Source organism: Leptidea sinapis, chromosome 2 (genome assembly GCF_905404315.1).
Source record: "Leptidea sinapis chromosome 2, ilLepSina1.1, whole genome shotgun sequence".
Taxonomy (NCBI): domain Eukaryota; kingdom Metazoa; phylum Arthropoda; class Insecta; order Lepidoptera; family Pieridae; genus Leptidea; species Leptidea sinapis.
The window spans coordinates 26,717,029-26,861,207 of record NC_066266.1 but is presented as its reverse complement, the minus strand read 5'-3'; the positions used below and the strand labels follow the sequence as shown (position 1 = coordinate 26,861,207).

General features: G+C 34.5%; 4 protein-coding genes and 2 pseudogenes across 4 annotated transcripts; 1 reads left to right on the top strand and 5 right to left on the bottom strand.

Annotated features, from left to right (window-relative positions):
* Positions 1 to 2,834: 2,834 nt before the first annotated feature.
* On the bottom strand, positions 2,835 to 4,863 carry LOC126974281 (zinc finger protein 239-like). Its single transcript, XM_050821749.1, has 2 exons — positions 4,775 to 4,863; positions 2,835 to 4,265 (listed from the first exon to the last, which is right to left on the bottom strand). The coding sequence occupies exons 1-2, from the start codon at positions 4,861 to 4,863 to the stop codon at positions 3,473 to 3,475; spliced, it is 882 nt and encodes a 293-aa protein (XP_050677706.1). The 3' UTR covers positions 2,835 to 3,472.
* A 59,134-nt stretch (positions 4,864 to 63,997) lies between these two features.
* LOC126974273 (uncharacterized) lies at positions 63,998 to 73,775 on the bottom strand. The gene is made up of 3 exons (XM_050821738.1): positions 73,480 to 73,775; positions 72,008 to 72,261; positions 63,998 to 64,083 (listed from the first exon to the last, which is right to left on the bottom strand). The coding sequence occupies exons 1-3, from the start codon at positions 73,773 to 73,775 to the stop codon at positions 63,998 to 64,000; spliced, it is 636 nt and encodes a 211-aa protein (XP_050677695.1).
* Positions 72,197 to 73,461, top strand: LOC126975237 (uncharacterized; annotated as a pseudogene).
* Positions 73,776 to 87,336: 13,561 nt separating the features above from the next.
* Positions 87,337 to 111,172, bottom strand: LOC126974266 (zinc finger protein ZFP2-like; annotated as a pseudogene).
* A 327-nt stretch (positions 111,173 to 111,499) lies between these two features.
* Positions 111,500 to 113,549, bottom strand: LOC126974258 (zinc finger protein 85-like; the record flags this gene model as incomplete). Its single annotated transcript, XM_050821714.1, has 1 exon — positions 111,500 to 113,549. A coding segment is annotated over one exon (1,077 nt), but the record flags the coding sequence as incomplete, so codon positions are not given.
* An 18,790-nt stretch (positions 113,550 to 132,339) lies between these two features.
* LOC126974248 (zinc finger protein OZF-like) lies at positions 132,340 to 142,894 on the bottom strand. The gene is made up of 2 exons (XM_050821701.1): positions 142,422 to 142,894; positions 132,340 to 132,730 (listed from the first exon to the last, which is right to left on the bottom strand). Exons 1-2 carry the CDS (start codon positions 142,703 to 142,705, stop codon positions 132,472 to 132,474), a joined length of 543 nt encoding a protein of 180 aa, XP_050677658.1. The 5' UTR covers positions 142,706 to 142,894; the 3' UTR covers positions 132,340 to 132,471.
* Between the last annotated feature and the right edge of the window lie 1,285 nt (positions 142,895 to 144,179).

The following is a 144,179-nucleotide window of genomic DNA, read 5'->3' as shown; positions in this document are numbered from 1 at the left end:
ATTATAAGAAAAACGATATAAAAAGAAAAAAAATGTCTTAGATTACTGGGATGCGAACTCAGTCCGTCGCGTTTGAGTAGAACCTCAAATATACCTACAACGCCACTTATGCTTTTCTATCCAAATTGAAATAGTAAATGATAGTAGTGATGGATGTCTCTGTTATACCTATTTTTCTGTCTCGTGGCTGGACCGGTTTGTACACTGTGACGCCGACACTGCTAATCACTTGGATTCTTTTTGCACATTGAACCTTACAAATTACGTTTAATTAATCACAGCACTTCACGTTTCGTTATAGATTTGCTTTTTAGGTGTTGGTGTATTTCTTAACTGACAAACTGTGTAGTATTTCTGAGAAAAAATACGCTTTATCCCACTTTTTGCGAATTTAATTCGAAAAGATTACGAGTATGTATCTTAACTGTTCCGCGGTGCGCGGGGGTATGTATTACATAACATGTAAGACATTATAAAACGATGTTTATCTATCCTTTGTTTATAATTATTATCTGTTAACTACTTAAACAAAAAACCTTTTAATAGTTAGTGCGTAGTGTTTTAAGTATTGTACGATATTATTTAAAAACACTGTGCACCAAGTATTTAAAGTTAAATAGCTTTTTTTATCGGGCATTATACACTTAAAAAGAAGCTATTTATCGATAAATTGTGCCTTACCTGCCTGTTCGCGTTCTTTCGGTTTAGGACCGTCCGACGCGTTTGATGTCACACAGAGGAAATAAAGCAACATCGCTTCTGTTCTGTCAAAAAAAGCGATCGATGACTTTGAACTTGAAGTGCGCTCGATGGCAACGTCGCATTTTGATATGCAAATATTCAAGTTATTTGAATCATTGACCTAGTGACCCAATTCTCCAGCACGTCCATATTCGCTCAAAATTAAAAGTCTACATTTTGAACTAATTAGTGCACCAGATTTCGTTCATGTTTTATGTATGGTCAGCAAATGCTATAGCAAGTATGTGGCTACATTTAATTCCTAAATGCTAAATCCATACTGTATTAATATTTATACGGTTTGAGGATTGCCAAATTTTGCCAAACCACTTGTAATTACGAAATAGAATTTATTACACTTCAGCATACACCGAAGGATTGACAGTATTGCGACAGGTAGGAAAGCCAAAAGCCCAAATCACATACATACATTCAAATCTTAGCTGTTACACGAAACACAAACTAAATATTTAGGGTACGTTCCGATATGCACTGCGAGCACTGCACAGTGCTATCACTGCAGATAAATTCGCTCCGTTATGGACTGCCAGTATACTGCCGCAGTACCCTAGGGAAATATATGACGTCATAAATCGCCGCCATATTCTATTGTGAGCACTGGCATTTTCGAGATAAGGTACTCGCAGTACTTTGATCACGTGATCAGTCAAAACCACTCAAGTGCCTAACGTTTTATAAACAATACCTACAGTTTAATCCCAAACATTTTTAATTTGACAGTACTCCAACAACAGTTATTTTTTAATGAACTAGAACACTTTAATACACTCATTTGAATGCTGCGTCAAAAAATGCGGCTGACAGTATAAGGGATTGCGTTCCGTTTTAAATAGTAACCAATATAAGTGGCTATAAAGGAACGCCTTCATAGTATACCAAATTGACGTCACACTGTACAGTGGTCGCAGTGCATATCGGAACATACCCTTAATTTTTAGGTTAGATATATATAAAATAGTATGCGGTAGCAAATGTGTTGCTTCGATCACTGTGGAAATTATACTCATAGGTACTAACGCATTTCGCGATGACTTTCACTACACGTTCACCAATTACCGATGCGCATGCGCGGTAATTAACTATTGTTTCATCGCTATAACAAAATTGTGTCCACTGCGGTTGTTTGTATGTTGACAATTTATTTTGTATGAAAATAATCAAGTGTAGTAACATAATGTTAGAATAGTAAAAAATATTAATATTGAATACAATAATAGATTATATAATTTAAGTTAATTAAGTTTTATATTACTATTATATCTTTAAATAATTTTATTTTAATACAGTTTCACTACATATATATAGATTAATTGTCAAATCAATATACGTGAAGTACTTACAAAAAGGGGTTTTATATAACAATTAAGGACGAGACGAGCAGGACGTTCAGCTGATGGTAATTGATACGCCCTGCCCAATGAAGTGCCGAAAACGAATAAATAAATGAAACCGAAATATTCTGGGCGCCACCACAATTGGGCTAGTCACATTGAGACATAATATGTTAAGTCTCATTTGTCCAATAATTTCACTAGCTACGGCGCCCTTCCGACCAAAACACAACAAAGCATACACATTACTGCTTCAAGGCAGAAATAGGCGCCGTTGTGGTACCCATAATCTAGCCGGTATCCTGTGCAAAGAAGCCTCCCACTGCTAAATGCCCATAGTCGCCTCTGACACCCTTGGGCACAGGGCATTTTTTTTAATTATGTTTTACCAATCAAAATAACGACGCTGGCGCTGTCTGCGACGAGCCTTCATTCTTTTCCAGCCACTCGTAATAGCCACACGTTCCAACCCCGCGTCTTAGCCGTACGATATGATTTCAAATCCGATTTTGAATAAAAATATTTGAATTTTAATGCTCGAAGAGGAACTTGATGATTGTCTTCACAACACGGCTTTTTCATGGCACTATCAGGATGCGTTGATAAGCTAGTAAGCAGGCATCACGTGTGTCTGCGCGCGCGGTGGTATTATAATGTGAGGATGATTATCTGCACGAACGTGCGACATCTGGTGGATGGTGCATTTCTTTTATTCATTCTTCTTCATTCAATTACAATCAATTCAATTTCAAAATATCTTTATTAACAAGTAAATTCAGTTATGTACAAAACCAGTGTAGGTAGATCCTAGAAGTACAGTTTTTGTAGTTGGTTAGTTATGCTATACATTGCCGCATGCCTTATTGAACGACTTCTCCAATATTCATTCAAACACCAATGGAGACAACAGCAAACAGAAAACAAGAGTAATAGTGTTTAATTGATGTGATTTGACAAAGGATTTATAGAGCTATTATTATTTTATTTATACTTTAAGCTATTGCTTCATAAGGTCAGGAAAAACACCACTATCAATACAAAAATATTGTTGAAAATAATAGCTATTTCTTAAAATGTCTCCCCCGTTTTTCACAAAAAATCGATGGACAGTCCTAAGCGGAGAGAATGTCAGGCCAGGATGGACTGTAATCCTGGAATGGGCAGGAGTGGCCGGTCAATAGGCAAATAACCTCTAAATCATGAAGTCGAGCCGCAAATTCTGCCAAGATCCAATAAAGGTGGAAATAAGACCGACCATCCCTACACGCAAAATGCACCCAATAAGAAGTCTAATTTGTATACAGACCTGCTCTGTCATATGTTTTATTAGAGCGGTTTTATTTTTAAATTTCAGTGGACAGTTGTCACAAGACAGGCTGTTATATTCCTGTATGTACCGCATGGTGTCTTTTCAAACTACTGGACTGAATAAACATTTTACCACATACACTGCAGGAATGCAGTCTTTCACCAGTATGTATTCGTTTGTGTAGCTTCAAACCAATTCGTTGAATAAAAGTTTTACCGCATACATCACAAGAATAAGGTCTCTCTCCTGTGTGTATTCGATAATGTGCCTTAAAATTACTAGAACCAAAGAACGATTTCCCACAAACGCCGCACACCATAAACGTTAAAAGTTTCTCCCCTGTGTGAGTTTTGATATGTCTATTCAAAGTACGCGAATGATTAAAACATTTGCCGCACTCTGTACAAGAATACTGTTTCTCTAACGTATGTGTTCTGTAGTGTGTATTCAGATTAGAAGATTGATTGAAGTTTTTACCACATATATTACATAAATATGGTTTATGTCCTGTATGTATTCTAACATGTCTGTTCAATGCACTGACGGAAGAATAATCTTTACCACATTCCTTGCAAGTACATTGTTTCTTAATGCGACCTTTAGAATCTCTTGTTTTCTTCAAAGTTATATCATTAATAACATCTTCCAATACTTCAGCACCTTCTTTAGTTATTACAATTTCAGCCTTATCATTCAACAAGCCTTCACTTAAATTCGAACATTCCAGAAGAGATTCTTCATTTGTTGGATTGTTTATACATGTTGCTAAATCATTATTTTCTCTTTCGTCAATGCTTGTATCTGGTTCGCTTTTCACTATTGGTGTGATAACTGAAAAAAAAAATATTATTGCCTTATGTGTTCTTTAGCTGTCTGACGTCATTCTTCTTATACCCTTTAAGTTAGCCCTTTATTTAACACCATACTAGTGGGAGGCTCCTTTGCACAGGATACCGGCTAGATTTGGGTAGCACAACGGCGCCTATTTCTGGGCCGCGTTGTCAGTAACATTACTGGTCAAATGAGACTTATGTGTCTCAAGGTGACTAGCGCAATTGTAGTGCCGCTCAGAATTTCTAGGTTTTGCAAGAATCTTGAGTGGTACTGGATTGTAATGGGCAGGGCGTATCAATTACCATCAGGTGTCCTGCGTCCTGCTCGTCTCGTCCCTTATTATCATAAAAAAGACATTTTTTTTGTTTGTGATGATGATGTTAGGTCCCGCAAGATATCAGTAAGCCACATTGAGACGTTTCTGTGTTAAGCAAGCTCAAACAAACATATAAAAACTTTTTTATGGTCTCGGTTACAAAGTGTAGAAATTGTTTTTTTTTTTAAATTATAATTTTGTTACCTCTTACCAACAATTTACCTACTCTTAAGAAATAAAGTTGAGAGATTACCTGGCATTTGCTCTTCTGTTTCTTCAATTTCTACTTTAATAGTGACTTCAAACTCCATTTTAATTTTTTGCTATAAACTAACTCTAAAATGATAATAGTTTAAAGCAGTGTGATCAGAAATTTGAAGTCAATTTAGTAATGATTCCTAAAACAACTAGTCTGCTCACCTAAAATTGTATAATATTATATTTAATAGGGTCAGTTGATATTTTGTGATTTAAAAAGATGGGCTGGGGGTTAAACTTACTATCCCGTAGCACGAGGGGAGAAGGAGGAGGAGGGGGGAGGTAGGGTGATATACCAGTTTTAGGTTAGTTTTTTTTTTCGTTATTTTCTTAAAAATGGTGCATTACCTTGTAATAAGAATGGTGTCATTATAATCGTGGACTAAAGCTCTATCAACTACAGTATTTTTTACCTCCTAATTTGTGATACGGGATACTAAGTAAAACCCGGGCTGGGAGTTTATTATCATTTCTTCTAGCAATGTCAAAGCTCCTTTATGAACTGATGTAGTTTCATGACATTTACAAAGTGTTGTTTCAATATGTTATGTTATTGTCACTCTCTAAGGTAAATAAATCTAATATAATATAAAATTCTCGCATCATGGTGTTAAACTTTGAACTCCTCCAAAACGGCATGACCAATTCTCATGAAATTTTGAGTGCATATTGGGTAGGTCTGAGAATCGGACAACATCTATTTTTCATCCCCCTAAATGTTAAGGGTTTTTTTTACACGAATTTTTATTTTTTTTGACATTTTTTTTAAATTTGTTGATTATGAGTCAAAATTAAAAAATACATACAACTTCAAATTTTCACCCATCTACGATCAACAGTTACTTTTGTACCGCGATTTTAATATCCGCAATACAACATTTGCTAGGTCAGCTAGTAGTTATAATTATATTATATTATTTCCTGAGGCCTTTACAGTAAATTATACAAACAAAATAGGAGTTCTATAGATAAGACTAAATGCAGTTGTAAAAATGTAATATTTGAATGGCTAACAGTGTTAAACAATGATGATACAGAAAAACTTATAAATGTATAAACTAAAAAAACATTAACTTAAATACTTGACCAATGTTATCAATTTTCTTTTATATTTATTTAGTATTAATATAGGGGATGAGACTGGACCTCATGACACAAGGAATCCTAGTGTGAGGCTAGAATACTTGTATAAATTAAAGTTACTTTGTACCAATGTATACTTTGTAACAGATATTTTGTAACAACTATGTAACTAAAATGTTACCCCAATAAATTATTCTATTCTATATTGGCTTGATACTTTGGGTTTGGTAAGAGATGTGGTATCTCTCTGCATCTTCTACCTCATTACCTCACACACCTCCCCCCAACATAATATGAGAGCGGTCCGAAAAAAGAAATTACCCCAGGAGGGGGGAAATTACCCCCAATTACTACCAGAGCCGAAGAATACCTCCCCGTGCACTCTTGCTGGGGCTGCCCTTCGTGGCAACGCTCTTGTGATTCCTCTGGTGTTGCAAGAGAATGTGCATGGCGGTGATCACTTAACACCAGGTGACCCGTATACTCGTTTGTCCTCGTATTACATAAAAAAAAGTTAGTGAGCAACAGAATCATGGAAATGTTACTTCTCACAGCCATTATTTGAAATCAACTGTCTTTTGGTTCTGACCTGAGCTTGGAGTGTCTCATTGCCTCTGGCATGAATTCTAAAGGAATCAATTTGATTAAATAAATGCCTTTTATGATGCAGCATTGATGGGCAAAGGATGCATTTAATCCTCCAGAAAGGGTCCCAGTATCCACAGGTACAATTACTGTACTCTTAACCCAAACAAACAAAAAGGATCACATAGGATGATAAATGTAACAAGGTCATACTAAACTCAATTGCCGATGTTTATTTACCCCCCTTATTCATAATAGTCTGCTAACTTAAGGCTAGATATTGTCTTTATTAAAACATATTTATTAATTTTAGAGACAGCATCATCTTATTAGTATGTATGTGGCATTTTTCATGAAATAATAAAGGCATGTAGAAGTAAAGGCACTATTCATTTCATAGGAAGAAACTGTCATACATAAATCACTATAACTAAATACTATTAGTTATATAGTTTTAAATTTACTACAATACTTGTCTATTAATGTCTGACGATTAAATCGGTTCAATTTAATAATTAGAAGCTGGGTACTGATGAAAATAAACCATATATTTGGATGGGCACTAAATCTTAAAATTGTTATTAGTATAACATGACTACTAATAATAACATTCATATAAAATCACAAATAATTTTATTTAATTTGTTTTATTTTATTTGTTTATTAATGACCTATGTACAAATATCCATCATTCAGAATGTTATTTATTTGCGGACGATTTAAAAATTGCCAGATGTGTGAATTCTATTGACTTTGAAAAGCTTCAGGACGATTTAAATAGATTAGCCCACTGGTGTAAATGTAACCTTATGGTATTAAATGCTGAGAAATGTTTTCATCTGAGATTTTCCAGAAAAAGGCTAAATAGCTGTAAAGATGTAGTGTACAAAATAAGTGATACACCTCTTAAGCAAGTTGAGCAGATTCGTGATCTTGGAGTGTTTTTGGATAGTAACCTAAGATTTGACCAACACATTAATAACAAGGCTACTTCTAAGGCTTTTAAGATGCTCGGGTTTGTTCTGCGGAATACCAAGGAATTTAAAAATTCTGAAACTATGATTGTTCTATATAATGCGCTGGTGAGAAGTTGCCTTGAGTATTGTTCTGTTGTTTAGAACCCTTATTATAACAAATATATACAACACATTGAGAACCAAAAAAAAATTCTAAAAATTATTAGCTTTCGCCTAAAAACGAGACATCTCAACAGCTATAGTAGCAGGCTAGCAAATTATAAAATGATATCCTTGTAGGATCATAGGCAAATCCATGAACAGATATTTTTCTATAAAATCATTAATGGATGTTGGATTGCCCGCAGCTATTGAGCAAGATAAATATTCACATGCCAACTAGAGCACCTCAACTGGCAAAATATAAGCCGCTTATAGCTGATAGAGCAAACTCTAATCATGGATTTAACTCCCCACTGAATAGGCTGTTGCGTCAATACAACACTATAATTTCAAACAAGTAATCTATAGATGTTTTTGGAGATACAGTAGCACAATATTAAAGAGAAACCTGACACTCTGATTAGTAAAATGTAATGACCTAATTTATAATAAAAAACGCATTGACAAAATATATTACCTATATTGTATTTTAGTGAGTATATTGAAGTGAACTGTATTGTAACTTGTAATGATTTTTAGAATTAATTTATATTTTTATATTGTTTTGACATGTTAGCATTATAGGAATTCAATATATTTTTATATAATTAAGAACTAAATTGTTTGTATGTTTATGTGCATGATGTGTTCACCTGTAATTGCAGGAACACGATTTTTGAAATTTATGTTACAATCTTATGAATTGTCTTGTGTATTATGTGTTGGTGGACCTTGAATAAATAAATAACGCAACATTCACTTACGAGTAACACTTTAGTGCACAAATCTTTAGCGGTAATATATATTAATAATTGTGATCTCTACACAAATATTTTCTTTAGGCGGAAGACCTTGCTCTAGGCTTTATTTTAATATTTATAACTTGTCAGAAGTATTACTTTTGGTCAGTGAATATATCCAAATAGTAAAATAGGTAAATACTCAAAACTCCAGTCTACGCAATTTACAAACTCAAAAAAAAGGAAGTTTTTTTTTTCTTCTTTTGGCAATAGCGTTTACTTTTTGCCAATAACGTAATTGAGAAACTAAGTTAAAAAAGGATACGGAACATGGGAAAGGATCAGATAAGTAGAAAGAGGATTGAAACGAATATTAAAAATTTCATAAATCCTCTATATACGTATATACTTTCTACTTACACAACATTACAAATATTTAAACTATAATATGATTCTGAAGAATGAAAGATGACAATATTTTATAAAATTTACATGTATACATAATTAGACAGGATATACAGGTAGGAAAAGGAACATTAAGAGATATTAGATTATTCAGGAATGAGCAGCGGTCGTATAGAGAACATGAAAAGAAAATGTGATCTAGATCACATTTATCGGATTCACATTCACACATGTCAGTAGATACAATGCCTAATCTATTAAGATGAACAGGAGTGCACACATGACCCAAACGCATTATTATGATAGAAGAATATACTAACTTATTGCATTTGGCACGGAAAAACCATGGTTTAAATGAAATAAGTGGCTGAAGGTTAAAATATTTCCTGCCTTTTGATTGACCAGTTTTAGTCCAAAGTCTATTCCAGCAATCCTGAAGGTGAACTATAGGAAGAGCACCTAGATCCTGGCAATAAACTTTATAAGGGAAAATGTCCCCATCGACCACGGCTTCATTAGCTAGTTGGTCTGCTTTTATATTACCAGGAATGCCCCAAGGCTGGAGATCCATACAAACAACACAGAAAGACCAAAGTGATTGCATTTATTTAATAGATTTCTTATTTCTATGACAACAGAAGAAATATTTTTTGAATTAATATGGGAACCTATTGAGAGACTGTAAGGCACTTTTTGAATCAGAGAAAATACCATAACATTCCCCAGTAAACACCGATGTTTCCGGAGGTAGTTTAATTTTCTGTGATATTTTAAATTGAGCGTGATAGACACCTACACCAACAGGATCCGAGGAGGAATGTTTAGACGTGTCTGTGTAAATATGATGGTAATCAACCCAAACAGTATTTTTAAGAAGATTAAATGAAAAATTTTTACAAATATCGTGCTTATTTAAACTGAGTTAAAATGAATTTCTGGAAGAAACATTAATGCTTCAAAGCTAGTACTGAAAAGAGGATAATTAATGGATCGATGAATAGGAGCTTTTATGTTGATAAATTTCTTAAAACTATTGATTAGACAAGGTGGTTTTTATTTGACCAATATGCAGATGAATCTATATAATGAGAAAGTTTCTGAAGTTTGTTATAAAGAGAGTGGTTAAGAAACTAAAAAGATCGGAATATAAATTTGTCTGCTAAATATTGACGACGTAGATGTAGTGGAGGATCACCACATTCTACTTGAAGAGCATTGATAGGACTTGACCGCATAGCACTAGAAACTACTCGTAAAGCTTTGGACTGTATGAGATCTAGTTTTTTAAATGCCTTAACACTACCAGGCTCCAGCAAGAATGTACCATAATCTAATATACTTCTTATAAGAGCATTATATAATAATTTCATACAAAAAGGGTGCGCACTCCATCAAACACCTGACATCTTAAAATATTAAGAGTACGCTCACATTTAGCATTTAGGTAATCACAATGTGGGATACCAGTTAGTTTCGAATCTAAGACAATTCCCAAGAACTTAACTTTATCTTTAACTGGAATCTGATAACCCTCATAAAATATAGAAATAGGAGGAGAAGTTCTTGATCTCGTGAATAAAACTATTGTACTTTTTTCAGGTCAAGGCCATTTAAGTCCAACCAAGTTTTTAAATTTATCAGCGGTTGTGTTATAGAAGAACTAGCTTTTTCAAAAGAAATATCACGACAGTAAATTAATAGATCATCAGCATACTGAAGAACATTTACACTATTAATTGATGATTTTAAATCGTGTGTATAAATATTATACAATATTGGGCTAAGTACTGATCCCTGGGGGAGGCCCTTTGAAACAAGTCGAGTAATTGACTTCCCGTCATCTAGTTTCAGGATTATGTATCTTTCGGAAAGCATGTTTATGATAAAATTTGTTAATAGCAGAGGTATATTAAGTTGTAAAAGCTTACTCATTAAATTACTTATTACGACATTATCATAGGCACAATTTATATCTAAGAACGCAGCTATTACTGATTTATTATTTGAAAATGATGATTGAATATCAGAAATGAATATACTTAAGCTATCGATAGTACTATTCCCACGTCTGAAACCGAATTGGGATTCACATAATAGACCGTTATGCTCAACAAACCATTCTAAACGATTTTTTATATGATGTTCTGTAATTTTCATCAAAACAGAAGAAAGTGCGATTGGGCGATAGGTAGAATGTTCTGAAGAACACCTATTAGGTTTCAGTACGGGAAATATTTCTTAACGTTTCCACGTGGAGGGGATGTTACCAGATGTCACTATGGAATTTATAAGAGATAAATAATAAAATAAAGCATCATCATCTAAATGAGAGATAAAAGAATACGGAATACCGTCCAGTCCAGGAGCAGAATCCTTAACATGAGACAATACACCTTTTAGTTCAGTGAGAGAAAATATACTGTTTAAACCAAAACAGTTATCATTATTTATATTTATTACAGGGTAACCAATTATTAAGTCTTCAGGAACGAAAGGTGGAGCCAATTTATTTAAAAAGCTATTAACTAAATGAAAAGGGATTGATTTTGGAGATGAATCTTTGTATGCAGATCTAAACCTTCTTATATTTTGCCATACAAGAGATGGTTTGACATCAGGTGATATTGAATAGCAGAAGTTTTTCCAGCCATCAAATTTCTTTTTCTTTAGAAATTTTGAAGTTTCTGACATACTCTTTGTAAGAATTTCAAAATTCTCATCAGTAGAACATTGACAGTATGTAATTTCAGCATATTTTCTTCTCTTTACTGCCTTAGTACATTCGTTATCCCACCAAGGAGGAGAAGGAATAAAACCCAAAGAACTATTTTTAATTGGAAATATCTCATTAGCAACTTCAATAAAGATTCTTGGTAAAGAATCTGCACACTGAGATTCTGTAACTGGATTAATTTTTGGAAGTGTAATAATTTTGTTTTTTATTAGATCTTTATATAAATCCCAATCAACATCATTAAGATTATATTTTAAACGAGGAGAATAAGTTTTATGTAATACTTTATTGTTATTATTGCAGGTTGGAAATGATAATAATAGTGGGAAGTGATCACTACCAAAAGTAGATCGTAATGGATCCCAGGACAAAGAAGAAGCAAGATTAGGTGTAGTGACTGTTAAATCTGGAGCACTTGGGCCCTCGTCAGGATGAGAACGTCGTGTAGGACGACCATCATTTAATTCACATCATTAATAAACAAATTCACTGAATCAAATATATCTATTAATGTGTTACCATAACTATTAGAAGATAAGTAACCCTAGGTTTCATGGCGACAGTTAAAATCACCAAGGATCATAAAAGGCATCGGAAGAATGGAAATAATATCTTTAATTTCATTTAAGATTGCAGAAGAAGGATGAGGTATATAAATAGATACATAACAGATATTTTCAACTAAAGCAGCAATAATAGAAAAATTATTACTGTGAGAAGGAATAGAGATGAGAGAAAAAGAAAGAGGGTATTTCACAAGCATGGCTACTCCGCCATGCCCATCCACACGATCTTCTCTGAGACATGAATAACCGCGAATCTTAAATAAAGATCCTGGTTTCAACCATGTCTCTTGAAGAGCACAGATATAAGGTTTATATTTATTTAATAAATAAATAAGATCACTTTTTTTAGGAGTGATGCTTTGACAATTCCATTGAAGAACTTTGTCCATTATTTGGTTTATAAATTTGAGTAATTGCAGAAACTAATAAGGCAGCGTTGGACGGTGAAAATTCATTCGATTGACTAAGAGATTTTATAAGAGAAATAATTAAATCAATTACTGAGGATTCCAAAGGATTTTCATTTACTTTGTTAATTAATGCACATCCATTAGGGGGTTGGGGAATATTAAAATCCCTTAAAATTTCTTGGTGAGCAGATTTGTCATATCCTTTGCTAAGTGTAGGTGGAGGCTTTGGTTTAACAAAAACAGTTTTTTTATATGAAGTATTGTTTATAGCTTTAGGTGTTGAATGTTGATGCTGGGTTGGAAAAGTATTAGGCGTGATGTTAGGTGATGAGAGTAATGTATCTGCATATGAAATTCGAGAGACAGATGGATGTATCTTTGAAGCTTCTGAATAGGAAATACAGTTTTTAGCCATTGACTCCTTTATAGCTCTTTGTCTTTCATATTCTAAACATTTTTTATCAGTTGTAATATCGGAACCTTTACATAAACAACAAGATATAAAATCATCTTGAATAGAGCAGTTATCACCACTATGTCCTTGACCACATCTAAAACATCTTGGTTTAGATCTGCATTGAGATTTCACATGACCAAACCGACAACAATTGTAGCATTGAATAGTAGGATATATATACAAGTCTACAGTAAGAGAAGTGTAGCACATATACACTCGTTTAGGCAAAAACTGTCCATCAAAAGTAAATACCACAGACGCGGTACATTTAAGATGGTTTTGTCCATCAATCATTATCTTTCGTTTTATTCTCCTATTTTAATGATTGGGCCACAGTCAATAGGAACAGAAACATTATCTTTTATTTCCTCTTCGGACCACTCAGCTGGTACTCCTCTGACTATTTCTATTCTACTCACAGGAAATGATGGAAAAAGCCTTATATTTTTCATTTTCTAAATTTTTGTTTTCAACAAAGTCATTTGCATCTTGGTACTTAGAAAAAGAAATAGATAACCTATTCCGGCCTATCCTTTTTAAACTTCCATTCACAATATTTTTAATAGAATTTCTTTTGAGAAAACGTCCAAATGTAACTGGATGTAAAGTAATATTATCATCGGGAGATGAATACTGTTTCTGAATGTGTACAACAAAAACAGCCTTGCAACAGGGGGCTGTGGCTGTGGTGGAGTGTCTGTGTTATTTTTTTGTATGGTCTCTACTACTATAGAAGAATTATTGCAGGAATCGACTTTGGAAAGAATTTGTTTGTCACTAATTTCTTCACATTTGCAATCACTTTCCTTAATAACCTTCTTATCACCACGGTGTTTTCTTCGTCTTTTATTACAGTGTCTGCAGATTCTGGGTCGAGGTGACACTCTTTTACGGCCACTAGATGTCTGAGACACAGAACCATCTGTATCCATCGTACTACCATCGTCATTGTTGGAAATTGTCACTACATGACCTATATCAGGGGCTGTCCCCCCAGGATCATCCGGGGGGTCCATTATATCATTGAAAAGTGAAGAAAAGAGGACTTACCAATAGGATGAAATTTACACAAATAAACAAATTTACACTTTAATACAAACTAACTACTAAAATATATACAAACTACAACTTATCTGATCAAAATATCTAAATATTTACATAAAATTTAAAATTATAATTAAAAGTTATCAAAATTAGGTGCGACTGATCTTAAGTTTCCCGCCCCTTTTAAAAGTAAGTTTTAATTTTGTAAACATTAAAACAAAGAAGATGTAAGGACTATGTCAACCTAGCGCAACTATCTAGGGTATTTTTCGATATGTACAGTGTGACGTCAGTTAAGTATACTGTGAAGCCGTTCATTTAGGTATAGCCAGTTATATTGTTAACTATTTAAAACGGAACGCAATCCCGTATACTGTCACCCGCATTTTTTGACGCAGCATTCAAATGAGTGTATTAAAGTTCTCTAGTTCATTAAAAGAACTGTTGTTGGAGTACTGTCAAATTAAAAATATTTGGTATGAAACTATAGGTATTGTTTAATGTTTTTAAAACGTTAGGCACTCGAGTGGTTTTGACTGATCACGTCGACCGATCAAAGTACTGCGAGTACCTTACCTCGAAAACGCCAGTGCGCACAGTAGAATATGGCGGCGATTTATGACGTCATATATTTCCCTATGGTCCTACGGCAGTTAACTGGCAGTTGATAACGGAACGAATTTTTCTATAGTTATAGCAATGTGCAGTGCTCACAGTGCATATTGGAACATAACCCTGAACTTGAAAATGTATGAAACGCGTACTGAAAACAATGGCGGCAAACGCTGGCTCGCTCTAACATAATATATTCCACTCTCTTGGTTTCAGAGTCATGTGAAATATCGTACATTCAAAATAAAAGTGACTGTTAACAATTTTTGGTACGAATTGGCGTTTTCTTTTACTTTATTCGTTTATTATTCAGCGGCATTTGCTTAATTATTTGTAGAGTAAATGTTTAAGACATTTCTAAGCAAATCAATTTAATAAAAAGCTTGTAAAATATGTGGTTTAAAATCTGGCCTGTCAAATGTTAGTGAGAAAATTTTCATGTTTCATGGCTAAATTCCTTTAAAAAACAAATAATAAGTTAAGAAATAATGCTTAAAGTGATTAAATGTGATAGAGTATGGAATTATATAACTAGAGTATAAATAATTATAATATTATAATCTATCGGCAGTGCTTGACACTTTTTTATCGATTGTCGACATTTTATTTTTAATTATTATTAAAAAAATATTTATATCATAAATACAAACGCCGTCCACCACCACCTTGAAACGGCACAGCCGGTCTTGTGTTTCCTTACGGAGACGCAGATATCTCAACCTAGCGATACGTCTTATTTAACGTACCCAGGTACAAAATTGAGCATAATTTTTTGCCTCATTGCCAAGGTATTTGTGTACGTTATGGAGGATATCTGATATCACCGTCTCGGCAATTTTGAGGGTAGGGACCTGTCTACGCTCTGGCTCCGCATAGATTTAGAGGAGCGCATCCGGATCTTTGCGTGTATCTACAGGTCCCATAGTGGTAACGCAGATACGGATCACCTCATGGGCTGTATTCAAGCGGCATTTAATGACGTGCTTGCACAGATCCCTCCACTGAAATCGTAGTCTTGGGTGATTTCAACGGGCACAATGCCGAATGGCTTGGATCACGTACGACAGTCTACGCAGGGCGATCTGTGTATAATTTTGCGTTGGCGTATGGTCTGTCCCAATTGGTTGAGCCACCAACGCGGCCCCCAGATGTGGATAGCCGTCCTTATTAGATCTTCTGCTGGCTACACATCCCGATAGTTACCAGGTCTCTGTCGATGCCCCTCTCGGAACGTCCGAACATTGCCTGTTCAGGAGTATGGTACCTATCCGACGCCAACGTCGCAGACCACCAGCGACCCGCCGCGTTTGGCACTACAAGTCAGAAGATTGGAATAGGATGCGTTATTTTTTTGCATTCTACCCTTGGGGCAAGGTTTGTTTTCCTTCAGATGATCCTAGTGCCTGCGCCGTTGCAGTAGCCGATGTCATACTCCAGGGCATGGATATTTTTTATACCAAGCTCTGTAGTACCGATCGGTGGCAGATCACAGCCCTGGTTCGATGCGTCAGTAGCAGCTGACTGCAAAAAACAGGCGTATCGAACTTGGGTTGCGGCGCTGGGCTCAAAGGATCCGAATTTTTAAGCGGCAAATCGCCCGTGCGAAATCGAAGCACGTCGTCAAAATTGGTGCGCAGCTTTCCAGTTACCCGACCGGAACACGCAAGTTCTGGTCGTTGTCGAAAGCTGCTCTTGGTAACTTCAACCAGCCGTCCATGCCACCGTTGCACATGAGGAATGACACCCAGGCCCATACGGCAAAAGAAAAAGCCTGAAAGATCTCCTGTGCAGAGTGCACAACTCGACTCATGACGACAACGGAATAACACCGCCGATTATCCCACGGTGTCAGAGCTCCATGCCTGAAGTGCAGTTTAGACAGAAAACTGTACGGCGAGCTCTAGTGTCGTTGGACATCAGGAAGTCGAGCGGGCCGGATGGCATTTCTCCAATTGTGCTTAGAACGTGTGCCGCTGAGTTTACGCCGGTGCCAACGCGTTTATTCCGGTACTTTTATTCAAAAGGCGTAGTCCCTGACTCATGGAAGTCAGCCCTTGTCCATTCGATCCAAAAAAAGGAGACAGTTCGGATCCGGCAAATTATAGGCCTATTGACATTACCTCCCTGCTCTCCAAGATCATGGAGAGTATAATTAACCGCCAGCTCTTGGAATACCTTGAGGGTCACCAGTTGATCAACGACCGGCAGTACGGGTTTCGACATGGTTTATCGACTGGCGATCTTCTGGTATACTTAACACATAGATGGGTGGCGACTATTGAAAGCAAGGGGGAAGGCCTGGTGGTTAGCCTGGATATAGCGAAGGCCTTTGATCGTGTATGGCACAAGGCGCTCCTCTCAAAACTTCCATCATTGGCAATCGCTCGAGATTTCAAAACCCAGTATCCGATACTAGGCGAGGCTTTAAGGGTAGTGTTGTCGAAGAGCGGTGATACGGCAAATGGTTTTTTTTTGTGGTAAACGCGCAAACTTGAGTCTTCTGGGGGTTCAATTGGACAAGGTTCAATTTACCCCATTCCATGACCTTCTCAAGAGAGGACTCGATACAAGACACAAGTTTCTCCCGGCACTCGTAGACGATTTCCCGAGAGAGACCTGCAAGGCCCGCGTATACGGCATCACCAGTGCTGCCTTCTGCATAGCAATGTATGTTGGAGGTGTCCAACATATCATTGATATGCAGAAGAAACAGCGTGGGAGATAGCACACAGCCTTGGAGCACTCCAGCGTTCACGGGCTTGGGATTCAGGCAATAACCGTCGACAACGATCTGTAAACTGCGCCCAGTGAGGAAGCTGGAGGTCCACTTGCATAAGCTCTCGGGAAGCCCAAATGATGGAAGTTTTGAGAGGAGCGCCTTGTGCCATACACGATCAAAGGCCTTCGCTATATCCAGGCTAACCACCAGGCCTTCCCCCTTGCTTTCAATAGTCGCCACCCATCTATGTGTTAAGTATACCAGAAGATCGCCAGTCGATAAACCATGTCGAAACCCGTACTGCCGGTCGTTGATCAACTGGTGACCCTCAAGGTATTCCAAGAGCTGGCGGTTAATTATACTCTCCATGATCTTGGAGAGCAGGGAGGTAATGTCAATAGGCCTATAATTTGCCGGATCCGAACTGTCTCCTTTTTTTGGATCGAATGGACAAGGGCTGACTTCCATGAGTCAGGGACTACGCCTTTTGAATAAAAGTACCGGAATAAACGCGTTGGCACCGGCGTAAACTCAGCGGCACACGTTCTAAGCACAATTGGAGAAATGCCATCCGGCCCGCTCGACTTCCTGATGTCCAACGAAACTAGAGCTCGCCGTACAGTTTTCTGTCTAAACTGCACTTCAGGCATGGAGCTCTGACACCGTGGGATAATCGGCGGTGTTATTCCGTTGTCGTCATGAGTCGAGTTGTGCACTCTGCACAGGAGATCTTTCAGGCTTTTTCTTTTGCCGTATGGGCCTGGGTGTCATTCCTCATGTGCAACGGTGGCATGGACGGCTGGTTGAAGTTACCAAGAGCAGCTTTCGACAACGACCAGAACTTGCGTGTTCCGGTCGGGTAACTGGAAAGCTGCGCACCAATTTTGACGACGTGCTTCGATTTCGCACGGGCGATTTGCCGCTTAAAAATTCGGATCCTTTGAGCCCAGCGCCGCAACCCAAGTTCGATACGCCTGTTTTTTGCAGTCAGCTGCTACTGACGCATCGAACCAGGGCTGTGATCTGCCACCGATCGGTACTACAGAGCTTGGTATAAAAAATATCCATGCCCTGGAGTATGACATCAGCTACTGCAACGGCGCAGGCACTAGGATCATCTGAAGGAAAACAAACCTTGCCCCAAGGGTAGAATGCAAAAAAATAACGCATCCTATTCCAATCTTCTGACTTGTAGTGCCAAACGCGGCGGGTCGCTGGTGGTCTGCGACGTTGGCGTCGGATAGGTACCATACTCCTGAACAGGCAATGTTCGGACGTTCCGAGAGGGGCATCGACAGAGACCTGGTAACTATCGGGATGTGTAGCCAGCAGAAGATCTAATAAGGACGGCTATCCACATCTGGGGGCCGCGTTGGTGGCTCAACCAATTGGGACAGACCATACGCCAACGCAAAATTATACACAGATCGCCCTGCGTAGACTGTCGTACGTGATCCAAGCCATTCGGCATTGTGCCCGTTGAAATCACCCAAGACTACGATTTCAGTGGAGGGGATCTGTGCAAGCACGTCATTAAATGCCGCTTGAATACAGCCCATGAGGTGATCCGTATCTGCGTTACCACTATGGGACCTGTAGATACACGCAAAGATCCGGATGCGCTCCTCTAAATCTATGCGGAGCCAGAGCGTAGACAGGTCCCTACCCTCAAAATTGCCGAGACGGTGATATCAGATATCCTCCATAACGTACACAAATACCTTGGCAATGAGGCAAAAAATTATGCTCAATTTTGTACCCGGGGTACGTTAAATAAGACGTATCGCTAGGTTGAGATATCTGCGTCTCCGTAAGGAAACACAAGACCGGCTGTGCCGTTTCAAGGTGGTGGTGGACGGCGTTTGTATTTATGATATAAATATTTTTTTAATAATAATTAAAAATAAAATGTCGACAATTGATAATAAAGTGTCAAGCACTGCCGATAGATTATAATATTATAATTATTTATACGCCGGCAACGCTCATGTGATTCCACTAGTGTTGCAAGAGAATGTGGGCGGCGGTGATCACTTAACACCGGTCACCTGGTGTTAAGTGATCATGCTCGTTTGTCCTCATATTCCATAATAAATAAATAAAAAAAGAACATTTTTATGGTATCTATATTTTTGTTTATTAAGTTTATTGATCTTAAAATAGTTTATGAGTTTATTTACCTTTAAAATCCATTTTATTTTATTATATTGTACATGATGTGCAAAAAATTATTTTAAAGTCTAAAAATTAGGGTGTATTTCTATTAATATGTATTCTGTTCTAATTTCAGATTCAGGACCCCCGCTTACACCAGAGAAACGAAATGCGAATACTGTCAAAACTGTAACTACTACACAACGCAAAAGAAAACTATTAAAAAAATAATTATGTAAATTGGTTTTTTCTCTGAGATAACTATAACCCTAATTTAATAAACGTGGCTTAGGTCCATGTTAAAATTAACAAAGGGAACCTTAAAATTACAGCCCATTTATATTCATGTAACGGTCGCAATAGGAATATACATATTTGTATAGTATAGCTAATTATCTATAAAAGTTATGGGTTTTACAACCCTTACATTGGTTTACTATAATTGCAGCTCTACTATTACGTCACTAGGTGATGATGTTGGTATGAAGATTTAGTACGCGTTACATACAAGTGACATTTCTCATCATTTTGGAACTTCCGTCTTTTGAACGTAGTGTTTAAATTCTATTTGCTCTCCGAAATAAGAGGCGGGCAAGCCTAAGTAAAAATTTCGAGTTTGTTTAGTGTGAAACATGCAGTGTTTTGACTAATGTTTGATATAGTAGTAATTACAGCATGACGATTGGCGACGAACTATAATCCGGCTCAGTTTGAAAGCGAATAGTTGCTTAACGGCCGTTCCCAATAGTCTATCTCCGGTTGTGACCTACTTGAGATCATTTTATATGGCACTCCCGTGTCTTGCATTTCTTTCCTTTGTCTTCTTTTGAAAGTTAAACCTCTTATAGTCGAAGAGTCTCTTGCCCAAAAATTGCAGTCATTGATTCTGAAAGAGATTGACAAGAGGATGGGTGTCATAGTGAGAGTAACTCCTCTCGCTATAGCCATAGTCTTGGACCCCAGGTTTAAGAAAATGCATTTCACGGATTCGCTAGCTTGCTCCATGGCAAATATCAAGGAAATGATGAAAAATAAAGTACAAAATGAGTTCGTGGAATCTGAGTCATCAGATGAGTCTGACAAAGCAGAAGAAAAATTTTCTCTATGAGAAGATCACAACAAAGTAGTCCAAAAGAGCTGGAAAATGGTGAAATCTGATAATTCTATTTCAGATGAACCATCTATTTACTTACGTAGCTCAGTAGGCAAATTGAATGAGAACCCTTTAGAAATTTGGAATGATCTCAAGATTCAGCTCCCTAAGCTTCATACAATTGCATACAAATACTTAACCATGGTAGGAACTTCAGTCCCATCTGAACGTTTGTTTTCTAAAGCGGCACAAATCGTCAATCAACAACGAAAAAGACTGAAAGATAAACGTTTAAATAAACTGTTGTTTTTGCAAAGTCTCTCAAAAGAACATTGGGAATAGGACATGGCAGACTTAGCAAATTTATTGCGGATGTTTTTTTGTTCTTACGTAACTAACAATAAAGATTTTTCTAATAAATGGCTTTTATTTTTTTTAATAAAACAATGTTTGAATTATTGATGGTTTGCATGAAAAATTGTGTTTAAGTAGCATATCTGGTCTGTGTCCCGTGAATTCCATTCCTTAGTTTTTGTTGTTATAGCGGCAAGTACCAACAGAAATATATGACCTGTAAAAATTTCAACTGTCTAAATATCACGGTTCATGAGATACAACTTGGTGACTGTCCGTCTGACAGCGAAATCTTAGTAACAGGGTTCCGTTTTTACCCTTTGGGTACGAAACCCTAAAAAAGTACTCGATGCGAACAAAATATCGATGTTTTCAACCGATACATCGAAAGACATCGATGTTCAGTTCTGATTTATCGAATCGAAAAAAACTCGATGCTTTTGCAAAATGGACACCCCTAAAGCTGATTTAATCAATATGCAGAGCACAGAGTACATTATATAATATAGGTATAGAGTTGTCAGTCAATTTCAAGGCGAAAGCGACATCGGGTGGGAAGTTTACGAAACTTTCCTAGGTCATACCTACATATATATACGTATACTATTAATACCTGTATTTTGGTTGTTTTAATTGGAATATTATTTTTACACAGAAATTCCGCCATAAATTTAATGGCAGAATTACTAAAATGTAGATATTAGGAACCTAAGTTACAATAAGAAAACATAATATTTCCAACTTCTTTTATTGTTATACTGTATAGCGAATGTTTGCATTATATCCTCAACGTGCGTCGAAATTGCTTCTCGAAGTATTTTATTGATGTTTCTGCACTTAAAACATATATCATAGATATAGTAAATATTATCTTGTCAGTCAATTCGGAACTATGCTCTTTGCATTTTAAGGAAATAAACGGAAATCAGTATATTATACTGAACACGCAACGAACACCAAACAACAACAATAATGAATAAGCAAAGCGATGGCGGCAAATAAATTAATAAACAACATGGCGATTGGCGGCTACCTACTGTGTCGGCGGGTGAAGCGGGTCTGTGTATCAATCAGTGCCCTCTATAGACAAGTTGACATTAATTTTAATGTGATGGTATTGTATGAATCAAGAAATGTTCTAAGTGCAAACGCCGTGATGCAGAGGTTGATGTAATCAGGTTGCGAACCAAAACCTGCACTCACTGAAGAACCTGATATACAGCATTACAGCCCCAACTGTCCTTAGAGCCGCCACCACCACGCAAATTATTGCAATTCAGTTCGTGTATGTTCCTGAAATAGTGAAAACAAATCTTAAATGTGTGATTGTCCGAAAATAAGTGAATTTAAATCAAGGTCGTGTTTGTTTACTATAAGACAAGTAAGGAAAAACAGACTATTGTATTGATTTAAAATAGTTAATCAATTATGTAGCAGGGAGCACCTTTTTGTTATATACTAGAGTCTATTATGTTTCATGTATCTTAAATGCTTCAGATTTTCAAGCCACTAATGAGTGTACATCTGGTTTTATATACCCTGACGCATGTAATAAAATTAATCAATAATAATCTATTAAGCTTAGATATTTCACACATTTAGTATTTTTTAATTGTTATCTTAAAAAAAGTACCAAATTTACTTTAGAGTAATTATACCATTCTCTCAGCTTAGAGATCAATTTGGCATTTCATTGTATACCAGTAACTTTTCATAAAATCTATCTTAATATAAGTTTACTATGTATCTCCATCATCAAATTGAATGAACAGTAAAACAAAAAGTACCCCTGGCTGTCGAACTATTGATTGTCTGGAAACTAAAATACACTAACCATCAAAATCTGTAGAGCAGGCTTTGTCAAGGTCTGATTATAGAAAAGATCACACTGCCAATTAGAGGTGGGTGATACAAACCATATTTAGTTACAAAAATCTGTATATTGCTACAATATCTAACATCCGTTTACTGACTCGTTCAAAATCTATGCATTAAAATATCTGATATTTCAATTTGTGTACCACACACACCACAGAAAATCCGCTAACTGACTTGTTCTTCGAGTCTTCAAAATCTACGATGTTTTACAATATCTGATATTTCTACTATCTTATATTCACATATTGTACCACTGAATACAGAAACATGATATTAGAGTAACAGCTACGATAACCACTCACTACTTGCAACAGAGTAGACCGATATAAACTATGTAAATAAAACAGGCCAATAGTTTACTATATGTCAGACCAACTGAAATCTCCTCTATGATTACAACCCTAAAGGCGTCGTCACAGCTGCGCCAGGCAGGGAGCTGCGCGAATTCTATATTGTTAAAAACTTGGCCGTTAGTTAATATGAAACTGTTAGTCTTTCGATGACTGTGTTGTTATTGCAAGGCAAAAATAAATGATTTGTTTACATTAATGTTGTGAAAGAAAAGTGAGAATTGATTGGTTAATTAATTAATTGTTTTTGCTATGAGTATATGTAAAAATAAAGTAAAGTTTGCCAATAAAAAAGTGATTGTGAACATGCATTTTTTGTAACGCCAATGTAGGCCCCGTGGACCACTTATTCCTTTCTTTGCCCTTTTCAAATTTAAATCCGTTGCTTAAATGCTACAATGAAAGCATCTGAATTAAAAACTCACAAAGTCTACACTATTTATTTCTTTTGAATTTTTTCTTTGACAGAATACTAATATAATAAAAATATTAATATAATAAAAGAGTGGCAATGAGTTTCTTGCTACTTCTTCTCATTAGCTCAACCCTTTACGAAGTAGCAGTAGATTATTTATATATAGATTATTATTCTATACTTTCTAGTGGCTTCTGTGGAAAGGGCACCACAACTCGCCAGTGTCACATTTCAGTAGACTGCCAAGCTTAGTGTGTGTCATTTGATCAGTGTTAACGAATTCACAAGTGAATATAGTAATGACCAGTGCCCAGAATCAAAACAGATTTATTATACCTGATTTTTTATTTTATTTTTCTTATCATACCTGAAATAAATATACATGTTGTTAGATTATAATGGATACATGAATAAAGTGATTTTGATTTGATTTACATTAACAGATATAAACTTAACATTATTTACAATTCTTATATGCAGATAAGCGAAATGCACAGCATTGATTAATAATAATTTAAACTAAGTGTTTTATAGCTAAGTACAAATTAAAGTATATGTGAAAATTAATTTAAGTTACGAGACTTTTTTTTATGGAATAGGAGGACAAACGAGCGTACGGGTCATCTGGTGTTAAGTGATCACCGCCGCCCACATTCTCTTGCAACACCAGAGGAATTACAACAGCGTTGCCGGCCTTTAAGGAAGGTGTACGCGCTTTTTTATAAGGTACCCATGTCGTATCGTCCCGATAACACCGCACAAGGGAGCTCATTTGACAGGTTTGTAGTACTAGGAAGAAAGCTCCTTGAAAACCGTGTTGTGGAGGACCGTCACATCCAGAAGGTGGGGATGATATCCTAACTTGTGGCGTGTCGTGCGACTTATAGTAAAATTAAAAGTATGCTGGTATTTAATTTTTAAGTTAGCCAAGAGTCGTTGAATATGAGTGTTTTCTAACAAGCATGTTATATTGTTCATCAGCTCTGATAATTGGGGAGTTCAGTCCTAAATTTGATTTTATAATCTGATAGAACACCATAAGGAAAGTGCATTGCCAGTGCATTTTGCCATCCTTAAGAAGCAGGGCTGCCATCACACTGGATACTTCCTTTTCATCAATCAGTGAATCAATTACTGGGCAAACGAGACTTAATATCTTATGTCTCAAGGTGACGAGTGCAGACGTAGTGTCGCTCAGAATTTTTGGGTTTTTCAAGAATCCGGAGCGGTACTGCAACGTAATGGGCATGGCTTTTCGCGCTATACATAACCAGGTCATAAAAACTTTTTGATTGGCCAACAAGTTCCGCGCGCCCACAGAAGTCACTTGCTGAACTGTTTTGGCGCCAAAACTGGCACCGCCACTTAAAACGTGATACCCACGTAATACTCAAGGTATCATTATGCGATTTATGTTACGGGTTGCTAGATAAACAAGCTTAGTTACTGTAAAGAAAAAACGTGATTTATGATAGATTCGTGCTGTGAATAATGCCCGTCTTTCAGAGTTCTACGAGAAGTTGTGCTATTTTCTAAACGCGTCAAAATAAAAATATTGCATTTCTTTGCATTATTTTTACTTTAGCCGACACGTTATAATATGATCTTGTGATTCCTTTAAAATTTATTTTTCATTTTCTAACTTTCTTAATATAATGTTCCCGTTGTATGCAGAAATAATGGAGCTGGTGGCGGCTATATAAATAAATACTAATATATTGTGTCTTCAAAAGCTTTGCGCTTTGTTTATGGCTGTTGGAACCAAGAGCTATTAATAATACACCCGGTAAAAATTCTGTCTGTTAGTTTTGTCCAGAGATACGTAGATATTGGCAGTTTTTGACGGCCGTCTTGCCGGTAGCATAGGACCATAGAAGCGCTTGCCGTGTACGCTTGTACACATGGAGATAAACTTAAGGAAATAATCATTTTAACTGTTGCATCTTAGCGATGGCGCATTAGCGAATTTGCTAGAAACTGATAAACATAATGTTAACTAGGACCAAATATAAACTTGTTATGAATACTAATCGGTTAAGTCGAGTAAGTAAGTTAAGGTAAGTTTTTTTTATGGAATAGGAGGACAAACGAGCGTACGGGTCACATGGTGTTATGTGATCACCGCCGCCCACATTCTCTTGCGACACCAGAGGAATCACAGGAGCGTTGCCAGCCTTTAAGGAACTTCTTTCTGTACTTCCTTAACTTTTTCCAGCTCATCATTAAAAAACGACATCGAAGCTTCAAGACACGATACTGTTTTCTGGATATCTAATAATTGAGGCATTAATTGAATTTATAAGTTGTTAGAAGCTCTTCGCGAATGATGTCACGAATACTACTTGCTGTTAGGCACGAGCAGTTAGCTTTGGTGCTCTGTGTGACCAAATGATCTTGGTGTATTATAGACTGTGCCGTAGGCACTGCCGTATCAGAATTATCACCGTCATTACGTTCTTTCCTGTGTCAGAGGACGCATACCCAGTTAGCTTTACAGTCGGTTGACAAGCCCTTGTACTCCTCTAAGGTGAAATTCAAGCATGAGTAATGGTAATCAGCCGCACCTTGAGCAAAGCAATACTAGATTATCTTCTAGTTCTCAAGGCAACCATGGCATTTTCCTTGATAATCCATTTTTGATATTTGTTACATTCACTAAACGGTAACACTGTGTAGATGTTTTTATTTATAATATATAAACGATTTGTCTCGTTAGCAGATTAAAATATCACTTGCTATTATTGCTGTTATTATATTATTTGATATCGCTCCAAAAGTAATTAACACACTGCTTTGTAGTTAACGTAATGTTGATATCGGTTGAATGAGCGATTTCGTTTTGCGAGTGAACTGGTATCAAATGTACTGCCTCTGGACAAAGTACAAACAGTCACAGTGTAGGTATGCGCGGCGAAATAGGCTTAAGCGCAGTGCATATCGCGTCGCCTACGCGTTTTATGAAGTGACTTATCACAGTAATATATTATGATTATTATTAGGAACAACTTACAGATTTTAAGTTTAATCACAATATGTATCACTATTATTTTATCTTTAAGGATTTTAATACACCAAAACACACACTTTAAACCGTATTCGACTTCGCAATATAACTTATTATCGTGGTATTTAAAATAAAATGACGGAGCAAATCGAGTAAGCAGCTGTCCGTTTGAGTGTGCGCGAACTACCTCACCTTACCTGACTACTTACGTACTTATGTACCTTATTTTGGAGATACGACATTGGTATGTCGTATCGTCCCGGAAACACCGCACAAGGAAGTTCATGCCACAGCTTTGTAGTACGTGGAAGAAAGCTCCTTGGAGGTCCGCTCTGTGAATGAACGCCACAAATCCAGATGGTGGGGATGATATCCTAACTTGTGGCGTGTCGTGCGAAGGTGGAATTCGGCGGGCATCAGGTCAAACAGCTCTTTGGAACACTCCCCAGGATAAATGCGGTAGAGTACACACAACATGGTCTCCGGTCCTCGACACTAACCTATGCGAAACATAGCGGCACTAGGCCGCTACTTCACGCCGGTATTCTGTGCGAGTGTGTTAACCCGGACGAGTCTGGCCCGATTGTGCTGACGTCATAGGACGGCAGCATGACTCTTCTAAAAAGTCTTATTGGGCGATGCATATGTTTTTACAACGGGCACCCCAGAAAATGTACTCATCGAATGTGTTACGAAATCCAAGAGAATTGTTAAAAAACGTTTATGATGACTTTATGATGATTTTTTTACAACGATTTGTTGTCCTTTTTTTTCGAGGAACTGATGACAAAGTGATATCATATTCAAAGCAGATGATTAAGATTGTTGTCAATTTTACAGAATTCTCCGATCGAGAGAGTATCATAACGACGCGCACTTACATCGCAACGAAGATGCAGAATGAAATGTTCATTAAACAGGAGTGTGTAGAAGAGACAGAAGTGTTGGAGCATGAGTTACCAGGTGCGTAGGCTTCTCGTTGCCTACAAAATTACAACTTATCTATAGCTGCTGTCCTCGTATCTGTTCATTCAAATTTGTATGGGAAATGATAGCAATACGAAAGCCTCATATGAAACCAACTAGAAAGACACAGCGCGATACGCGATCCCGACCGCGAGTGCTCGTGTCCACTGGATAAAAACCACTGGATAGGCTCTTCCATATGTTTGACAGCAATTCTATTGTGCCAATTTAAAGCGCCACTCGCGATTGTCCAGGGAACTAATTTTGATTTTTGTCGTATAATACAAATGGCTGCGAAGGAACGTACAATACTCTGAAGTATATTTGCATTTTGAATTAATTTCGTTCGTATTTTGGTTATTTATACTTCAAGAATCAACGTTATAAAGTACATATTTTTTTGTTAATAGTTTTCCTATCCATGTTTGTTCAGCTGAGGTTGTCATCACTAGTTGTAGTACCGCAGACTCTCGCTACATGGCCAACAGCGCCAAAATGCCGAATATCAATCAGGCACAAAGCCACTTTCACAGCCGCCAGTCTAGTGGTATATAGTAGAGGTCAGTGGCTCGTACATACATACTAAATCTCATAAGCAAGCAGCGCGCTGTTGATGGTCGACACTTTCGACAATTCGAATCAGCGGGAAAATTTACGCGATCTTTTGAAATACGCGCAGGAAAGATAACAATATTATGTATTTAAAAAATAATTTTAGTCAATCTACGAATTATATATTTTATCAATGATATTTAAAAGTATAGATTGGTTACCTAGGCAACATTCGGTGTTTGTAAATGATACACAAACGCACACATGAATAATTTAACATTGCAATAGCACACTACATTACGATTACACGTCAAAGAAGGATAGTAAATGCAATTATCTCAAGAGAAAAAGAGATAAGTCTAATTTGCTAATTGGTTCGTATTTGCATAATAAAAACACAGAATCATTCAGGAGATATGATTTTTTACTGAGTCATGTCGAATTCATGAGTTCATGTAATAAAAGTTATAAAGTAGTAAAACTACATTTAAATTAGGTGTTATTGATTTAAAAAAAAATAATATTGATTATAACATAAAGCCATTTTAATGATATAAATTATTTGTACATAAAATAATAAAAAACATACAGACATATCAAAACAAAACCGAAATGTATTAACAGTAAGGGTTCCAATTTTACAATTTTACTAACGACGGCTCCCAAAAAGTTTTAAGTTTACAATTATTATTTCTTGTATATTATATTATTTATGAATGGATTTTTGTTGAGGGTTTATTACAATAAGATAATGGGAGACACAGAAAATGATCCATTGATTCTTCTGCAGTTAGCAAGGGATATACCGAAAGGGCAGTGTTACTGAAAAAGCTCCTCCGCAAGCATATAGCACTTACGTCCGCTACTTACCCGAAAACTTGTTTTTGTAGTTTGATAGTTCAGCTTTACGCACTTGTTTATTATTAAATTTCGTATTACATTCACTGCAACAACGCCCTTTTTACATCATTTCCAAAATTGTCTTAAAATATACTACCTCGATCATTCCGCAGCAGACAGGGTAGTTGCGGTATATTCGGAGTATTATCGTATCGTTCCAAATGTGTCGTCGATTTTGCGAGTAGACCTCCTGGTACATTACATACATTCCAAGATTAAGTACTAATAAAATATCAAATAGCCTGCTATTACTAATCTCATTCTATACCACCTTTATTATAAGACTTTGAAAGCCAGAACTTATTATAATCATCATAATATTATTTAAAAAGACGCTCACTAACTAACAAGAAAACTCAAGTTCCGCAATCAAGCGGTTACGAACGCTATGTATTCTGCCTACGATTTCACTTCTGGTTGATTAATCTATGACACATACTATTTGTCCTTGTCGCGCTGCAGTTGACATCATATTCTCTATCTTGCTCGAACCACCACGTTAATAATTCGCGATTTATTTGTAAATAAGAAATAAAATCGTGATAAAATACAAATACGACGTTCTTTTATGTAATTTCGTATGGTATGAAATACCCTCACTCTTATATATCTTGCAAACATAGTTTTTACAATTTCTTAACACACAGGTTGGCATTTTAGATTATTATTGTCACGCCACGAAAACGTTCCGCTTAGCTCGCTGCTATTAGCCGACTAAATGAAATTACGACAGTTGTCTGAATTTGTCTACAACATTTTGCGCGCGCTAGTGCGATATCTACCTCTTTATTGTATATAATATCATTGATTTTTACTAATTCTTCTGATTAACTAGCGCAAGTCGGATACTGGGCACTGCAAACTAAAAAGTTACTTGATAAAAATAGGCCTCAGTGAATGCGGTATATGTAGATTTTGCCAAGAGGTCTACGAGGATCCTAAACACATCCTCCTGGAATGTGAGGCCATCGCGCAATGAGGGGCAGGTTGTCTAAAGGCCCTCAATATCCAGGCAGAGGGCCTACTCCACTTGTTCCACTGAGGTTACTGCGCCTCTTAAAGGTCATAGGCCAGGAGGATGTGATTGCGATACAAATTTTACTCCTAATACGCAAGGGAAAACTTTTCTAAGCATTGCTCAACTACCTGATACCTCATTACAATGAGCATAGTAGGAGACAATAGATTTACAGATTTAAGTCCTTATTACTCCAACAATAATAATAATAATAGGGCAAGCCGGGCTCTTCGGCTTGTATGGTGCTAACGCCACTGCAGTTACGCATGTATGAAGTTAAAATTTTAAATATTAGCGTACTTTTCAAATAATACACATGCAAATTGCTCTTTCCGCTGCTCTTCTACGATACATCACATATACCATGTCATTTTGGACAGTCTCTTTAATAGTATTTCCTTGTGAACTTTAATTTGTCGAGGACCGGAGGCCATCCATCATCTGTCGCCGTCTCGGCAATTTTGAGGGTAGGTATTCTCTCTGGTTCCGTGTAGATTTTGAGGACCGCGTCCGTATCTATGCGTGTGTCTACAGGTCCTTAGTGGTAATCCAGAAACGGATCACCTCGTGGGCTGCGTTCAAGCGGCAATTGACGACGTGCTTGCACAGATACCCTCCGCTGAAAACGTAGTCTTGGGTGATTTCAACGGGCACAATGCCGAATGGCTTAGATCACGTACCACAGACTACGCAGGGCGATCTGTGCATAATTTTGCATTGGGGTATGGTCTGTCCCAATTGGTTGAGTCTCCAAAGCGGCTCCCGGATGTGGATAGCCACATGTCGTCCTTATTAGATCTTCTGCTACACATCCCGATAGTTACCAGGTCTCTGTCGTCGAGAGACCAGACCACCAGCGACCCGCCGCGTTTGGCACAACAGACTGGGATAGGATGCGTTCTTTTTTGCATTCTACCCTTGGCGCAAGGTTTGTTTCCCTTCGGATGATCCTAGTGCCTGTGCCGTTGCAGTAGCCGATGTGATACTGCAGGGCATGGATATTTTTATACCAAGCCCTGTAGTGCCGATCGGTGGCAGATCACGGCCCTGATTTGATGCGCAAGAAAATGCAGCATCTAACTGCAAAAAAACAGGCGTATCGATCTTGGGTTGCGGCGCTGGGCTCAAAGGATCCGAACTGCATAGTTCTGAAGAGTAAATATAACCGTGCCTCCAGATTTTTTTAAGCGGATAATCGTCCGTGCGATGTCGAAGCACATCGTCAAAATCGGCGAGGTGCTTTCCAGTTACCCGACCGGAACACGCAAGTTCTGGTCGTTGTCCACACGGAAAAGAAAAATCTAGTGGAAGTGGCATGTGGGCCTGTCGCCACTATCGTGTACAAATGTACCTAGAGGCTCAAGTGAGACCAGTCATTTGGTGTCAAGTGAAGCATAATTATCTATTAAAAAAATATAAATATGCCTTATTGTGCCATTTTTGACTGTAGAAATCATAGCCGCAATAAAAATATGTCCTACGAAGGGATTTCCTATCATCGGTAATCATAATTTTCTGATTTAAATACAATTAATATTTTATATGTGTTGTGCATAATATACAATTTAAAATGAACCATAATATTACGACGTATGGTTCATTTACCTTTACGTTTAATCGATGTAACTTATGTTAGAATAATTAATGTAAACATTAAAAATATCTTGCTACTCATCTAGTTCTTGCATTTACTTTATTTCATGAAATAAAATTTTTCTCTTAATACATGGGGCACACTTAAAGTTTTGCACTTCTAGCTAATCGGAACTATTTGAATTTCGAATGTTATATTTTTTGAAACGTTACAACCTTCTGAGTAATAAAAAAACAATTGGCGGGAAATCATTTGTCAATTGTTTTTTATCACACATCAAAGTTCTACGTAGGCAACGAAAATGGAATTAAGTCTAAAAGATTTTAGAGCGATGATTTTTTTATAATTTTAAAAGTTCTCTCTATCCGTAAGGCTGTGCCGCTCGTCTTCAAAATGCTTTTGGGAGGCTCCTGGCTCAAAACGCATAAAGCGTATAATAAATTCAATGCAATATCAATAATATAATATTGACATTGTAACTTTCCAAGACTATTTTGAATTGAGCTAAATATTGTCCATCCTTTTGAATAAAACTATACCTTAGAAAATATATTGGCTTATTATTATTTTAGCTTACGATGTACTTTATCGGTAATATACTTGATCAACCCTGATTACATCATTTCTAGTTTTCATTAACTTATCGATATGCTTATTCATTTTTGTACAACACTAGGAATTTTGACAGAATTCAAATCTATGGTTACAGAGTTCCTATTACTCCCAAGTTTTTATATGCTATTTTTCGCAATTTAAAAGAGTTCTGAATGTGTCAGAATCACTAAGAATATGAGGTTAGCGTTATTGTAATAAGTTTGAAATTGATGTATGTAAATATGTAGTTATGTCTTTTCGTGATTGTGAATTTAGGCCTATCAAGGAGCCAGAATTAAGTGTGGAAACATATTTAATAGATAAATGTGTGAGCTTGGCGACATCGGTTTCCAATTTCCATAGTAAAATAAGATGATGCCATTTCTACTTGTTTTTTCTGTTCTGTGCTTGTCGAAAGCTGCTCTTGGTAACTTTAACCAGCCGTCCCTGCCGCCGTTGCACAGGAGGAACGACACCCTGGCCCATACGGCAAAAGAGAAAGCCGATCTCCTGTGCGCTCTTCAAGCCTCGAACTCGACTCTTGACGACAACGGAAAAACACCGCTGTCCCACGGTGTCAGAGCTTTACGCCTGAAGTACAGTTCAGACAGAAAACTGTAAGGCGAGCTCTGTTTTCGTTGGACGTCAGGAAGTCGAGCGGGCCGGATGGCATTTCTGCAATCGTGCTTTGAGCGTGTGCCCCGTGTTTTAGAGGTTACAGACAGAAGCGAAAATAGTACAGCAAGCTACTGTAACAGCCTTTATTAAAGGAATTCTTGCTCAAGCATTGATTGATACCGGCAGCTCCATTAGTTTTATTGATGACGATTTCTTCAATATGTGTCGTTTAAAGAAAATACATTGCAGTCAAACTATTTCAATTCCGTCCACATCACTAACATCTCAAGTAGAAGGTGAAACTTATGTCTCTGCCAAAATCTATGATAACATCAAATTGCTCATTGTGAAAAATCTATGCTGATCTTATTATTGAACATGATATTCTTAACGAACATTCATCACTTGAGCTATCATGGTGGATCAAAGGATCCTAACAACGTAGATAAGTACCTACATTAATTGCAAAGGCCCGGGAAATAAGCGATGCGAGGACTTTACTTAATACGAGATAGGCAATTGCCAATTCCCACCGAGGCATATATAGTGCTTTTCTCAAAAGAATGCATGGAAATAAAACACACTTTTTATATTACACATTAAATTAAATTTACCTTTGACTTCGCTGGAAGCAGGTTTTCCAATTTGGGTTCTGATCTTAAATCTGGTGGAGTACAATCAATCTCCATTTCACTCTCTGAACCATTGGAACTCATTTTAATTATTGTTAAATTTATATTTATTATGTAGGTATGTAAATAACAAATCAAGACGAATTTTCAGCTTTGCCGCCAATTTTTTTTTAAATCTAAGCCGACAGGCAAACGCATTTATACAGCCACGTAAACGCAATTTGTACTAAGCAAAGAGATTAGGGATCAAAGAGTATTTATACAAATTATTTAAGTTTTCTTTAGTGTTAATTCCGCCAATATTTGTTTTTAAAACAATTCGACAGTGTCTCAAAAATTTAGTCTCGTGCCAGATTTTGGCAAGACAACACGTCCTGAGGATGCCTCGTGTAGAGGCGAAACACGTGTCGAATTGTTTTAAAAACAAATATTGGCGGAATTAACACTAAAGAAAACTTAAATAATTTGTATTATTATGGACTTCCGCAAAGTAACGCCTAATTCAATAAATTTTCAAAGAGTATTTAATAACCCCAGCACGCCGTTTCATCCAACATTGCAGGAGCGTTGTAATGTTCCAAATTCAAATAACGCTCCTGCAATTAATTTGTTTTTCTTTGTCCGAAAATTTGATACATCGCGTGTTCTTTTTTCGTAAATAATGACAATATTTCCATGCATGTTTGAGAAAAATTTATTTAGACGAGGTCGTGAACCAATATTGAACAAATAACAAACAACTAATTGCAGTATCGCAGTAGGTACTTGCAAATGTACGTGCAAGTACCAGGATCGCATAAGGTATCAAGAGTTTTTAATGAGATATAATGAGATGAGGGTGAACCGACTGGATGTCACAGACAACTTCATATTTCAATTTGATGAAATATTGAGTGCATACTGTCCGAGGAAGTATGAATAATTGCGTGTTTTATATTGCAGTAGTATTAGGCAGTATGTTAACTATAGGTGGGCGAACCAATACAGTTCAGTATCATATCGGTATCATTAGGGTTACTCGCAAAATCGATAAAGAAATATTCGGAACGATACGATAATACCCCGAATATATCGCACCTACCCTACTCTAACAAATGTTTATATTCTATATCGTTTATCGTAACAACATCGTAGCCACCCAACTACATGAGCTGTTGTAGAGAATTTAGTAAGCCTATGTTGCTATAAAGGTGCTAACAATATGTGTTATAGCGTACTGTAACTCTCTTATAAACCTGGTTTGGGCCCATAATCTTAGAACTTGAAGTAATATACAAGTTCTTAAGTGATGATATTTGTGTGACAGAAAAGATTTAGACCGGTGCTATTATAACAATAGTTACCATTTTAATGTTATGTGAGCTATTGATGGGTTACAACTGCAAGCTACAGTAGTATAATAGTTGTTAAAACCATTCTGGTAACTATTTTAGTAATATATACGTGTCTCCTACATCCAATAAATATCATAAGAGTACATAGGTGATATTATAAGTAGCAGCGCATATCATCCAAAGCGGCAACTATTTCGTAATGCATGCCTGTATTTATAGTTTATGGATTTTCTATTATCACCAATAGCGTTAAATTATTAGCTGTAACAAATAAATTTCGCAGTACAGCAATCATAAATGTATTATGTTTGGTGGTAAAATATAATACATAACGTTTAACTGTTATTAAATCTTACTGCGGCGATAACTTTTCTGTAAAACTATATATCAGTTTTCATTTCATTTTCAATGCGCCCATGATATAAACTACATTTACTGATATTCTGCAGAAAAAATAGTTTAACAATGATTTTTTTTGGTTTAATTATCGAAAATATTAGTTTCTGATAGTATTTACAGGGTTTTTAAAGATAAGCAGTAATAATTTTATTTGTTAAGTAAAGCAATACTGTCTTATACATAATGACATAGCGGACATGCGGAAAGGTTAAAACATCGCTAATCGACGCTTGATAAAAAATGGTATTCATAATCGCATATTAGAGCTAAAACGCTCATTATCTCTTCGATAAAGCGGACGTGAGATAAAGTAGCTTATATAAAGGACCCTTCTATAAACCTATTTTAAGCACTCGAACGCAAAAAAACACGGCCGACATCGATCAGCTGTTCGTTAAATAATGTGATAAATAGCTTCCCGCTCAAAGTTGTTGGATATCCGTCATAAATTGACAACCGACAGACTTCAAAACTTAGATTTTTTTAGTTTGTAATTATTCTGACATCGACTTTTGACAACTGACAAACCATTGACATTGAAAAGATGTCTGTTTCCATTGACAGTTCCTCAATAAATAAGATAAAATCATGTTTTTTGTTCGAAATGGCAACATTGCGTACTATAGGGACGTATTAGTTATGAGAGATTTATCTAACAAATATAAATAAGGAATTTTATCGAACGTCCGATAGGCTTAAAACACGTTTTAACTAATATAGCTTTATACCTTCGACGCGTTTTATTAGGAATAAGGCAGATAATGCTTAAAACAAGGTTTCATCCTGTAACTTTTTATAGGTTATCTATATTTTAATAACGTCAATTTGCAATCACCAAATGTTTCTATCAACTCTGTTATTCCTGATATAGTGTTTATACAATAATATTTAGCACTCCTCTGCCACTTGTAGTTCTACACTATGGTTATAGAACAGACAAAACAACAACTTTATAAGTTTAGCTTGCATAAAGGTCCTACGGGAAGCAATAATCCCAATATCTTTAGGCATCCGTTGTTATTAGAAAACACCCACTTTTGATAAGCGGCTAATCCTAAATTTGTTTTCATACGTTTTAATACGATAGCCTGGCGGTATTATGTGTGTATGTTGTATATAAGTGATTTTAATTGTGTAACCCAACTTAAATAGATAGTTATATACCTAATCGGCAAGAAGTGCTTACGGCTATACAAAAGTAATTATAAATATCACTGTATTACCTGAAGTTGACTGATTAACCCCATTATATAAACTATAATGATTTAATGGTGGAATCTTTTCGTGGAAGCATTCAGCTCTAACTGGTGTATAATTAACACTTTAAATACCCTAATAGAATTCTTGTTACCTCTTAGAGCTCCAAAGAACTACTTAGGTATTACTAGTTATATATGCAACTGTTGTGTAATAAGTGGTATTAAAACACGAATGTGGATTTATCACACGAGGCGAAGCCGAGTGTGACAATAGTATCACATGAGTGTTTTAATATCTAATTATCAACAGTTGCATACAAGACTTTATCTACACCCAGAATATGAATCCTCTAAAAGATTCTTAGACAGTTAGATTACTGCTAACACTAAAACACCAGTCCTAGTAGTAACCTAATATCATTCATTACTGATTATATACATATAATATAAGTATCGAAACAATTATTTATTTTAGTAATAATTTATATTTTGTATAGTGCAATAATTAAAATTCACTCGAATATAGTGTTCTTTTGCAGCGCTTAAAATGAATCGCTCATTTTTTGTAAACAAAACGGTAAAAATATCGAAGAAAAATGGCGGGGATTCGAATAACCTACTTTTATTTACGGCGCGCGACTTTCTGGTAGTGTGGAACGCGCGTAAACGAAAATGTTCTTTTTTTGGAAATTCATACAGATACCATGCATCGAGCAATAAAAATGTGGCTGTCTGTTGAAACTCTGCGCATGAAGGGATCGAAAAAAAACATAGAAGTGTTGTTATAAAATTCAGTACAACATTACAACACTCGTTTGGATGATGTAATGGTTATTAGAACATTGGGTGTTTTAATGTTGGCAATAAGCTAACTGTTTCAGAATCTTTGGATTTAAAGCATGGGTGTAGACTAAAAGTATTTATAAGTAGTATTTATTTATTTATTCATCATCCAAACGAGTGTTGTAATGTTGTACTGAATTTCATTACAACACTCCTATGTTTTTTTTTCGATCCCTTCATGCGCAAAGAGTTTCAATTCAGCCACATTCTTATTTCTCGATGCGCGGTATCTGTATGAATTTTGAAAAAAGAACATTTTCGTTTACGCGCGTTCCACACTACCAGAACGTCGCGCGCCCTAAAAAAAAGTAGCTTATTCGAATCCCCGCCATTTTTCTTCGATATTTTTATTGTTTTGTTTACAAAAAATGAGCGATTCATTTTAAACGCTGCAAAAGAACATTATATTCGAGTGAATTTTAATTATTGCACTATACAAAATATAAATTACTACTAAAATAAATAATTGATACATTAATACTTAGTTTATTTGTATATAATCAGTAATTAATGATATTAGGCTACTACTAGGACTGGTGTTTTAATGTTAGCATTAAGCTGTTTCAGAATCTTTTAGAGGATTCATATTCTGGGTGTAGATAAAGTCTTGTATGCAACTGTTGATAATTAGGTTAGGCTTCGCCTTGTGTGATAAATCCACATTCGTGTTTTAATACCCCTTATTACACAACAGTTGCATAAATAACTATTAACTAACTCTGTTTTAGAACAAAAGGTGTTAATAGATAGCGACTTATACTTTTAGTGTTTTACTCTTCCTTAAGCTATAATAGTAACCCTTATGGTGTTACAAGGCATTTAACATACTCTGTTTAAAAACATAAAGTGTCAGTTAACACCTGACAAAAACATTTGGCGTTTTACTGTTCCTTCAGCTATAAGAGGAACCCTAATAGTGTTACGAGGCATTTAACTAACTCTGTTCAATGGCATCAGGCGTACGTAAGAGTTAGAAGTCAACGTACAACTTCTTTAGTGTTTTATACTACTTGAAACTATAAAGGTTAGTTACATAAGGGATTCGACTAACTCCATGCTATAGTCTTAAGTTATAAATTTGTCTTTATTCCTGTTACTCCTCTCGAAGCTTTAATAATTTATTGTTACCATCGCAGTAGAGTTTATTGATTTTATCGAATCTCTTATATACCATTTATAAAACCGTAAGCATTAAAAAAGGTTACACTTATCACCAAAATGTTTGTTGGGCATAGACTAATATTTAGACTTTTTTTACGATGTTAGAGTGGATGAATTATGCGCAAACCTTTAAAGAAACCTTTATGTAATGAATATAATATGACCATTAAAAATTGAATACATAATTTAAAACTTGCGGATAATAAAATGTAAAAAAAAAAGTAACTCAACCCTTCTCGTCGACTTCGTATTTCTCAGGCGGCCATTTGCATTACTTTCTACGCATAAACGATCGACAAAAATGACTTAAATTACTTGGTAGTCAAAAAATGCTTTTCAATAGTAAATCACATATAATCATTTTAATAATATTTATTTAGTATGTATATTGTATGGCAAATATATACAACTTGAAACTATAATAGCAATAGAAGGTGTCGTTGAGGTTATCGTAAAACGGTTGATTATTTATCAAATTCGAATCGATCGAAATTTTCGTCGAAATCGACATTTTCAACTAGTATTGTATAGGTCGTGTACGAGTCTGGCGATTGCACTACATTGATAACGCTCCTGTGATTCCTCTGGTGTGGCAAGAGAATGTGAGCGGTGGTATCACTTAACACCAGGTGACCCGTACCCTCGTAAGTCCTCCTATTCCATAAAAAAAACATAATTTATGCATTGATGTCAATAATTAGTTTAGTTTTAAAAACAGAAAAGGTTACATACAAAGTGCATGTTGGGAGTACTACAAAATAGCTGCATCTTACGTGCAATGAATTACTAGGAACACATAAATACAGAGCTGTAACTCGGTAACTAGAATCAATATCATGAAACCTAGGAATTGCGCTCATTGAAATTGAAAGTGCTGCGCAGTATAATAAATCAATAGAATACATGAATAGGAACCTTTTCTATCTTATAAAGTCCTAGTATTCCAATGCAGAATGCATGCAGCTTTTTTCAGATGCAGATTTTTGTCTATGGATTTTGACTGAAACCTAAGAAACAATGACATGTGTGCAAAGTTTCACTTAAACCCGACGTTTTAAAGTGGGCGAAAATTAGCCACAAAAGTTCCGCTACTTAGATTAGTAATACAAGCTTCTAAAAATAACCTTATTTACTATACAATACCGGTAGCTACACAATAATCCAGTGATACTGTCAATAAATTATAAAACTTCAGTCCCTCACAACGAGACAAATTTCTTTTTTTTTTGTTACGTATTTGGGCCCCGAAACGGGGCCACATATTTCGGACTCGAGTGTCCGCGAAAGCGGACACCCCATACCGACTAAAAACCTCCTCTATGCTGTTGGCCCTGAAGGCTTTTACAGCGACATAGGTCCTGGGCCGTGGAGACCGCAAAGACTACGCATAACAGTCGCGAGGCGTCTCCTAAGTAGCGGCTGTGTGCTTGTGGGAGCAACAAACACAAATTTATTCCACAAAAACAGCCTTACACATATTTTCGATTTCTCATAAGTTTTCTTTTTAATTCTATATAAGTTTTTGGTTTTTAACAATGAAAACAAAATTTTGAAAGTATATTTTAAATGAAATAACTTTATCAATGAGTAAAAAAGTTCTAATTTAATTTATATGAACACACCTTTTACCCAAAAAAATTACTCTTTTACTATAACTTAAAAATAATTATAATTTCACTAAAGCGTGTCTGGCAAGGGGTTACCACGATGTTTACTGTCTGGCAATAAATGTGGTGATTTTTAATAATTTTCTGAAAGTAATACGAGAAAACCACACTTTATTGTTCGATGAATGTGTCGACAGAGTGCAACGTGGGTACTATCCGACTTCAGTGATTGTTTGATAGAGTATCAGCTATGCAGAAATGACTGAGCCATACTTTTGTGAAAAAGGTATCAAAACATCGACAAGAATCAAGAAACAATTCTTAAAAAGGTACTGAAGGTCTTTAACAACACCATGTTTAATAACCAAGAATGGTCCTTCCAGCAAGACTCGGCGCCGGGTCATAAAGATCGGTCTACGCAGTCTTGGTTGGAAACGAACGTTTCGTACTTCATCAGAGCTGAAGACTGGCCGTCGTGTAGTCCCGATCTTAATCCGCTGGATTATGATTTATGGTGAGTTTTAGAGAGTACGGCTTGCTCTTAACGCCATGATAATTTGGAGTCTCTAACACAATCCGTACGATTGGCAGTGAAGAATTTTTGCTTCTATTGATAACCTATATATATTCTATTGATAACTGGCCTCAACGTTTAAAGGGCTGTATTGCAGCCAATGGAGACGACTTTGAATAAGCTTTTTATATTTTAAATTGTTTTATATTTATATATTAAACCAACACACTGTAAAAGTAGTAATAAATGTTATTTGCAATAGATTTTTTTTATTTGTTTCAGTATTACTAACTAGGTAGATAATAATAATATTGACACACTTTTACACAAATTATCTTGCCCCAAGCTAGGCATAAGTCTATGCTTATGTGTTGCAAGACTACGATATATTTAATACGATATACTTACTTAAATATACATAAATGCAAATAAACATACATGGATGTCGGGTCATGTTTCGAAAAGAATCATCTATTTTTATCTTATAAAATGTTTACAGGATTATTTATTTATTCAAGACACTCTTTACATGCTTAAACTTCAAATATAATAATAATATGGATAAGAGTTAATTCACTTTTAAGCTACCACAACATTCATAAATTTTAATACGTTTATAAGACAGTAATTTTAACAATTTAAAAAGTAAAATCTATAAATATTGTAATATATAATCTAATATATAAAATTCTCGTGTCATGGTTTTAAACTTTGAACTGCTCCGAAACGGTTTGACCGATTCTCATGAAATTTTGAGTGCATATTGGGTAGGTCTGAGAATCGGACATCTATTTTTCATCCCCCTAAATGTAAAGGGTGGTCCACACGATTTTTTTTTAATTTATTTGACATTTTTTTAATTTGTTTGATAATGAGTCAGCATTAAAAAATACATACAACTTCAAATTTTCACCCATCTACGATCAACAGTTACTTTTATATCGCGATTTTAATATCGGCAATACAACGTTTGCTGGGTCAGCTAGTAGAAAAATAAAAATGAAATATGAAAACAAGGTTTCTTTAGTCACGTGTGTTAATTAAGTATTTTGTTTTTATATTGAGCAAGCGGAATGAATAAATCAATGTTCTGCGATTTGGCCAGTGAGTTATATGACCTACAGAGCCTAGAAATAGTTGCGTTTTGACCCAGATTAGTCCTAGATTGTGGTACTACAAACAACGAATAGGCATTTTTTCTTATTAATTTTGGAGGAGCGTTTATTTTTAATTTTCATAGCAGGTATGGAGAATCTATTTTACCGCTAAAAATTGTGTAAAAACAAAAGATCTAACAGTATCCTTCTATCCGCCAGTGGGATCACATATTATATCATTATTCTATACTTATGAACGAACATTAACATTATCAGTGGTAGAACGTACGTACTCGAGTTATCAAGCATCTGATCGTGAATGAAATTACGTTGTTCAGTTACTAGGATCGCATAAAATATAAGAGCCAGAACAGCTGAACTGAAGCTGAATACCTTATGAAAGAGATGGAAATATAATCGCCTGTGTGTGTGAGACACACACAAAATAACATGAATATTAATTGACACTCCCACTTGAACGCCGCGTCTCGATTTCCATTTTATTAATAGTTTTTTGAAACCCACACCAATGAAGTTGCGCATTGTTTAAGTTAAAATTTCATACAAATAATATCGTACTTCACGCACTGGTACCGCCCCCTTAGTGATGATCTCACCAATGAATATCGAGTTGTGCTAAGTGTGAGTACTGATTGTGTCAGTGTGTGTAGCTGCAACATCGGCCTGTTAAAATTGATATTAGCAAGTAAAATGCATCTCCTACTGATTCATGTTCTCCTGGTACACCTGCGGATATTTCGTCGATACGAAATGTTTGCGTATATTTTCTATCCATTTCAATGAAATTTGTTTTTTTACTGCGGATTAAATTTGATATATAAATATTTACAACCTGAATTAATTAATTAACAAAAATTAAAAATTTTTGTTCATCCTATTACTTACTCCACCGTTGAATATCTAAGTGATCGGACAGCCTGGGACTACATTATGATTATTTTATAGCGATAGCAATGACAGTACAATATTGTATATATGTATTAAAAAGAGCGCAAAAATAATCCTGGGAGAGTTTCTTGCGCCGCGTCTTCTCTCTTAGAGCGCCATTTGTTTCCGAAGCGGTAGTAGTATCTAGTATATTAGAAATGACATCAAAAAAAATTCTAAAGGAATCAATTTTGAGAAAAAAAAATGCCTTTTATGCCTTTCAAGCCTTGACCCTTATAAGATGCGGGTGACTGGGACCGGGGTCTGTGCAATGAACTTGAAAGTGACCCACTTTCAATGTCAATAACCCAGTCTCAGTTTATTGATCCTTTGATGATGTCACTTACGGCCGTTCCCAATATACTATCTACAGATAGAGATAACTAGATCTACAGATAGAGATAACTTACTACCTTCTACTGTCAGTAATTAGCTGTCAATAATCTGAAGCTGTCCTAATATACCCGATAAGTCATTCTTATCGCCTTATATTGGGACGCGTGGATTGCAATTTCCATACAAACTTCTATCGCTGGTAAGCTATACGTCGTCCCATTGAAAGACAGCGTGTACGGATAAGGTGAGTTACCGTCGATAAGTTTATTGGGAGAGAAAAGTCAACGATAGTTACGATGTTAATTTCAAGTAAGAGATAGACTGAATATTGGGAACGGACGTTAGACTACTTGATGCCCCAAGCAATCCATGCCTGTGGGCCCCCTACCCGTATGTCAACTAGAATCGGTCTTTAAACCTTTATCGCCTAAAAATATTAGTTTTTTGAAAAATAAGATGATGAGATATAACGTACTTTAGAAGTGGAGTTTAGGTGCGACAACAATAAAAACCAACGCGTGACAGAACGCGTCATCGCGACCCGACTCCATACTCTAGAATATATATACTTTAAACGACAGTCTATGGTGAATCCTGTATTTTTAAGGGAAGTTTATACCCCTAAAAGCCTACAGGGAACATGTACGGGGGTCTCTTGTACCAGGGACACATGAAGTGACGTATCCAAAAGGATCGAAGCTCACTTTTGACCTTTAAAACAGACCGGTTGCAACGAGTAGGTACAATGCCGTCACCTGCACCACAATTCACATCTTGCATCCTTGTTCATCGCCCTATACCTTAACACGTTTGTAGTAACAAACATGAAATGTATCGAAACTTGTCATATATTATGTTGTCACATATATTATTATTGTCTAGAATTTTATTATAAGTAAAGAATATTAGCAAAACGAACTATTTTAATTAAAGATTTGAGATTAGCCATTTATTACACACAAATAAAATTAATAGTTTAATAATAGCTTTATTTATTATACTGTTAATTTAATTTATAGGTTTATGGTGAATTTACTGTGTATTATCTTTTCGTTTTATTTATCACTAGTAAAGTACAGACGGACAATCTGACTCGCACTTAGCCAAGTTTTATCTGACTTTTTTGCGTATATTATGTTCTTACATTGTATGAATTGAATGCGGGGTGGTGTGAAGCGGCAGTCGTCATGAAGACGGCTATGGCTCCGTGGACAGAGCTCCGAAGTGTTGTAAGTGAGCAGAAGGGAGATCGATATAGTATGACGTGTATCGCTACTATTATTACTTGTGACCAGGGCCGGATTCATACACGAGCTACGATTTCTTCGTGCCCCAATTTTGAATTAAACAATATGCACATAGAGAATTAACAAGGATTTGTTCGATTTACCAAACATTGAAAAATATTTTTTTTAAACTACTCTAATTAATATTTTGTACCTATATATTCTTCAATAATAATATGGTCAGTGATTAGAACACACCATCGACAACATAGGTGCATGCTCCGTATCTTTAAATATATATATATTATATATATAAATATACTTATAAACCTTTTAGGATCCAGATCAAAGGCCCTACAATTGAATTTGCTGTGGGCCCCGTTCTTGCACTTAATCCGGCACTGCTGGTGACCTACTGGCTGCAACATTGTAATTTGTAGTATTTCTAGATAACCAAGTACAATTTATCTGCTATCGAATCATGTTCTCCTAGTACATTAGTTTACGTGCTTTGACCGGAACGATGGCCAAATCAACCACTACATACATGTCACAATAAATACACACTTACTACTGGAACCCTGGTACATTTTTCATCATTTATTACTAACAAGCTGATTTTTCGTGAGTAGCTAGCTTCCTTTTGACTAGACGCCCAACTTTTTCCTTACAGTAATGTTGGTAATGGTAGCTTGATAGGGTTGATTTGAAGAATTTTTCTACTCGGCAAATGAGACTAACTGTACCTGGTTCAAGCCCATACAATAATTGTAATTTAAATAATATAAATTAAAAGTAATTGTTTTGTCTAAAGTCATAAACTCAGTTCCAGTGCTTTCAATTTGCAAATTGCATGATAAACATACAATTAAATATTATTTAAATGCGGTGTGGGTAGACGACAGCATTCGCGATCAAAATCTTGTCAACAAGTGTACCAGGAGAACAAGAATCAGAGGAGTACATTGTACTTGGTAATATCAAATTATACAGCCTAAAATATTGCAGTCACACACACAGTAAGAATTAATGTTACCACACTATTCACACGTCGCACATCTCGATTTTCATTGGATAAATTTATTGTAGATTGTTAACCGAGGGTCGAAAGAATCAATTCCCGAGGTATTTAGATGAATTTATTCTTTTACCCGTGTTAAACACTCTACTTTTCATTTCGGACATGAGGAAAATAAAACTAGTTGTTTATCTAAACTATTTATTGATAATATATAATAATATTAGTAGTACCTATTTAAAATTAACTGTCAAATTAGGACAATTTGTGTCGACTTTTTAAATTTTAAATATGGAACTCACCGCGTAATTGTTGCGGCTTATTCCGCTCAAACAAGTTTGCGCTAAGTTCACACTGGCAGTTTAGAAAGTCACATGGCCGCAGAATTTTTTTCATAAGTTGTTTTTTTATATAAAACTTCACAGCTGACAGCAGTTCTATTTTTAAATGATTTCCTTAGGTGGGAAGTAATTTGTATGAGTTTTTCCCTCTCTGTGGAGGGAAGCAGCATTTTTCACCCAATAATCGGATCAAAACAACATTACTTTCCGAGTATGAGAAATGAAAAATATTTTACTCGTAGCTTGCACACACACACGATATTGAGGTTTAATGTTAACGCCTTTTTAAGGGCACGCACGCACGCAAACAAATAACCAACGACATCCGATCATCAGGCTCCGCTGTCCGTCCGTCTGCCTGTCAACGGGCTGTGTCTCTTACACTAAATAGTTGAAGAGCTGAAATTTTGACAGAGTGTACAAGAATGTAATTAATTACAAATTTACACTTTTTTTTTGGAATTTACCGCTCAGTCAATTTGTCGTTAAAATTACATCTGGAATTCTATTGGATATCTATTTCATCGACAGAAAAATGTAATTCCAATACTTAGTATAGTACTCCAAATTACCAGTGGGAGGCTCCTTTGCACAGGATGCCAGAAGCAGTTATAGCTAGACGCCGTAGCTAGTGAAATTACTGGGCAAATGAGACTTAACATCTTATGTCTCAAGGACGAGCGCAATTGTAGTGCCGCTCAGAATTTTTGGGTTTTTCAAGATTCCTGGGCGGCACTGCATTGTAATGGGTATGGCGTATCAATTACCATCAGCTGAACGTCCTGCTCGTCTCGTCCCTTATTTTCATAAAAAAGGATATAGACTCCGCGTAGTATAACGCGGACAGGAGCTTGTATAATTTAAAAGTATATAAGTCAGTCACATGTTGCTAACATTTTGATCAAAAATTAAGACAAATTTCAATAAATTTAACATGACAACATTATGTAGTAACGTGTTGAACTCTAAAGTTGAATTATTCATTCTTATCTTTCTCGGACAAGACTCAATATATTATATTCATTAAAATGTGACGTTGTCAGTGATATCCAGTCACTCCTCACCCCTCAGACTGCATTATCTCATTCATAACTCTTGATACCTTATGCGATCCTGGTACTACATATACTTATATTTGCAAGTAACTACTGGATGTTATACTGCTGCGATGTGTGGCAATATTTCAGTCTACCTCCGGTTGCGGCCTACTTGAGATAAAAATCGTAACTATCGTTGACTTTTCTGTCCCAATAAACTTATCGACGGTAACTCACCTTATCCGCACACGCTGTCCATCAATGGGACGACGTATAGCTTACCAGCGATAGACGTTTGTATGGAAATTGCAATTCATAATATTATGCGATAAGAATGGCGATAAGAATGGCTTATCGGGTATATTGCGACAGCTTCAGATTATTGACAGCTAATTACTGACAGTAGAAGCTAGTAATTTATCTCTATCTGTAGATAGTATATTGGGAACGGCCGTTAATAAATTATAACATCACCTCGTGTGGGATGATGATCGGATCTTATTGTCTCCCGCATCATGTTAACTACGCATGACATGAACATGCCCAGGTATTGCGTCACACAGCACTGTACTATCTCTGACGTCTACCTTCATTCTGGACTTAATCCGAGAACAGTATATTATATGACTGCCCGCGTGTCTGGAGCTCTCTTGGAGTCTCGCTGACTAGTAGCGTAGCAACCAACTTAAGTATAATGATAAATACAAAAAGGAATTGTGTGGTTTTATGAAACCACGATGCACAATTTTTTTTTCACAAAATAACATATTAATATCAGCATAGAAAATAAACAAATTTATATATTATGCTTTACATTTTCATAAAATAAAAAAACCTTCATCAAGTGTGTGGGGTTCGAACCTTCTCTTTCACCCGAATGCAATTGCATCCATATGCGAGCTATAGGTGCCGCCCGACCGTCACGCGACATGCAACACACAGACGAAAAAGTTTGAGACGATGTAATAAAAGTTTCACTTTCAAAATACTGATTGCAGTTCGTAGCTTACAATGACTTATAAATTTTGATAAGTTCAACAATGCCATCGTATATCTCCCTGCACAGTATCATACTCTTATTAATACATTCTTATAGCGTAGCTGATATTAACATATTTGGTGATTCCTTAGCCAAATTCCGCAAGACCATTTGCAGCATCATTGGTAATCTTTAATAATGTTATAATTGGAAAATTGATGTAACAGTTACACTTATAACTCATTTATTAATTTAAAAAAAAATGTTTAATTCGTTACTTATTCTATATAATACCTACCTAAAATTAATTATTTCTGTGCATGCTGTGTTTATTTGTAAGTAATAACTACATTTAGTTCTTAGTTTTATAGTTCAACTTTTTATATTTGTGTGTATTATTGTGTGATAGTAAATAAACTTACTTAATAAATAAATCATACTCAGTCAAACCCATACGCCTCTTGTCGGAAATGTCATACACACCATCTTCTGCTTCAGTGTGCTCACCTCGAGTTCCACGGACTTGCAAGTGGTACTTAGAAGCTACTTCCTCCAGCTTCTTTTATAAGAAACTGTGTGGCCCTCTTGTAGCACTAGCCATCGCCCATCAACCTCAGTTAGCTGGTCGCACAGGTTTGTACGTCTATTATTGTGAATATCATCTCTAAAGCTTCTTTAATCTCACCAAACGTTAAAAGTGAATGCAAATGTTAATTAAATCACCCCACTTCGGTATATATTGTTTATATATATCTACTAGCAGACCCGACAGACGTTGTTCTGTAGATTTGACTGTTTTATAGGAATTTGTCAATAATATTCCATAACATCAAGAATTGTTTCGTAAAATATGCTTCCTGTTGTTATAATGAAATTGTTTCACAGCAGAACTGTCAAACCGTACGTCAATAAATTCTCACATAGAAAATATGTCCATACAAAACAAATATTGAAAATAAAAATAATTGTGGGTCCCAAATCGAAACAAAAACTATCCTATCTCTCAAGTTAGACCAAACTGCACTCCATGAAGTAATCCCCATTAAAATCCGTTCATTAGTTTAGGAGTTCATCGCGGACAAACAACGTGTCACGTAATTTATATATATTAAGATAAGAGATATGTATATGCTTCGTATATTTGTAGATATACAGCTGACGTATTGTGCAACATTTGTGCTGTGTATATCTTACTAGCCGATACACTACGACTTCGTCCTCGTACATACAGACCTGAGCCGGAACTTGAGACTTTTCAATTAAAGTTTTAATATAAAATATATAGCACTTATAACACATTATACTGTCGCGATACTTTTTGGAAGTAATGATGTGTTCTGCAAGTCGTAGTACATTATTTTATTCTATCATCAATACTATTCGCAGCGCACGCGATGTAATGAATATTTTAGGTAATCTTATTACACTTTAGTGTACATTATTGGACTTTGAGTACGGATTCTTAATTTTTTTTGAAAATATAATATAGTCTATGTCACCCCGGAATAGTGTAGCTACCAAACAGTGAAATATTTTTTCAAATCGGTTCAGTAGTTTGGGAGCCTGATCAATGCAAACAAACAATCTAGTCTTTCCTCTTCATAATATTAGTTGAGATAAGTGAAATTGAATGTATTTAGTGAAAAGTTCAATGTTAATATACTGCGCATTGTTGAAATACTGTTTGATTAATATATTACTGAAAATAATTTTTAAATATTAACTTATAATTTAACTCTTTTAAACTTTATTAAATTTTAAATTTTTATACAAAATATTCTAAGTTTTTTTTTTCTTCTATCGACAGTCTCAACATAATATGCCAATTTTTTTTTTCAAGCATAATGCTTGAAATTAACAAAACTTGATTTATTTAATATGTTATGTTTTTAGAGTGATAACCATCACTTCTAGGATTAATACACAAATAAAATTTGAAAAACAAAATTTTATTAACGACGCGGGACTCGAAGCCACAACCTGAGAGTTGAACAAAGCAAACAAGATTTTACAACTATAAGTTACTCGAACGGTTGGTTCAGTTGGTTAGAACACCGGCACGGAACGCCGGAAGTCATGGGTTCGAGTCCCGCATCGATTTTAAAATTTTGTTTTTCGAATTTTATTTGTTGATTTCTTTAAATTTTAAACGGCCAGTCGAACCTTAAAGTTGCAAGGTCCGGTGAATGTGATATTTAGAAATATAGTATTGTATATATGCACATCATATAATATCACTATTGTACTTCATAATTATTGTTCAATCTAAACCTTAATAAAACATCTTTATTCTTAATAAAACTCTTCAAATAATTCTTAAAAATTTGCAGTAGCAACGTACAGACAAGTAGTTAGTGCATCTTCGTTGCATCGGATGACCAGGAACTCATAAAGTAGCGAAGGTAAACAGGTGAGAGAGTGAGATAGCTGGAAAACTGGATCAATAACATGAAACCTAGAACTGCGCTGACTGAAATCTAAAGTGAGCAGTACAGATAATAATACATACAAATACTAGAAGCTGAGTATTTCAGATGCAACAGTCCGCCCGTAGCCACTGTCCGTAAAGGTATATTACGTGGACTGTTTTGTAATAATCGGGTTTATGTTCTTGTCGTCGTATGTCTGGACATCAAGACGTGTTGATATTGTATATTTCATTATGAGTGCGGAAAGCCTGTCATTACAAAGAGTTCCGACAAATGTCTATAATTGTTGACTCTGGTGAGTGAAGAGAGGATTAAGATTTATAGATATAGATTATTTTTTTTTTCATCACTCATTCTGAGTAGGCAAAGGGAACTGTGCCCATACAGCCATGTCTTCAGTAGATTTTTTTTATTGATAGGTATGAAGTGAAAATGAAATTTAATGAGATAAAATGAAATGAAACCTAACCTAACTCATTGAATGAATAGTATTCAATCAATATTTTTAATCAGGGCTAAGACACGGAGTTCAATAAAAATATTAGTTGGAAACTTAGTCTACTTTTATTATTTCCCATTATCATTCCAATTTTCCAAGCATAAAATTAAGATTGATAAAGCGATTTTATACCCTTAATGGAATATTATTCCAAAAATGTTTAGTTAAATGTCTATATTATATACACATATTAAAAAACTGAAAAAATTTTTTTATAAGGGTTTCATTCAAAAGACTACACAGCTGCTGCGAACTATAGGCGCCGCCCGACCGTCACGCGACATGCAACACACAGACGAAAAAGTTTGAGACGATCGATATGTTTCACTTTAAAAACATTTGTTCTCAAGAAGTAATACAAAATGAATTGACAGAATTTGATGATAGATATGTACCAAAAGGTCATAAATGACTTTCCCATGAGATGGCAGAAATGTATACATTACGATCGCTACTTTGATGAAATAATAGTTATATGTTCAACAAGTGAGCAAAGTTATTTTTTGCTGCGAGTGCTGACTTTAAGTCACGAATTAGCGAAGTAGTCTAGAATTGAATCACGTGCGTAGCGAGTGATTCTAATATAGACTACTGAGGTAGTGAGTTATTTAAAGGCACGAGACAATAAAAACATTTGCTCTCGTGTGAAACATACAACTTATCACCTCGACTAGCGAGAAAAGTGTTATAGGTTATAGTAACAGAAACAATTAAGATAATACTTAACAATGTTTATTACAGATATCGTTACTAGTATTTATTTTAAATATTAAGTCTTTAAAAAGGCAATAGTAAAATTTATAAATCTGAATTTCGATAAGTAGGTAACATATAAATTTTTGTGACAATGAGATAATACGCAAGGCTAAAATGAGTTTCGGAACTCATCGGCTCGCATTTTTTATTTTTTAACGCGGAGTAATTCCCGGATGTTATATGGGGTACGAAATTTAAATCACTTTGCCTCACGCTTGCAGCAAACAGTGTTTTTCCTGCGAGTTTTCATGTAGCAATAGCGCCCTTTTCATGCTGGAGAGGTGAAATTATATTTTTCATTTCTCATGCTCGGAAAGTTATGTTGTTTTGATCTTATTATTGGGTGGAAAATACTGCTTCCCTCCATAGAGAGGAAAAAAAAGGATAAAAGCATAAAGAGGAGAAAAACTCATACAAATTACTTCCCACTTAAGGACCGGAATGAATTTTTAAAAAAGAACTGCTGTCAGCTGTGAAGTTTTATGTAAATAAAATCTGGGGCCATGTAAATTTCTAAACATTCAGTGTGAACCAACGCAAACTTCTTTGAGCGGAATAAGCTGCAATAATTACGCGGTGAGTTATATTTAAAATTTAATAAGTCGACATAAATTGTCCTAATTTGACATTTTATTTTAAATAGGTACTACTAATATCCTTGTATATTATCAAGAAATAGTTTAGATAAACAACTACTTTTATTTTCCTCATATTCGAAATGAAAATTAGAGTGTTTAACACGAGTAAAAGAATTAATTCCTACTCGGACTATAGCCGCCCGAGCGCAGCAAGGGTCTAAATAAGTCTAATTTCTTTCGACCTTCGGTTAACAATCTACTATAATATAATATATTACTAGCCGCTTCGCTGGGCGAATTTTAAAAGGAAATAAATGAAATTTTTTTCATCTTATTACAAATACAATAAACAAATAAGTGGCCCTAATCCATATCAGATAAATTTCGCATCGAATGTTGTTAGTTTTATGTCGATACGATCTGTGGTTTAGGCGTGATTGATCCTCAAACAAAGACTATTTTCATAAACACTACATAGTATGAAACAAAGTCGCTTTCTCTGTCCCTATATCCCTATGTATGCTTAAATCTTTGGAACTACGCAACGGATTTTGATGGGTTTTTTTTTAATAGGTAGAGTGATTGAAGAGGAAGGTTGATATGTATAATAACATCTATTAAATACTGGAGAAATACTGTTATTTTTGAGGTTTCTAATGTGATGTCGTAAATAATTACATTTTTTCCGCTGACAACAAATAATGGCTAATTTTCGAAGCCATTTTAACCAATACAGCCTTAATCCTTATCTTATTAAATACCTTAAATACATTGTTGATTTAATATAGATCTATATGGCCCCTTACAGCATATGATTTAAATGAATATTTTCGAAGATATTACAGATTCACTTTGAATTTAGCAGCGATCGGACGCGTTCTGGACCGATTTTTCAAATTTAACACGTGTGTACTGGACAACGTCTGTCGGGTCCGCTAGTAAATATATATATATATTATACAAATATGAAGCCTGGTTGTCCTCTATAGCTTGCACCTGCTAGAGGTGAGGCCGTCGACATATTGGTTGTTGTCGCACGTGATGAGCGAAAGGCCCATATGCGAACTAAAGAGAGACAAGAGATAAATAGTTGTATTGTTGCTAATTTTAACTTGTCCGACAAAACATAATTTTACATAATATACAACATGTACGTGACGTTGTTGCACGCGATCAGCGTCGGGCTTCAGTGAATCAAAGAGAGACAAAAGACATGTAATAGTTGTACGGGTGCCAATCTGTGACGTTGCTGCAGTGACGCTCTATCAGGCCTCAATCCATACATAATACTTTATTTATTACTCTTGATACCTTATGCGATCCTGGCACATATACTTCATCGAACTTACTGCGGTTTCTAGTGCGTACTTACTTGAATTAGGTTCTTACCAGATAGTACTATACTTCCAGTTTGGTTGTTTGCATATACTTACATCTATAGTAATATTATAAAGAGGAAAGATATGTTTGTTTGTTTGTTTGCATTGAATAGGCTCCCAAACTACTGAACCGAATTGAAAACTTATATCACTGTTGGGGAGCTACACTATCTCTGGATGAGATAGGCTAGATAGATATATATATTTTCAAAAAGTTAGTGATTCTTACTCAAACTCCAATATGTAACACAAAGATACTTAAATTACCTAAAATATTCTATAAACCGCGTAAAATGCTATCTTCGCGCCTCAATTACTGGCTACTGGAAACCCAAGCGCTGGCAGCTATCTCGGTCAACGGATCAGCCTTGCTATCCAACGCGGAAATGCTGCCAGTATTTTTGGTACGTTTCCAAGTAATGATAGTTTTAATTTTATGTAGTCATAGAATTGTAAATATAGTTATAAGCAAGTTATAAGTGTTATTTTATGTTACAAATTTATTTTTTTAATATAGACACTTTTCAACTAATAAATTTATTTATTAGTTGAAAAGTATTACGGGATCAGGTCTGTATGAACGCGGACGAAGTCGTGGTGTATCAGCTAGTATAATATACTATGATATTAAAGATTGTCGTTTCCAGAGTAGGGTCTAGATAGAAATAAATGTACATGTATGTAGGTCAAAGGTTTTCATAATTTCACCCCTTTCATTGAGAGTCATGGTTGACAGTTTTTTTTTTGGGAGGTAGTATTGAAGGGATATGCGACGTACGGGCCCTGTTTTGTTAGTATTATATATATCTAATGTGTTGACGCCAGATTTACTATCGTAGACCCCTTTACCTTTTCGGCCGTTCCCAATATTCAGTCTATCTCTTACTTGAGATAAAAATCGTAACTATCTTACCTACCAGCGATATTAGTTAGTTTGTATGGAAATGTCAATTAACGCGTCCCAATATAAGGCGATAAGAATGACTTATCGGGTACATTGGGACAGCTTCAGATTATTGACAGCTAATTACTGACAGTAGAAGGTAGTAATTTATCTCTATCCGTAGTAAGACGTTTTATTATATTTGTCATATCGAGCCGTAAGTAATTTGATGTGTCGAGGTGTATACACATCAAATTATTCAAATATCTACTTTAATACTATAATATAGAAAACACTTTAATAGCAACAAAAAACAAACACCTTCAATTAACAATATTCATGACAATCTTAAAATACTAAATTAAATAAGATAAGTAACAAAAATTAACTAATGTCTCGAGTCGCGGTGTTTGTAGTTAAACTCCTCCGAAACGGCGTGGCCGATTCTCATGAAATTTTATGTGCATATTGGCTGGGTCTGAGAATCCAACAACATCAATTTTTCATCCCCCTAAATGTTAAGTGTAGTGCAGTCCTAAATTTTTCTTTTTAATTTAAAAAAAATAAAATTATGATACCACTTTAAAAAATACATACTACCCTAAATTTTCACCCGTCTACGATCAACGCCTATCTTTGTATCGAGATTTTAATATTATTCTATTCCATCCACAGATACGCAATATAGTTGCAAGATGGCAATCGAATATAATGATTATTGTAGTATGATAAATTTTATGTACGATATATTTGGTAGGTCTTAGAATCAGTTGTCACTTATTTTTTATACCCCAAAAATTTTTATTACTTTATTTGGCAACACAACGTTTGCCGGGTCAGCTAGTATGAAATACAATATATACACAAACATCCATAATATATAATGCTTGTGAATATTGGGATTCTAACCCGGGAACAATACCTTATAGGAGCAGGCCCATTAACAACTAGGCTATGAGGTATTCAATATTATATTACCTATATTGGACCCAAAAACTCTCGCTCTCTTTTTAAATAATGTGTATTACAATAAAATATCAAGTTTATTGAGCCCTATTCTAAAACGCAATAATAGTATGAATATCCATTCCCCGGCTGTATTTCTGCTTAATTATATATACCATCATCATCATCATGAGACGGACGACCCAAAGATTTCCACGACGATCGGTCCTGCGCTGCCCTCATCCAACGTATTCAGGCGATCTTGACCAAATCGTTTGTCCATCTTGTAGGGGGTTTACCAACACTGCGTCTTTGGGTACGTGGTCGCCATTCGAGGACTTTACTGCCCTAACGGCCATCTGTACGTCGAACTATGTGCCCTGCCCACTGCCACTTCAGTTTCGCAATCATTTGGACTATGTCGGTTACTTTGGTTCTCCTACGGATTTCCTCATTTCTGATTCAATCTCGCAGGGAAACTCCGAGCATAGCCCTCTCCTCTGCCCATATACACCATAAGACATAACACTATGAAAATATAATAAAGTTAGTAAGCGAGCTGGGTATAGTGAACTCTTACAACAGTTTCCTTATCTTCTTGACCGCGTGCCTTGTGTCGTTCGTTTATCAATGTATCTAGCATACAATGTTGCAACTTGTAGGTATACTTTGTACTAGGATGGCATGCGTTATATGGAGATGACTGTGAGAGTGAGGAGTAAACTAGAGTAGGATGGATAGACTAATATGATATATTATTATAATTATAATAGGGATGTTTGTTTCCTAATCATGGATGATAAATGTATTTATGTAAGAGTTAATAAGCACTTATATTGTGTAAAGTATATCGTTGTCTTGTACCCAGGGGCGTGCATAGGCATTTAGGCAATGCCTACCTTAATGAGAACCTAATCAATATAATATAACTTAAAATTGGGTAATTTAGATCCATTATTCTATAAGTACTAAACAAAATTTCTATTTTACATCCAACCAAGTAAGTTTTAGTGCAAAATTACGAGAGTAAATCATAACTTCAATCTCTTCGTGTTGTGTGTGCGATACCATAATATTATATTATTAAGGTGGGTACTTGTATCTACATTGCCTACCTCGTTAAGAACCTTTATAAATATAGTGTTAAACTTAATTTAGTTTATTTGGTTCCGTTATTCTTTAACCAAACTTCTATTGAGTCCCCACTCATAAATTTTCCTACTACGACTAGTTAGATCTACAGTGCCTACCTTGCTAGAAAACGAATGCACGCCCCTGCTTGTACCCATAGTAGAAACTGTGCATAGTTTGGGGCAAGATAATTTACTAAATATATCAATAATAACATTAAACTGTACATCTGTTATGATTGATATCACAAGGCAAAAATAATAGGAAGTAATATGTTAAAATAAGAGCCCCTAAAGGGCAATATCAAATGAATAATCTGAATGAATATAGGTAGCGTATGAACATACGCTAGTTTATTGTGTGTATTGTTGAAGTAAAACTTCTTTAGGCGTGACTTGGGGATAACTCAGAATAATTTTATGACGGAAGTAACGTTAGTAGATACTCATAAAGGTGCGAACATAATATGAGAGAGAGAGAGAACTGGATCAATAACATGAAACCTAGAACTGCGCTGACTGAAATCTAAAGTGCGCAGTGTTTAATATGGACACAGTTCATCGTAGCCAGAGTTGTGAATTGAAGTGAAATAAACAGGTTTATGTTCTGGGTCTGCCTGGATTTCTAAACTGTGTTCGCAGTAAGTATGTAAGTTAGTAAGATGTTTACTTGTTGACAAGGATAATACATTATAAATAATTCAAAAACATTTTAACTCTCCAAGTCGTGCCCGTTATTGAGCATACAAATAATTGACACATAGAAATTATAATCAAATCATAATAATTATCATAAAACAAAATTTATTACATCATTAAATAAAGTTAAATTAAATTAAACGCATCATGAAGTTAAAAATAATAGTAACCATATCATTAGTAAGAAAAATTATTATAAATGTAGGGTTAGGGTTATAGAATTTATTTCTCATAAGAATTTTACAAATTCACTTTTAGAGAAAACAATTTGATAACTTAATTATAAAAGTAAATGCCGGTAAGCTTAGCTTAACTAAAGTTAGTAAAATTATAAATCTAAATATTATTATAAATATAATATAACTGTAATTTGTTAAGATATCGTGTCAGCGAGCGAACGTAGTCTGGCTCACCGTGGCCGGTGCCCACTGGCAACCGCTGACTGACTACTGACTATAACTATACTGTTGTCGCCTGTCGCTTTCCGGTATGTTTTACTTGTTGGGCCGAGTCGAGTCAAGCCGCAAATCCAGTTGCATGAAGCTTGTGCCTCAGTAACAGATTATTTCTATTTTTCAGCTATATATTTTTTAATATAAATGGTGCACTAACTTTTTTTTATTTTTAAGATAGATAGTTGATTTATATGTTATGTTATATTATACTAATAATATTACACTGTATTATTATATTAAACTACTACATACTACTACTTTATTACATGATATTATATTAAATTACACTGAATTCTACTATATTTATATTACATTATATTCCCAGGTATCTATTGAAAAATCCTTTAAAATATGTTTTTTTAACAGTTTCTTAAACAAAATTTGAAGATATTACTTATTTGATGTCTTTTGGCAATTTATTGTACAGCTTCGAACATTAAATTTCTTTTTCCATAGTTTGTGCATGGTGCTCTTAAGCAGATGTTATTAGACGTGGATTTTTTTTTGTAAATATTATTTGTGTATGAATATCCTTAGTAAGCATTTTTCTAATTAAAATACAAGTATTATATTTATAAGATTGAGTTATATTCATGACTTGAGTTTGCTCATATATTTTCTTAGTGGGTGTAAGGTAGTTATAATGAAATAGTGTTTTAATTAATTTATTTTGTACTGTTTGTAACGGTTTTAAATTTGTTTTAGTTACTGTTCCCCAAATCTCGATCAAATAATCTATATGAGGTTTGACCATACAATTATAAATCATAAACTTCACCTGTTTTGGGAAGCATCGGGCTATGCCACGTAATGCCCCTGTTAATGATGTGAGCTTATTTCTTATTTTATCAATATGTGGTTTCCACGTCAGTTGGCTATCAACTATTTGGCTATTTTACAAGTTGGCTATTTTGTTACTTTATTTATTATCTCACCATTAATTGATAGACTTTTATATGTACCAAGCTTTTTGTTCTTAGCAGCAAAAATAATATAATTGGTTTTAGACGTATTTATACTAAGTAAATTTGATTGCAACCAAATGTGTAGGAGATTCAGATCATGTTGTGCGTCTTCTATAATCGTGTTGATGCAGTGACCCGAATAAAAGATACTTGTATCATCGGCATAAAGTGTTATATTCCCTGTTAATGTCATAGTTAAATTAAAAATTATGTTCAAAATATGTAGGTACTAAATAGGTACATATTTATCAATGTTACTTCAAAGATTCAAAGTCATTTTCTATTTAAAATTCACTCATCTTATAATAACATTTATGTGCTAAATATATTTTAAGTTTATGTTTAAATTCCCTTTTAGGCCAGTTTCTGACATGTTCTGGTAATTTATTATAAATATGTTGTTTCTGATTATAATATTTGTAAGGCGATTTCAGAGTGAAAAGTGTGTTCAATTTTATATTTTTTTCATCCCCGAATGATCCCCGAGGAAGACCCGCCAATCTAATTCAAGTAAAGCGTAAAAAGTAACTGAATTTAGTCTTATTCTGTTTTCAATTGAGCCAACGGCCAGGTCTAGGCAAAGGCCAATTTTTTGGTGCCTGGACAACACTGGAGCCATCCTCGTACTTATACGACACGTTTGAATTCGTCGCGCTTTAAGTGGTGACTGATTCAGTAACTAAATTTAGTATAGTGTGATCAGAAGCTTCTAATGTGTTTCTAAATTTTCTAATAACCGCAGTAGGTACCAGAACTTTCTTGGGAAATTTACGATATAGAAATAAAAAATGTCCGTCAATAAATAAACAAATTATAGTACATATTTAGTCGCTATAGCTCATGACCTAACTAGCTATAATTAGTTATGCTTTGCTCTTGTTAAAACAATCACTAAATGAACACAACATGCTATATTTTCTTATGTATAGAGTTTACAAAGTCGGGGTTTTGACGTTTATATAATAAAGTGTCAATAATGAAATCGTCCAAGTGGGAGGAGTCGATTTAATATTTATGTGTTTCTCCAACACATACGCGATTGTATATCTATCTCTTTCATGTAATGTCTTATTTACTTGATTATTATCATACTAGTATTTACATTGCAATACATTTCTGGCTCTTACGTTTATGCGATCCTGGTAGCTTGACTACCGAAATTTCACTATAATAATAATAATAATAATTCTTTTATTTCAGGCCAATTACGTCCCATAGTTAACATTAATTATTTATTATAATTAAAAGTAAACTTAAAAACTAGAAAACCATCACTGTATAAGGGTGTGGTGTCCAAAATATAAAAATTCATAATATTAATTACATGTCCAATTTATTTTTTGTTATTCTCCATGTGAACAGATATCCATCGTTTATATATAGGGCTCCTGATATCGTCAGATATAGCCATGAGGATTTTATTTTTTGAGCTGCGCAATCGACTCCAAAATGTCGCGATTCTTGTTCTTATTACAGCGAAGAAGTCAGGGACTCCACCCTCCACGAACATGCCTGATGCGCTGCAGCATCTCGGAAGATTCATAAAGGCCCTGTATGTATCATTATACTGGACCCTTATTCTTCTAAATGCTTTGTGTGTAAATGTTACCCACAGCTGACAGGTGTACATGCCTAGGCAGCAAGCTTTGAATAGGGTAGTCTTTACATCCCTACTGCATTTAGAGAATCGTCGTGCAAGCATGTTTCCTCTAACAGCGAGGGCCCTTCGTTCTCGCTCGATATCTTCGTCATCTTGCAGCCTCTCCGTAAGCACGTGACCTAAATATTTGAACTGCTTAACAACACTAATAACCGTTCCGTTTAGATACACCTCAGGTACCATATCCGGACCTCCACCTGCAGGGAACACCATCATTTTGGTTTTGGAAACGTTATATTTCAGACCATGAGCATTAGCATAATGCTCACAGACTGAAAGCAGCTTCCTCAACCCCTTGATCGAGGGGCTGAGAAGCACCATATCATCAGCATAGCTAAGGTTACTGACACAAACATTTCCTACGTGACAGCCGACTTTGGTACCTCTGAGCTCCTCGATCAAACCATTCACATACAGGTTAAAAAGATCAGGAGAGGTCACCCCACCTTGACGAACTCCACATTCTAACCTATACTTGCTAGATGTTGCTTCGCCCCATTTTACAGAGTTCGTTTGTCCTCCGTACCAGAATCTCAGCAAATTGACCACACTTTTAGGCACCTGTGAGGCCAACAACTTTGTCCATAGGATTTTATAGTTAACCAAGTCAAAAGCGCTGCTAAGGTCTAAGAAGCAAGCGTATACGGACGTGTGACGAGTTGTGTAGTGACTCACAGCGCCCTTCAGGCTAACAATAGCGGCATCCGTCGAAAGACCGGCACGGAAACCAAATTGAGCATCATCAATCTTAATGTTCTTAAGCAGTACAGGGTGTATAAGACGTTCTAATATTTTACCTATTATAGTGCCTAAGGAGATAGGTCGATAGTTCGTTGTACTACTAAGATCGCCTGTTTTATTCTTGACAATAGGTACAACTAACGTATGCATTAGAGCTTCCGGTAAGTATGCAAATTTGATACAAAGATTAAAAAGACAACTTAAATGATTAAATATTTTATCACTGGCCCAGAGTATATGCTCGATACTGAGCCCATCGTGTCCCGGAGATTTGCCTCTCTTCATACTCATGATGACTTTCGCGATATCTTTGCTTGTGAATTCTATATCATCATCTTTATGATATGTTTTCGGCTCGGACATATACTCTACAGTCAGAGGGTTAACTTTAAACCTTTTTGCAAATACTTCGGCTATATCTGACGGAGTCTGGCAACCCTCTACTGACACAGGTAAGGTCTGTTTATAATTTAGTTTTTTGGTTGCATTCCAAAATTTTACAAAATTCTTATTTCTCTTATGTAAAGCCAAAATATTCATTTTAATACTCTCTTCGTTCTTAAGACACCATTTAATTTTATTTTTAAATACAGTACGACTTCTCCGCATGTTATCATATTCTAGTCCGCTGGAAGGCCTGCCAGCCAATGTCCAACATCTAAAATAAAGCCTAGCTTTTGCGTGGCTATCCCTGACGTGATAGTTCCAACCAGGTACTCTTTTTTGTCTCGTTGGTTTTCCTGTCTGCTTATGTTCACATGGAGAAGAACTTACAATAGCTGCACTCTGCAGGACGTCGACAATGTGCCTGTAATAATTATCTATATATAAATTATAATCTTGTCTATGACTACACATCATAATATTAGTACATTCACACACAGGTGGATCACAAAATAAATCTAAATCATTAAAACAAAATTCACGGTAGGCGTTTATTTCGTCACTTGATCTCTCGCCCCATCTTACAAATTTTTGTGTATCGAGTGTACTATAAATGGCACAGTTAGTCGCCACCCCGGTGATATCACACTCGATACTCAATGGGTGATGATCGGACCATCTGACGTCATGAGTGACGTAGGCTCCAACAATGATATCCCACCCCGATCTGGTCGTAACACAGTGATCCAACCATCTCTTGCTACCGCTCGCAACACATTGAAATGTATACATGTTAGGGTTATCCCCCAAAAGGTTAAGGTCGGCCCATTCCCACATCATATCATCACAAAATTTTGATAACTGCTTACCGAACCTAGCACCTGGATGAGCATTTAAGTCGCCCAGGATATATGCTACCTGGACATCGGATTCCTCTATAATAGCATAAATTTGTGCCAAACACTCTGTAAACTCTTCAACATTCTCACTTTGGTCCGTCGGCATATACACATTCACTAACAGAAATGAACCCGAATGAAGACACACACGCACCGCCTGTATTCTATTATTTAAACATTCAACCGGTATTACGTTTGGAAATAAACCCTTGTGCCACATGATGGCGAGCCCTCCAAAAGGACGCCCTCGAAGAAGAACGGAAGAATCTACAGAAGATTTTGCTACACATCCAAACTGGCTATTAATACTATGGACGAAATTCAACTCATGTTCCAATAGCCACGTCTCTTGCAGCACTATAAGTTGCGAGGTGTCAGTTAAATATTTTATAGTCATTAAAGATTTCTTAATATTCTAACAGTTAAAAGATGATATTTTTATTCTTGTGGTTGTGATATCCATATTGTAGTAAATTTTAAGACGGTTTATTTCCTCTCGCCGTGTGCTCACGGTACAATCTAAATTTTACGCCCTCAGGCCAAAAGTCATTACTCAAGAATGTATTTAATTTGCGCCTTGGTATCGTTAATTTATATGAACAAAAATCTAAAAATATGAATAAAAACTATGCTCACTCACATCACCGATCAATGATGGGTCATATTATTAACAATGTAGCATGTAAATGTATATATATAATATGTGTCTATTATCTGACGACCCATAAAGCCCAGTGGTTAGTGCTCCTGCCCACTGAGCTAGTGGTCCCAGGTTCGAATCCCGGTAGGTACATGTTCACATATATTTATTTATTTTATAAATTTATTTATTGCACCAACAAATTATACACTAATTCATACAAAAAAAAAAATATATATACAGACAAAAATACAAGTTGAGTGCTACCTCAATTATAGGCGCAAATAACATTCTTATATAAAAAGTAAGTTACATTAAAAAGTAAAAATTTCTATGTTTTAAAAAATAAATCACGATTATGTCATAAATTAAAATTAAATCACAATTAAACAGAATTATATTAAAATACAATACCTACATAATTAAATTATATATTAATATATATATAAAAGTTCAAGAAATTGTAAGAAACTAAATATTATGCAATTATTGTTTGCTTATAAATCGAGGGCATGACTCCTTTCACGACTTTTCTCTAAGACTCGTAGTTTCTGACTTGGCCATCACCGCCCTTCACAAAAAACCACCCTGTATATATATAATAAATAGATGTTTGTTCCCAAGTCATGAATACTTATTATATTATGTGTATCGTATTTAATACTAGCAATACCTCGTGGTTTCACGCGCTTAGATACGGATCTCGTCGAAGTGGAAAGTCTGCTAAGCCGAACTATAGATTTATTATTATTGACAAAAATGTTTTTTTTTTTATAAGTATCGCACCGGATCGCACTGTTTATTTTTTAAGGCAGAGTAATTCCTGGATTTATGGTCACGTGGGGTTCGAAATTTAAATCACTTTGCTTCACGCTCTTCAAAAAGCGTTTTTGCTGCGAGTTTTCACGTTATTCATTCATCATTTTTTTTTCAGCGCCCTTTTCGTGCTGGAGAGGTGGAAATAAAATTGCCTCCAGAAACTTCAGTACTGACTGGAAAATGTTTTGGTCTGCTCAAGTCTCTGGAGTACGTTTTAATCATGAAGTTGAAAAACTCAATTATTTTTACTGACGCTAAAAGTGTCCTCCAATCCTTTCCTTTTAGCAGTAACAGTAATAATCATCCAGTCATTATTGCATGTAACTAGTGATTTATTTTATCAAAATCACACAGTTTCCTTTGCTTGGATTCCGGGGCAATCAGGAATCTTTGGCAATACCAAGGCCGATAGCCTTGCCAAAGCTTTTGTTGTGATTTGGCTCTCCTACCTAAGTCCCCGTTATTGAACTCTTGGACACAAATGTGGTGTTCTTCAAGTCAGACTAAAGGTGGATATTACAGCACGATCCAGGTGTATATACCACCTCAACCGTGGTTTTCAAATCTGACGTTTGGTAAAGCTACCACTTCGACCCTTATGAGGCCGGGCCATGCATGCATTCCCTTGCATTTGGCAAGGTTTAACCTTTTGCCTAGTGATATATTTGAGTGTGGCAATGACGTTGGGGATTTTAATCATATATTCTTTGCCTGTCCTCGACATGACCGTTCCGCTTTTTTCCTCGCTTTTGCCCTTCTTCTTTTAAAATTCCTTTTCCTACTTAAATTTCTGTCCTTTTATCTAATATAAATATTGATGTATATAGAATTTTAGCTAGTTTCATTTTTCATAACAATATAAAATTATAACTATTTATATACTAAATTTACCTTTTCCAAGTTCCGTTCCAATTCCCAATCCAATAACACACTTCCTAACCTTTTTGCAAGGCTGACGCACTAACCCTGCAGGCCAATAAATGGGAAAAAAAAAAGAAAAGATACACTGATTTGATTGCAGAAGCTTCGATTTGAATTTTGAACTTAGAATATTAACGCTAATTTATTTACTTTATCAAGAATTCGAGAAATACCTATTAATATATTCAGTATTGAGTATTCAGTTTAAACATACGCACACCAACAATTATATTTAAAATTATACTATAGTATCACGGAGCAGTTAACAATTAACATTATTACAAGTCGAAGTTGCCCTAAAACTTGTTTAGTATGGGAACCAAATCCAATATCCCCAAAATTATTCGCTAAAAATTATAAATGCGACTTTTGTGAAGAGCTTTGTGTTCAAAATTGTCTTATTACAACTGGTGTTTGTAGATATTATAAACTCATATCTGGGAAAGACATTTGTCCAAATAATTATCTAATTCATGCACTAAGCAACAAGTTCGACCACTCAATGCTGGAGAGAATGCTGTTACCAAATTCCTATACACATCTAGTGCTCTAATAGCTGCGAAATAGATGTTACATTCGTATACAATTGTTACCACTTTCTGGACACAAAAAAAATATGTTTTGACAATTTTTGTATATATGAGCCGGCAAACGAGTAAGTGAGGAGTTGTGGTGCAACCACCCATGGATATCCATATTAACAGGTGTCAAGAGACGTGTTACTCTTTTCTTGGAGGTCCCTAAGTTATAAGGGTTAGGAAAATCAGCAGCCTGTAAAGCAGCACAAGGTGGCTGTGAGTGGCCAGAAATTTCTTGTTAAAAGTGTGGTTGTTGAATACCAGATGTCAACATTAATTTTATTTAATGCTAGAAGCTAACAAAATTATGGTTATTGCTTTTAAATAATTTGCAATAGAAGTAAAATTCACATGAAATTTATTTCATGAGTGACTAATGAAGAGCAATTTAGACTTTTCAATCCCAATCCCAATCTGTTGCAAATGTAGCATTCCAATTCTTTAAAAAACAAATGTCATATTTGCATGCAACTATTACTTACTCTTTTTTTTAATAATAGTAATAATGTTTTTAATATTTTTTGTTACAATCAAGACATGCCACAAAGAGTAGCAAATTGTAATTTGCCCAATGTTGAGGACCTCAATAGCTGTGACACACTTCCCCTTGTATTTCTATAGAGTGATTTAAGTAATGTGTAGAAGTTTTAATAAAGGCAGAAATGTTCATTTTCAACCACAGTTGTGTAGATCACTGCTATATAGCTTCATGAGCCAGTGCTCAGTCTTGCAGAGAGGGCCATTGTTGGATAAAGAATGTGGTGTGGTTAAGAGGCCCACCTTCTTAAGAATCGTGATATACATGTGCACACAACACCTAGTTCATTGAAATATGGCTGGTCACTCCTTGATAAGTTAACATGTCATGTCCATGTTGTACTCTGCGGACTAATTGAGAAGCTTATAAAGAGCTAAAAATATTAAACACTTGTTAAGTGTTACATGAATGGAAAATATTCTTAAATCAGTCAATTTTTTTTTGTGTTATTTCATAATTAGCATCCCATAAAAACAAGTGTGTGTTACATAATCTTCCCTCATCTGCTTGTTCAGAATAATCTAATCTAAGTTTCTTCGGGGCTATTCAACTTAGTCATTTACAATTATATTAATATAGAAATATGGAGATTGAACAGTTTACCAGGGTTTTTGAAGACACAGAACAGGATTTACCAGGTAGTTTATATGTCAAATTTAGAGATAGAGTACTGTTAATATAGATTTTAAAGTAAATGTATATTGCATAATAATTTAATGAACACAAATAAAACTTAATCATTTTATATTTGATTTACATGATTTATACCAGATAAAAAAAAGTTATGCCAGACTCCGACTCTATTTTTATGTATTAGAAATAGATATATATTTATTTACCATAAGTAGTGACAATAACATAACATATTGTAATAATACTTGATACACATAGTGAAGCTGCATCAGTTTTAGTCTTTTGTGGGGCGATGTATATGCTTTTACAACAAGATCCCAGAAAATGTTCAAAACAAAAGTATTATGTTATTCAAAAGAATTGTTAAAAAATGTTAGTGTGGTAAAGGTTACTATAACATAAATGACTTTCTTAATGATACCACAGATTGGGAATGGAGTGACCACCCTCAGGCTATTAAATAATATGTTTAACTGTACAATATTACTTTGTACACATATTATTTCGATGAAAAAAAAGCCCACTGAGTATGTTGCGCCCGTTCTTCTGTTGTTCAGGTCTGAGGCATTTATCATCACATCCTATTTTCAATAAAAATATTTGAATTTGAATTTGTAAAGCGGCTTTGACATGGGGAGAAGAACTGATGAGAAACTCGCAGTCTATCTTTTAAATCATATAACCACGCCTACTTAATATAATATTATACAAATTAAGGTGGTCAGTGCACAACCAGACAAGAACCATGCATAATTATCCTCTGTATTATAATCTACTATATTATAATAAGCCGTCTTTGTCAAAGATACTTTAATTTGATTCTTGAATTTGTGCTTAGAGAGTACTTCATACTATCTGTTATTTATTGTAAAACTTTATACCAAGACCTATGAAGGAGACCTTAACTCTAGCTAACTTATTAAATGGCAAATGCAGTTTATTACGACGCGGTAAACAATGCACTCTCAAAGATAGTGCATTGGTTTGAGACGAATAATCTGCACTTAAACAGTAAAAAAACAAAGTGTTTACGGTTCATTACACCAAACACAGCGGAGGTACTAACCAACGTACTTATAAATGACCAGAGATTGGATCTTGTGGACACTACACCGTAGTGGGTATCACGTTAGATAAAAAGCTTCAGTGGGGTCCACATATTGCCCATCTAGCAGATAGAATCAGCTCTGCGGTATATGCAGTTAGAAAGATAAGAGAGTACACTATTACTGTTCACTGTCAGTACATTTATGAAAATTTAATATACGTTCACAAAAATCGTCACCTATTTGCTCTTAATAGTGATTTTCATTATTACAACACTAGAAATAAGGGATTGCTTGTAACTAATTCTAGTAGGCTTCATAAGATACATAATAGCTTTAAGGGTAAATGTATACACTTCTATAATAAAGTAAGTAGGGTTTCGTAAGGGTCACGGCATAGAAACAGCCCTTCTACATATCTCTGATGATTTGACAGAAGCATCGGATATGGGATATAGTAGTATACTAGTTTTGCTAGACTATTCTAGAGCCTTCGACTGTATCCCTTCAGAAATACTGCTGTCAAAACTAAAACACTATGGTTTCACCAAAAATACTCGCTGTTGGTTTGAAACGTTCCTGACCGGTAGAAGCCAAATGGTGGAAATTGAAGACAAAACTGGTAAAAAACTTCTTTCTTCGTTGCTGCCTATGATAAGAGGTGTCCCACAGGGCTCTCTGCTAAGCCCGATAATTTTCTCCATTTTTACTGCTGACCTCCCCAAATATATAAATACTTGTAAGTACCACCTCTACGCTGATGACACGCAACTGTATTTCTCTTTCAAAGGCGAAGATGTCAAAGACGCTATACGTAAAATAAATCAGGACTTAGAAAATATCTACAATTGGTCAAAAAAAAAACCCGCTATCACTTAATCCAGCTAAATCACAGATGTTAGCCCTTGGAACAAAAAACCAAATTAAATATATATGTAACTGCACCGAAAAGTAAAACTAAATGATATACCAGTAGAATATGTAAAACCTGCACGTAATTTGGGCCTGGTATTAGACGGCGAGCAAAAATTTATGGAACATGTTAACAATAAAATAAGAACTGCTTTCTATAAACTAAAAACACTATATAAAATAAGGCCATAGCTAAAAGAGGAACTACGTACTTCATTGACTGAGTCACTTGTCCTCTCCCAATTCAACCAATGCAGTACAACATATGGTCCCAGACTTAGTTATAAATTGGAGAGAGCAGTGCAGCGGGTACAAAATGCATGTATTCGATTCTCATTTCATGTTCCAAACAGAGGCTATATAACTCCATATTTGAACAACAAACGAATACCTAATATGAAAGCTAGGAGAGAATTGCATTATGCCTGTAGTATAAAGAGAATTATCTATAACAAGCGCCCTGAATATTTATTTGAAAAATTGTCCTGGAGCGGAAGTTCTAATTTAAAATGTACACGTTTTGCCTCTCAAACCTTATTAAATATACCATACTACAAAACAACAAGATATAGATCCAGTTTCAAATTCATGGCTTCCCGTATTTGGAATGATTTGCCACCACCTCTTAGAATGATAAAAAATATAAATCAGTTTAAGGGTAAATATAAAATGGCATTGTTAAAAAAACAACAGGAAGCTGAAAATTTTAATTATTGTGTATGGAAAGAACTTCCCTTATATAAATATTTTTCATGATTAAACCATAACATATGCAAATTGTTTCATATTACATTTAAACTGACACAATGACACACACTCATATATTTATACAACACACACACTCACACTCACAAATACACTCATAATGTATACAGAGGTTGATACATTTAGAAAAAGTTTAGATCTGCATTGTAATCGTTATTAGTTTGCCCTCTTTACTATGTATCCCACCTTACACCTTAGGGAGATGGGAATGGCTGAAAACCAGCGCTGCATGAAAATATTATTTCAAGCAGCATAAGCTGAGCCTACTCCCTTTTGTCTTAATGTATGTTTGTAATAAGCTGATATTGTATACTTAAATTAAGTTCAAGGCAATAAATTTTATTATTATCATTATAATTATTATTAAAGTCCCAGCCACTGTTCAGGCATTATCTATAAATACATTTAAATGTTTTATTAAAAAAATGGCTCTGTCGTAAATCCTATTACTCCACTGCTGAGTATCTAAATGATCGGACAGCCTGGGACTAGATTGTGATTATTTTATAGCAATAGAAATGACTGTACAATATTGTATATTTTTATTGAAAAGAGCGCAAAAAAATAATGCTGGGAGAGTTTCTTGCGCCGCTTCTTCTCTCTCAGAGCGCCATTTGCTTCCGAAGCGTAGTTATTAGAAATGAGATCAAAAAGAATTCTAAAGGAATCAATTTTGAGAAAATAAATGCCTTTTATGCCTTTATTCTTCTTGAATTGAAGTCAATGTGAAATAAACATTATTCTGTTAGGCTTAAACTAAGTGGTTTTGAATTGCCACTACAAATATTTCTTTCAAATTACTGAGTGTACAATATGTTCGTAAAAAGTTGAGCTCGTGAGAAGAACATATAAGAAACTCAATGGCCACTCTTTTAATAACAAATTAGTTTGTAAGGTGCTGCGTAATTCGGTGCATCAACCATAAGAGCTTGAATTCATTGTTTGATGGTTATGATGATCGTGATTACTATCACAATCAATAATTGCATCAAACAAGTACAATGATTCATTAAGTATAAAAGGTCGACCAGGCACCACAAGTAGCACCCGTTCACAAGTTGAGGCATGGACCAGCCATCAATCCCCTCAAACATATTTTAGGAAAGGCGACAACCCAGCACACAACGTCGCCGTAAGCAAGTCTCTAAATAAATAAAAATAAATAGTGATTCGTGTTGATATTGGTACAACAAAGACACATATTATCTTTTGATTTGAACTAATACAATTGCAATAAACTTACATCTGCTGTGCTAATGTTATCCATACTTATATTATGAAGAGGTAAAGTACCTGTGTAATGTTGTAGGAGACAATCTCTGGATCTGATCTGATTTTGAAAATTCTGTTGTCAATAGTAAGCCACATTATTTACTATATTTGTTTTTACTAATATGGATAGCGTGGTTCTCGAGGAAGGTTTTAGACTTTAGTTTATTAAGTTTTTCTATACATATGTATGTTTTTTAACGATATTTGTTAGAGGTGTCGGATAAAGTAAGGCACCTGGGAGCTTTCAAACGAAATGTCGAGTGGGTGGTAGATTCTGACGTTCAATAATTTAAAATCCTACTTTGAATACAAATAATTGAATTTGATTATGTAAATAACACATAATATATTGCTTAACTCATTTTTAGGTTGGTCCGCAGACTGGCAACTGGATAAACAATCAAACAATATATTATTACTCAAGCAGCTATGTAGTAAAGAACTAAGAGTGAGCTTAGTGAGATTGAAGGATGTTAATTATCAACGTGATGGTAAGATTATATTTTAATATTATGTATAGAGTTTTATAGACTACCAAGTTTTGCTGACTCTTGTTGAGTTATTAAGACCTCAAGTCACCAATTCCTCTTCTACTCGGAGTAGGCGAATGGTTATACCGTTTGCTCGCTCGCCAGAGGCTTGTGTAGATCTTCTTTTATATTCATAGATATTTAATAAGTGTAGGATCACAGGTTATTGACCCACACGAATGCCCATTTATTGTAAAGTTAGCAGTAGCAAAAAATAGATATAGATTTTACGAATCAACTTTGCTAGCACTATTCGAAAATTAAAATATAACTCTATTCTAGTAAATAAGTCAGAATGTTTGGAAATTCCAAGTAAGGATAGTATTAAACAGCTTGAGTTTGAAGTTCGGGTCACCTGGTGCTAAGTGTTCACCGCCGCCCGCATTCTCTTGCAACACCAGAGGAATCACAGAAGCGTTGCCGGCCTGTAACGAAGGTGTACGCGCTTTTTTTGAAGGTACCCATGTCGTATCGTCCCGGAAACAACGTACAAGGAAGTTCTTCCACGTGGTTAACGCGCAAACTTGAGTCTTCTGGGGGTGAAATTGGGCAAGGTTCAATTTACCCCATTCCGCGACCTTCTCAATAGAGGACTCGACTGCATAGCAATGTATGTTGGAGGTGTCCAACATATCAGTGATATACAGAAGAAACAGTGTGAGGGATAGCACCCAGCCTTGGGGCACTCGAGCATTAACCGTCGATAACGACCTAGTTGCTAATTTACAGGAGAAGTAACCTAGCTCCGTACGATTCCTCAAGGCCGTTGGCTCGGTCCCCAGCCTTAAAAAGTCATAAAAGGCATTTATTTTCTCAAAACTGATTCCTTTAGAATTCTTTTTGATGTCATTTTTAATAACTAGTAGATTCTACTACCGCTTCGGAAACTAATGGCGCTCTGAGAAAGAAGAAGCGGCGCAAGAAACTCTCCCAGCATTTATTTTTTGCGCTAAATACAATATACAATATTGTACAGTCATTTCTATCGCTATAAAATAATCACAATCTAGTCTCAGACTGTCCGATCATTCAGATATTCAGCGTGAGTCAACTGTGAGTCAAATGATGCAAATGGCGGATGCCTCCCCTCGCCCCGCAGGGCAAGCTATCCCCCGAGTGTTGCCTCGGCGCCGCGGCCGGCGGCGTACCGAAGGATGCCGAAGCCTCCCGAAGCATTCTCAAGGCTGCCGATACAGCAGCCTCAAGCATACTGAAGCGGTATTTTTGTTATTACGACCATATATCACGGAAATTTCTACTTTATTGCGATTATGTTTTAGTATATTGCTATTTGCCACCTAAAATCCTCAGCCGTACCGATGCTAAGATAGATAAGGCGCATTTAATGTGTCGTTTTGCAATTTTAAACCCAATTTTGAATGATCTAATATACCACCGTCGCTATTTCTACCATAAGCACCTACATCGACAATGACAAATATGTATTTAGCATCTGCTACAGCCAGCAGAACGATATTAAAAATTTTTTTATAATTAAAACACATACTTCCACTATTATTTGGAGCTCGTATCTTGAAGTGCTTGCCATCCATGGCACCAATACAATTTAGAAAATTCCATATTTCATCAAAGTCTTTAGCAATTATCTTCCATTGTGCTGTTGTTGGTTTTGGCAGAACGACACGGCCAAGAATATTCCAGATTACACGGCAGGTTTCATGAACTATACAACGAACTGTACTTAATCCCATTCGGTAATTGAATGCTAAAGTTTTGAAACTGACTCCTGTTATTAGAAACCTAAAAAGATACATTTTATTTTTAAATATAGCTTAGGTACCTATTAATTTTATTAAAAATATTTAAATAATACCAATTTTAAAAAATATTATAACTTTGAAAATTTAAAATAAATATACCTAGGCACTTTTGATAATCATATTTTAAATCATACAATACGGATTGCGTGTTGCGGGTGCCGGACACATACGTTTAACTAACAAACCATTCATTTATATGTTTATAATATTATTTTCAGCTCAAGAATGTCTCAAGATGTGGACGAATATCAGAAACAACTATCGAAAAGTGATGAAAAATAGAATAAGCAAAAGTGGTGATTTTGCAAAGCCACAAAGGCCTATAAAACACGAAAGAGAACTCCAATTCTTGAATACATTTTTACAAAATAGAGCTAATTTAGATTCTTCTTCCAAGGAGACACAAGATTCTTTCTTGGATTCTCCTCAATCACGGCCACAATCACAAATGTCACATTCGGATTCTCAAAAGTCACGTCCTCGATCACAAAACATAACCACAGCTGAGATATTAAAAGAATATATAGATTCTAAAAATAACGAAGATGAACATCCTAGAACAGATATATTTTTAAATCAATGTCTGCTACGGTAAAATCTTTACCGAAAAAGTTGCAACTTCAAGTGAAAAGAGATGTATTGCTTCTTGTTAATAAGGCAGAAATCGAATATTCAGAACTATCAGAAGTACCACAGAATATTGAAACTACAAGATCTATTTATGAACCATCCACATCGAAACAAAAACCTCCTGTGAATCAATCAAACTACACCATGGACGATTTTTCTTATTACACACCCCAAGCAACATCCGTAAATAACGAGGACAATATACAATCAACATTGACATATACTCCGACACCCATACTTAGATGCCAAGACGAAAACATTGAAACCAGTGATTACCAGAATATTGAAACCAATGAATACCAGAATTTGTAATTTTTTTAACTTATTATTTTTTTGCCTGCAGCAAAGCTAATGTGATTAAAAATAAAGATATGATTCGAATGTCAACAATAATCGCTCCACGACGACAGTCCTATGACCGGCGCAGCAAGAAATATAGATTCAGACGAAATAGTAATGCAGTCTGCGATCTGCAGTCACCATTCGAATCATACCTGTACGAGTATATGTGAATTAAAATATAATAATAAATATGATTAAACTTATTAAAGTATTTTTTATTACTCACCTCAAGCACACAGACAATCTGTCTTCAACAGGTATAGGTGAGCGAAATCTTGATTGTTTTTTCTCCATGTAAGGTCGGAGCAAATGAACCAGACTTTCAAAATTTTCATAACTCATTCTATAAGAATCATAAAATTTTCGAACGTCATAACGCAAATCATTGAATAAATTGTTGATTTCACCGGACATATATCGTTGCTTCCAAAAGTTGTTCACCCAAAATCTTCTTGATTGATTAGATTTCTCTTCTTCTTCTTCAGCAAGTGTTGCTATGAACACAAGATCCCAGTCCACCATATTAAATACAATTCAGACAGCTAGCTTGTAACAACTCTGAGACTATTATGATGAGAAATACGATATTGAGACGCTTCGGCAAGCTACAGGACGTTGCGGCATCCTTAAGGACGCCTCGTTATCCCTAAGGACGTTGCAGCATGCCAAAGCATAATTGCCGATAGTATGCGCTTGCATGTAGGATGCCGAAGGATCCTTTACCTTGCCGATGCCTATAATGGGCGCCGGGCCCAACGTCCAACTTCGTTCCAAAACTCCTTTAAGGTCGGTTAGTAAAAATAACCTGACAACCCTATTGCTTCAATGGAGTGTACGCACATATAGGCAAGTATTTTATCAACAAGGCTTAGTTTCCTTTCTGATACATATGTCTACTGTGCCACAACGAAGACTTTTTAAAATATAATATATATAGTTAATCATATTATAAGATATTATTTACTGTTTCATGCAGAACGCTGGATACAGGACGTTATTACCAGCTTGTCCAACTACGCGAGGAGGCACACAAATTTATAATATTTTTGGAAATATTTCATGTCAAACTGGAATATATTATATTAGCTTGTTTAGCTATCACAAGCTTAAATGAGCTCGCATATAGTTAGATCGAATGGAATCCTATCATTTAGGTACCAAATTATATTACTTATGTTGTCTTATCAATAACTTATAATAACAGAGCTGTACATACCTGTAAGAAAGCTATTCTGTTCATAATGTTCGTTTTATATTTTTCTTATTTTTGTTTAGTTTAGAATAGCTTGTTGGTGTGTCTATTATAAATAAATAAATAAACTTAATTTAAAAAAAATACACTATAATTAAAACATCGATCAAAGTAACAACGAACTACAAAAACTTTTATATTATGTTACTTGCTGCTACGGAACCCTTCATGGGCGAGTCCGACTCGCACTTAGCCGCTTCTTTTGTTATTGTATTAGTTAGTTACATCCATTCTCAGTAATAACCACAATATATTCATCCAAATAATTATTATAATCGGAAATAAAGAAATCTATTAACCGGAAAGCAATGTAAAATCTTCTGAATTTTCATGGTTTTAAGCTACCTGTCATCCATAGCTATCAAACGTTCTTCACGATATTTATATGTCTTACAAGAACGTGAAATAGAGTTTCAAATAGTATGTTTTCAGAGTCGATTCCTTTTTTCCGTTACCGTTTCTTGGGATCTATATTGCGAGAAGCGTGGCACCTTTCGTAGACCTACCCAAAGCTACATAAAAATATAACTATTTAATATATGACAATAAAAAGCAACGAAATATAATAGTTTACTTGATTTCACCTAGAAAAATCCTACTGTGTGTGAAGAACACACTCAAAAGTGAAAAACAAAAGTAATAAGTTTAAAAAAATTTACTTCTAAATCTAAACTGTGTGAAATAACATAATAAAAATTTAATTTATTACACCTCTTATGCAAACCCAATACCTTTAATGTTAGTACTATTATTTGTATGTGCTACCTATTGATAGGTTTGAAGACAGTGCCAAGCCCTAGACAAAATAAAAGTTCATAAACTTATATTCTCGATAATTCATTCTTAATATACCATCTCTATTCTCAATTGCAAAACGTCAAAATCATATGTTGTCTATGAAAGAAAAAAAGACCTGGCGCAACTTTCTAATAAACTTGAAAATGTATGAAATGCGTACTAAAAATAATGGTGGCGAAAGCTATCTCGCTCTAACTTAAATTCCACTCTTTTGTTTATTTTGGATTGAGTGTCATGTGACATGTCATTCATTCAAAATAAAATTGACTGTTAACAATTTTCGGTGTAAATTGTCGTTTTCTCTTACTTTATTCGTGTATTATTCAGGGGAATTTGCTTAATTATTTGTAGAATAAATGCGTAGGACATTTCTAAGCTATACAATGTAATAAAAAACTTGTAAAGTATGTGGCATAAAATCTGGTCGGTCAGATGGGAGGAAGAGAACTTTCATGGCTAAATTCCAATGATATTATATACAATAAAGAGGTAGATATGGCACTAGCACGCGCAAAATGTTGCAGACAAATTCAGACAATTGTCGTAATTTCATTTAGTCGGCTAATAGCAGCGAGCTAAGCGGAACGTTTTCGTGGTGTGACAATAATAATCTAAAATGCCAACCTGTGTGTTAAGAAAATGTAAAAACTATGTTTACAAGATATATAAGAGTGAAGGTATTTCATACCATACGAAAGTATATAAAATAACGTCGTATTTGTATTTTATCACGATTTTATTTCTTATTTACAAATAAATCTAGAATTATTAACGTGGTGGTTCGAGCAAGATAGAGATTATGATGTCAACTGCAGCGCGACAAGGACAAAAAGTATGTGTCATAGATTAATCAACCAGTAAAATCATAGGCAGAATACATAGCGTTCGTAACCTCTTGATTGCGGAACTTGAGATTTCTTGTTAGGTAGTGAGCGTGTTTCTTAAATAATATTATGACGATTTTAATAAGTTCTGGCTTTCAAAGTCTTATAATAAAGGTGGTATAGAATGAGATTAGTAATAGCAGGCTATTTGATATTTTATTAGTACTTAATCTTGGAATATATGTAACGTACCAGGAGGTCTACTCGCAGAATCGACAACGACACATTTGGAACGATACGATAATACTCCGAATATACCGCAACTACCCTGTCTGCTGCGGGATGATCGAGGTAGTACATTTTAGGAAATGATGTACAAAAGGCGTTGTTGCAGTGAGTGTAACACGAAATTTAATATTTTTCAATAAACATGTGCGTATAGCTGAACTATCAAACTACAAAAACAAGTTTTAGGGTAGGTAGCGGACGTAGACAGTAAGTGCTATCTGCTTGCGTAGGAGTTTTTTTCAGTAACACTGCCCTTTTGGCACATCCCTTGCTAACTGCAGAAGAATGATTGGATCATTTTCTGTTCCTCCCATTATCTTATTGTAATAAACCCACAACAAAAACATTCAAAAATAATATAATATACAAGAAAAAATTTTTGAAGACTTGTATACCGAGTGGTTAGCGATCCTATCTACTGAGCTAGAGGTCCCGGGTTCGAATCCCGGTAGGTGCAAGCATTTATATGATGAATATGGATGTTTGTTTCCGAGTCATGGATTTTTAAATGTATTTATGTATGTTTATATGAATTTATGTATGTTTAAGTAAGCAAATTGTATTAAATTTATCGTTGTCTTGGTAACCTATCTATACTTTTAAATATCATTGCTAAATTCCCTTTGGCTGTACAAAGGTAAGCACTAAAGAACAAATAATAAGCTAATAAGGAATGCTTAAAGCGAGTAAAAGTGATCGAGAATTGATTTAATTCATCTAGAGTAAATATATATTATATCTAACTGTGGTGCTTGATACTTTTTTATCGATTGTCGATATTTTATTTTTAATTATTATTCTTTTTATTAATTTATTTCATTTGTATGGTCTTTAAAATCCCTTTTACTATATTATATTGTACATTATTTAAAGCCTAAAAATTAGGGTTAACTAATTTCTGTTAATATGTATTCTGTTCTAATTTCAGATTGAAGACGACGCCTACGATTTTAAAAACATTTATTGCAACATCTGAAAAACGAAAACCAAACGAAACTATTACACAAGGCAAAATAAAACTATTAAAAAAAGATTAATTAAGTAAATTGTGTTTTTCTTTGAGATAACTAAAAGTATCCATAGTTTAAAATAGACTTGGCTTAGGACCATCTTAATATTAACAAAGGGAACCTTAAAATTAGATCACATTTAATGTAACTATCGATTTAAGAATATACATACTTGTTTAGTAAATTATCTATAAAAATTATGGATTGATTACAACCCTCGCATTGGTTTTTTTGCACCTCTGCTATTACGTCACTAGGTATATAGGTATTATGTTAGTATCAAGATTTAGGGTATGTTCTGATATGCACTGCGACCACTGTACAGTGTGACGCCGATTTAGTATACTGTGAAGCCGTTCCTCTATAGCCGGTTATATTAGTTACTATTTAAAACGGAACGCAATCCCGTATCCTGTCAGCCGCATTTTTTGACGCAGCGTTCAAATGAGTGTATTAAAGTTTTCTAGTTTATTAAAAAAAACTGTAGTACTGTCCAATTAAAAATATATGGGATTAAACTGTAGGTATTCTTTATAAAAAGTTAGGCACTCGAGTGGATATCCACTCGTAAAATAAAACAACACTTACAAAAGCAAGATACATGCGAATTTGAAAAGAAAAAAAAGAAGAAGAACATAAGTCATTTAGCGCCTAACATTCTCGTCATACTTTTCTTAAACGCAGGTAACGAATATTTAAAAATATCTACCTCACCACAGATGGAGTTATAAAGTCTTGATAGACGTGGTATGGGAAAAGAGTGCATATGGTTAGTTTTAGCAAATGACTGATGGAACAGCCAGCTCCGAACTTCGCACGCCTTGGTCCTCGTCGGGGAACTCGTAAGCTGATGGAGTGCACGAGTGATGGACTTTAGTCGAGCTGTTTTATAATTATTTTATATAAAAATATTAAATCTAGAACTTGTCGTTGAACAGAAAGACAATGTCATTGTGTCTCAACTTATCACAGTACGATGGCAATTGCTTATGCCCACAAGAAAAGCAAGGTGCCATAAGTATCGTTTCTGAATGCGTTCAACTCATAATTTATGAATGTTGTATTGAGGAGACCAAACAATGCTACAGTATTCTAGATTACTGCGCACATAAGCATTGTACAGGGTTATTTTAGTTGTTGGGTTGCGGAGTTTTTAAGTTTTATTAATAACATTATCAATATGAGGTAGAAACGTTAATTTATAATCAAATAACCCCTGAGTCTCTAATATCAGTTTTATCCTCTAGAACTAATCAATTAATACTACACTTAGTTTTGAGTATGTTGTCGCGAGTGAATGTGATAGAGTAACATTTACTTGTGTTCAATATCATTTTATTACTAGCACACCATTTATATATTGCATTAAAAACTTCTCGTAGTAAATCGCAATCCAAAGGGCTTGATATAGTTCTGCGTAACTTCAGGTCATTTGCAAAGAGATTAGTGCTACTGTGTTGGATGTGAGAAACAATATCATTAATGAATATGTTGAATAGCCATGGCCCCAAATGAGAACCCCGAGGTACTCCTAAGATCACTGCGTAATTTTCTGATCTGAAGCACTTCACCGCTACGTATTGAGTTCTGTTCGACAAGTAGGAATTAAATTGAAAGAGCGATCCGCCTATTCCATATAACCTTAATTTTCCCAATAAAATAATATGACTAACTCTATCGAAGGCTTTTACAAAGTCCATGTAAATTGCGCTTACTTGTACACCAGCATCAACTGCATTTACTAATTCATTATGGTGTAAAACCAAGTTAGTGCTCGGTGAACTAGATTGAGTGAAGCCATGTTGCTCACGTACGAGAACTTATTTTGTATGGCTTTCAAGATACGGGTATCCGTTGCCGTATAGGAAGACTTCGAATAACTTCGCGAAAATGGACAAATTTGATATGGGCCAATAATTCGTTATAATGTCTTTATCTCCGTTTTTATGTATAGGAGCTACTTTGGCGATTTTCTACATATTAGGGATTACACCTGTGGAAAGAGACCTATTTATTATAAGAAAAAGTGGAAAACTCGAAGCTAAACTGTACCTAGACACGAAATACGGTGGAATGCCATCTGGTCCAGCCCTTTTGTGAGCATCAAGTTCATTTAACTGTTTTAGGATGCTCTTTGAGCAATATCAATTTTGCCAATAAAGTTAGTATTAAGAAAAGTTGTACTAATTTGAGTGGTTGGATGAGCTGAACTATTATCAAACGTTGAAGAAAAGAAGGTGGCAGAGATATTATTTTATGTTTTGTTATTGGTTATTTTGAGATTGCGATTATTCATAAGGGGTATGCACACTAGACGAAACCACACAATAGCACATGGCTTGTGGTTATGTATTTCACATACATTTAGAATAACGTAGTAACTTTCTGTTATTGCGTAACAAAAAAACAAAATAAGAAATTAAATAACATTACACAGTTTCACGCCTTTATTCCTGAAGGGTTAGGCAGAGGTGTATTTTTTTACACCCACGTTTCACTCTGTTTAATTCCCACATTATAGGGGGCGAGCCTCCACATTTTCAAAATCCAGGCTGCTACTGAGAAATTTCTTACGAAAACCCCAATGTTTTTGCCCGGCCCGGGCGCGGAATACCTACCTCTCCATTATTAATATGAGAATGGTCAAAGACATCCATTTTTGACGAAAGTTATCCGTGAAGAAAAATTTCTTAATAGGAGCCTATTAGAATTTTTTTATTGCATAATACATTTCTTTTAAGAAGGGACGAGATGAGCTGGACATTCAGCGGATGGTAACTGATACGCTCTGCCCATTACAAAGCAGTGCCGATTAAGAGTTTACAAAAATCCAAAAACGCTGTGCGGAACTGCAATTGCGCTCGTCACCTTAAGACATAAGATGTTAAGTCTCATTTGCCCATTAATTTGACTAGCTGCGGCGTCCTTCAGACCGAAACCCAGTAATACAAATTTAAATAATATACATTACTGCTTCACGGCATAGAAAGGTGCCGTTGTGGTACCCAAAATCTAAAAATACAAATTTGGAATTATTTTCAATGTCAGCTGAAGAAAATTTCAATGAATCCTACATTGAAGTACTTAGGTAAGTATCCAAAATGTGAACTCATTTAATTTCCAACATAACAAAAAATATCTTGAATTAAAAAAATGGTGCAGTGTGAATGCGCCTTTATTAGCGGTTTTGTTGTGTTCTCACATTCTCCACTCACAAAGCAGTAAATATCATGATTCAAAGAGTTTTACGCAAACTGGCCGATCGTTTTAATTTTAGAAATGTATGCATTACATAGTTTCATAATTGGATTGGAATTACCTATCTTTATAGGATAATACATAACTAAAGTAAAAACAAATTTAGAATTATTTTTCTATGTTAGCTAAAGAAAAAGCACATACAAAATAACTTCGTCTTCATGGCAAAATGAGAACATAACTTGCCTCGCAGCTGCAATGAATAGTAAGCATTTTACTATTATCTGATATTGTCACATCTACATTATTCAATCTGTTTTAGGTCAAAGAAAGTTCAGAAAAACAGATGATAAGAGTTGTGGGATGCATAGTTTTTGCCAAAACTTAACTCTTCAAACTCTGAATTGAAACATAATGCAAATCCATTTCTGACTTCGCATAATCAGTAGTGATGACCTAAGGAATGTCTGGTTCAAAGTATAGTACGTACCCATAAAGTTTCAACGTGTACAAAATATACTTATTTAGACACATAAATTGTTAAAAAATCTTTGTACATCAAAACAAAAATGACACAGAGACTTATGTTAGTAACGTAAATATTTGCCTTATCGGGATATTGTAGCCACAGTGTAAAAAGTTAAAGCTATTGTGAAAATGAACCTCTGTAGTATCACAAAATACAGAAGATTCACTCCCCAAAATCAATTAAAGAAATAGGGACTCTTGCTAAGATAAAATTAGGTGCAATTCAGATCGCTTGTGAGTCCCTGTTGTATAAGCCACACTGGCATGGCCTCCACGCATACTTACATTTTAGATGGGGGACACCACACGGGGAGTAAGACAGACCAGTACTCTGAAGTCTTTACTTACCATAGGCTATATAAAGTAATGAATTGATAGTGTCACTTGCTAAATTAAATATAGCTTGAATGTCTTCACACTATACTAGAGATTTATCGTTTGTCTTCGCGATGTCGGAAAAACGTGACTCTCCACGAATAATAAATAAATATAAAATAGATATTATTTACCGAAATAGTTAATCTTGCAAATCAATCACACGCGTTTCAAAAGAAATAAAATTTTTATTTAAATACAAAAGGACTTGTCCTGTGGTGGTCTTTTAATAATTATTTAAACTTCAAATTTTAATGTTTTTTTTTTAATTATGACTTCCAATATATTTAGCTTTATTTGATGATTAAAATTATTTTAATTTAATTTAATTTAACCTAAATCACTATCACTAATATCTAACTCTCCTTTTTTTATGTATATTTAGTAGTATGGATTCGACGAATTTATTGTTTTATTGTAATAATAAGATTCTGTGGTATGATTTATCATTTATATTAATGTTTTTTATTCATTTTAAAATAAATAAGCATCGTTTTTGCAAGAATCGCATTTGTAAGCTAGCAATACAGATACGAAGTATCTCTCAGTAGTCTGTGCAATACATTATAGATACAGTCACAGATTTTTATTTCCAAAGCTTTATTGATGTTATAATTCTTTAGGCGCTAAATGAAAAAAATATGAGAGTGTAATTTAAAGATACGCGCGCGTCACTGTAACACAAAACAGGGTGAAGTTGGTTTCTTCGTTTATTATTAGAATAGGCAAAGGGTTCAAGCCCGTACAGCCGTATTCGTTATTTAATAATTAATATTCAAAGCCATCGTTACAAGAATTTTACAATATTGTTCATTCTACAGCCGTAGAATAGCACGAGGAATAATTTTAGGGATTTTTGCTTTGTTAGGCCAAAGAAGTATAACTTCTTGCGTGCATACATAAGTACAAACACACTTTTCTTTCAAGTGTCAGTCAAAATGAGAGTAGGTCGCCCTCACAACCGTAGATGAACACTCTTTCTATCTACGCTGTTTACTTGACAATAAGAAAGCAGATAACATAAATACCATGTTGATATAAGCCTAGTATTAAGACTATATATTTATGCTTTGTTATTTATAATGTTGCTGTCATAAAAAAAAACTCTGATATTTAATTTAATAAAAACATCTGCGTTTAAAATTAATGACGTAGCTTTTTTAGACAATGTACTTAATTTAAGGCCGTTCCCAATAAACTATCTACAGATAGAGATAAATTACTACCTTCTACTGTGTAATAAGCTGTCCCAACATACCCGATAAGTCATTCTTATCGCCTTATATTGGGACGCGTGAATTGCAATTTTCATACAAAGTTCTATCGCTGGTAAGCTATACGTCGTCCCATTGACAGACAGCGTGTACAGATAAGGTTACCGTCGATAAGTTTATTGGGACAGAAAAGTCAGCGATGGTTACGATTTTTATCTCAAGTAAGAGACAGACTGAATATTGGGAACGGCCGGTAATGTTTCATAGGACATCGCAGTTTGGTTTTGTTTAGTTACCGCATAAATAAAAAACCACACTCCATAACAAAACGGGATATGTATTTTAAACACAAGTCACTTGTCATGCTTTTGTAAAATATGCTTTGTAAGGGTACATTTATTTTTAAATTTCACAGGACAATGCCCACAATAATAATATATTATTTCTGCATGAATTTCGTTGTGTTTTCTCAAACACTTGGATTCGATAAATCCTTTACCACATATACTGCAGGAGTATGGCTTCTCTCCTGTGTGAAGTCGTTTATGTTTCTTCAGAATACTCGGTTGGTTGAAAGATTTATCACACACATCGCAAGAAAAAGGTCTTTCTCCCGTGTGTATTCGATAATGTGCCTTAAAATTACTTGAATCAAAGAATGATTTCCCACAAACGCTGCACACCACAAATTTGTTCGGTTTCTCCCCTGTGTGTGTTTTGATATGTCTATTCAATGTACTCGAATGATTGAAAGATTTGCCGCACTCTTTACAAGTATATTGTTTCTCTCCTGTATGTGTCCTATAGTGAGTCTTCAGATTAGAAGATTGGTTAAATCTTCTACCACAAATACTACAACTATATGGTTTTTGTCCCGTATGTATTCTAATGTGCCTTCGTAATCCACCAGGAGAATAATAATCTTTACCACACTCACGACACAGATACCTTTGTTTTTTATTATTTTCATGTTTGCCACTATGTCCCAATGATTTCATCAAAACTGCATTATTAATTGAGTTCCCCTGCTCTTCAACGTCTCCATGTTTCCATATACTATTGACGTTATCATTTAATAAAACTTTACTCATATTCGAATAATTTTTTATGTCATTGCTTTTGTACTTTGATTTTATCGTTGTTGGAACTTGTGTTGCTGCAGTATTATTAGTGCCTTTTTTTATTTTACAATTTTTTGTATTTTCGTCGTCACGGTTGATTTCAATATTCTTGTAATCATCTGCTACATTTGGCTCATATGATGCGACTACTGTAACAAAAACATTACTAAAATAATTTAAACGGTATGCGCCGTTTAAATTATTTTGTAATATATATTTTTATACAAGAAATTATATTATATTAGTTTTTATTATAAACTGCTATAGCATCTTGGTTTTTATTATAAACTGCTATAGTAAATATTGGCTGACCTGGCAAACTAATAGCTGCCAACTAAAGTGAAGAATGGTCGAAGGGTGGAAATAAATACCTGCCGTATTGCCCCAACCTCGCAATTTTTATATTATTTAGCTACGGACTATTTTTTAGCCTTTACCCTTCCGAAATCGGCAGGTGCTCCCGCGCCGCGGCATGCCTTAGATCGGCGTGATTTTACGTGTATATTGCTTATTATAAGGATGATTAGAGTGAACGGGTAAACGTTTCTGAAAGCTATTGAAACAATCTATATGACCATGAAAAATAAACCATCTTATAAACAAAATAAGGTTTAGAACTTGGTGAGAGAATAGTATGCCGTAGGGCACTTTCGATTTACGTATGTCTGAAAAAATGCCGTTATATGTTATCTGTACCCCAAACTGTGCTGTACGTAAACTCGCTATTTACGAAATTTTGAATTTTTTATCGATAACAATGGTCGTAGATTGAAAAAATAAATTCAATTTAAAACGAAATTCTCAAAACCTCTATGGAAAAATGTGTGTGTGTGAAATGACAAAGGTTATAAAATGGATTCTGTGATCAGGGTAAACCACGACAAATTTGGCAAAACTCACAGTAATCCCACGTTCGAATTGGTTCATGTGACTGTACTTACCAACGCAGTCCGTACTCAATTATTTAAAATTTATATATTATAATTAGCTTAGACTTTATGATAAGGTAATATATATCAACAATATATCAATTTATCACAAGTTATGACTACACACCAATTTCATTAAAAAATCACACGAATTTTCGAAGTACCCACCTTTCTTGTGTAGGCTGTATAAAAAAACAGCTGAAAGTCGACAATCGGTTGTTGCACATTTTCTAAAAGAAGATCTACAAAGGTACCATGCGAAAAAAGTTTCACTCAAAAATCTCAAACCATGAAGGTTCTATGTCATTTCGAAGTAACTATTAAAATAAAACGGTAATATCATACTTTAACCCCTATTATTATGTTTATGATGTATTAACCATTTTTCAATGTACAATATACCTTGGCTATTTACATACTTTTACATTATTTGGAACCATTTAATAGATCAGTTGTTTCAGCCTAACAGAGGGGCAAATGGCCTCTTGGAACGCATTCACCGCCTCTTCAGGGCTTGTAAATCGTATACCATTTAGCTTATCTTTAATTTTCGGTAAACGTCCAAAGTAGGTATAGCTCTAAGATTTATGTTTATATTAATTTAAATACTTAAATTTAAGTCTAGCCTCGATCGCAATAGGTCACTCTGTAAGGATAGGGGCTTTATTGGTTAAATAAATAAATAAATAAAGTCCGGTCTGTACTGCACTGTACTGGACTGTATATTATACTTTCAACCGTGACAAAACCTACATAATATATTATGGCTTTAAGCTTGGAAGAAAAGGGATCTTTCCCTTTGAATATTTGCCTGCGAATGTTGAGAAAACTCGAAGCAATGGTAAGAAAGAGGTTTTTTATATTATTTCTACAAATCGGGGCATTACACTACAGTAACATTTGTAAATCAAAGTTTGCGAAAAGATCTCGTGTTTGTGACAAATAACAATTGTATTGATCGTATTAACTGTGAGAATGACGTTGATATAAAAAATCTATTGGACATTGCGAAAACATATTTTTATTGATTTAACTAAAAATTCTCATCATGTGTGGTATCATAAAAGCAATGTATGTAAGTTAAATCCAATCAATAAACATAATATTACATAAAAAATCAAATGAAGCTAACAAATCAACTACACTGGATTACTTGTTAATTAATACAAGAAATACTACATGTATTGATGAGAACCTTCCTGTGATCTTAACCTTTTTGATATGTGAAAGGCAGGTATCTACAAATATAAATGCGAAAAATATAGCAAAAGAGAACCTGCGCCTAAATGGATTCAAAGTTATTTAGCCAATAGAGAACAAATGGAAGAAATAAATATAATAATGACAAATTTGAGATGACATAAGTCACCCTATTTGCTTAATGAATTTGGAGTTCCACAAGGCATAGTCGTATGGGACCCTATTTTTACGAGGGGCACACTGAAATGATCGGGAATAAGAAAAACCACATGCACAGTATAGGTAAATTGTATTTTATTATATTTTTAAGTATTCTCCGTTCAACTTAATGCACTTTTCCATTCGTGCAAACCAATCAGTTCTAAGAGGCCAGTTTTCAAATTCTAAAAAAGATTTTATTGTAACTCAATCATAAATATTCTATTCCCGATCATTTCAGTGTGCCCCTCGTAACGTATTTAAATGATTTACCCGAAATAATTGATTATAATTTACTCATGACATATCCAGTATTATTCCTGACGAGCAAAAAGCTTATTTTTACGAACAACTGTTTTAATACAATGGTTCGAAATAATGCAAGTGTAGAGAAGGACTATCATCGTCAATCGAAAATATCATCATTTCAGCCGGAAGAAGTCCATTGCTGGACAAAGACCTCCCCCAAAGATCGCCATGACTCGTCCAATCTATTCCGGCGATCTTGACCAGATCGTCGGTCCATCTTGTGGAGGGCCTGCCAACACTGCGTCTTCCGGTACGTGGTCGCCATTCGAGGACTTTACTGCCCCAACGGCTATCTGTCCGACGAACTATATGCCCTGCCCACTGCCACTTCAGTTTCACAACCATCTGGGCTATGTAGGTGACTTTGGTTCTCCTACGCAAATTCAGACGAAAAATATATCATAAACATAATATGTAGCTTTATTAATGAGATTCCAAAAAAATATAGATTACCTAAATCTAATATATAAAATTCTCATGTCGCGGTGTTTGTGGTTAAACTCCTTCGAAACAGCTTGACCGATTCTCATGAAATTTTGAGTGCATATTGGGTAGGTCTGAGAATCGGACAACATCTATTTTTCATCCCCCTAAATGACAAGGGTGGTCCAAATTTTTTTTTAACTATTTTGACATTTATTTTTAAATTTGTTTGAATAATCAAACATATATCATAAGAGTCAGCATTAAAAATACATACAAATTCAAATTTTCACCCATCTACGATCAACAATTACTTTTGTATCGCATCTTTAATATCGGCAATACAACGTTTGCTGGGTCAGCTAATATACATATAAATTTGTATTACCTACGTATTAATTACAACATTGCTTGCTTTAGCATTTTGCAATTCTTCTCTATTTAACATATATAAAGTGCTAAATTACCTGGTAATTCCAGTGCGTCCCCTGTTTTTCCGCACTCCTGTTTGATGATCACTTCTACATTAAAACTGTAGTCATCTCTCTTTTCTGAAATTAAAATGTATTCTTTTTTAAAGAATATAATATGTAAAGCACTCAACTTTGCGCGTAAACCCTTTGTCGTCCCCGACAACATTCCTCCGAATGTCTCGCCTGGTATCGGAATACAGGGTCTCAAGATCTCGAGCGATTGTCAATTCGGCGCAATACTTTGAGCCGGTTTTTTCGAATTCAAATGTACGTTTATTTGAAGCTATGTAAGGTTGTTAACTACCGGTCGGTACTACGTACACCAGATAAATCAGAAGAGAGTATGGGCTGCAGTGATCACAATACATAAGGTGACCCGTATGCTCGTTTGTCCTCCTTTTCCATTTAATATTTAAATTTGCAGTCTATTGTTATTATTGTTAGCCCAAGATAGGTATAGTTATCAACTAACAGCCGTTTCGAATAAACTATCTACAGATAGAGATAAATTACTACCTGTCAGTAATTAGCTGTCAATAATCTGAAGCTGTCCCAATATACCCTTATCATATCGCCTTATAATGGGACGCGTGAATTCCAATTTCCATACAAACTTCTATCGCTGGTAAGCCATACGTCCTCCCATTGACAGACAGCGTGTACGGATAAGGTGAGTTAGCGTCGATAAGTTTATTGGGACAGAAAAGTCAAGGATAGTTACGATTTTTATCTTAAGTAAGAGATAGACTGAATATTGGGATCGGCCGTCACTCGATAAAAAGACTGTTACAATAGTGCAGTTGTGCGCTTTAACATTTTTAAGGTGCGTATATTTTAAATGTGGTGATTGTATAACGTGAGTAGTAGGGATTCGCCGGTTCTGGCTCACAGTAGTAGGGATTCGCCGGTTCTGGCTCCTCGATTCTGGCTCACTTGCTCGTGATGCCTACTAAAAAAAAAAAAAAAAGAAGTTTGGTGTCAAACTGGGGGTTTTGATGTATTTCCGAGCGATTGCGCTGATCCGTTTTTCGATATCTCTTATAGTTTCAAAGTTAGCATTTTAAATTAAACAGATCCATAATCATTAATAATCACTGGTCATTTAGCTAATGATTGGTGAGCGACTCAATGTCTAAATTTCCATGAACGTGATACAGGTAATTTACTAATTACCTTTATCACATTCATTACTACGATTAAAAAGACAGTTTCTGTATTTATTATTTATTTTTAAAACATGATTTAAATAAAGTATATAATAAAACATCATTGCAGATTGTATCATTTTCAAAATATTTGATGAAATCATTCAAACTCTTCTTATTAAACTTAAAGTATAGATACATTATGCAGTACTCGCCACACACTGCGGTATATTCATTCTGTACTCTTGCAGTATTGTAGTTATACATTCTGCAAATCCTTTGTAAAAACATCAGCTGGAATCCCTGAGGTGGACGACCATATGAATCGAAGTATTGTCCAATACCCTGCTCATCAATGTGTATTGCAACCCAGTGAGTGCCTGGCTTATTATCACTATCTAAATTGCTGACAATATAACAGGGCGTTACAACATATATCGGCAATCGGTTTGCCGCATAAACATTATTTTTAATACTGGGATCGATTTTGTTCAAATAATTCTGTATCTCGATTGTATTCATATTAGTTGAGAACAGGGTCTTGTCAGTTGCGAGGATTGAATAGTTATGTGGATCATAATAACATAAGCACTCAATAAATAAGGCTTTAATGTATCTTATTCATGTATTTAAAACTTATATGGTTACAATAAAACAAAATATCATTACAAGCGATTCAAATATAAATCTATGAACATTTGATGAAATTATATTTTCATCAATAATTTTAATTAAAATAATTATAATATAAAAGCTGATTGAAAACGAACTTCGTACCTACATACTTACGTAGTCATTAGTACAATCTGGAAATGTTGACTCCATTAAACTATCAATAATTGAACTTATCATTTAAGTGCCATTATGTTTCACCATAATAAAACAAAATATCATTTTATATACATATTTTTATTATATAAATTTATAAGGTAATCTAGTATTTAATCAACATAAAAAATACACAAGGATACAAACGATTCAAACATTAATTATTATATTCTAACTGCTGTAATCTACAGAAATATTACGATTTTTATCAATTTCAATAACATTATCGAATTCCGCATAAACAATACAGTTAATTGTTTGTGTAAGAGCTGATTCAAAACGAACTTCTAATCTTACACTACCATGTTTTATAAGATTCCAATGACTTGAAGAATTTGCTGATAAATCGGGTGTTAAGTCGAAGGCTAGCAAGCAAAACCCTTTGGCATATTGCTCTCTTGATACTCCATTGCCTTCATTTAGGAAATGTATACCTGTTCCTGAGAATAACGTATGATAGACCGTAGTAAAAATATTATTGTCAAACGATGGCTGTAAGGCTTTTGAAGGTATCTGTTGTCCATCTATGTATAAACAAAATGTATTAATATCATAATTTTCGAAATTGAATGGGTTTTTTGTGAGACTACCATTAAAGGATGCATTATTCACAAAACCGACTATACACCTTTTGGGTATTTGGCCAAGGAATATGTTATCAAGGGTTTTCCCCTGAATGCCTGATGGTATAGTTAAAACTTTGACTTCTGCTCGCGTGATTGGATATTTTGCTGTGGTAGATGATAAAACTTTTTGATGTGCAAGTAGCACAGTTGGGTTGATTCGTGCTCTTCGAATAATAAGAGTTGCATCTGTAATAGAAACTTTAAATTTATGGTCAGTTGATGAAGCCATGAGATTGAAATTTTCTCTAGAACGAACTAACTTTACGCACATGTCAACGCCATTAATCAAAAATTTTTCTTGGTTGAATAAATCTCCATGTAAATGTCCTATCATTTCTATTTCTTTGCTTTCACTAGCCAATTCTTGTCTTTTAATAAATCCTTTATTTTGTTCATCAGTTGCATCCATTTTTCCAGCTGTATCTTCATACCATAGACCACAAGTGAGATGAGATTCTTTTGCAGCAGGTGCATAATTCAATAGAGTTTCAATATAAGCTCGATATGCATATGTATTATTCGGTGGCGATACAAGTTTTTGATTTAAATATACATCAAGTTGACTGAAAAGTGTATGTAACCAATTATTAACTGGGGCCACAACTGTCGGTACTGTCAGTTTTGTATAATCTTGATTCAAAACTTTAGCTTTTATATGGAGTAAAGTATGGGATAAATCCACATAGTCATCACCTGCCCCAGGTACTTGAAATTCTATTGGTCCATCATCAGCAAGTGATGAAATGGGCTTATAATGAATCCATAGTCCACTTTCAATGCTAGTTTGAGTTGATGGTAATGCAAATAAATCCAATTCGGACTTAATGCATTCACAAGACTGACTATGTAAAAATGACATATTTAATCAGTAAATATATCTTTGATTTGTTTTTGATTCAATTTTAATTTTTTAATAGCTTTCGCTTTCGCAGTCAATGATGGAATGATCGCAGAACGACGTTTTCGTTTTGTTATATACCCAGATCCAAACATGTTGATATTATCTATTTTGGCATCAGCTTTTCGTTTCAAATTTGAGCTGACTTCTTTTAGACGAGTTTTTATTGAATCTTCCATGGGGCGTGCATTAACCATATCTGATAATATACCTACACCGGTACTTAATGCTTCTTTACCAATAGTTCGAACACCACTAGACAGTAGTGGTAAAATAGATCTAAACAGCCCCCCAAGAAAACTTCCGATTCCATGACCTCTTTGATACGGTGCTCCTTTATAAATAACTCCAATACCCGATCCGGCCTGGTGAGTATAATAGTGTTCATATGGACATGAAATATTATCACGTTTGCCGTACATTATAATTTTTGAAAGTGGAGTTTAATGCACACTGTTCCAAATTGGAATGGTATCTTTTGACCGGTGCTTGTTCTTATATCTATTTCAATTGTATCAAATTCTCTACGCATCACAGGTAGGTAATGGGGAGGAGAGAAAACGTGCATTTTGTACGCTCCATATATGTATTTTGAGGGATCCAATGGTATTATTCGTAAAAGGGGTGTCATAACATCTCCAACGATTTGAGGCTCCACTATGTCACAATAAACAAATAATTGAGACGGTAAACCCAAATGCAAATTAGCTGGACACTTTCCAAAATTTTTTTCAACGAGGTTCCTGTTTGGTTCGAACCCTAGTTGAAGACATAATTTAGGTGATAGAGTTACAGATTTTATGGATTCATCCGTTATCGTAGCAACTACAATCCTTGAAACCTCATCGCACTTAAATTTAATTTTTTCTCGAGTGTTATTCAGTGCCATCAAAATATGATTTATGTTATCGTAATTTGTGGCTGGAATATGTGTCTTGTAATAAACATATGACGGTTTACTTTCATTGAGTACTTGCATCAACTTTGTTATATAAATAATGTTTTCATGTTCTTGAACGGTGAACATAGTGCATGGGTACTGAAATTCTACTACTCCAACCCTCCATTCACCTTCTAGTATTGTTGGTTTTGGCAGTTTCGTAGAAAATAATGTTGTTGTATTATCAGGAAAATAATCCATAGAACTATTGCTTAGTAAAGTTAAATAAAAACTATCTTTATTCATATTTTTTTCAAAGTAGAAGCTAATATCCAGCTATTAAATTTATTTGGATAACCTCTCCACTTCACCAACAATTCTTTTCTGTTACCGGTATATCGAGAGCGTATTATTTTATCTATTTTGTATTTAGTAGTGGGGTCGAATATGATTTTTTGTAACTCTTTTTCATAAAAAGTACCAACTATCTCTTCGCCTTCTAAATCCTTTAAAGTAAATACTACAAACGGAGATCGGTGTATTATGGTAGATACGATGAATATTTCGTCACTCCAATTTGATTCATATCCTTTTTGGAAAATATGTTTATGTTTTGTTATTCTAACATAATCTCCAACGTGAATTCTTGGATTCACCATACTAATTGATGTTTTTATCTTACTTTCTCTATCATATAAATTTTGCCATACACTCATTATATTTGTATTATTAACATCACATGGACACATTTTTATACTAGAATGAAAACTATGATTATATGAATGCACTAGATCTTGTAAAACATCAATGTATTTATGAGTATTTTTGTGTGTAAAATAGCGCCACATTTTCGTTTTAAGAGTTCTCTGAAATCTTTCGACAATACTTGCTTTAATATCTGGATTATTGGTTGTATAATAATTTATGTTTTTTAATTTAAAATATTTTTGTACATATTTGGAAACAAATTCAGTTCCTTTGTCAGACTGTATATGTGTAGGTGTAGTATTAGCTTCAGCAAAAATACTTTCAAAGCATTCCTTAACTGTTTCAGAGTTTTTCTTTTTCATTGCTCGAACATACGCATATTTACTAAAGACATCAATAACACAAAGTATGTATTTGAAACCATCATTATATTCAGAATAAGATCTCATATCACTTAAATCGGCCTGCCATAACTCATTAATATTAGACAAAATATATCTGTTACGAGAAAATTTTCTTTGAACAGGTTTATGTAACGTATATGTTTCTTGTGATTGTAACCACTTTAAGACACTATTTCTGTCCATTTTACCCTTCATTGCTTTTGACAATTTATCAATAGTGCTGTAGCCAGCAGGATGTGATGCATCATAATAAATTTTATTTATTTCTAATATGGGGTCCATTTTTCCCAGTCCGATCTTTTTTTTAGTTTCCCTGTGTACTTATTACTTGTTGGTGTAGAAAATTCTTCGTCAGGTACTGATTTAGATTCAACCTCTTTTAATTCCAAATGGTTTATAAAATCCACTCGCTTTGGGTTCCCGATATAAGTGAGTGGTACTTTTATTTCCTTCAAAGTTGTTGCGAATTTTTCCCAACCTATAGGTTCACTTTTCTGAAGAGCTCTCAAGGTATCACTCACCAAGTCCACAATATTACTCCCAGGTATTTTTTCATTATCTATAATCACGGTACCAGATTCATCCCAGCTTATTTTATTTTTATTCAAGGAAATCAAATTTAGTAAAAGTTCACCTTTTTTAGCATATGTTTTCGGTATTAGTTTCAGTATTTCAGAGCTCGTGTATATTTCCCCAATATTTTTGTTAACCTCCACTGATGTTTGAGAAGGAACTACATTTATTTTATTCACATCATGATTTATATAATCAGTATCGATTTCATTATGACCTTGATTAAAACCAATATATGAATCATTATCATTTATAAGTGGTATGTGGTATGGTTGTCGATCCTCTTTGACGAAGTTTAGATATCTTTGAAGGGTTTGCAAATATAAAATACATTTCTTTCGATCTTCTATGTCACTGCTTAAGATATTTTGCATATCAGTATCTAATCGAGATCTTGGCGTATCATTTTCTTTGTGTTGTTTTAACTTCTCCAATAATGATGGTTCAATAAGTAACATTTTTTTAGCATTATCCATTTTCTTAAATAAATGAATTAATCAACCCACTTAGAATAGAACCCAATATTATCGGTAGAAATGAACCTCCTTTTTGTACAATTATATTTTTTCTAATTTTATTCGTACCTTTTCTTACCAATTTTCGAAGAATATTTTTATATTTCTTTAATTTAGATTTTTCTTTCTCGGCCAATTCAACGTTACCCCCGCAGTACGTTATGAATACATTCACAAATGTAATTTATTTCTGTTTTGTTACATGATTTTAATAAAGCTTTTTGATATTTTGGCTTCAGTTTATGTAGAGCAATTAACAAATCTTTATGCGTCTTTAAACGTCTATGCATCATTTATAAATGATCGAAATTTCTTGATTCTTACCATATTTAAACCCTTTTGTGGGTACATAAACAGTGCAATATCCATCGGATGGAAATATCTTTGTCTTAACGCGACACAATTCATTTGTTTCTTGTTTCAAATCAATCATTAAATAACCATGAGCTTCATTGGTAGCATCTCTGTAAGAATCTTCCAAATATTTCGGATTTTCAGGGAATACTTGACGAGATAAGTATCGAATTTGGGTTTTATCTCGAGGATTTTTGAAATATATTATATAACTTGAGTTGAGTGATATATCTCTTTGTCCTTTACCTTGATGAAACAAATTTTGAGATAAATAAAACACACTTAAGTTTCTATGATGACTTCCTTTCGTGAATATATCAACAATACGACCATCTGATTCCCTCATCAGGTCATCAATTATTACAAGTTGAGGATTTTTTCCGTCAAACATAGATAAATCAGGTAAACCTTGAAGATAATTAATGTGGTTGAGATTATATAAAGGCTGCATTTCATCAAAGCACCAGGTGATTTGGGTAAAATTTGCATCACAGATATCATTCAAAAATTTTATAAAATTATTTACGAAAACTGATTTTCCACATCCACTTGGACCAGCAACTATTGCAGTGAATGGATGATTGAAATGATGCATTATCTACTACGTCTATGTGTGTTAAGGTTTAGTATAGTAATGAAACAATCTGTTATTAAACCACCATTTATTTAAACAGAAAAATCTATAATTGAAACAATATGCATCATGTTTTACTCCGCAACTGAAAAATCTATAATTGAAACAATATACATCATGTTTTACTCCGCAACTTATACATCTAAATACAATAATCTCTCATTTGGTTTTTTAAAACTATAATAATTTATTCTTAAAATTTAATATAATATTTATTCTATTTTATGATGACCCCAAGCTAAGGTATCAATATTATTTGGTAAAATGTACCGTTTGGTATCATTAAATGACAGACTAGATTTATTTATTCTTTGAGTAAAAATATTATGCTTTATTGACTTAAATCTAAGCATTGAACAATATTCGTTCTTATTTTCAAATAAGCAAGTCTTATAATTTTCCATTTTCATATTCTTAGTAACACTTTTATTAACCCCCTTAGCTTTAGCTGTGAATTTTCCCTCAACATCTAATGCATACATTTTAGATCTAAGTCCTACAAATTCATTAAATATGTTACCATTGTTTTCATCTTTAAAGTAGCCTAACTTCTTTTTATTGAGTTTTGGATAGCCAAATATATTTTTTTCTGTATAGTCCGAGGTATCGAAACGCAAATGTAAATCAGGTTTTATATCTCTGTAAAAATCATCTGTAAAAATTTGATATATTAAACTATCAGTATCTGTGTACAATAATTTTAATTTGTTTTGAAACTTTTTAAACATATAGTTATAGTGAAAGTCGTACATTAGAGTTTTAGAAATATCCAATATACAAAATCCCAAATAAATAGGTTTATTATGGAACAATTTCGTCTTTCGTAATTGAACTGCAACCAAATTTTCATTAAAAATAGATAAACTATGGAATTCTGGCTTAGCAATTAAATCTTGTGCGCCTAGAATTTTACCCTGATTTTCCCAATGACTCAATAATTTTACATTTACTCTTTTTTCGATATTTTCCATTGTTTTTCCAAACACTGAGTTATTCATTAATTTATAAAAATCTTTTTCGAAATCAGATGTGGCTAGTTTACGCATGCTTGTATTTAAATCTATATAATATTGTAACCATGCGCATTGTTTGAATTTTAAAATTCTATGAATTTTTTGTAATTTTAAACCCATTGTCAGACATTGCTTTAAATTTCTGTAGTGAATCACATATTTAATTTTATTACGAAGGTTTGGAACTAATTTTATGGCTTTTGTATTACCAATACATATATTCTCGGGACATAAGGGTAGGTCAGAATGTAAATCATGCAGTTCAATAGGATATTCTAGATCTACTTCCAAAATAAAACCATATTCATAATCATCAGGGACATCAAAATTAGTTGTGACATCTACCCACTCAAAACCTCCTGTAGGAAGGAATTGAGACATGGCCCATCCGTAAAGGTTATTAGCATCAAGATAAGATAAAAATGAGTTTGGTGTGTCTTTATCATATTCTCGCATATATTTGTTATTAGCTTTGGCATAACGATTGCTACATTGAGATACACCTCCTCGAATGCCCGATCTAATAAAAGCTATTTGTTCAAAGTCTTGAAGTAATTCTAATTTAATTTTTGTGCATTTTAACATAGCATCCCAACTTAACCCAGGTGCTGTATAATAATGAGCTGGATCTAGACCATATGTTTGCAAACATAAGGCTCGGAAATTTTCAAACACATCTGTTAAAAGTAAAACATCGGTTTTAAGATATAAATCAGAATAATCTGACATATTTTGACAATGAAAGTGTTGCCAAACATCCTTGGCATGTTCATAATCTTCATCGGAAATATGTGTGTCGGTTAATGTATTGTAAAATTTATCGCGACTAGGGAGTGCTGAAAGTTTTAAGGAATCATGTGATGACATAAATTCATATGGATAAATTCCTTTTTTTCTAAGACGTAAAAAATCATTATTATTTGGAAAATTATATTTTAATGTTTGAAATTGTTCTTCCTTCAAATTTTGAACAAGTTTGTCTAAACTACAAGGTAAAAATTTAAACGAATCAACGAATCTCAATTGAATTTTATGATTATTTAATTTTATCGTTTTTGTGAAAGAAATGTACTTTTCTTTCGTTTGTGGAATAATATCAATTTCCCCTTCAATAGAATTTAATGCATGAACAATAAAATGAGAGTCATATTGACTAAGATTGTGTAAAAAAACTGGAATGTGATAGGGGATTCTAAACTTTGTCTTACATACTTCGTGTGCAACTCCTCTAAAATTTCCTGTATGCGAGTCAAAGTATAATGCACATTCACCATTTAAATTAGATTGACATATAAAGCAGTCTTTACATTGTGAAATAATTTCATTATCATTGGAAGTCAAAGGTTTTGGACTTATGACAAAATAATTTTTTGTGCAAATCACTTCTAAATCTTTATACAACTGATTCATAAAGACATGAGTACAATGAGGACCACTATATGTTTCATATTTTGATAAACTATCATCATATGAACATTTAATATAGTACCCAAAACTATAAACTTCGTGTTTGTGAACATTAGTTGTATAAGGTTTTGATGGATCGTTAAAGCATGTCTGAATTGGATTAAGGAAAGCTTCAAAATCCGCGTATATAACAAAGGGTATTTGTAACATCTTATTAAATTTATCAAATTTTAAGACATTGTTTGAAATTGGTTGTTCAAACCAATCTTTTAAAGTTTTTTCTGTATTAGGCAATTCCACTTTAATATGACAACAATCATTCAATTGATGAGCTGATAACTTATCATTTGTTGAGAAGTGTAAAAGACAACCGTCACAGATGTAGATTGCATGTTCATGGTTTGAAATTTGACCACTTACTAAACGCGATAGGTTTTTAATGTAGCAAAAATGATTAATTGTTCCGTGCGAAATAAATAATAAATTGATATGAACAATTTTCCGTGATTTTGTTAAATACAATGGACCAACTACTTCATGTACTTTCTTTTTACAATTGTATTCAAGACCAAAAACATTTACACTTAAATTATTTAACCTTTCTACTTTCTGTATATCTGTCATTTTAACAGGAAACGTAACTCCGTCAAAATTTAATTTATTTGAATATTTACTGTAAGATGAAACTCTCTGAGAGTTCTTAGTAACTGGATATAATGCAGAAAGCAAAGCCCATTTAAAGCATAAATCATCCGAGTTTTGTACATTTATAACACTTTTTTTTAATTTGATTTCTTTAGGTAATTCAATATATGATTTTCCACGTAATGGATTGAATTTGTTTATATTCATGTCTAATGCATTTATTTTCTTAAGACTCCAACCACTATCTTTTTTCTCAAATGTGCTAATTTTAGTCATCAACATATCACATAAGGACGAAAAGAAAAAATTTAAATCCTCACCCTGCATTATAGTATAACTACATGTTTGAAATTCAAATTCATTAGAAATATTTTTTGTTTCTTGAACAAAATTAGCGTGCAGAATAAAATTAACTTTAAAAATTGTAAGCAATCGAACAGATTCCTCAAATAGTGAAATAATTTCATTTTTAATAGAATTCAAAAACATTTCTGGTGTTTCGAATGTTTGTAATTGGTTGGATTTACTCTTAATTTTATATGAGATAATTCTATTACCAAAAGCCGATTCGTGTACTGTGACATTTTTTAAAGTACTATGTAATTGCATTACGTTATTCTTATGGAGGTTACTTCTAAGATGATTTGCATAATATCTTTTCCGTATTAAGATTTGACATAAAGAACAGTTCACCATTTCATCGTTCACACTGGTGAGCCCCGATGATGTGGATGGTTCCCCTTGTCGTCCTCTCTTTGTACTTGTATCATTGTCTTCACTGCCTTGTAATACTGCACTTCTTCTCTTAAAACCTCCTCCACTTTGTAGAACAGGTTGACTACAACATAAGTGAATGATATTAGCCACATTTCATCAATAATATAATACTAAATAATTTACAAAGAAAATAACTCACTTGATCATTTTTTCAACCTCATTACATACAAAGCAGAGTTCCATATCGTTATGTTTAATTTTCCAAATGATGAGAATATAATAATATTATTTGTATAAGAGAATAAATAAACTAATAACTAAACTGAACTAATATTTATGTATTTCTTCATAGCTACCTACTTATTGTTAAAATTATATTTCTTATAATTTTCTGTTTCTAAAATTTTCTTCGTAACATTGTATAAAATCTTTTTTATGTCCTTATAACTTTCATTATTGTCGATTGTATAATATTTTAATCTATAATCAGCGTATTTCCATTGTTCTTGTGCAGGCGTGTTTTTTATTTTATTGAGATCATAGATTTCTATTTTAACCAAATGTGATGCATTTCTTCCGTTATCTGCATTAGTTGTAATGTAAATACTTCCATTCTCATGTGCTCTGGATATTGATGATGATATTTTCTTTTGTTTTGTTTTTTTCACTTCGAATAATGCATCTATATTTTCATTTGAGCTGGCCCTCTTCAAGGATTTAAGTTGAGGAACTTTTAATGAATCCTGACTATCTTCAGATAATGGATAGTAAAATGTTTTATATGTAGTTTCTTCCATTGTTGGGGTGAATGCATTCTACAACAACAATAAGACTGCTTTAGAATAGTATTATACATACATATCTTAATATAACAAATGATATTACTTTTTAATTTCAAAGTGAATAATAGATAAAACTTACCTCCATTGCAGCAAATCACTCAACAATTACACAACACACAAAATATATAATAATTTGACTGAATACGCCACTTCAATGATTATTTTTCTGAACAGTTCTAGCATTTTATACTAAAATATCGTAAAAGTAAATTTGTTTATGATTAGTACTGGTTTTTAAATATTGTGGTGAAACATAATGGCACTTAAATGATAAGTTCAATTATTGATAGTTTAATGGAGTCAACATTTCCAGATTGTACTAATGACTACGTAAGTATGTAGGTACGAAGTTCGTTTTCAATCAGCTTTTATATTATAATTATTTTAATTAAAATTATTGATGAAAATATAATTTCATCAAATGTTCATAGATTTATATTTGAATCGCTTGTAATGATATTTTGTTTTATTGTAACCATATAAGTTTTAAATACATGAATAAGATACATTAAAGCCTTATTTATTGAGTGCTTATGTTATTATGATCCACATAACTATTCAATCCTCGCAACTGACAAGACCCTGTTCTCAACTAATATGAATACAATCGAGATACAGAATTATTTGAACAAAATCGATCCCAGTATTAAAAATAATGTTTATGCGGCAAACCGATTGCCGATATATGTTGTAACGCCCTGTTATATTGTCAGCAATTTAGATAGTGATAATAAGCCAGGCACTCACTGGGTTGCAATACACATTGATGAGCAGGGTATTGGACAATACTTCGATTCATATGGTCGTCCACCTCAGGGATTCCAGCTGATGTTTTTACAAAGGATTTGCAGAATGTATAACTACAATACTGCAAGAGTACAGAATGAATATACCGCAGTGTGTGGCGAGTACTGCATAATGTATCTATACTTTAAGTTTAATAAGAAGAGTTTGAATGATTTCATCAAATATTTTGAAAATGATACAATCTGCAATGATGTTTTATTATATACTTTATTTAAATCATGTTTTAAAAATAAATAATAAATACAGAAACTGTCTTTTTAATCGTAGTAATGAATGTGATAAAGGTAATTAGTAAATTACCTGTATCACGTTCATGGAAATTTAGACATTGAGTCGCTCACCAATCATTAGCTAAATGACCAGTGATTATTAATGATTATGGATCTGTTTAATTTAAAATGCTAACTTTGAAACTATAAGAGATATCGAAAAACGGATCAGCGCAATCGCTCGGAAATACATCAAAACCCCCAGTTTGACACCAAACTTCTTTTTTTTTTTTTTTAGTAGGCATCACGAGCAAGTGAGCCAGAATCGAGGAGCCAGAACCGGCGAATCCCTACTACTGTGAGCCAGAACCGGCGAATCCCTACTACTAACGTGTTGAAGTCTGTCTGTCATTGATCACAGATCTTGTTGGGATCTCGTTCTGCAAACTGATAGCACGTGCAGTGTTCAATACAGTTACTCATATGGTAAAAAGTGTAAAGGACCTAGGACGGATCCCTGCGCTGGACTGTCATTCAATACAACAGTGTCACTATTGGCATTGCAAATTTTTACAGTACAAGTGCGATTTCTAAGATAGTCCGCACACCAGGAGAGCAAAGGTCCACGAATACCACACATATCATTTTTTTTTTCAGCTGGACATGATTCAGGGTGTCAAAAGCTTGCGAGAAGTTAATAAACAGTGCTAATACATGTTTTATTAATTTAAGTATCCATTGACTTCATCGGCAAATTTAGAATGAAGGTTTGTTGTTCTTCACTTTTTAAAACCCATATTGAGTTTGATAAAATATTTTTTCGATCACACACAAACTTTTCGACTATTTTGTCTATCGATCACAGAGGGGTAATGGGTCTATATTAAGACAATTTATTACGTTTACCCTTTTTAAAAAATCGGTTTACACATCCTACTATTCATTAAATTAACTATGGCAACCGAAATTTGTTTACTAAACATATTGATGTGGTTTACTTTAATGCCATCAGGTCCTGGTGCTTTGCTGGAAATAAGATCTTTAATAATCTTACGGCCGTTCCCAATATACTATCAACAGATAGAGATAAATTACTACCTTCTACTGTCAGTAACCGTCATATATTGGGACGCGTGAATTGCAGTTTCCATACAAACTTCTATCGCTGGTAAGCTATACGTCCTCCCATAGACAGACAGATAAGTTTATTGGGACAGAAAAGTCAACGATAGTTACAATTTTTATCTCAAGTAGGCTACAACCGGAGATGACTGAATATTAGGAACGGCCGTTAGTTAGTTTGTCGCTGGACGCTTTCTGGAATAAGATACCGGAGTTCACAGGTCTGACATATATATTGTTTGTTTCCTATACATGAATAAATAAATAACTGTATATATAAATTATATGTAAGTAAGTAATAAATTTTCAATCTGATAGTTTGTATGCTAGATATAATAAAGCATGGTGTTCAAAAAATAATCATCACCTGGTATATCCTGATCTGTGTCTTCAAATTCCACTTTAATAAACTGGTCAAACTCCATATTTTTATACGAAAGAGATAAATGAGACTAGTAGTACTTAGATATGTATGCCCTCAATTTCGCTTGATGGAAAATGATTGTGTAGACCAGGATTTGGCACACATTGTCAGTAAATCCCTAGTTTTGCAAAATTATTGTGTTTCTGTAAAGACAAATGGGAAAATTCAAATCAAATCAAAAATATTTTTATTCTATTCTATTATTTCTAGTGGCTTCTGTGGAAGGGGCACCACAACTCGCCAATGTCACGTTTCAGTAGACCAACAAGCTAAGAGTGTGTCATTTGATCGGTGTAAACGAATTTACAAGTGATTATAGTTATGACCGGTGCCCAGAATCAAAACAGATTTATTTTCTTATTATACCTGAAACAAATATACATGCTGTTAGATTATAATGGACAAACACAGATATTATTACTTATATAAAACATTTATTGTGTTAGTTATTACTTAATATTATTTTGTTTAATATATTTACGTAAAGTATTTACAAGAGGAGTGAAAACGAAGATGAGGAGGCATTTCATGGAGGTGGGGTGGGGGATTTTAGGAGGTATAAAGTTGTACAAGGAAGACTTCATTAAAGGGCAATTAAAGAACAAATGGTCTACATTTCCCTCATCAAGTCCACAGTCACATAGAGAATGGTTTCTAATTCTTAGTTTGGCTAGGAATAATATTTTTATTTCACAGGTAAATCATATTACACTTGAAATATGTAATTTTTTTTCACACAGCTCATCCGGAAGGCCGATTTCATTATAGAAGAATGATGAAGAAATTCTAAGGTGTCTCTTTTCAAAACAGATAAGTTATTACAAGTTCTTATTTTTAATGGAATTTACAAATCATTTCAATTACAATATATGCAATGTGATGCAACGAAAATACTTAAACGTCAAAAACTAAAAGGCCTTACACAAGTAAGTAAAAAAAAAAAGTAAATTAATAATTATAAACACCAGAGTGATTGAGTTAATAAATAATGGCATTATGCGAGCCTTTTAGGTAAATAAAATATATAAGAACTTTAATTTTAAAATAATTAAATAAAAGAAAACATGAAGCAGACAACCCGGTAACAAGATCATCTAGCCATCACAAGCAACACCCGTTTCCGTATGACGCAAGGACCAGCCATCACTACCCTCAACCATATTTTAGGAACGGGAACGAACCGATGTCGCCACCACAAGCAGTAGCATTTAAACGAGCATGATGATGGCTGTCACGAGAAGTCTACCGAAATAACAAAAGAATGTGCATCTACATTTTACGCAATACTTACTAAATGCCTTTACTTACAATTTACAATTTTGTTTCAATTTACATAAGTGTGGTATTATATTTGATTAACGCGAGTGTTACACATTTAAATAAACGCTTGTTAGAGGATTTTTAAAATAATTATATGAAGGATATTTTTATTATTATTTTAGTTAACCCGACGTTTCAAGATTGGTTCAGATCACGTTTTCGATAGTGTTTAAATTCTCTATGATTAGTCAAGATGGTATTTGTCAAAGAATATACTAATATATACATATATATATTTCACATAGGTTAGTGTCAAGGACCGAAGGCCATCCCCCCCAAAAATTTAAACTGTGTACACCTAAATATTTCAAACTTATGTTGAATCTCACTACATGTTTCATACTAAACTAAATTTCAATTTTTATTTATGCAGTCTCACCTCTTATTACTGGCTGTCTGGCTTCTACAGTGTCTAGAGAATACCAACATTGAGATGCCGACTAGGCACCATTTTGGTTCTATTATGTTCATATTGTTATTACTCATAAGCGACTTAATACGACATCACTTCATCACCGTAGAATACAACTCGAATCACTATATTTATACAAAATCATTCATAATAACATAAATTGCACTGACTTAGTTAATAAAGTACATTACAAAACCACGAAGCGCGCACGTGACACGACTAAAAGACTCTTTTATATACCACCATCGCGTACAAATGCTGGAATACGATCACCCGTCCGTAGAATGTGTTATAGATATAATGAATACTTCACTAATTTAGATATTTTTCATGACAAGCAGTACACATTTAAATCCCAGGTTATAAATATACTAGCTGACCCGGCAAACGTTGTTTTGCCATATAAAGTATAATTCACGCGATAGTTTTATAAGTAATAAAATATTGCCTATATTATAGCCTGTACATCATTTTGTTCTATTGTCAATAGTTTTTGCAGCGCACGCAAAAATAGGTTTTCGATTTTACATTTTGTGTTACAAAATAGCAATTTTATTACGGATCCCTAATTTTGAAAAAACAAAAACATAGCTTATAGCCTTCCTCGATAAATGGACTACCCAACACTGAAAGAATCATTCAAATCGGACCAGTAGTACCAGAGATTAGCGCGTTCAAACAAACAAACAAACAAACAAACACTGCAGCTTTATAATATTATTAGTATAGATTAAGAAAGAAGCAAGAAGAAGAAGACGAATACAAATTTAAATATGAACTATACATAGAATACAGGCTCCTAAAATGTGTATATATGTATGTATATATATATAGGTAAATGTGTATAATATAGATAGTAGGTATAATATATATTTTAGTGTATTACTATAATATGTATAGGTATATATTATTATATATCTTTGATTATATTATTTTTAATCTTAATTTTTAAGCATTAGTAGTATTGAGCGTAGATAATGCAATATTGTTAAAAATCAGCGGAACACGTGGTTTAGAATACATGTATTATAGTTCTTATAACTTATTGTCTACACATGTATTTGTATTTCTGTTTGTGTTTTTCCAATAAAATAAATAAGCTGTATGTAAGCTTTTTAAACCAAACAAACATTTTAATTATTATTAATATTACATAGTGTTTACATCCTCTTTGCCAGCTAAGTTCTACATAAGTTAAGTCTAAGTATGCTCTAAAGATTTAATCTTATATATATATAAAAATTGATTGCTGTTCATTAGTCTTGCTAAAACTCGAGAACTGGCTGGACCGATTTGGCAAATTTTGGTCTTGAATTATTTGTGGAAGTCCAGAGAAGATTTAAAAGGTGAATAAATATAAAAGTGCTCGGAATAAAATAAAAACAATAATTAAGTTTTTCCTTTGATGTGTCCCCAGTCGCTCAGAAATCAATTTTAAAGAATACTTTAAAATGAATAACTAACTTGTGGTGTGTTGTGTGAAGGTGGTATTCGGTGGCAGGAATCAGGTGAAACATGCAGTAGAGTAGATATATATATATTCTAAAGGTTATAAATTAAAAATAATTTTTTTTCAGTTATTGGATGGATTGCAGACAGTTGCACCCATAGAAGGTTTAAAACACATGGATGTTTTTTTTATAATAATTATAAATAAGATAAATTTACTTAGGTAATATGCAATATATTCACAATGTTTTCTATCACCAGGCACCACTTCCTTAAAGAAATTACTTCCCAGAATCTGATGTTTACTATCAAATAGTGTATGGCACTTTTTACCAAAATCAATAGGTTCAATTCCTGGATAGCTTTTCTATTGACTTTTCAAAAATCCAATGATACAGTTATAGTGATAATAACCTTGAGTCTTTTAACACTTTAAATAAGGCATTGCTTGTAACTTATTCTGGTAGACTTCATAAGATACATAATAGCTTAAAGGGAAAATGTGAAAATACACTTCTATATTAAAGTCCAAGCCACAGCTGTTCTGTTATTATCTATATATAAATGTAAATATTTTATAAAACTCTGTAGTTAATCCTACAATACCACAGATGAATAACTAAGTGATTGGACAGCCTGGGACTAGATTGTGATTATTTTAAGCCAATAACAACTTACCACACATTTTTGTTCATCTTCTGGGATCTTGTAATCACAACTTATAATAGGTTTGTGATAGAAATGGCTTCAAACACTGTTTAAGAACTAGAGAAATATATTTTAATGTTTGTGTAGTTGTCAGTTCAGTTTGAAGTACAACAGATTTTACAACAAGTTTATAGACTTACAGTAACTCGTTGAACATATAAAGAGCGAAGTAAAGTCCGACTTAAGTATACTAAGTCAAACTTTAACATACCTGGTTGATGTTTGAAAACTGAAATGATTATTAAATAGAAACTGAATCTAGTACAAAATTAATCGACACTAAAATAGGACTTAATTTCAACTTCAAAGATTTCATGAGGTAAAATAATTTTCTGCAACTCTTTGTTTTGTTCAGTTGTTGCATAAAAATAACACTAATAACAAAGAGAATTTAAGCACTAAGAGACGGGAGTGCAATATATACAAATTACGTAGTACTACAAAATTAAATTACTACAAAAGTAGTGTTATATTGGATGAATAGGTATGACACTTAGGAGAAAAATGACAGCTGTGAAAAATGAGTTTTTATTTCACTCCTTTTTATGGCTCGCACATTCCATGCATCCGCAGCTTCAAGTTTCCTTTCATTTTATATTTCTTAATGGAAGTTTAAAAGGGAATAGAAGGGAAAATAATCGCTTTAAAAGACAAGCAACGCGGGAAAAAAAATGGATACAATATGGTAGTAGGTAAAAAAATTACCTGAAAACTATTATTTGCAGACAATACATTAGGACGTACCTACTATAAGTACATTATTTACAATTTAATACTATAGCCATAATTATATTTAGAAAGTATACTATTTAATATCAATCAACAAAATTAAGAAGGATTTTAGATGTAGGGAAAGAGACGCGGATGGACATCCAACTAGCTAACAAGGAAGTTAGGTTATATTTAGGGAAGGAAAGTAGCAAGTAATCCAGATCTCCTAAGTCGTGTCCGCATTCACATTGTGGCCTATCTATAATGTGAAGCCTTGCAATGTGGGCCGGACAAGTGGTGTGTCCAAGGCGTATTCTTATCAATATGGTTGTAATGTTTTTATCAAGTTTCTAACCGACTTCAAAAAATTAGGAGGTTCTCAATTCGTCGGTATGTTGTCAACGTTTAGGTTACCTCAAAACTTTGTGAAACCGGTGAACCAATCTTGATAATACTTTTTTTATTTGAAAGCTGATGCTTCCCGTGTGGTCCCATTGTTATTTGGTCCGACAATGACATCTATGAGAAAATCATAGTCTTTAATTTGCTATACATACGTATAGCAAAGTGGATGGTAAATTTACGAATAACTCAATATCGCGCTAACCGATTTCGACGATTCTTTTTTTATTGGAAGGGATATACTTCAAAGATAGTTTGGTTAGGTTCATCGTAGGTATTGTTATTGTCGTAGTCGAGAGCGGGTCGCGGCGGAAGGACACCGATTCTAAAAATAACAATATCGTAACTAGAATTAGAGTAATTAATTAGATTGTGCAAATTAGATCTATTGTATTGAAATAGTGTTTTTGAAGTCGGTATTTTTTTTGTTAAAATATTTTTTATGACCAGAGAACTATGACTTGTAAGGATTTTTTTATTAAAACTTCAAAATAATGTTTGCCTTTAAATTGTCTACTTTCTGCCCAGACTTTACCCCAGGAGTCTCTGAGATATATACCAAGAAGGGCAGCTAAGTCCTGAGTATATGTATGTTGTAAATTTGTTACCACACACCACAGCTTCATTTTCAAGTGTGTTGTTGTTGAAGAGGGCTGTTTTGTTGCTAGGTATCGAGGCCAAAGTGACTGACTTTTTGTTAAACTCTCGAAAAGTTTACTTCTAATGTGTGCAATAATAGGAAAGAAAGATTTCAGTTTGAAGAGAAATCTCAAAAGAGAATGTAAAACACTCAAGAAATCACTTTAAATTATACAATTATTACGTTTATAAGTAAAACATATTCTAATACTTTGGCAATATATTCAGCGGAAAGAATTTTTGGACAATATAATATTGGGCATCAAATCAAAATCACTATTCTTCTAAGTCACGGAAATGACACTTATGAATGGCAAAAACAATATTTTTCCTTATTGAATCTACCGCTACTTCGTAAAGGGTTGAGCTAATGAGAAGAAACAGCAAGAAACTCATTGCCACTCTTTTAAAGCAAGTCTCGAGTCTCCGGCAACAGGATCATCCTGCCACCACAAGCAACGCCTGTTCGCGAGCATGACACATGAGCCAGCCATCACCTCCCTCAACCATATTTTAGGGAAGGGGACGAACCGTCCCATGTCGCCGCCACAAGCAGTAACATTTAAGCGAGCATGACGAAACCTGTTACGAGAACTCAAGCAAACAACAATAAAAGAATCCTAATCTACATATCATGCAATACTCACCAAATACCTCTACTTACAATTTGACAATTCTGCTTAAACTAATAATATTATATTTTTACTAACAATAATCAAAAGTTCAATCACCAATCAAAAGTCTCCACAAACAAGCAGGCAACACATAGAACAAACACCTTATTAAAGTGATGAATTTTAACGGTTTTTATCAATTCGAAGAGAAATTTCTTTAAAATTGCAAAGCCCAAGAGGAGATCACTGTAAGCTCGAGGAGACTCGAAGTTTAGCTGTTAGATCGAATATGATTATAAGAAGATTTAGGCACTCCAGTAAAAATGTTGAAAAGCATCTGTTTACCTCATACTGTCAGTCTTTTTATTCAAGCAATCTCTGGGTTGATTATAAGCGAAAGGATAGACATCTCAATGTTGGTATTCTCTAGACACTAGAAGCCAGACAGGCCAGTAATAAGAGGCTGCATAAGTACATTACCAAATTATCTATTAATACGGCTTTACTCACGTTTTTGTCGGTGTCGGTACCGACTAGTTTCGGACCATTCGGAGGTCCTTCATCAGGGTGAGCGTGGTAGGTTTTTGATAACGTCCTACTTAATAATTTAAGTACATTACCAGTGGGAGGCTCCTTTGCACAGGATGCCGGCTAGATTATGGGTAACACAACGGCGCCTTTTTCTGCCGTGAAGCAGTAATGTGCTACGATCTGAAGGCCGCCGCAGGCTGATACTGGGCAAATGAGACTTGAAATCTTATGTCTCAAGGTGAGCGCAGTTGTAGTGCCGCTAAGAATTTTGGGTTTTTCAATAATCTTGAGCGGCGCTGTATCAGTAAGTGTATGTGTAATGAGCAGGGCGTATCAATTACCATCAGCTGAACGTCCTGCTCGTCTCGTGCCTTATTTCCATAAAAAAAAATGTTAATGGGCCTGCTGCGTTACTGTAACGCATCCTTAATGTTTACACTGTATAGGGTAAATGATTTTTATGGAGTAATAAAAAAAAACCACATAAGTAAAAGTTCCAATATTGTTTTAAATGCAGTGAATAGCTTGGATAGTATAATGAATAGATATTGACTTCAAAAATTAAAGTGTTCAAATGAAAGTATTAATTAATGTGTTAATAAAATTTGTACTAACATTATATTGGCCACATATAGCCTGAAATATATGATATTATTATTAAAGTGAAACTTTTATTATATCGTCTCAAACTTTTTCGTCCATGTGTTGTATGTCGCGTGACGGTCGGGCGGCGCCTATAGTTCACTCTCTATGTCGTACTCTCCCTGCTAAAAATATTGATTGAAAAGTATTCGGAATCAGTCACCCCATGTAAACTGTATATCTATATATACATGAATAAGAATTGAAAGTATTCAAATTTCATCATTTTTAATCCTTTTCAATCAATATTTTTAACCAGGGCTAAGACACAGAGTTCAATAAAAATATTAGTTGGAGACTTAGTCCACCTTTATTATTTTCCATTATCATTTCAATTATTCAAGTATAAAATTAAGATTGATAAAGCGATTTTTATACCCTTAATGGAATATTATAACAAAATTTATTAGTTAAAGTGAAAAAAAGTTTCACTTTTACCGTGGTTTCATAATAGCACACAATTCTTTTTTATTATTATTTATGTTTCAATAGATAATAAAAATATTAAGGCAGCATTCGACAACGACCAGAACTTGCGTGTTCCAGTCGGGTAACTGGAAAGCTGCTCGCCGATTTTGACAACGTGCTTCGATTTCGCACGGGCGATTTGCCGCTTAAAGAATCTGGATGACATGAGCATGTCGGTGTCGCGAACCCATAAGAATTTTCCCTACCAAAACATGTTCAACGCTGCTAAAAAAATTCTGCTATTCACTTCAAAACTAAAAACCTTCTTTCTCATGAGGTCGGTTGAAAAGTCTCAATATCTTTCGGTGTCAGTGAAACAAAGTGTATCGAATAATACTTTATTAAGATGTTCCTAATGTTATGTTGTGTTTAGAATTGAAACAAACATTGGTCTGTACAACGTAACTAGGAGGCTTTCATTAATAGAAGACGACAATAGAAGTAATTATTATTACATATATTTCAGTAAATGTTTAACAAGAGCTTGTTTCTAATTAAATTTCAGAGAACAAATGTCACATATATATCACCATCGGTATGCATTATTTTATGCTTCGTCAAATCATAAAATTAAATAACATGAGTAAGGTTTATCACCTGTATGTATTCACTTATGCTTCTTCAAATTACCAGATTGATAGAAACTCTTACCACACACATTGCAAGAGTAAGGTTTATCACTGGTATGTGTCTGCAAAGTACCAGATGCACGGAAACTCTTACCACAAACATTACACGAGTAAGGTTTATCACCAGTATGTATTCTTTAATGTGTCTTCAAACTACGAGATTGACTGAAAATCTTACCACAAACATTGCAAGAGTAAGGTTTATCACCTGTATGTGTTCTTTTATGTGTATTCAAAGTTCCAGATTGGCTGAAGCTCTTACAACAAATATTACACGCGTAAGGTTTATCACCGGTATGTATTCTGTTATGTGTCTTCAATTGACCAGATTGATAGAAACTCTCACCACAAATATTGCAAGAGTAAGGTTTATCACATGTATGTGTTCTTTTATGTCTCTTCAAACAACCAGATCGGCTAAAACTCTTGCCACAAACATAACACGCGTAAGGTTTATCACCGGTATGTATTCTGTTATGGTTCTTCATTTGACCAGATTCACTGAAACTCACTATCACTATCACAAATATTACACGAGTAAGGTTTACCACCAATGTGTATTCTTTTATGATTCTCCAAATTACCAGATGCATTGAAACACTTACAACAAACATTGCAAGAGTAAGGTTTATCGCTGGTATGTATTATTTTATGTGTCTTCAGAGTCCAAGCTAGATTGAAACTCTGACCACAAACCTTGCATGTGTAAAGTTTATCACCTGTGTGTATTATTTTATGTTTCTTCAAAGAACCACATTGATTGAAACTCTTACCACAAACATTGCAAGAGTAAGGTTTATCAGCCGTATGTGCTCTTTTATGTGTCTGCAAAGTACCAGATGCACGGAAACTATTACCACAAACATTACACGAGTAAGGTTTTACACCAGTATGTATTCTTTTATGTGTCTTCAAAGTAGCAGATTTATAGAAATTCTTACCACACACATTGCAAGAGTAAGGTTTATGACCTGTATGTTTCTTTTATGTGTATTCAAAGATCCAGATTGGCTGAAACTCTTACCACAAATATTACTCCTGTGAGGTTTATCACCGGTATGTATTCTGTTATATGTCTTCAATTGACCAGATTGATAGAAACTCTCACCACAAATATTGCAAGAGTAAGGTTTACCACCAATGTGAATTCTTTTATGATTCTCCAAATTACCAGATGCATTGAAACTCTTACAACAAACATTGCAAGAGTAAGGTTTATCGCTGGTATGTATTATTTTATGTGTCTTCAAAGTCCAAGCTAGATTGAAACTCTGACCACAAACCTTGCATGTGTAAAGTTTATCACCTGTGTGTATTATTTTATGTTTCTTCAAAGAACCACATTGATTGAAACTCTTACCACAAAAATTGCAAGAGTAAGGTTTATCAGCCGTATGTGCTCTTTTATGTGTCTGCAAAGTACCAGATGCACGGAAACTATTACCACAAACATTACACGAGTAAGGTTTTACACCAGTATGTATTCTTTTATGTGTCTTGAAAGTAGCAGATTTAAAGAAATTCTTACCACACACATTGCAAGAGTAAGGTTTATGACCTGTATGTATTCTTTTATGTGTCTGCAAAGTCTAAGCTAGATTGAAACTCTTACCACAAACATTGCAAGAGTAAGGTTTATCACCCGTATGTGTTCTTTTATGTGTCTGCCAAGTACCAGATGCACGGAAAGTATTACCACAAACATTACGCGAGTAAGGCTTTATACCAGTATGTATTCTTTTATGTGACTTCAAAGTAGTAGATTTATAGAAATTCTTACCACAAACATTTCAAGAGTAAGGTTTATGACCTGTATCTTCTTTTATGTGTATTCAAAGTTCCAGATTGGCTGAAACTCTTACCACAAAAATTACTCCCGTGAGGTTTATCGCCGGTATGTATTCTGTTATGTGTCTTCAATTGACCAGATTGGTAGAAACTCTCACCATAAATATTGCAAGAGTAAGGTTTACCACCTGTGTGAATACTTTTATGATTCTCCAAATTACCAGATGCATTGAAACTCTTACAACAAACATTGCAAGAGTAAGGTTTATCGCCTGTATGTAATCTTTTATGTGTATTCAAAGTTCCAGATTGGCTGAAACTCTTACCACAAATATTACACGCGTAAGGTTTATCACCGGTATATATTCTGTTATGCGTCTTCAATTGACCAGATTGATAGAAAGTCTCATCACAAATATTGCAAGAGTAAGGTTTATCACCTGTATGTGTTCTTTTATGTCTCTTCAAATTACCAGATCGGCTGAAACTCTTGCCACAAACATTGCAAGAGTAAGGTTTATCACTGGTATGTATTATTTTATGTGTCTTCAAAGTCCAAGCTAGATTGAAACTCTGACCACAAACCTTGCATGTGTAAGGTTTATCACCTGTGTGTATTATTTTATGTTTCTTCAAAGAACCACATTGATTGAAACTCTTACCATAAACATTGCAAGAGTAAGGTTTTACACCAGTATGTATTCTTTTATGTGTCTTCAAAGTACCAGATTGATAGAAACTCTTACCACAAACATTGCAAGAGTAAGGTTTATCACTGGTATGTATTATTTTATGATTCTCCAAAGTATCAGATGTATTTAAACTCTTACCACAAACATTGCAAGAGTAAGGTTTATCACTGGTATGTATTATTTTATGATTCTCCAAAGTATCAGATGTATTTAAACTCTTACCACAAACATTGCAAGAGTAAGGTTTATCACTGGTATATATTCTTTTATGATTCTCCAAAGTATCAGATGTACTAAAACTCTTACCACAAACATTGCAAGAGTAAGGTTTATCACTGGTATGTATTATTTCATGTTTCTTCAAATTACCAGATGTATTGAAACTCTTACAACACACATTGCATAATTAAGGTGCAAAGTACCAGATGCACGGAAACTCTTACCATAAACATTGCAAGAGTAAGATTTTACACCAGTATGTATTCTTTTATGTGTCTACAAAGTACCAGATTGATAGAAACTCTTACCACAAATATTGCAAGAGTAAGGTTTATTACTGGTATGTATTCTTTTATGATTCTTCAAAGTATCACATGTATTAAAACTCTTACCACAAACATTGCAAGAGTAAGGTTTATCACTGGTATGTAATATTTCATGTTTCTTCAAATTACCAGATGTATTGAAACTCTTACAACAAACATTGCATAATTAAGGTGGTAATTCAAATGACCAGATTGATTTAAACTCTTACCACAATTATTGCATGAGTAATGTTTAGCTTTTGTTCCGCTATCGTTATAGTGAGTCATTTCATATGACTATATAACTTTTTTTGTATATGTTTCATTTTCTCTCTTCGATTCACTAAATGAATTTTGTGTTTGACCATTAGTAATATAGAGATGTGGCTTTTTATCTGCATCTTATTCTTATATCCGTCCAGGTCAGATTGATTGGAAAAAGAAGCTCTAGGCTACTAGAGCAATTCAAGATTCAAATTAATGTAACTCCAGTAACATTGTTTGAATGTGACTTTTTATCTTGAATTGATATCTTTGTTATCTTCAAATCAACAGAGTGCTTGAACGTATTTCCACTCTTATTGCACGGAAGGGTTATTTCTGCGTATTTTTTATTGTATAGCTCATTACTGACTCCTAGTTGTTGAACTGTAAAGTACAAAAGTAAAATTTAATAAAAAAGATGTTTCATTCGGGATGTACCTTCGGTTACATGTATATAACATTTGTATTCAAGAAATAAGGATATATTTATGTATAATGGGTCAGATACTCATAATTCACACAGTACAAAGTATGCACTACTTTTATTGTTATAGTAGGGCCAATTTAAGAGATCGCATTTGATACTTCATATTAACTGGACACTGGACAATGTATCTATATTCATATTATTATACAGCACTTCTACAACAATTTCAACAATAAACTCAATTATCACTTAATTGTTTAGCACTTACAGATTTCAGTGGAATGTGTGCCTTTAATAATGTAACAGGCAGGTTGCTATAGGGCACCACAGCCATTTATTTTAATCACAATATAACAAGACCTGTTGCTTTAGTTCATTTCAATTTTCTTTAAATAATTTCTATTAGCAAACTAATTTCCGCCGATTTGTCAACCTCGCCTGCATCCGAGGGGTGGCAGATGTCTCTCTCTGATAGATTAAGACCAAGACAAGCCACTGGCTAGCTAGTATTCGGTATAACCATTCGCCTACTCCGAGTAGAAGGGGCGTTGGTGACTTGAGGACTTAATACGTCAACAAGTTGTCAGTGGAAGTTGGTCTACAGTTCATCACCATAACACTCTATATATTTAAAATTAAAATGTAATCTTACCATCACAATTTTGTTCTTCACTACATAGCTGCTTGACTGATAATTTAGTTTACTTGTTCATTCAAATGCCAGATTGGAGTCCAACCTAAAAATTTTATAACAACAAAATATAACTGAAGAACAAATATATTTTAACATAACTGTTATGTTAACCAAGAATCTTAGTAATAAACCTTAAAATTTAAAGTATCTAATTGTGTTGTACTCTATGTACAAATGATTTAAGTTTTATTTAGTGTTAATTCCGCAAATATTTGTTTTTAAAACAATTTGACACGTGTTTAGCCTCTACACTTTAGAGATCTTAGTCTCGTGCCAGATTTTGGCGAGACAACACGTCCTGAGGATGCCTGGTGTAGAGGCGAAACACGTGAGAATTGTTTTAAAAACAAATATTGGCGGAATTAACACTAAAGAAAACTTAAATCATTTGTATAATTATGGATTTCCGCAAAGTAACGCCTATTTCAATAAATTTTGTACTCTATGTGCAACTGAATTAGCCTTCTACCACCTTCTTGTCAAAACTTCTTTTTGTTGTGAGTTATCTTATACCACATTTGCCATGGGAAGTGTTCCGGAGAGCTGTTTGACTAGACCCACTCCGGCCGATTATTCCCACAAAGTGGGTGTGTGATGCAACAACAGCTGTATAATATATTTTAACATCATTACCTGGTAACTCATGCTCTTCCACATCTATCTCATCTTTACACTCCTGTTTGATGATAGGTTCATGTTGCGTGTTGTCTTCGTTTAGATGTAAAAGCTCATGATCACACTCTGGCAGATTAAGGATACACCCTGCGAATAGAACATTTAAAATTAACTACAAAATAGGAGGCCAGCCAGTCTTAGTGGATAATCACACAGCACAATGTCAAAAGGGGGTCAGACACCACAGACTATGCGGAGTGATCTGTGCATAATTTTGCATTGGTGTGTGCTCTGTCCAAACTGGTATTGATTCCTTTAAAATTATTTTTTATTTCATTTCTAATATACTAGATACTACTACCGCTTCGGAAACAAATGGCGCTCTGAGAGAGACGAAAGCGGCGCAAGAAACTCTCCCAACATTCTTTTTTTGCGCTTTATTCAATAAAAATATACAATATTGTACAGTAATTTCTATGGTTATAAAATAATCATAATCTAGTCCGAGGCTGTCCGATCACTTAGATATTCAGCTGTGGAGTAATAGGATTTACAACAGAGCCATTTTTTATAAAAAATTTAAATTTATTTATAGATAATGCCTGAACAGTGGCTGGGACTTTACTATAAAAGTGTATACCTTTAACCTCAAAGCTATTATGTATCTTATGAACTTATTTAGAATTAGTTACAAGCAATCCCTTATTTCTAGTGTTATAATAATGAAAATCACTATTAAGAGCAAAAAGGTGTCGACTTTTGTGAACATATATTAAATTTTCATAAATGTACTGACAATGAACAGTCATAATATTTATTTCTTTAAATTTTTCTTTGAGAGAATGTCTATAACCAAGCTGATATCTAGCACAAACAGCTCTCTTTTGCAGAGCAAACACTATATCAATGTCAACGGCATGACCCCACAGTAAATTACCATATGTCATGATGCTGTGAAAATAACTGAAGTGTACTAATCTAGCGGTCGCAACATTAGTGTACTCTCTAATCTTTGTACTGGCATATGCCCCAGAGCTGAGCCTATCTGCTAGTTGGACAAGGATTGGGCTAGGTTGTAGTGCCTATCCAACTGCCATGACACATACCACCAGCAACCCGCCACCATTGGGATAGGATGTGCTCCTTTTTGGATGTTACCTTTGATGTTAGGTTTGTTTCCTTTCAGATGATCCCTTAGCCTGTGCTGTTGCAGCTGTCGATGTAATACTACAGGCACATATATTATTATACCAAGTTCTGAGGTACCCGATTCTGCCCTAGTGCAATGTGTCAGTTAAAGCACCACCTACACATAACAGGCATATCGAACCTGGTCTCCGGCTCTGAGCACAAAAGATCTGAATGCCATAGTTCTAAAGAGGAAATATGCCAATAATTCAAAATATGTCATCAACATTGCCAATTCCGCTGTCATCTGGATGGGATCTCGAACTGATACTGGCTTTTACTTACAAGAATTAATTTGCAATGTGAGTTGGATCAAATTTCCAACATGACTTTGTCAACGGAAAAGCCAATTGTCAATGAAGCCTCAACTGCTATATTTAGAAGATAGTACATCACTACAATTTCAGAATTCTCTCTCATAGTATGGGTGTGCTAACAGTGCTGGAGAACTACATATTCACTTCAACTCTAATATATGAGTATATTATACATCAATCTCTGGAACATGTTGCCTGTAACAACAGGGTGACTCCGCAATGGATTATGGGACACAGGTGTACATTGGGTAACATGCAGTGGATTAACTGGCAAGGTTGGGGCTCAGTTCAGTTCTGCTGCTCTTCAGCCAAATGTGTTCATGAATCTCTACTCTCTCACTGACAATCTATGTAATACACAAAGGGCAAACATTACAACTTTTCAGACAGTTAAAAGAAGCTATCACTACCATGGAGTATCACCCATTCTCATATGTCAACTCATCAGCTTAAACAGACATAATATTCATATAAAGGTGTGCATCTTGATGGTCACACATAACTAAATAAGCACCTTTTCACAATTGGCCTTAGTAAATACCAAGCTCCCACCCAGAAGTCTGTGAACTTTCTGGAAATGTTCTGAACTTCTCAAAGCTATGCTTGTTGGAGATACTGGCAAACTATTAATGATTATCTGTTTAATAATAAGAAACCATGTTGTTTCTGATAATATTATATGAAAATTACCTGGTATTTCCTTTTCCGAGTCTTCAATGAACTGTTCAATCTTCATATTTTAATATTTTTGATGGCCTTGAAAAACCCAGAGTACTTTGTTCTGGAAAAGCAGATGTGAGAAGATGATTGGGCAACTACCAGCAGTTTTGTTAAACTAGACACAATGTGTAATATTTATATAATTAGCTTTGGGTGTGAACACAATCTAATTAAAATATACATATTTATTTAATATAGAAGAATTTTAATAACCATTCATAATTAATGTGTGGTTGAACTTCTTAAGCCAATGTCAGCAATATTATTATATATATTACATAATATAATATGTTAACAAGTACTATCAACATCATGGAGCACCCGATATACCAATTAATAATTACATTTTAATAACTGCTATTATTTATTACTATGTAAGCCACATTATTTTATATAATTATCACTTTAGTTTAAAGAACACTTTTATGAGTTGTGACTTAATAAGCCAAATATTTTCACAACTGTCCCAACATTAATTTATTGTTTAATTTGGTAATGATTTGTAATTGTAATGATAAAGAAATAATATAAATATAATTGATAAAAGTTGAATATTATATGCTTAATATTAAAATCTTTCCTAATCTTCCTTGAACTTTATAATAGCTTATAAATTAGTCAGCAGAGTACAACGTGGACCACATTATGTGGTTATTATCCAACATCAGTGATGATTTGATGGAGAGTTAGCTATCAAGGAGTGACTGTGACATATTGTTGTGAAACAGATGTAGAAAATCCCGGCACAGGTGTATCACGATTTGATTCATTAGGTGGGCCTCTGATCTCTATCCGTCTTCCCTTACCTCCACTATCTATACAAGCGTAGTTCGTCCACAAAAACGTCTCTGCCTTCAATCTTAATCAAAAGTTAAGACGATCCAATGAGCTGACTGAAATTAATATAAAAAATAGGTATAGTCAATTTCTCCTTACTTCTTTTCACGGACGAGCAAAAAAGAAGGACTCCGCGCCGTGATATTAGCAAGTGAAGCACCGTTATGCTAGTGTGTAGCGGTTACGGGAGATACTAGTTGCACAATTTTTTCTCCCTTAAATAATCATATATGGTTACAAGTACTTATAAAGTATCGTTTTTACACTTGTTCACAACGCACGACGGCTTTTTTAAAATATTTTATTGCGACGCAAACTGATCTGTTACAGACGATGACAATTCTCAAAATGGCGGCCTATCGGCATGCAGCGTTAGCAACTTGAAGTGGACTGACTATCGTACCAGGGGCGTAAAATTATCGTACATGGATCGAAATTATCGTATTTTTTAGGATAATGTCTATTATAGATAAATAAATCATATAAATTGTAATACAAGACTGATTCAGTCAGTTGACTGCTCGTATTATCTACTTTGCATGTAGAACTCATTCTTCATTGCATAGATAAAAAATAATTAATAGGTTAGTAAGTTACAGAAAATATACAGCCACTGAAAAAATGTATTTGATAAATATACCTACTTGCCAATGATAACAATCACTCCGAGTGTGTAATCAGAATTTTGCTGCTCTAGAAAATTACTTCTTTCTTCACTTAATTTGAATAATTCCGTTTGTCAGAGCGAATACAGACATATAATCATAATAATATAACGAAATAACTGCCAACTTTTCTACACAAAATATACGATACATATGAAGTGTGAACATAATCGAAATATCGAACTTATATTCTCTTGTTCGCATTGGTAGATGCTATACTAACCAATAAGAAAGCGTGTACAGCAGGCGCTGGATAAAGTTACAGTATCGGCAGTGGTGAAACTTAGTAGAGCGGATCGTAAGGACCAATAGGAATAGAGAACTTGTATTTCCCGGTATTTTCCCAAGATTTTATTGGACAAAATAAAATCATGCTACTGCGATTTAGACTATCAACGCATGAGTGAAATAATATAAATTCTCAAATTTTGCATCATGATAGAAATTATCGTACAATCTGCGTACGATAATAATATGCTATCGTACATCGTACGTAGGCACAAAATTATCGTATGTGTACGATAATTATCGTACGGTTCCGAACGCTGTCGGCATGTAGTATAGTAATGTAAGTGGGTGCGTGGGGCAATGTAGGTATTTACACATTAATCGACGTGTTTTGGTGCTACACTGTTTCGTAAGGTGACACGAAGTCCTTTTTTTTACTAGTCCGAGCTTCTTTTAAATAGTAAACAAACACGACCTTGAGTGAAATTCAATTATTTTCTGACAATCACACATTTTAGATTTGTTTTAATAATTTATAACTATTTGAGGAGTGTATCTTCCTGTGAATTATATTATATTCCTATGAATTACATTAATAAATGCTTTAATTAACGATCTAAATGCATTATTTTTGGTAAAATTAAAAAAAACAACAAAGGCACCTTTCGCAGATAACGAACTTATTCAATATAAATTAACTTTGAACATAATATGAGTTTGACGTTTCGCTACGTTACTTTCATACATTTGTCTTTGAATCATAGAGATGGTTTAGAATTGATGATCAAGAATGGAAACTGAACTTTGAAAAATAACAATAAATTCAAATGACAGAACCACAATTTGTGGCAATTTTTATTACGTTATAAAAGTGCACTCTAACATGAGAGATTAGATACGTTAAAAATTTAATACTGAGTTAAGTACTAAGTAAAGAATTATCCGGATGGAATTGACGTGTGACCAGGACAAAGCTATTCATCTTGCATCTCTATAGCGTAATCCATTTATTTATTTGTTCCAATGTCAATTTTGGAGCAAATAAACAAAGATATGTCATATGATCGAGCTTGCGAATAGTATTTTTGTGATTTTATTATTTTGGAACATATTTGGTGTGAGATATGGATGCCTCTCAACTCATAAAAGATAAGGCCATGGTTGGGTGTTGTGTGTGTGGTTGCCAAAGTCGTAGTGACAGTAAAAATCTAATCTAAAAGGAGTTAGCTTCCACAGATAAGTATTGCTTTTCACCTAACGTTTTCAATATAATTTGTAACAAGCTCGTATTAAAAAAAAATTTGAAATATTCTTTATTGATTTTTGGTCCATAGTCACCTACTTTCAGTATGTTTGTCGTAATCAAAATAAACCATAAAACAGTTACAAGCAAAATGTTGCCATAACATATAAGTAAATAGTTTGACCCAAGTTATAGGGTAATGATTTATTTTACACCTTATTTTATCCAATTTTACTAAAATAACATACAGCAGGTATTTACTATTAGTATTAATAATTTATAACGCTATATTTGTATGGAGTAAGAAAATTAGAACGACATTTGTACGTTTTCCTGTGATTGATAATAAAACAAGGAACATGGACAATGTGTAAAAAAATAATAAACAATGTAATCTATAACCAGGTTTCCATTAGATCAAATACTAAAAATACAATGGGTAAAAGCAACAGGACGCACAGATTTATGGGAACCAAATAAACAAGCAAGAATTTCTTCAGTACTTTGATGCGACACAAATAATAACAAAAAACATAAACAATGGCTTCTTGCAGGTGCAGCTAATATTTATTCATGTAAGTGAATAAATTTCCGGCTCTTACCTCTGGCCTTGTCACGTCGCACAAGTGCAACTCAAGCACATCTCACCTATAACTTTGTATGTACTTACAAACCTACCTTGGTTGACACCGATTCCAAAAATAAAAATTGTTGAAACTGTATTATAATATTTTCGTAATAATTTGATTGACTTTTAGGTAGTCTAATATTTATTATTTCATTTTACTGAGGGGAACACCAAAAAATAATTTTAAGATGAGATTATTAATTTGTGCATATTATATTGTTTTGGAAAAGATTTTTGAAATTCGTTGTTTTTTTGTAATTTAATTTTTTACTTTTAGTGAATCTGAAGTACACCAACTAATTTGTCTGAACAATATGTGAAGACCTACTAAATGTTCTGCTCATATGAAACAGCGCTGTTTTAATGAAACCAACTAAGTCAGGGAGATACGCCTATCTCAATATGAAGAATAAGATAATGAAGAGATTTATCTCGAGGACAATTTCAAAAGAGACTTGTGAAGAGATCAAAAATAGATGAACGTTGCCTCATGGTGTAATGCAGCAACGAACGTCAGCGCATTGCAATACTATTAGACTGTTAGTAATTCTGAGACAGATAACAGTCAAGTAAGTAAGCCGTTAAGGGCTTCCATTGCTCATTTTCGACCACGACGATTACTTGAGCATAAAGACGTTTCGGCAGATGACTCAAGAATCTGGATAGCATATAAGAATTGATTTCTGTTACTTTGTGATAACTTAATCAATCTCTCGTCAAACTACCCTTGAAGTATATACTTTCCAATAAAAAAATCATCAAAATCGGTTGGCATGATATTTAATTATTCATCCATTTGTCGCACACATTCTTATAGCAATAGGACTTTTATGGTTTTCTCATAGATGCAATTGTCAGATCTGGATCAAACCAATGGGACCACATGAGAAGCACTAGCCTTCAAATAAAAAAAAGGATTATCAAAATTGGTTCACCCAAATGAAAGGTCTGAGATAACAAACAAAAAAGAAATATCGTTGAATTGAGAACCTTCTCCTTTTTGAAACCGGTTAAAAATGCGGTTAGTAATAATAATAATTAGTACTACAAATACGTACCAGCACTGGTTCTTGGGAATGATCTATCATCACGGGCAGGATTATTGTCGCCTATATAGGCATGGTAATGTGGTGGATAACCGATCCTGGCGTCAAGCTGTCCTCGTCGATATCACTATCCCATAAAGTCTTCATAGCCTGGATAGTCCTTACGGCAGTCTTATAGCGAAGAGCCTCTATATATCAGAAGGCACTAAGCAGTTGGCTCAAAGATCAAATACAGATGCCCGTGTCTGCGGCCCTGCCACCGATACCTCTGCCTTTGGGCGTGACTCCACTGGCGGCGACACTCCAAGTTTATGACGATTTGTTTTTGTATCTAATCTAATAATATACACACCGGCACAATTAGCGGAACACAAAAAAAGCAGGATTTTAAAATCTTTTACTTGAGGAACTGGCCAGTTATGATATTTTTTAATTTATTGTCAAATTTGAAAATAGAAAATTAGATGACATACACTTTTTTCATTCATTTGTTTTATTTTCCCGAACAATATGTTTTGTCAACTTGTTCGAGTAATAACTACGTAATTGTAATTTTTTTGAAAAATTGCACTTAATGGTTTTTTATAAATTTGTTGTTCTATAGGCGATTTTGTTTATTAAAAGCTCTTTATTATGCCTGACTTAACATCACTGTAAATCATTAGGGCTGATGAAATGAGAAGAAATGGCCATGCCTACAGATCGATTGCCTCAAGGCTTCATCGACCAGTATCAACGATTCATCGCAGCATCCAGCGGTACAGATTGTCTAATTCTCTTGTAAAGAGGAGGGGTCAAGGTAGAAAAAGATGTACATCGAGGCGAGATGACAGTTTTTTACAACTTGGAGTTCGTAGGAATACGCAATTAACGGCTGTACAAGCTCGAAATGAACTGGAAGACGTTCGAGGAGTACGAGTAAGTGAGCGTACAGTTCGCAGGAGATTTGAAGAAGTTGGTTTAGGGTCGTATATACCTGCCAAAGGCCCAAAACTTGAGAGACGTCACCGCGTAAACCGATTAAGCTATGCGCGAGAACATCGTCATTGGGATTTGAACGAATGGCAGCAGGTTCTCTTTACTGATGAGTGCACAGTTCTATTAAAACAGATCGATGGGAGACAGCGAATATGGAGACGCAAAGGAGAACGCTACATACAGTCTAATTTTGAACACACGTGGCTTATGGTGACGGCTCGATTATGGTTTGGGGAGGGATATGTTTGGGAGCTCGCACGGAGTTAGTGATAGTCACAGGAGGGACCATGACAGCAGATCGATACATCAGAGACATTTTAGAAGAACATGTTGTACCACTTGCCCCATTTATTGGTGACGACTATATTCTAATGCAAAATAATGCTCGTGCTCATAGTGCACAATCGGTACAGGCATATTTGAGCCACGTAGGTATACCGGTGATGCAGTAGCCAGCAAATTCCCCCGATATGAATCCGATAGAGCATGTCTGGGACTTGCTAAAAAGAAGGGTTAAATCCAGAATGCCACCCCCCAACAATCTGAATGAACTTGGAAACGCATTACTTGAGGAGTGGGAGCGGTTGCCTCAAGAAATCATCGATAACATAATCTGTAGCATGCCCAGACGAATGGAAACCGTAATCAGAGCAAGAGGGGGAAACACTCGTTATTAATTTTGCTTTAATTTTATTGTTAAATCATCATGCTTACTTTTTTTTATTTTTTGTGATGGTTCATAATCATCTAAAAATTTCACTTATTTCAAATATCTTTATTTTTTAATAAAAAATAAAGAAGACTTTTCAAAGTCGTTGTTAAAAGATGTTAATCAATTTGTTATTTTGTGTCTAATAACATTTTCGTCAAATATATGCGTTATTATCTCATAGTCTCACTTTTTTTTCTGTTCCGCTAATTGTGCCGGTGTGTATATAATACATAGTTTTTATACATATTTTAAAAATTTAGATACATGAGAGAAAATAAGTACAATTTTATATTTTATTTCTTATTGACAAATTACATATTTCAGATTTTTTAATGTCAGGTCCTGCTTTACAAATTTGGGCAGTTTATTTACAAGGTTAGGAACCAAGTACTTGAGCCTGTTCTTACCATTAATATTTGAAACTCATGGTAAGAGTAATTTAGAGTCTGCCATACCACGAGTACATAATACACTGCTTTCGTCTTTCCTTTTAAATACTTTCAGGCTCTCGTTATAGTACTCTTCCTTTAATAATATCATTTTTATTTTTTGTGACAATTGCAACAAACACTGTAAGCACATTAGAACATTCAGAGTAGGAGAAGCCGAATGACACGAATAACAGACAGACATAATTTTTAATTTTAGGTTTGTCATATTGTTATAATATATTGGCTCTTGTAAGAAGTAAAGATTTTACAAATAATGAGGTTTTTCTAAAAAAAGGTTTGCAACCCATGGATTAATTGACAGGGATTCCTGTACTAGAAAAATAATTTCCTTAATAATTATTGTATTTTTTTTTTTATTTTTTTTTAGAGTTATCCATCTTTTTTTAAGTTTTAGTTTGTATAGGTGAATATAAAACCTTAAATTCAAGATGGGATTATTTTTTATTTTATTAAAATGCTTTCTATTTTTAGTGACAATGTTTCAAAGTTGGCATCACTATTGAAATATCAGAATTCCATTGAATTTAAAATTAGACTTGTGACTAAGCAAATTTCTTTCTACATTAAGATTTACTTTCTATATTAAGATTTACAAATTCAAATATTTTTATTCAAAATAAGATATTATATCACTTCGTCAAAAACGACCACCATTGGAAAGAGTATGCCTCAGACCTGAGAAGAATGGGCGCGATACAATGGGGAATACAATTACCCGGTATTTCCTTTTCTGAGTCTTCAATAAACTGTTCAATCTTCATATTTTAATATTTTTGATGGCCTTGAAAAATACAGAATAATTTGTTCTGGAAAAGCAGATGTGAGAAGATGATTGGACAACTACCTAGCAGTTTTGTTAACTAGTAATAATCGAGTTAAAATATACATATTTACTTATTAAAGAAAGAAATAAAATGGTTTGTTTAGAAAAACAGAGTTTTTTTAATAACCATTCCTAATTAATGTGTGGTTGAACTTCCTAAGCCAATGTCAGCAATATTATTATATATATATATTACTTAATAGTTAATATACTATGTTAACAAGTACATCAACATCATGGAGAGCACAATTATTAATTACATATAAATAACTGCTATTATTTATTTAATGTGTTTGTAAATTGTAATATTATTTTACTTAATTATGACTTTGGTTTAACCTTAGAAAGAATCCTTATCTATTTCTGACCTACACAACGCCCTAATATACGTCTCAGAGGAACAACCACGCTATGAATTACAAGCTAAAAAATATCGATCTAAATGCATTATTTTTGCTAAAATTGAAAAAAACAACAGAGGCAGCTGTCACAGATAACGAACATATGATATTGACGTTTCGCTACGCTACTTTGTCTTTGAATCAAAGAGATTGTACATTTAGAATGAATGATCGAGAATGGAAACTGAATTTTTAGTAATAGTAATAACTTCCAATGACTATTCTATTACGTTAGAAAATACACTGCCTATTGGAAAATATCGAAGATTTTCAATTGCTTTTCAGCCTTTCCGCATCGGACTTGCCCCCGGGCACTGGTAATTCAAAAAACAATGAGAGCGGCTGTGTCCCGGGGCACTCTTTTACCTCACCCAGTTTTCACCCTTATTAGGTGTACAAGATGGTTTATTTGCCTACGCAGTTATGAACGAGTGAAGTCCCATACACATTTCGATCCGTTACGATTCAAGGCCACCAATATTCGACGTCATAGCTTTACGGACATAGCACTTATGTGTTCACTTGTCTGGGCGGCGCAGCGAGCGGTCGTTATCAAGACTTTGTACGAAGATTGTTATTTGTGGAGATTTTGGCTTTATAATGAACATATAATGTTCATTACAAAAACATAAAAGGAAATAAATAAAACAAGTAATTAACAATAATAACAATATTTATTTTAAAATATACCTATTTTTACACTTATTGTCGAATGAAAAAACTGTGTGAAATAAAAAAGAAACACAATATGAATAATTTATACATGGTCTTATAGCTTGTTTCAATAGCTTTCAGTGACAGTCACTCAAATCACCCTAGTTATAAGCATTTTATAACTACACGTAAAATAATACGGACGGGGAAAACGCTGCGTGTGCGCCGAACGCTTGCCGATCTAAGGTGTACATCGAGCGGCGGAGCGCGCCGATCCGGAAAGGGTAAACCAAGAAATAGGAAGAGAACACATACATATTGGTGAACCCGACAGACCAGGGTACTATCGGCTTGCACCACGGCCGCCGCACCATAAGCTAGCTGTGCACAAATAGCGAGCAGGATTTATTGTTTGTGTTGGGCCAGGTGTTCCTGCGGCGTTTGTAGATAATACAATGGTTCCTGTTGATATTGTCGAATTATGAAAAAAATATAATAATGTGCCATATACGTGATAACGAATGTAACTAATTATTTACCCCAGGCCATTGAATCTAGATTAAGGTATCGTTAGTTGTAGTGCGAGCTACGTTGGTCGTTCGAGCGGTGAGTGTAACACATTGATAAATTTTTAACGTATACTAGTGTTATGAAACACGCGTTTCGTTGATAGACAATGATTGATGGGTGTGGTGGTGCGACCAATAAACGTTAAACCACTCTCCCCCTCCCCCCCGCACCGTCAGGGTCCTATTCAACATTAACTAACTTGACAAATCATTAGAGATTCACTAATAATTATTAATCACTTTAATTAAATGTCTGATGAGCCTGCAGCCATCTACTTGGATCTTCTTGCTGTTATAGGAATATCTGTGTGTTGTTTCGGCGACATCGGACCGGCTAGGTTTATTACTATTTTTTTATTATTATTATTTTGTTCGTCGTGCGAGTAAATTTTACAATAATAATTTACACCATGATTATAGTGTTGATATAGCTTCTTGTTCCAGTTTATCAAAATTTAAAAAACAAATTAAAATAATTTTATTTTAATTTGTATTTTTATATGTTTGTATAATTATAATAGACTGTTCGCTATAATTAAACCTGTTAATTAAGGAAACTCTAGGTCTAGGATCTGTTATTTAATTCAGTAAATCATTTGGAAGACCTTCTGTTTCTGAATAAATAAATAAAAAACAAAAACTTACCGGTGTAGGAGCTGTCCACACTGATGATGTCCAGGTCGGCTTCGGACCCCACGCGCCGGTCCCACTCTGTAAACGAGATAGGCAAAGTGGTTAAATTAGCTCGGAAATACTTTTTGATTAAATAAGTCAACAAAGCACTGATAATTATGATGTTTGTGTAACTGTGTGTCAGCTTGTATAATAGTCCTTTTGAGCTGGACACTAAGTAAATGGAATGGATATCTTCTGAGGCAGGTATCTGATGAACTCGGTCTGGATATACTATACGAAGGTATATCGTTGAACAATGCATAAGATATTGAAGGATTGGCGAATAGGCTTTTAGTTCTGCAGCATATGCGGTTAAGAAAATCAGACAGTTAACTGACATAGATACGGCGAGATTAGTATACTTTAGTTATTTTCATAGTATTATGTCCTATGGTATATTGTTATGGGGCAGTGCGGCCGATATTAATACTATCTTTGTGCTGCAGAAGAGGGCTATTCGCGCGGTTTATAACCTAGGTCCTAAAGAATCATTAAGAGAAAAATTTAAAGAAATAAACATTTTGACTGTTGCTTCTCAATACATTTTTGATAATGTTCTGTATGTTCATAAGCACATTGAGGAATTTTCTAGAAACTGACATTCGTAATGTTAACACGAGGAACAAACATAAATTTGTTATGCCTACTACTCGGTTGGGTTGAGTTAGTAAGTCTTTTGTTGGGCGATGTATATGCTTCTACAATATGATCCCAGAAAATGTACAAAACAAATGTGTTACGAAATTTAAAAGAATTGTTAAAAACGTTTGTGTGGGAAAGGTTATTATAGCATAAACGATTTTCTTAATGACACCACGGACTGGGATTGAAGCGAATACCCTCAGGCTTTTAAATTATAAATGTTTCTTGTACGATATTACATTGTAATCCATATTTTATATAAAAAAAAAGCCCGCTGATTTTGTTGCGCCCATTCTTCTCAGGTTTGAGGCAGTCTCTTTTGAATGGGTGGTAGATTTTGACGTTCAATAAGTGATTATAAATCCTATTTTGAATAAAAATATTTGAATTTAAATTTGATACTACTAGGAAACAGAATCGAAGAGTAAAGCTTCTCACTCCGGCAATGTCGGCAGCGGCGCGCGTTCCGCAGCGAGCCGGCGTGGTCGGCGGGCGGCGGCGCGCCGGCGTACAGCGCGTGCAGCACGGCCTCCAGCTGCGCGCGCGACAGGGACGCCGACACGCCCTCCAGCGGCACCCGCGCCGACCTGCGGACGCGGACACTGTAGCGACTAGCGAGCGGCCGGCGGGGCGGGGGCGGGGGCGGGGGCGGGGCGGCCACTCACGCGGGGTGGCGGCGCAGCAGGTCGCGGAAGTGGTCGCAGCGGGCCAGCAGGACTGCGCGGTGCGCCGGCAGCGAGAAGCCCGCGCCGCGCAGCTCCACGTCGCAGGCGAGGCGCGCGTGGCGCAGGCGCGCCAGGTCGGCGGCCAGCGGGCGCGCGGGCTCGCGGGCCAGCGCCGCCTGCGCGTGCAGGTCGCGCAGCGCGGCCAGCGCCTCCAGCTGCTCGCCCAGCACCACCACCTCGGCCGGCCGCCACGTCGCCACCACGGAGCGCAGGAAGCGCGCGTGCTCGCAGCCGCGCTCGGGCCCGGCGTCCCGCGAGCGCCGCGCGGCCGCCGCGAGCCGCCGCCGCAGCGTGCCCAGAGCGGCGCCGCCCGCCTTCTTCTTCCGCTCCCTGGGACACGAGACGAGTGAACAATCATTATATCGACTTTCATATAAAAAATATTCACGAGACGACCGGCGTCCGTCTGTCTGGACGATCACAATATTACTTTGTTCACTATTAGACTTGTCAATTGAGGAAACTATAAGTCTCCGGTATCTGTTATGAATTTAATTTTAAGTAACCGTCAGTTTCTCAATAAACTAATAAAAAAATACCGCTTTAGATCGTTTATTTATTAGCAATAAGAAAAACTAATAATTTTGTCGGAACCAAAAGGTAGGTTTATCACAAACCACTGATGTGAATATGAATCTGTGAAGAGTACCATCCGAACCGAAATCTACGGACGCGTAATCGAGAGCACGAGTTATCAGTAAATAAGACCGTCCCAACGTAGGTACGTACCGTATAACGTCGGCCATGGTGGGCGGGGCTCCGCACACAGTTCTGTCGCTCGCGTCGCCGACCTGCAACACACACACACATTGTACTGCACACACTACAGATAGTCCACACCTCTGTCCAACAAGCACCTGCTGCCGCTCGAGCGCGGCGCCCATGTCGTCCCGCCACCGCTGCCATCACCTGCCCAGACCTGGAACATACCTTTAACTGGCCGCTGGACACAATTGAAGTAAAACTTTCAATATTCATAGGAGATAGGCATGCACTAGCGATAAATCGTCGACGTATTTAGTATGAACAAAACTAAACCACTCATTTTATTATTGTAGACACTAAACTCATAGACTTTACAGTGTATTACAAGACAAAATAACCAAATCAACTATATGGGCTTGTCACAACCACCATGGTTTAGAAATAAATGTGATAATACATAATAATAACATTAATTTATACTAAATAAGTTATAAATATCAAAATTAAACTATCACAATAATGTAAAATTATTGGAAATCTACTATCTAAATTAAATAAAAGCAATATTACAAAAATACAAAATAATAAATATTTTGGCATACTTAAAAGATCAACTGATTTTTTGTATGTGATTAAGTCTTCTGAAAAAGACTGACAGTGTGAAGTTATGATAAAAATTATGAAAATATCTATAGGTGATTTTTTTTTATAATTTAAATTATCTTTTAAACAGCCAACAAATAATCTCTGTTTATGTCTGTCATAGTCTATGAATTTAACTAGTCCATTTGAAATATGCTAACCATTGAACCAAATACAATCTCTTATAATTATACACTTCTTTGCGTCCTGCTCAATAGAGAAGGGTTTGTCTGTGACAAGTGAGTTTGGGAGTCACGTTTGACAGCAAAATCATTTTAACAAACTGATAAATTAAAGCCTTTAAATCTTCTTGATGTGGATCTTCAAACTTCAACAACATAAAAACCAAAAATTTTATAATATACATACATCATAAGCAACCTTAAATATACATCAATTGTATGGAGCCTTCAATATCTAAATATTTAAGTACCATTCACAAATTGAACTATCTCAAAGTGTTTCAGTTAATATCTCTGTTACCACTAAGTCTAGATAAGTCTATCATTTGGACAACTAAACCTAATTTCCTCAGAGCTGAGGAAACATTGCTGCCACAGAGCTCATTTACAAAATTAATGTTAATGGTGTTATAGTCTGTCCTGATCTTCTAGTCAAATTTGACTTACATGACACTGTCAAGCCTTGTGAGACAAAACAAATCTTGTGAGAATTTTAATAAATTATCTAAAAGAATATGAACTATCATACTGGCAATATTTTCACTTATTACAAAACTAATATGACTAGACACAAATTGCAAACCCTACAGTGAAGACATATCTTTCTAAGATTCTGATTCTATATTCCTTTATAAGAATATTCTAAGTAACCATATTGACTACAACCTTCTCATTGAGATGCTCATGTTCAAAGTTAAGTTTTTATGTTCAAACCTATCACACAAATTATGCAAAAAATAAATTTTTTAGACACTCATATGACTTATAATAAAAATTTAATAAATATTGGCATATAAAATCAAATCTTTTTGCTTTGTAATTTTAAGTTTGTGTTTAATTTTATGGAACTTTAAGTTTGTTTGTGCATAATTTAAATTTTACTATAATTTTGTTAAGAACTGGTTGATTCTTTAAATAAAAAGAATAAAAAGTATATATCATATGGACCTCTTTACTACAAGAGTTAGGTAAGGTGTGTCTCACATCACTCAGAAACAACTTATTTGAAGTGCAAAATTCTTATTAAATAATGTCCTCTTTTATTTCTTCTTTGTTTTTTATATTCTTCATAATAATTATGCTTTTGCCAAACTGCTGTGAATACCTCTCCTGCACAATTAGTGTATACTCACTGTTAAGAAGTGCTACTACACAATAGTGAGAACCAGTTATTGGTTTTATGTAACCTAGTATTAAGATTTATTATGATTGTAAACGCACGCGTTTCACGCCACTAAATTCAAAATTAGAACACAGGTGGCCAGAGATACGAATTTAAAAATGACATATTTTTTTTAATTTTAACTTTTTAAATAGCATTGGCTAGTTACTTATCATCCCGCCCTGGTATATCCTGCGCAGCGTTACAATATTAGTATGCGAACTGCATATGGTGCAAATTAATTTCACTCACAAACACATACAATGGTTAATGTGAATTATTCTTCAAACTACCACATGAATACTTAATGTTTATCACCGGTGTGTATTATACTATGTTTCTTCATATCACTAGATCCACTGAAACTCTTACCACAAACATTGCACGAAAAAGGTTTATCACCGGTATGTATTCTTTTATGCAAGTTCAAACTACCACATTGATTGAATCTCTGACCACACACCTTGCATGCATAAGGTTTATCACCGGAGTGTATTCTCCTATGTCTCTTCATATCACACGATCCACTGAAACTCTTACCACAAATATCGCACGGAAAAGGTTTATCACCGGTATGTACTCTTTTATGCAGGTTCAAACTTTTTTATTCAGATTCATTAAATCTCTTACCACACATATTGCATGCGTAAGGTTTATCACCAGAGTGTATTCTAATATGTCTCTTCAAATTACCAGATCCATTAAAACTCTTACCACACTCGTTGCATGAAAAAGGTTTTTGACCGGTGTGTATTCTTATATGTTTCTCTATATCACCAGATGCACTGAAACTCTTACCACAAAAATTATCGCTGGTATGTATTCTTTTATGCGTATTCAATTTCTCTTTGTTGATTTTTACGTGTTATATCGCTGGGTTGCTTAGAGGTTATTTCGCTAATATTACTGTGAGACAATCCATCTGCATCTACTGTAGTATGCTACTCCGAACCACCAAAATGGTTGGGCGGTGTAACGTTAATATTACACCAATTAAACTTTATGTCAGCTGCATATATTGTGTTATGTTTATTCAGATCAACAGGTCCATTAATATTATCGGGATGAGAATCTCTATGTGGAGTTTTTTTCTGAGTTTTGTTCAAATCAATATTATGTTTGGACGTAGTAACACTCTTATTATCTGGATTGGTCAGTTCTGTGTACATTTTATCGTAAGCCTCGTTACTAGCTTCCAGTCCATTAACTGTAAAGTATAAAATTAAATTAAATAACAAAATCATTTTATACTTCTCATGTGAAGTGAAAAAGAGAAAAGTGGAATCCCACGTGTTGTTTTCTTTGCCGCCTATGAGTTAACATAATATGAAATTGTCTTTCGATTTATTTTTTTTTATCACAATCTATTAAATTAAACGGCTCTTCGTGCAGACTTGAATTAATTAACGTACAGACAAACAATATAATTGTCATGACAGTATGTATAAAGAATAGAATAGAGAAGACAAAAATTACCAAGTCAGTGTTTATTTATTTATTTAAAACATCACAAAATCCACAGAACTTAAATTAGGTTATAATAATACAATTTTGTAGGACTTACATCTAATAACGGATTTCAAATAAGACATGATATTTGTGGGTTGGGGTTTGGTGAGAGTGCGTGTGTGTGTGTGTGTGTTTGTGAATTACTCTAAATTTAACCTTCCTTTAGATTTTTACTAACACTCCTTTTAAAGCACCCTTTACTGTTATTAAAAAGTTCAGTACTGTTGAATTGCTTATTATAGTTGCATAGAGTGCGACAGATTACCGAATTTTCATAATAATTAGTATGACTCAGCAGGACTTGGAATAGAGGCGTGTGTCTGGCTCGAGCTGACGGCACTCGTAATTGCATGAATAGTTCAGTTAGCTCTGTACTGTCGATCCTACCATGAACTATGTTATGAAGGAAAGAGAGATCCAGAACCTTGCGCCTGTCCTCAAGTGTCATCATATTGTGAAACCTGCAAGATTCGGGGTTAACACTGATGACTGTTTTAAAATGGACCTACAAATATTTTTTATTGGAATTGGAGGACAAATGAGCGTAACCTGGTGTTAAGGGATCACCGCCGCCCAGATTCTCTTGCAACACCAGAGGAAACACTGGAGCTTTGCCGGCCTTTAAGGAAGGTGTACGCCCTTAATTCGATGGAAGTTCATTCTACAGCTTTGTAGTACGTGGATGAAAGCCCCTTGAAAACCGCACTGTGGAGGACCGTCACATATCCAGATGTTGGGGATGATATTCCAAACTTGTGGCGTGTCATGCGATGGTGGAATTCGGCGGCAGGAATCAGGTGAAACAGCTCTTCGGAACACTCCCCATGATAAATGCGGTAGAAGACACTCAATGAAGCGACGTCTCTACTCAACGCCAAGTGATCCAGCCGTTCACAGAGCACTGCGTCCCCGATAAATTCGAGCTGCTCTACGTTGCACGCGATTAAATGGATTGAGCTGATACTGGGGTGCGCCGTGCGCCAGACCAGAGATGATAGCAATACACCGTATGTGGCCGGACCTGCGCTTTGTATAGTGCTAGAATGTGGGCCGGCTGTGCGAAACATAGCAGCACTAGGCCGCTACTTCACGCCGGCATTCTGTACGAGTGTGATAATTAACCCGGACGAGTCTGGCCCGATTGTGCTGACGTCATAAGACGGCAGCGTGACCCTTCCACTTCTAAAAAGCCCTTAGTCGCCGCTTACGAAACCCTTGGGCCTGGGACTCCCCTATTCGTTTAACGCCCCGGGGAAGCACAGGGCAAAATAATAATGAATAATAAATCGTTATTTGTTGCAAAAAGAAATTACAATTTTGCTTAAAATTAACCTCGACCCCCAAACTAGTAACTTAGAGTCAGTCTCTTCCCAGTTGTGCAATGTACAATATCAAAATATCAAACATCTTCATATTTTAACGTGACTAACAATGGAGGTTATGCAACTAATGATGACAACAATAACTATATTATATATAATTTAGGGTGTGTGTTGTGTGTTTGTGTGTGTGTGTGTGTGTATGTGAATATGTGTTTCGCTTTTTATTTATCAAATGCTCGCTATACCTAATATAAGTATAAGATTCTCAGTAGCTTACAAATTTTGGTTTCTTAACATGAGTTTAAAACTAAGTTCATATATATTAGAATGCATAATTTTAAGTTTCGTATTAATATTTTTGAAAAGACATCGTCAAAATAGTTAAATTGGTGATAATATAATAATTATATCGGCGACCTAAGCCCGGTGACATTTTGTAAAATTATATTACATTACCGACAAAAATCTGAAGAACATATATATAGAATAAACAAGCGCTGCTTGAAGCTAGATAGTTGTATGACGCGAATACATTTTGTCACACTTACCTTTATAAGAAAGAAGTTTGATGATGATGAAGCGAAAGTAGAAGAATTAGATGAAAATTTATCTTCATGTACGTGTCCAATTTTAACATAGGTATAACAGATAGCTCACATAGCTGGTTACATAATCAGACAATTAATAAAAAAAAGTCTGAAATGGATATTAGTGGTCTTCTAAAAGAAAAATCAATCGACGCGTGTAGTCTTTTATTATTATTTATTTACAGGAAGAACCTTAAGCTAACATAGTCCCGCAAAACTATTTAGACAGTTTGTCTGCAGGATCAAGTCTCTTGTAATAAATTGTTACTTATATAAGCAGTGGCGTAACTATACCATCTGGGGCACGTGGCAAATTCTTTTGATGGGGCCCTATCAGTAAAAATCATCACGTTTTACTCAGTTTAATTTTAATAAACTTCGAGATATTCAGCGTACTCAATACACGTTGTATATGTCTCTCTTAGACGAGCGGGTATGGTTTGTAGTCCCCCAGCTAGCCCAGTTCGTATCTTAGATTTCACATTCATCCATAGAACATCCCACTGGCGGATAGAAGAAGTGTGTTAGATCTTTTATTTTTACACAATATTTTTAGCGGTAAAATAGATTCTCCATACTTGCTATCCAAATTCAAAATAAACGTTCCTCCAAAATTAATAAGAAAAATGCCTATTCGTTGTTTGTAGTACCCACAATCTAGGACTAATCTAGGTCAAAACGCAACTATTTCTAGGCTCTGTAGGTCATATAACTCGCTGGCCAAATCGCAGAACATCGATTTATTCATTCCGCTTACTCAATATAAAAAGAAAATACTTAATATACACACGTGACTAAAGAAACCTTGTTTTCATATTTTCATTTTTATTTTAAATTTTATATTTCAATATTTTTAGATTTTAGTTTATAAATTGTTAAAACGACTGTCCTATAAGCGTAGTAAAAATTATGAATGCTGTGGTAGCTTAAAAGTGAATTAACTCTTATACATTTTATTATTATATTTTAAGTTTAAGCATGTAAAGAGTGTAATTTGTTAGTTGCCCAAATATATAAATAAATAAACAGAATATCTCAATGAATTCATCATCTATTCGCTAGCTTTTCGAAATGCTAACGATTAACTTAAAATTATAAGTAGTCTTTAGTCTCACTTTGGATTTTAAGCAGAAATTATAAAAATATACTTTTCAATTAAAATAAAATACTCAGGTACAATGTGAAAAAATATTTTTTGGCTCTTGGGTCGGGAGCCCGTGGCATTTTGCCAGCCTTGCCACCCTATTGTTACGCCAATGTATATAAGTAACAATGCATTGCAAGTGTTCATATGAACATTGATTTTATAATGGTGTAATTAACAAATATTGACAACAATATAAATAAAATCTAATTTCATGGCAGTTTGACTGTAAATATTTCTTAAGTTTAGTTTTAAAGTTTGTCTTACAGTTTTCTAATCCTCAAGTAAGCTGTTTAATAAATACGGTAGGCGTTTTTTCAAAGTTCTATCACCGTAGTACATATTTTAAATAATTTTCTACAATCATTTTTACAATTATTTTTAACTTTTGTAGTGACGAGAAATATAATAACCGTATTTGAAGTTAATTCTATATCTACTTACTTCCGTTCCCAATATACTATCGAGATAAATTACTACCTCCTATTGTCAGTAATTAGCTGTCAATAATCTGAAGCTGTCCCAATATACCCGATAAGTCATTCTTATCGCCTTATATTGGGACGCGTGAATTGCAATTTCCATACAAACTTCTAATGCTGGTAATCTATACGTCTTACCATTGTCAGACAGCGTGTACGGATAAGGCGAGTTATCGTCGATAAGGTTTTGGCACAGAAAAGTCAACAATAGTTACGATTTTTATCTTAAGTAAGAGATAGACTGAATATTGGGAACAGCCGTTAGTCTTGCCATAAATAGTTGAAACGGACAGGCCACTATAATCGGCCAAGAGTGAGTATGAATATAGTAGTATAGAAACAAGTAAGGCGAAGAGACCGTTAGTGGAACTATGTGGCGGCAGCAACGATATCTATACTATCAACACTATTGATAGTTGATACTATAACACTAGAAATAAGGGATTGCTTGTAACTAATTCTAGTAGGCTTCATAAGATACATAATAGTTTTAAGGGTAAAATATGTACACACTTTTATAATAAAGTCCCATCCACTGTTCAGGCTGTATAAATAAATTTAAATGTTTTATTAAGAAATGGCTCTGTCGTAAATCCTATTACTCCACAGCTGAATATATAAGTGATCGGACAGCCTGGGACTAGATTATGATTTTTTTTATAGCGATAGATATAACTGTAGAATATTGTATATTTTTATTGAAAAGAGCTCAAAAAAAGAATGCTGGGACTTTGTTGCACCCCTTCTTCTCTCTCAGAGCGCCATTTGTTTCCGAAGCGATAGTAGTATCTAGTATATTAGAAATGACATCAAAAAGAATTCTAAAGGAATCAATTTTGAGAAAATAAATGCCTTTTATTGAAAGAGACGGACTATACTATGCTATACAGGAACTCGTTATATAAATAACTTTCTTTCTTCCTGTCTCGTGGAGGAGTTTACTCTTAAACGGATGGTACGAGGGCTGCACTAAAAGTATCGGGAATGGAATATTTCCACTGATCCTGTCATATCAAAATCTTTTTAATTGAAAACTCCTTGGTTTTATAAATCGAATGCCATTTATTTATTTAAAAAAAGATTCTCGGTCTTGTCACAAGGTCTTTTCAAACTTGTTTAGTCGTTGAGAAAATGGTATTGACTCGAGAAAATTCTAGAGCGATGATTTATTATGTTTTTGTGTTAAACCACTTCGCTTTCGAAGTGTGTTGACCGGATGATTTCTACATTTGGTGATGAAGCCCCACCCAAAACCACAATTTATCGCTGGTTTGCTGAATTTCAACGTGGAAGTGTCAAGCTCAGTGATGATCCCCGTCAAAGTCATCCAAAAACTGCAGTCAGCAAAGAAAACGTTGATGCTGTGCGTAAGCTGATTGAGGAAGATCGACATGTGACATGTGACCGCGAAATTCAGGCAACTTTAGACATTGGCATGAGTCAAATACAAATAATCTTGCATGAACAATTAGGTGTAAAAAAGTTGTTTTCCCAATGGATACCGCATTTGCTCTTTGAAGAGCAAAAAGCGGCTCGCGTTACTCGGTGAGTTAGAACTCTCCAAAGATTCCACGCAGGATCCTCAAATGCTGTATACAACATCGTATCAGGTGACTAATCCTGGGGATATACGCGTACGAACCTGAAAAAATAAACCAGTCACGAGCGGCTTTAACTCATTTTCGAACACCCGAAGTGTTCGAAAATGAGTTAAAGCCAACAAAAATTGTTCGTTCACGGAGTGTTGCAAAAAAAATTGTGGCCACGTTTGTCTAAAAAAACCGGCCATGTTGCAACTATTCCTCTTGAGGAACAAAGAACGGTTAATGCAGAATGGTATGCTAGCATTTGTTTGCCACAGGTCGTTTCTGAACTCCGTAAAGAGAACTGCAACTGCCTCATCATCCTCCATCACGACAATGCGAGTTCTCACACCGCGCACAGAACAAAAGAGTTTTTAGAGCAAGAAAACATAGAACTATTGGACCATCCGCCGTACAGCCCCGACCTAAGCCCTAATGATTTCTATACTTTCCCTAAAATAAAGAATAAATTGCGTGGTCAGAGATTTTCATCACCTAAAGAAGCTGTGGACGCCTACAAAACGGCCATTTTGGAGACCCCAACTTCCGAATGAAATGGCTGCTTCAATGATTGGTTCCATCGTATGGAAAAATGTGTCGAATTTCGCGGAGAATACTTCGAAAAGCAATAAATACATTTTTTAATAGTAATGTTGTGTCACTTCCTTGATTCCCGATACTTTTAATGCAGCCCTCGTAGAAGCCTCTTAGATCTCTGAAACGTGTGTCGGAAGTGTGCCTATGAAGGGTGTCCGTCCACCGTTCCCCAACCGTTTCCCCCTCAAACACTTCTGCAATCTATTTTCTAAGATAACAATTTTACAAAACACATTTAAGAGAAATTTTACAATAACAAATGCTTAATCAATAACTATGGGATCTTCACACCCTGCTAAGAGTACGCAGTAAACCCTTTTTTAACCCTCCCCAACCCTATTATATATTACTTAAATTGCTAAAATTGCCATACTTTGGACACATCGTAAAAAAATAAGTAACTGACCGCATCTGCACATCTTTTAAATGCTTTCTAAATTACATGTAGCGGACTGTAAACTATGACACAAACAATTGATGTTAAGACGGCCAGTATTCCTACTTTCTACTAACTAATATTCAAAACTATACATTAATACCCGACGAACCCTTTCAGCTATTGAGTAAGAGCCTTGGAACGTTACTACACTTGCTTCCTGTACAATACTGTTACAAAATTTGGATCTGTCATTTTTATATGATTTTTTCATAGTGTTTTCTCATTTTCGGAAACACGCACGAGATCGCTGCCGGGTGATTTGTTTTTATGCATATTATTAATAACAACTTTAACGTCCTTGCTACTAACTGATTGCCAACTCATATTCACATATACTTTCTTAAATAATATTTTTTTTAAAGTTTTGTTTTATCTAATACTGTTTGTGTGGTCAATAGAACAAAACCATTAGCATTGCCAGAAGACGGTCATCATCCATCCTTAGTGGTGAAAGTTGAGAGTGAAAAAATAACATGTACTTACGAGCACCGACTCGTGTTGTTCGTTGTTATCACAACGCCGACTACAATGCAGTTGATGATGAATTATCAAAAATTGACTGGGTTGAAGAGCTCTCATCAGAAGTTATAACATGTGCCGTAGGAAAATTTTATTTTATACTTAACCATATTATAGATCGAATTGTCCCTACAAAACTAGTGCATCAAAATGATAAGTTTCCGTCGTGGTACTCTAGATCTTTAATAAAGTTAATTAAGAAAAAATTGAAAGCTCATAAAAAATGGAAAATATATGGAAGATCTAGTGACTATGCTAGGTTCTCGGAATTACGCCGTGAAACAAAACGTTTAGAAGCAGAATGCTATGATTTATTTATTGATAAGGCCGAAAATAATATTTATAACAATTCTAAAAAAATCTGGGCATTTGTAAAATCTAAGCGAAGTAGTAATTGTATTCCAGACTGTATGTACTATGATGATGATACTGGATCAGACGGTCAAATGATAGCTAATATGTTTAACACATTCTTTAGCTCCGTTTTTACAGCCGATTCTAATACTAGATTAAGCCATGATAACTTACCATTAAGCTATACTCAAACTTTTGCGAGAACAATAGACATTACACGTGAAAAGGTAGAAAAGTACTTGTTAAAACTTGACCCATCCAAAGGAAGTGGTCCCGATCATTTACACCCAATTTTACTGAAGGCATGTAGTAGACAAATTTCAATACCTTTAGATATACTCTTTAGGAAATCATTACATTCAGGTAGTTTACCATCAATATGGAAAATGTCTTTAATTGTCCCCATTTTTAAAAGTGGTGACAGACATAATATTAAAAACTATCGTGGGATTTCAAAGATATCGGTCATCCCAAAATTATTTGAAAAAATAATCTATGACACTTTATTTCCTTTATTACGACCACTAATTATTCCACAGCAACATGGATTTGTAGATGAAGTAATGGATGCCTTAAACAATGGAATGGTAGACACAATTTATACCGACTATTCAAAGGCGTTCGATAAAATTTCGCATGCCCGACTATTATTTAAACTTGAGCGTATCGGTATTCAAGGAGATCTTCTAAGATGGCTGGAGTCGTATCTCCGTAACAGAACACAAGCGGTAGCTGTTTAAGGATTTATTTCTAGTTTTGTCCCTGTTACATCGGGCGTTCCTCAGGGCTCTCACCTTGGCCCATTGTTATTTAACATATTTATTAATGATGTTTTGCAATCTTTTCAAAATTCATATATTTTACTTTATGCGGATGACACCAAAATATTTAAAGTAATAAAAGAAAAACAGGACTGTGTTGACCTACAAAGCGATTTAATTGAGTTAGGAAACTATTGTTCCGCTAATGACTTATACCTCAATGTTGACAAATGCTGTATTATAACATTTTCGAGGAAAAAAATGCCAATTTTATTCAAATATAAAATAAACAATAAACCCCTTAAAAGGGTGTCAGAAATAAAAGACCTTGGGGTAACGCTAGATTCGGCTCTCTTATTTGAAAATCATATAGACAATATGACAGCAAAAGCTTATAAAATGCTTGGTTTTATATTCAGACAGGGAAATGACTTCAAAAATATTCATACTTTTAATCTTTTATATAATGCTTATGTCAGACCATATTTAGAATATGCCTCGACTGCTTGGAACCCACGTTATACAAAATATATAGATGCTATAGAAAATGTACAAAATAAATTTATTAAAAGATTAAATTATAAGTTTCAAAATTGTAATACTCCTAAATTAAATCACCTATCTTTACAACAGCGTAGAGAATACAGAGATCAAGTTATCCTTTTCAAAATATTACATGACTTAATTGATTCCAATCGTATTTTAAGTAACATTAAACTTAACTGTCCAAAACATTATACACGTTCTATAGATACATTCTTTATCCCTGTTCGTAGAACTAATTATACTAGCAATTGTTTTATTATAAGAGCATGCAACACTTATAATAATAATTATAGTCACTTAGACATTTTTCATAGCAGCTATCCAACTTTTACTAAAAAAATTAAAGAATATTTTAAACATTCTTAAAATATGTCCAACCGATAAATTTGATAAATTTTGTTTCATTTGTATTTTTGTGTACTTTTTTCGCCTTATGTTTAATTGTATATAAAATCGTTATATTTTGTATTATATTCACTCCTACTTTGTTTATATTTAAGTGGAAACTTTATTGGCTTGTGTAATATAAATTATGTGTTACAATGTGTATATAACTTAAGCTGTTTGTTTTCCAATAAATAAATAAATAAATAATTTGTTTATGCCTTTTATCAGTAAGTTTTTTCACCGGTATGTTTGAGTTTATGTCTCTCCATATTACAAATTCATTACATCTCTTACCACAAAAATTGCATGAAAATCGTTTCTAACTACATAGTATGTGTTTTTTCATGTCTTTTCAAAGTACTAGAATCAATGAAACTCTTACCACAAACACTGCATGAGTAAGGTCTTTCACCGCTATGTATTAGTTCATGTCTTTTCAAATTACGAATATTACAGAAATTATTACCACACAAGTTGCATGAATGACGTTTATCACCGGTATGTATTCTTTTATGCATCTTCAAATAATATTTTCGTTGAAAACTCCGACTACATACATTGCAAGAATAAGGTTTATCATCGGTGTGTATTATTATATGTTTCTTCATATACCTAGATACGCTGAAACTCTTACCACAAACATTGCACGAGTAAGGTTTGTCGCGGGTATGTATTCTTTTATGCGTGTTAAAATTACTAGAATCGTTGAATCTCTTACCACAAACATTACATGAAAAAGGTTTTTCACCAGTGTGTATTCTTTTATGTCTCTTCAAACCATCAGATTTATTGAAACTCTTACCACAAATGTCACATGAATAAGGTTTATGATCAGTGTATTGCCTTTTACGTTTTAAGTCTCTGGATTGATTAGAGGTTGTTTCACTAACATTACTCGAGTGAGACAATCCATCTGCATCTATTGTATTATGCTCCTCCGAACCAGTAGATTGGTTGGGGGATGTAACATTAATATTACACTCAACAGGTTCAATTACATTATTAGGATGAGAATCTCTATATGGTATTGTTTTCTGAGTTTTGTTCAAATCAATATATTGCTTGGACGTAGTAACACTCTTATTATCTGGATTGGTCAGTTCTGTGTACATTTTATCGTTAGCCTCGTTACTACCTTCCAGTCGATTAACTGTAAAGTATAAAATTAATTTGAATACAAAAAATCATTGTCTACTTCTCACGAACGCCGCATAAATTACTTTAGTGGGGATGATAAGAGAATACTATGCAAATTGAATTGTTGACATCAGCTTTACTTTACACGCGTTATCAACGGTTGAAAGGTGGGGTAAGGTGGGGCACAGTGTTACAACGTGTAGCCCAACACTGTTACAATGCAAGTATCTATGTTTCTTATATTTATTTTTATAATGTTGGTATACAGTTTTTACAGCCTCATAAGCGGCCATCTTTGAACAGTTGTAATCCCATCAGTCTGTACCGCGTTTTAGAAAGAACAAACAAAAATCGAATTTACGTGATCAAAATTAGAAAAAATCAGATCAAATTTATTTCTTGGTGCATTATGTAAAGGTAAGTGATTGTGATTTTCCTCTATTCCCTGTATATTTAGCTTCAAATTATCATAAAGTAGATTTTTGTAAACATAATATCTGAAAATAATCTATTGATATTTTTTTCGATTTGTCTCACCTGGGGCACTGTGTTACAGGGCACTGTGATACATTGTAACAATGATGCTTAACTAACATTTCAGGGTTTAAAAGAAAATGGTTAGAAATAATCTTGAAAAAGTAAACAAAAAGAATATAACACAAAGAAAAGAAATTCATTGCAAGAGAGCTGGAAAACTTCGAAAATTATTTAATTATTATTTACGTAAAAGTGGAAAAGTTGACAGTTATTTCTAATTTCCTCTTGAAGCAGATATGGCAACGGTATCGTTGGAAGACATATTAAGATTTTTATTTCTCTTGTAAACGTTTTATACTATTTTGATGTTGTAACATTGTGCCCCTTAGCCTGTGGCAGAGTACCCCAGATACGGGGTTCACTGTTACAATCGACTGATCTGATTAAAGTGCAATTTAAGTAAAGAAG

What these genes read in the sequence shown, in the direction of transcription:
- LOC126974248 (XM_050821701.1), bottom strand. Translation starts at nt 142,705, where the DNA reads ATGAAGAAACATATAATAATACACACCGATGATAAACCTTATTCTTGC. An exon ending in GAAAAAACACATACTATGTA is followed by an intron (nt 132,731 to 142,421) that starts GTTAGAAACGAT and finishes AGCGATATAACA; the next exon opens with CGTAAAAATCAACAAAGAGA.
- LOC126974281 (XM_050821749.1), bottom strand. Translation starts at nt 4,863, where the DNA reads ATGGAGTTTGAAGTCACTATTAAAGTAGAAATTGAAGAAACAGAAGAG. An exon ending in ACTTTATTTCTTAAGAGTAG is followed by an intron (nt 4,266 to 4,774) that starts GTAAATTGTTGG and finishes AGACAGCTAAAG; the next exon opens with AACACATAAGGCAATAATAT.
- LOC126974273 (XM_050821738.1), bottom strand. Translation starts at nt 73,775, where the DNA reads ATGGTGGACTGGGATCTTGTGTTCATAGCAACACTTGCTGAAGAAGAA. An exon ending in AGATTGTCTGTGTGCTTGAG is followed by an intron (nt 72,262 to 73,479) that starts GTGAGTAATAAA and finishes GTATCTTTTTAG; the next exon opens with GTTTCTAATAACAGGAGTCA. An exon ending in AGCTCCAAATAATAGTGGAA is followed by an intron (nt 64,084 to 72,007) that starts GTATGTGTTTTA and finishes AAATTTAAGTAG; the next exon opens with GAAAAGGAATTTTAAAAGAA.